General features: G+C 36.5%; 2 protein-coding genes across 24 annotated transcripts; one reads left to right on the top strand and one right to left on the bottom strand.

The window, feature by feature from the left end:
- Positions 1-29,993: 29,993 nt before the first annotated feature.
- SPATA18 (spermatogenesis associated 18) lies at positions 29,994-109,743 on the bottom strand. Of its 19 annotated transcripts, none has more exons than XR_004230401.1 (16): positions 109,350-109,743; positions 96,105-96,210; positions 95,849-95,967; positions 94,511-94,629; positions 89,916-90,050; positions 87,290-87,557; positions 85,567-85,725; positions 84,783-84,958; positions 82,989-83,243; positions 81,402-81,485; positions 79,103-79,148; positions 64,694-64,825; positions 61,798-61,837; positions 60,315-60,536; positions 58,552-58,669; positions 46,329-46,454 (listed from the first exon to the last, which is right to left on the bottom strand). XR_004230401.1 is itself a non-coding variant. In XM_031943827.1 (13 exons), the coding sequence occupies exons 1-12, from the start codon at positions 109,434-109,436 to the stop codon at positions 32,431-32,433; spliced, it is 1,434 nt and encodes a 477-aa protein (XP_031799687.1). In that variant the 5' UTR covers positions 109,437-109,743; the 3' UTR covers positions 29,994-30,170; positions 32,396-32,430. The 19 variants fall into 19 exon arrangements, 4 of the variants coding, with proteins under 4 accessions (XP_031799687.1, XP_031799685.1, XP_031799686.1 ...); XR_004230396.1 differs by having other exon boundaries at positions 83,120-83,243; XR_004230390.1 differs by having other exon boundaries at positions 64,694-64,812; positions 83,120-83,243.
- On the top strand, positions 108,725-136,138 carry SGCB (sarcoglycan beta). Of its 5 annotated transcripts, XM_031943830.1 has the most exons (9): positions 108,725-109,016; positions 110,256-110,428; positions 110,894-110,945; positions 114,609-114,669; positions 122,316-122,525; positions 123,833-124,018; positions 124,729-124,920; positions 125,296-125,427; positions 133,134-136,138. In XM_031943830.1, exons 5-9 carry the CDS (start codon positions 122,346-122,348, stop codon positions 133,335-133,337), a joined length of 894 nt encoding a protein of 297 aa, XP_031799690.1. In that variant the 5' UTR covers positions 108,725-109,016; positions 110,256-110,428; positions 110,894-110,945; positions 114,609-114,669; positions 122,316-122,345; the 3' UTR covers positions 133,338-136,138. The 5 variants fall into 5 exon arrangements, with proteins under 5 accessions (XP_031799690.1, XP_031799691.1, XP_012407710.1 ...); XM_031943831.1 differs by lacking the exons at positions 108,725-109,016; positions 114,609-114,669 and adding an exon at positions 114,862-114,932 and having other exon boundaries at positions 109,848-110,428; XM_012552256.2 differs by lacking the exon at positions 108,725-109,016 and having other exon boundaries at positions 109,848-110,428.
- The last annotated feature ends 8,041 nt before the right edge of the window (positions 136,139-144,179 follow it).

Here is a 144,179-nt window from a genome sequence, read left to right as displayed (position 1 = left end):
GGAAAGTGATACCATTTTAAAGATAATTAGGGTCTGATTTTCAAGACATCTGAGCTTAAGAGAATATACAATTAGTTTACTATTACGATTTTTAAAAGAAAAGTATGAAGAATAAATAGCAAAGCATATGTGTACTTTCTCATCTCTACGAAATCTTCATGAGAAAAATGTATATACATGGGATGTCCATAATAAAAACATGAGATAAGAAAAAGGTAGGTTTTCCTAAATGACATTCTTTGCAGTTACACAATTAACCCAAAGATGCATATGGCACAGTAATAATAGCTGATATTTATGTAGTGCTTAAAAATTGCATTTTATATCGATTATCTCATTTGAGCCTCATGATAACCAAGGGAAGCATTTCTTTAAAGGATTATTATTATCCCCATCTTATAGATGAGGAAATTGAAGTTGATAGGTTAGGCACCTTGTTTATGTTCATAAAGTATAACAGATCAAACCTAAATAAAGTAGTTCAGACTTGAGATAGGAAGGAAGTGAGATATTTATAGGACATTCTTAAATTAACAAAAGAAGTGTGGGAAAATAATATCCAATAAGGATACATAACTTGGCTGAAGATAAATATTGATCCCACCTTATCTCCATATAAAAACTTGTCTGGTCAGCAAGGTGAAATGTGGTAACTTGTAAGGCCAGTGACCATCTCCCATGTCCAAAGCACAGACTCCTTTTGGATGGTATGTCATCAGGTAATCAGAAAGTTCCTTCCAGACTGGAGTCTTTGGTCTTGGACCAATTAAGTCTTAAGTATAGTTTCTTTTCTTTTATGGGAGGAGGGGAAAAAATAGTCTGGTCTCATGATAGTGATCCAGGTTCCTACTATATCCTGTTCCCGTTCCTACTATATCATGCAAATGTCATTGACAAACTCAAGTATTCCTGACTTCAATTCCAACACGCCAATCACTATGCCATATTATCCTAAGAAGGCACTTTTTAACAAAATATTTCCCATGCATAGACAAAACAAGTGTAATAAGTTTGTTGATACTCTGTTTATTAACATCAAAGAGGACATAAAAGAGAGGAGGCCTATTTGTCAAAGATGACTTCTATAGACATGGAGAATATCCAAAACAAAGTTTAACGCTTGGTGAGATCTAAATATCTATTTGCAGAGGACACGATGTTGACTGTATCATGTCCTGAAACATTTCAAAGCCTCCTAAATAAGCTACATAATTGCTGAAGAGTTCAGCCTAATTATCCACTCTGGAAAAAAACCAGATCAGTGAATAAAATAAAAATTATCTCTTTAGCACCACTATTTTCTTAATGATGAATCTTTTATCACCAATATTTTTTCACCAATAAATCATGAAATTCCACAATCTCCATAGAATTAAAATTTCAGGTCACCCAAAGGTAATAACAATACCAATTAAAAATGAAATCGTGTACTATGACAGATTGTTCAGCAGTACTCACAAATGTGTAAAGATCTAGAGGAAGGCTCCCAATACATTAAATAAACCCTGCAAAGGACTTATAGGAAGGTGGGAATCACACAAGATGACAAGGCATAGATAATGTTGATACCTGCACCACAGAATGGAGTAGTCACTTAAAGGAAATCATAAGTTAATTTTGACATATTAAATGGACATATTCACAACAGCACAGCATAAAATATAATATTGACAATTTGCTCTCTTGAAATTCAACTAAGGAGATTTAGATGCCAGAAGTAGATGTGACATAGGATCGTGAAATACGATGGATGATATGTTAAAGACCCCAGAATCTTAGATAAAAAGCTGGGAAGGAGGGACTTCAAAGGGCATCAGGTCCAATCCCTTTATTTTATAGCTGAAAAAAATAAGGCCCAGGGACAATGAATAGCTGATCCAAAGTTTCACAGGTGATGGACAACCTCATCCATTTCACTGACTCTTTGCATAATCCTTTAGACTAAAATTAAAGGGAGGGTCTGGTGTTTCTGTCTAAATAACATTTCAAATGGATGAAAATAATTTTTGCAAAAAGTATTTATAAAAATTTTAACTTAATATATTTTTGTTCATTTTGTATGCAAAGAAAATTTCTCCCAAAAAATGCCCTCATAAGCACATTCCACCCCACCCTCCCAACAAACATTTTTGGCAAACAGGATTGCATCGCAAGCACGAAATTGGAAACAAAAACACAAGATGAAGAGAAGGAAAGGGAGAACTTGGTTCTCATGTGGATCTGTAGGCAAATATGATGCCTTTGCTTAGGCAGCAAAGGTAGTAAGATTCTAAGCTACATGTAAAGCTATGAATGAAAACATCATTTGTTTTCCTAATTATAATAATCCAGAGTAATTTGACAGTCATATTTTAAGAGTAAGAAAATCTCTCTCATTAGGCATGAAATGTCTCTTAAAGGGAAATTCAAGCACTTATTCCAAGGTTAGATTCTTTTTTCAAGAGATGAACTTGGTACCCTCTCAAGAGCTACTATGGACATCAGCCTTCATTTTTGTTAAGGAGCTCAGAGCCAATCTAATGGTGCTCCTTACAGTGATTGTTTTTATTTGTATATGGATTTCTCAGAACAGAATTTCATGATCACAAAATAGAAACACATAGAGACTTGTAATTGGAAAAGAAGAAAAAAACAGGATGGGAAAAAATTCTCAAAGATGACTCATCATTATGAGTTCAAATCCAGCTTCAGACCCTTACTCCCTGTGTGACCCTAAGCAAGCCACTTAACCCTATTTGCCTCAGTTCCTTATCTGTAAAATAAACTGGAGAAGGAAATAGAGAATCACTCCATTGTCTCTGCCAAGAAAATCCCAAATGAAGCAACAAGAGTCCATAAGGAAAAAAGCATATGCTTGGATCATCCAAAAATAATTTACACTTACATATCACTTGACAGTTTGAAAAGAATTAACTTTAAGAGATAGCACAGTGCCATGGTTATAGAGCAAGATCCTAAAGTAAGAGAGATCTGAGTTCAAGTTTTTCCTTGAAATACTGGTTGTGAGCCAATGGGCAAATCATTTAACCTCAAGAAGATAACTATATCAGTACATCAAGTAAATTTCTATTATAAATGATAGATTAGCTTTGGTAATAAAAAGGGGTTCCTTAAACTGAAGAAATCATCGATCAACACCACCACAAATAATCCCCCCCAAAAAGATACACATGCGGGATGATCTTCAGGCTAATCAAAAGTGACAGTCATATATCCATGTTAAAGTCTTTAGTTAATAATAAAGCTATGTAACACAATACCATTTGTGCCAGATAGATGAAGCAGGTGGCAAATTATAAAGTTCTTGCAGAGGTTTTTAAGGCTTCTGAATTCTATGTATCTATGTATATCTGGTATTAATAGTATTATATTTCAACATGACCTTTCAACTTGGAATCATAGCTCTTGAGCTAGAAATCATTTAATTTAACCTTCTCGTTGAGTATGTGGCTAGTGACAATGTGTGCAGCATCTAAGAATCAGGTTAAATGCAGTCAAAAGATCAGCCTCTAGGTGATACATTTTTCAGCCACTGCAAGAAAAACGTTGCAATCAGATTACATGAAAGGTGTGCTCTCGCTGTTAGAAACATGGATCTTTCAAAATTTTGGGTGGTTTTAATATTTTATTGCAGGGAGATAAGAGGACACAAGTTAAAAATAAAAAAAAATATTTCCGTTTAATTCAATTTTTAAATACATGTTTTGATAAGTTCTAAGCTTATTAATAAGAATAATATTGTTTGATATCAATAAGAAGTTGGTGACATAATTAGCAGAGGCTCAGAACACATATTATAAAAGAATAAAGATTTGGTATGCTCTAGAAGGTACTCTTTATTTTTACATTTATTTATTTTATGTATATTTATATATTATATATATACATTTATTTTTATTTACATTTATTTATTTTACATTGTGTTTAACATTGTCAATTCCATTCCTGAAAAATTGTTTGGCTGATTTGTACTTGAGTTGTAGATATTGGGGGGTATATGAGGGCAGGGAATGGGTCTGTCTTTCTGAGTCACATTTCTAAAATGTCTGGGAAAATCTGCTCCTAAGGTTTAAGTCTTTCTTTAGTTACACCTTGAAAAGGTAAAGGCATTTTCCCATCAAAGTAAACGATACATTCTATATCCAATTACAAGATTGACAGAAACATAGAACAAGAGAAGTCTTTTCAGTCAGAACACCATATAGGTGACAAAAAACAACAAGCAAAATGGAAATCAGTATTATCACAACTCTATTTCAAGTGATGTAATGTGAGAAGTTATTAGTGTGTTTTAAAGGATATAGGTTCTCTTCTTGGCTGTGAAGCAAGCTCTAAACCTATTATAGATCCTTTCTTTCTGGCAGACTATGAATCCCAAAGTCATTATCTGAATAATTTGCTTTATCATTTATAATCTTATTTCCCTTTATTCCCAAAAATAATTAATATTTTTCCCTTAATAGTAATGATTGTTTCTTTTTTCATTCATTCATTTATCTTTTGTACTTCCTACCATACTTTGTTTTCATTCATTCTTTCTTTCTGTTTTTCTTTCTTTTTGTCTTTCTCTTTCACTTTTTTTCTTTATAGTTTTCTTTAGGTCTTTCTTCCTTTCTTTTCTTCCTCTTCTTTTTCTTTTTCTTCTTTTCTCTCTCTCTCTCTTTCTCTCTCTCTCTCTCTCTCTCTCTCTCTCTCTCTCTCTCTCTCTCTCTTCTCCTTCATTCCTTCCTTTCTTTTTTGGTGATAGTAGAGGAAACTATCCAAGTCTGAAATTTCATGAGTATTAGGGCATTCCCAGTGCAGAAATTCCCTCCACTGATGCTGATTGGCTGCCTGTAACCTAGAGTACCAGGGAGTTATCTGAGTCATTGAGAGATTGGATAATTTTCCTATAGTGATATACCTATATGTCAGAGGCAGGACCTAGATCCATAATTTCCCGAGTCCAAACCAGGCCTCTATTCTCAAGTTTGCTGCATCTTAATCACAATAAGAATATGTATCTCTTTCCTTTTTGTGTCTTTCAATTTTTAAAATACTTTATTCAAGGAGTTCTAAGATCTCACCTTCCATGCTCTTTGTTGCTTCTATTTAATTAACCACAAAGGAAAATGTTCACTTTTCCTTATGGTCCACTGTGGCATCCCATAGTGGATTCTAGTATAAGATTAGCATTCACAGTGAAATCCAATTCCATTTCTTGAGTACCAACCAATAAACATTTATTAAGCAACTATTTGTGCAGGTAACGTGTTAAGTGTTAGGAATACAAACAGGCAAAATTCAATCCCTGCATTCAATCTAATGGGGGAGAAAAAATATCTTGAGGTTTCATTGCTAAATTTCTTTCTTAAGGACCATGCCTTAAAATAAAATCAATCCAATTCTCACTGGTCACCAGTAGGTCCTAGGTCAAGCCCCATTTGTCATTCGGTCCTGATTGACTCAGATTAAATAGCAGTCATTTCTACTTTGGCCAGAAATAACTCAGAGTCTTCTCCTCCCAGATTTATTTATTTGCTTATTTAGATTTTTGAGTGGTGACAAGGTGAAAGAGGCGATTCTTTGCTTCAATTGCTACCTAGCCTTAATCACTGAATGGGTGCAGTCTCAGTCAAACTGAGACCTGTTGAAGACTTTAGCTTAAAAAGGCCAAGATCTCCCATTGCATCCAAGGCCATCTCCAGGAATCTTCATCTTCCTTTGGCTACTGGACCCAGACGGCTGTAGAAGGGAAAGTGGAGCAAGTAACCTTACATCCGCCTCCCTCACTTAAATCCAATTCACTTGCACATCATGACATCACTTCCCTGATGTCATGTTCCTCTTTGAGAACAAAGGACAAACAACAATCCATTTCTCTAATTTCACAGGTACACAATGAGACCTAAAATTTAAGTAATATGCTTAATTTCACACCAGATTGTTAATTACCTTAATGGAACCACAACATTGATCTGCTTTCTCCAAATCTAGCATCTCTGCCATTGAAAATATACTATTTAATTTCTTTTTTAAAAACTGTACTTATTTTATTTTAACTTATGGACCAAAACAAGTATAATAAAAAGATATTCCACAAGAAATTGTAAATCTAATATGAACAACTTGATATTCCTTTTAAATATATAATAAAGTTATCATGTAATTTTTTTCCCCTTAGAGAAGACTATTACATGCAAATATGTATATATGTAAAAGCATTCTATATATACTTCTATTATTCAGTCCTTTCTTTGGATGCAGATATGGTCTTCCTTCTTGTCTTTTGTAGTTAATTTGGGTATTTATAATAGTCAAAATGACTTGTTTTCTCAAAGTTTTGTTAAAAAAAATATTGCTTTTACTGTAGACATTGTTCTCTTGGTACTGCTCATTTTGTTCTTTATTTCACCCAAGTCTATCTATACTATCCTAAAATCATCAAGCTCTGCATTTTGTTTTCTTTCTCAGGTTTTTTCCTTCTTGATCTGATTTTTCTTGTGCAGCAAGATAATTAGGAACACAAAACAAGCTTAATTACTCTTCAACATGGCAGCCCTTTAAAAACTTGAAGATGGTTATTACGTACTGCTTGAATCTTCTCTTCTGCAAGCTAAAGATTGCTCCTTCTTCCAAATGGTCTAACTAAATTTGGGTTCAATGCTTTTCATTTCTAAAATGTTTACTCTCAGGTTTCTCAATGTTCTTTCTATGATGTACAGAACTGAATACAATACTCCAGATATAAGACGTAGTGATAACCTTCTTACTCCTGGAATATCTCCCTCTCAGAATTACCCCAAATGATATTTGCCCTTTTGTTTGGCACGTTACAAATTTGTTTAACCATTTGTCATCTGGAATTATGCCTAAAGAATTATAAATCTTCTTATATCCTTTGACCCAGCAATATTAGTACTAGTTTTTGTGTTCCTAGAAAGCAAAACCAGGAGTCATGGGTAGGAGCTGAAAAGGGACAAATGAGTTGAGCCTAGGATTCACCAGGAGGAAGTCAGACTGGATTACTTTTAGGAAATTACAAAGTTCATTTAATAACATATGAATACTCCCTGAAGGAAAAGGCAATCTTCTGCTGCTATTATACAACTATAATTTATGAAACATTATAGTCCCTTAAGAATTGAAAATGAATATCCCCCAAAGCCTAATGAAGAGACCCATGGTAGGTGTGAGTGGACTGTACAATACATTATGAGAAATAAATTACAAAAGAGAAGAGGGATAGAGACTCTACTAATTTGGAATTGTTGATATTATTCTTGAATTGAAGTAAAAAAGACTCCAGACCAAACCTTGGGAGGCCTGAGCCTATTTTGTCTTTATTGTTAAAAATTTTTTGTGACATTAATCAAATCATTTAACTTCTCTATACTTAGTTGATGAAAATGAGGAAATTGATGTAGATGAGATGAATTCTGAAGTCCCTAGTCATAAGGGAACTTGAGAAAAGGTAGAAAAGAAATAGAATTTGAATAAGCATTACGGACTTCTGAACTTTTTACTTCTATGAGTCTATGAGTACATTATCTACAAAAAACATAAATTTGCTACTCAAGATTTAAGCAAAATTATGCAAAATCTACTTGCCTACTTAATTGAATGAACTGTTTTTATGCATTATTAAAGCAAATTAAACAGGACCTACCCATCCACATGGTAACAAAGTGTCAGTTACAAATGTACAGATGATTCCACTGGTTGCTTTATTAGCTTTGACATTACTGTATTCAGATACCAATTTTTCAAAAATTCAGATTTTTACCACTTTAAAATGGTTTTCCACAATTGTTCTAAACTGATGATTTGCACTATAAGGTCATGCTCAACAAAAGCAAGGAAAAAAAGGCAGTTTTAGAATTGTGACAGAATAAGCTTGGGGACAGATAGACAACTCAAAGCAGGAAAAAATATTTTCCATTTGAACAGTTTGAAATATGCGTAGAATAATTCAAGGATGAGGGAAAAGATGTGTTTTCAGTTCTCCTTTAAATGACAATCTTTTGAGCAGAATTGTTTTAATAATTACTTTACATTCCAAAGACGAGGCTATTTCTGATTTATTAATAGCAAATACTCCAATGCATGCAACTACAATATGTCTCCTTTCACTTTGGAATGCACACTCAGAAAAACAGGACGAGGTCAGCCTGGAGCTCTGTCTTCTGGCCTTGTTCTGGATTTAACAAGCATTCATTCTACTTGGAAGGCTCACTGTTCCTGTGGAAGAATGCCCACTTCCCAGAAGTGGTTGTGAATTTTGAGCTTTCTCTAGACAAGAGGAAGGAGAGGCCAAAGTTTCTGGATTAAGGTGAAATATTACTACTTATGAATTTAAAATTCCTAAGAATTGTAAAATATTATAAATGGAAGTCCACAAAAAGTTGACTCAGTAATATGAAGATTGCTTTTAATAAATAATTGACTCTTTTAGTGTGTATCTTTCCAAAGGGTTGAAGTAAACTAATCCAGATGAAGGGAAACTAGGAAGTGGTTTTTTTTAAAGATTCAAACCAGAAGAAACCAGAAAAAAAGAAAAGAGAGATACAGACAGACAGAGACAGAGAGAGGCAGAGAAAACAAGACAGACAGACAGAGGCTGAGAAAAAGAGAAACAGAGAAAGGGGGGAAGAAACAGAGAGACAGAAAGAGAGAAAGCAAAAGCGAGAGAAACTAAGAGAAAGAAACAGAAAGAGGCTGAGAGAAAGAAAAACACAGAGAGAAACAGAGACAGAGACAAAGACAGACAAAGAGAGGCAGAGAGAGACAGAGAGAGGAGACAGAGGAGAGAGAGAGAGAGAGAGAGAGAGAGAGAGAGAGAGAGAGAGAGAGAGAGAGAGAATCTCTCAAGAGAGAAATTGAGAGGCTGAGAGAGAAAGAGAAACAGAAACAGAGAGAGACAGAGAAGAGAGGGGAGACAATGAGACTTTTTAATAAAGTGTCAGAGTCATGAGAGTCTTCAGATCATCTAGTCTATTTGTAATGGACTTAACAAAAATCTCCATTTATAATGTCCCCAACAAATATTCATTCAGCTATCTCTGAATATCTCAGGGGGTGGGGAACTTATTAACTCCCAAGATAGGTCATTCCATTTGGAGAAGGCTCTAATTGTTAGGAAAATTTTCCTTAAATTAAGCCGAAATCTTCTTCTCTGTAACTTACATTCATTTCTCCTAGATTTGTTCTTTTAGAACAAGCAAAAAAATGAATTTCTGCCATCATCTTTCAAGATCCAATCAGCCTTGTATGCATCTGAAATACATTCTGCCCTCTGCCTCTGTGATTAGAAGGTAAAGTCATGAACTCATCCTCCACTTAGGGAAGGCAAACAAGAGAACTCTCTCCTCCTTATTTCCCACTTGGCTGCACTCATTTGAATTTCTTTAGCTTCTCCACATTATTACCTCTCCCCCTTTTAAGTTTTCTTCTGTATATGTTGTCTTTCCTTATAAGACTGTAAGCTCCTTGAGGGCAACAATTGTCTTTCTTTTTCATATTTGTATCCCTAGCACAGTGCCTGGCACATAGGAGGTGCTTACAAAGTATTTATTGATTATTATTTACAACCTTTCCTATATAAGACAGCTATCATGTTTACCATAAGTTTACATTAGCTACAGGTCCCTGATCTCTTCCACTATTACTCATGGCTGTTCCTCTTACACGACATCCCATGCTTCATGCCTTCATGCCATACTGGTGACTCCTGATGCCCTTAGTTCCCACCCTCACTACCCCTACCTCACTAAATCCCTCATTTCCTTCAAAGCACAGCTTAAATGCCACATCTCAATGATGCCTTTTCTGATTTTCCTAGTTGTGAATGTGCTCTCCTTTCTGAAATTATTTTTTTTTAATTAAAGCCTTTTATTTTCAAAATATGTACATGGATAATTTTCAACATTCACTTCTCTAAAACCCTGTGTTCTAATTTTTCCTCTCCTTTACCTCCATCTCTGCCCCCAGTTAGCAAGTGATCCAATCTATGTTAAACATGTGCAATTCCTTTATACATATTTCAGCAATTATCATGCTGCACAAGAAAAATCAGATCAAAAAGGAAAAAAATGAAAAAAAGACAAAATGCAAGCAAACCACAGCAAAAAAGTGAAAATACTATGATGTGGTCCATATTCAGTCCCCATCATCCTCTCTCTGGGTGCGATGGCTCTCTTCATCACAGACCATTAGAACTGGTCTGAATCACCCCACTGATGACAAGAACCACGTCCATCAGAATTGATCATCATATAATTTTACTGTTGCCGAATATAATGATCTCCTGGTTCTGCTCATTTCACTCACCATCAGTTCATGTGAGTCTCTCCAGGCCTCTCTGAAATCGTCCTGCTGGTTGTTTCTTATAGAAGAATATTCCTTGATATTCATATTCCATAATTTATTCAGCCATTCCCCAATTGATGGACATCTAATTAGTTTCCAGTTTCTTGCCAGTACAAAAAAGGATTGCTACCAACATTTTTGCACATGTGGGTTCTTTTTCCTCTTTTATGATCTCTTTGGGATTCAGACCCAGTAGAGACAATGTAGATAAAGGGTATGCATAGTTTGATAGAACTTTGGGTATAGTTTCAAATTGCTCTCCAGAATAGTTGGAGCAGTTCATAACTCCCCAACAACATATCAGTGCCCCAGTTTTCCTACATCCCCTCCAACATTCTTCATTATCTTTTCCTGTCATTTAGTCAATCTAGGAAGTGTGTAATGCTATCTCAGAGTTGTCTTAATTTGCATTTCACTCATCGATAATGATTTAGAGCACCTTTTCATATGACTAGAAATGGTTTTAATTTCTCCATCTGAAAATTGCCTGTTCATATCCTTTGACCATTTATCAATTGGAGAATGGCTTAAACTGAAATTGTTTTGCATTACATTTGAATATATTTTCTATTTACGTGCCTGTCTATATGCTATATTCTGTTTCTCACCCATCCCCAATAGAAGGTAAGCTCCCCAAAAAAAGGAAATGTTGCATTTTTGTCTCTGTATCTCTTATATACCTTTGCATGGTGCCTTGGTTGATCAATATAAGTCTGGCAGGAATTTGTGCCTCTTCGTTCTCCTCTAGCTGGCCTCCAAACCTGTTGATGTCTTTCCTAAAATAGGATGACCAGAACTGAACACAATAATTCAAAAGTAGTCTGCCCATGAGACTATACAGCAGGATTTAAGTTTTTCCTTCACATTAGACACTTTGCATGTATTCATGTAGCTGAAGATTGTGTTGCTCTTTTTTTGATTGCCATGTCATATCAATGTCTTGTTTGCAATACATTAAAACTCTCAGATAGTTTTCATCAGAACTATTCTTAGGCCAGAGTTCATAAAAGGGACTTCAAAGGCCACTTGGTCCAGTTCCTTCATTTTACAGGTAAAGAAACCTGAGACTAGAGGTTGTGACTTGTCCAATGGTGACCATAACTCGAGACTAACTCGTCCAAAGGTCAAGCGTAGTAGTGTAGTGTAAATACAAGTGGTGGGTATTAAAACCAGGTCCTTTGACTCCAAAGTCACAATGCCTTTGCCTTTGTCTAATCTTCCTGAGCCTTTAAAGGTAAATCTTTATATTTATCCATATATATGATCTGATCTTATTAACTTAAATCTGGCCATTTTCTAACTATCAGAAACTTTTTGGATCCTGACGTTGTTATCTGCCATGGTAGTTAATCCTCCCAGCTTCGTATCGTCTGGATGTTTAACATCTATGCCTTCATCCAAGCCATTGCAAAAAATATTAAAGAAATCAAGACAAAGGATAAAACCCTACTTGACACTTCAGTGCATCATTTTCTTTTTAAGTTCACATTAATCTGTTAAGCACTTCTTTTTGCATCTCATCATTCAAACATTTCCCAAATCCATTCTATTATTATTCTTTCTTCATCTCTCAATCTTCTTCAGAGGGATATTGTGAAAAATGTTTAAAATACCTCAGGTACCCCCTAGCTACAATATTCTTCTCATCTAGTAACCTAATAAAAAGAATATGATTTTATTCTGGCATGAATCCATTTTATCTTCTATTGTTCTCTGATTTGGAGATCACCCCTCCCTTTCACTATCATTTTTCAAGGATCACTGAGAGGTTTTTGGCAATCACATTTGCTGGGATATAGTTTCACATGGGCATGAGGATGAGAACTTGGGTTCATTGATGATCCTTTAGAGTTTTCTTTTCTTAGCTCATTTCTTAGTGATTCTCAGCCACAACAGAGTCTTTAGATATAGCCCCTACTTATGCATCAGAAAAATGGGTGTTCTCTTAATTGGAATTTTAAGAATATCCCACCACCCTTCTTGAGCCAATTTCCCCTTTTCTCTGAACTCTCTGAAATATATTTTCCCCAAACCAATGTGTGTATCAGAACATGTCCAGATTTCCCTTCCTTATCCATCATGAACTCTGGGATAGTTAGGTCATTTCTTCCCAAGGTTCCTATCATTTCTGCCTTGGCAAACACTTCCTGCTTGTTAATTAGAATCCAGTCCAGAGTGCCAGCTTCTCTCATCACTTCTGCCTTCGGCAAAAATGAAATTATCAACAAGATATGTCCCAAAAAATGTGTCTGCTGCTCTGCTCTTAGCAGACAGACATCCAGACAATGTCCTTCATTACCCTTCTGCCCTTTCTAAGTGCCACCTTTGTGTTTTCCACCAAGAACTCATCAATCCATTTCCTCCTTCTAGTGAAGTATTATGTAATGCACTCCCACCATACTATCTCTATTTCTCCCTCCTTTGAATTTTGTCCAAATACTTTGATGATTCCTTCATTTGTTTGGCTTTGTTCTTGAACTGACTCTGTAATGGCTTATAGGGTAGGAGAAAGGAGGTGCTTATAGAAGAAAAGGTAGATCCGGGGCTCAAAAAGAACTGGAGTTTAAGAATGAGCTAGACCTGATAATATCTGGGCAAATAGCCAGCTGATAATCAATGGAAAATGAGAGAAGTGAGCATAGAGGTAAGCTCTTAGAGGAAACAGGAGGGTGTAAAAGCAAAAAATCTTGAAAGGGAGGACTGACTCTTCCTCTGAAACAGGAGTGAGTGAAAAACAATATAAAGAGAGTTTGATGTGGAAAAGTCAAGATAAGAGTTCTGAATTAATGATCTCTTTTTTCTGTTAAGGAGAAGATAAAGTTTTCTGCTAAGGGATAGGAGGGGAAAGGTAATAAAAATATATGGCTTAATGAAAGGCAACACAGTTTAAGGAAAAGTTCACTAAATGTGGATCAGATAATTGGGACTCAAATCCTTCATCTCCAAAATAAGGAAATGGGCTAGGTAATCTCCAAGGTCCCTTTCAACTCTTCATTCCATTGTACAGTAGATAAGTCAGGACCCCAGAAATGTCATTTGGGTAAATCATAGAAAAGACTGAACTTGAAATCTACCAATCAGACATAGAACCCTTTTGGAATGTGCTGTTGTGCCACTAATTTCATCACATTTGTATCATCTGGGAATCTCCATGGAGATCATTAAAGTACCATCACCAAGTTTTATTTTGCTTATCCTTCATCTATCAACTTTATTCCTCGTTCAGAGCTGTCTCGTAAATAGATTCAGAGGTCTGCCCTAAGCACTATGCAATCGAATTCAACTCAACATTCATTCAGCACTTACTATGTACATAGCACTACATTTTGCAAAGAGTTAGAAAGTTTAGGTCAAAGTAATCTGTCTCAGATTTTGTAGAATCTAGAACTAGAAAGATCCTTGGAGATCATCTCTTCCAATATCCTCATTTTCTAGATGAAGAAACTGAGACCCACAGAGGTTAAATGGCTTTTTCCTGAGATGGTAGAGCTGAAACTCAAACCCAGATCTTCATTTTCCAAGTTCTTTTCATAGCTCCAAGTCAGAGCTTCCATTTAAATTATTTTTTTCTTATGTACTCTATATTAAAAAAACAAAAGTACATTTGTCTTTCAGCCAGCCTCCATCCCAATTATTGGTTTCAAAGGAAACATTCATCTGCCACCCTCAGACAACTTTAGATTATGACGGGTAATCATTGTGCTGAAAGCAAATTGACTTGTCAGAAGAGATTAGCCAAACAACAATCTTAAATTTACCCTTACAAAATCCTCTGGAAAATCTTAGAATAACTAAAGTTAGATTTATTCCTTTAAGCAAGATTTAAATTGTCAGCTTCCTAGCAGCATTTGTTGTTGACATTGTAGTGTTTTCCTCACAGCCTGATTTGACTTCAATGTTGTCAAGAAGTAACAAGAGCTCAAAGGTTTCCTCATTTGTGCTAATGATAGTCTGGGAGTCAGAAGGCCTGAGTTTTGTTGATAGTTAGATGGATGGATGGAAGATGAGAGATACAGACAGATAGATAGACAGACAGACAGATGGACACAGAGGCAGAGAGAGACAGAGAGACTTAGAAGGAATGAGGGAAAGGGAGAGAAACAAAGAGAGAGAGACAGGAAGAGAGGGGGAGGAAAAGAGGGAGGGAGAGACAGAGAAAAAAAGAGAAAGAACATAGATCTCTCTATAAATAGATAGACAGACAGACAGATGGCCAGAAAGGATAGATAGATAGATAGATAGATAGAAGAGAGAGATGGATGGATGGATGGATGGATAGAGAGATACGAAGGTAGATGGACAGATGGACAGATAGATAGACAGACAGATGGGCAGAAACTATAGTTAGGTAAGTAGATAGATAAGATTGATAGATTTATTAAGTGATTATTATATGCAGGCACTGAGTCATCCATCATCTAAGGACAAACTAGTGAGACAGTCCCTGAACTCAAGAAGCCTACATTCTAATGGGAAGGAACAGCATTAATGGGAGAGGAGGGAATAGCAAGGGAGAAGATGAATGTGCATCATTATATAGAGAGTAGAGGTCTGAACTCCTGACCAAAAAAAAAAAAAAGGCAGAAAGCTTAGGGCCAGGGCAGAAGACAAGATTACTCGGGGATGAGATGAGGTGAGATTCAGAAAGCAGGCATGACAAGGACCAGCTTTCTTAGGATTATCACAGCATTTTAGAATGGAAAGCAACCTCAGAGTCCCAGGCTAAAATTAAACAAAAATTCTCTCTAGAACACATTGGAAAGGTCAGGCCATCTTCCTTGAAGACCTCCAGATTTGCCTCTTTGCCAGTTCCACACATTACTCCCCAGGCCAAATCTCTTAGAGCCAAGAAGAATAAATCTACCCACTTTCCCCTCTAATAGCCTTTCAAATACCTCAAGCCATTTATCATATTCTCCTCCTCCCAGTCCCTATGCTACCCATTCCCATTTCCTTCACTTTGTCTTCATGTGGCATAAATTGAAGCTTTTCATCATCCTGGTTGCTCTTCTCCGGAATCTTCAGTTTATTGATATTCTTGCTAAAAAAAGAATCATATCCTTCAGATGTGTGCATTCCAATGAGATGCTCACTCCCTTTTTCCTGGAAACTGTGCCTCTGTTCAGGCAGCCTAACATTGCCCTAGCTGCCAACTGTCACGTGTTTGGCTCGTATCGGCCTTGTAGTTCATTAAAATATTTTTTAGACAAATTGCTCATGACCTTTGACAAATCATTCTACCCCTTTAAACATCAATTTCTTCATCTGTAGAATAGAGACATTAGAATAATTAAGGGGCCTGCAAACTACACCCTGCAGACCCAATCTGGTCCAGTTGTCTATTTCTGTGAGGTCCTGCATCTAAGAATGATTTTTACCCTTTTTATAGGAAAGTCTGAAGACCGTGGGTCAGATTTGTCGGTGGGCTGTAGTTTGCTGATGTCTGGACTAAAGGATCTTTAAGGTCCTTCCCAGTTCTGACATCTTATAATTGTACTTTCCAAAGTTTTGCTGAGAAGTTGTAGTAAAATGATATTTCTCACAATTTCAACAAGAACTCTATGAAAGATTTACATGGACTGATGCTGAGTGAAGTAAACAGAACCAGAAGAACACTGTCCATAGTAACAGCAACACTGAGCAATGATCAACTTTGATAGAGTATTCTCATCAGCAATGCAATGATCTAAGACAATTCCAAAAGATTCATAATAGAAAATGCTACCCACATCCACAGAAAGAGCTATGGAGACTGAACGCTGAGCAAAGCATACTATTTTTACTTTTGGGGTTGTTTTTTCTTCCTCATGGTTTTTCCCATTTGTTCTGATTCTTCTTTCACAATATGATTCATGTGAAAATAGGTTTAATATGATTGTACGCCTATATCAGATTGACTGTCATTTTGGGGAGGGAGAAAAAATGGAAATCAAAATCTTATAAAATTAAATGTCAAAAATTAATAAAAATTATTTTACATTATATATATAATTACATAAATTATAGATATACAATAAAATAATAACATTTCCTAAATGAATTTCTTTTATTAAGCCTAGATCATTCAATTTAATAGAGATAATAGCTGGGACTTGTGATTTAATTGACGCAAGGAATTTCCAGGTTTAAAAAAACTATTTTACCTATATAAACTGACACCCTTTTCTACAACTTATATCTTTAAAAACTGTCCACAGCCCTTGGGGGTTAAGTACATTGGTCATGCACACCATATGTTCCAGAAGTCTAAGATCTCCCACCTTCGAGACTGGCTCCCTACCCACTACACCAATTTTTAAAAAATTTCCTCTTGCCTTTGAGTTTAATATTTCATGCATTCAATGAAGGAGCATTGGCTAGCAGTAAAGAAAACCACACTACCTCCCTTTTGATCTGGACTTGTGTTTTCGTTAGTAGAGAAACTCCTGGGGAAGGGTGAGACAGTCAATATGTGTCGGAGGTCCGTGCTTTATCCACAATCCTATGATGCTTTTCTGTTAGAAAGGAGTTATAGCTTGTCCCATGGCATGAACATACACATAAGCAAAATGAATAGAACCAGTTCATATTAAAGAATTTTCTTTTTCTTTCCCTCTGTTAAAGTCACAAATAGTTTCCTCACAAATTAATCCCAACAAACTTTTATTGCTTCCTGACCCAGTGTACCCAGATGCTAAGAGCATTCTCTAGGAGGAGAGTGATAAGAAAAAAATCCTGTATCGCTCCAAAAGGACCACTGCCAAGAACATTGTATTGTATTTCTGTGTGAAGTAGATGTTCCTTCTAATTTGATAAAAACTTGAATAATAGCGACTTGAAGGACTTGTCTATTCCTGAATATTTAAACACTTAAAATATAAAAATTGGAGCATATCCCAGGACTTTCTTGGCTTTGAAAAGTTTTGAGGTCCTACCCTCTCCCTCCACCCCAGTGCCTGTTAAACCATTTTGCCCCTTCCAATGGTTCAATGCAGTGGAACTTTCATTTTACTTGATGATGAGAAATTGGCACAATTTGAACTTTCAGAATTGACTTAGGATACAAAAACTCCCTAGATTGAAGGACCCTCCATTTTGATTTTTGGCTACAGGTGATAATGCCTTTGAAGGGTTCCTCCCTGAAAAGATATTAGCTTTCTCTGAAACAAGAAGCTAAAAACAAAAACTGGACATCATTGGATATTCCTCTGCAATAAATCCCAAATAAAACTTTAATGCAAATTAAATAATAAATGTCATACATCTTGATTATTCTGTCCTCCAACATTCTCTTATTTCAGTCAGACCATTTTCACTTACAGAAGTCTCTGAAAGAGTTTCAGAGAAGGCTAGCTAGTCTGTTGAAGGAAAGAAAGAATGAAACAAGCATTTATTAAGTATCCACTATGTGCTAGGAACTAGAAACAGTGCTTTACAACTGTACTCTGATCCTCACAATAATCTCCAAAGGTACAGGCTATTAATATTCCCATCCTACAGTTGAGGAAACTGAATCAGACAGAAGTTAAGTGATTTGCCTAGAGTTACTCAGCTGGTAAGAATCCGAGGCCACATTTGAACTCAGGTGTGGATTCCAGATCCTATTCTCCATCCCCTACACAACTTAGCTATCCTATTCTTACTTCAGAAGTATACACTGTGAGGACTCTACTCCTTTATCCAGCCAATGGGACACAGTGGATGGATAGAAAGTCTCAAAATCTTTCTCCAATTAGAAATGTTTTTATTTCATTCCCTGGTCTAATATTTTTATTATAAATTAATTAAAATTAAAATATATAATAAATAAAAAGGAAGTTTTTAAAATATTAGTCAATTAGAAGATAGTATGTTTTTTACTACCCAGTGTTGCAGTTTGTACTCAAATCATAAATACCTGTCACAAAGACATTTATAGGAGCAAGACTCCTTCTTCCCCCTACTCAGTTGCATATTTTTTTTTAATTATAGCTTTTTATTGACAGAACATATGCCAGGGTAATTTTTTACAACATTATCCCTTGCACTTACTTCTGTTCTGACTTTTCCCCTCCCTCCTTCCACTCCCTCCTCTATATGGCAGGCAGTCTCATACATGTTAAATATGTTAAAGTATATCTTAGATACAATATATGTGTGCAAATTATGGATTACAGGCAGACTTATATATGTTAAATATGTCACAGTATATTCTAGGTACAATATATGTGTGCAAAACCGAACAGTTCTCTTGTTGCACAGGGAGAATTGGATTCAGAAGGTAGAAATAACCCGGGAAGAAAAACAAAAATGCAAATAGTTTACACTCATTTCCCAGTGTTCTTTCTTTGGGTGTAGCTGCTTCTGTCCATCATTGATCAAGTGGAATTGAATTACATCTTCTCTTTGTCGGAGAAATCCACTTCCATCAGAATATATCCTCATACAGTATCGTTGTTGAAGTACATACTCTCTTCTAATTGATCAGAACCTTTATCAGTTGCATATTTAACTTGACATGCCTCAGCTCCTAAGTTCATTTGCTTTTTAGACACTTCTCCTAAAAGTCCTGATTTGATTTACATTGGCAATGAATAAATATGGAAACGTGAAAAACAGTGAGGAATCCCATCTCCCCTACTTCATCAGATAAATTCATTTATCCATTCAGCATAGTGCATATACAAGAACGAGGTATGAGTTGATTAATAAAAAGGGTGAAATGTTATTTTTTAAATTAAAAAAAAAGAGCTGTTTCATATCCCATCCGAACAAATGTCAGCTGATAACATGAGAACGGGGCTTTTATGGGAATACAAAGAACATTCTGTATCTGTCTTTTCCCACCCACATGAAGAAATTATCAGGTCAAAAAGCTGATGACATCAGAGTTGAGGAGCATTTTAATCCCAGCTGGAGGCAGTCTTCCTATCTGGTCTCAAACCCTTTGCCTTTGGGGTCTTCCTGTGACAAATTATGGAAAGGGTCACCTCTGTATGTGGCCAAAATAATATTTCTAATGTTAATGTTTTTATATGCTTCTTATCTTTGTATTTGAGATAGAAACAGTTCTAGGATGCAGTTATTGTTCATTTATGTTTAATGTTGGGCAAACTTTTGAGCAGATAGGCAAAGTAACTTTTAAAAATGGGAATGACAGTGTTAGAATGCAAGTATATCTTCTGTAGTCTTCTTGAAAGCATCTTTGGGATGACTCCAATAGGCGATAGGACAAGGGGATCAGCACTTCTTCCTGTTCCCATACGATTTGATTTTTTCCCATTAGGTCTCTTTATTTGGAAAACTTCATCCCAGAGAGCCTGGATATTATAAGTATTTTATATAGCAATATCTATTTAAAGTTCTGTTCAATCTTGGTGGCTCAATGTTACATCTAAATAATCAGGGGGTGATTGTTATGTCTATAATTATGCTCCAGTTCTACTATCATTTATTTCCAAAGATATTGGGGGAGATTCTATCTGTAATATGGGAATTTTCTGCCTGTTAATTTATGAAGAAGAATGATTTGGGGTACATAATTCTGCATGATTTTTGTCTTTCTAGGTATTCAGCAAATGCTAATTGTTGAGCTTCGAAGTGATGTTTTAGTTTATACCATTTATTTTTGTTGATCTATAAATGCAGAGATAGTTAAGTGGAATAGTGGATAGAATCAGGACTTGAATTCAAATTCAGCTTCAGACTCTTACTAGTTGTGTGACATAGGGAAAATCACTTAAAATTAGCTGTAAATTGGAAATAACTCAGCACCTATCTTCTAGAGTTGTTGTGAGGAGCCAATGAAATGATATTTCTAAAATGCTAAGCATAATCCCTGGCACATATTCAGAATAATATAGAGGCAGCTAGTTGGCACAGCAGGTAGAGCACCAGCCTTGAAATCAGGAAGACCTGTGTTCAAATCCAGCCACAGACACCTAAAAGTTCCTAGCTATGTGATTTTGGGCAAGTCACTTAACCCCAATTGCCTCAGAAAAAAATAACATAAATGCTAGCTATTATTAAATCAGGGACATTTGAGGATGAATTTCCTGCAGTTTCTGATTAGCAATGAATGTTTGTGTGTTGTTATTATGAATCTATCTGTGTCTATAAACAAATCTGTTTGATTCGGCTACTTTTTTGACACATCTTTCCTGACATATTGTTGGATGAGTTCCTGTGAATGTCCCAGAAGACACTTTGGTTTCCATTTCTAAAACTTAATTGTTTCATAGGCTCCATCTGGTGGTAAATCAATATGACTTACATTGTATAAGTAGACAGCTATTATCAGCCCTTATCATTGCTCTGTAAAGTGATACCTATCTGTTTGGAAAGCATTTCTATAAAATTTTAACCTGACATATAACCTGAGGATATCTCTCAATGTGCTTCCTCATTTTTGATAAACAAATGTTTGTATTTCTATAGCCGTCTTAGGTACTTAGGAGTTCTCTATTTTTACCTAAACTTTTGTTTGAATACTTTCAGATTTTTCTTTTTTTTTCTCTCCCTCCACTCTTGGGGGTGAAGGGGAAAATTTGTAACAATTATGTATCATCAAGAAAAACAAATTTTCACATTGAGCAACTTATTGAATGTTCTCTAAAATCTGCTATTATTAATGTTATTATTCCAGTGGACATTAAGACTCATGTTAAGAACATGTTCTACCCATTGAGTTTTGGCTTCGAGATGCTAATGAGTCTCTTGATATAAACAGCCATAATTGTGTCCTTAATAACTTTGTGATCAGTATGATAACATCTGGAGAAGATCAAGATATTTATAAACATCACTTTCATCCATTGATTTTATTTGACTTCATGATTCAAGTTCAGTATCTTGGATTTCTATTCTTCCATGACAGACTAACATAGGCTGAGTGTTTTACACTCATTTATTAAAATTATTATCTTGGTCTCATCTTTTTGTTATTGTTGTTGGGGTTCACATAGAATGGACCTGGAACAAGTTGCCATTTTGCTCTTTTTCTTTTGTGTTTAATATTTTACATACTGTTGCACAATAGATTAAATTTAGTTGAATAAAATTATCAGAAAAAGTATCACCGTTGGCTTATGATATTTTCTGAAATTAGCATAACAACAAATATATCTTAGCCTGTTCTCCCATGATTTTGCTCTTCCCTGATGGGTCTCTATATTTTGAAAGCTACTTGTTCCATATAGTTGGAAACTGTGAATATTTGACTCTATGACATCCATCATCATTGTCATCATCTTCATCATCCTCATCAGCTTTCTCTAGTGCTCTATTCTTGCCATATTGACCCCTCTACCAATACAGATCATCAAATGCTCTACAACTTAAAGTCTTAGAAAGTTATTTCAATAACAATTATTATTATAACTATAAATTTATATGATTTTCTACTATCCAGTGACTCTGATCTCCTTACTGTTCCTTGCATAAGACACATCATTTCCACACTATGGGCATTTTCACTAACTGTTCTCCCATGCTTAGAACACTCTGCCTCCTGGCTTCCCTGATTTCTTCAAGTCCCAGCTAACATCTGACCCTGTATAGAAACCTTTTCAAATCCCCCATAATTCTAGTGCTTTCCCTCTGTTGATTATTTCCAATTTATCTTGATATCATTGGTTGTCATAGTTCTTTTCATGGTATTCCCCCCCCCTTAAACTGTGAGATCCTTAAAGTCAGAAAGTATCTTTTGCCTTTTTTTAGCATTGTGTGTATGATCTTGGAAAAGTTACTTAACAATTCTTAATATTTTCTCCTGTAAAATGAGGGGATTAATTAGCTGATATTTGAGGTCTCTTCTATGATATTATCCTCATTTTTTTTTAAACTGCCACTTGGGGATACGAGTGGAAAAAGATTCAAAATAAAAAGAGGAACAAAAGCAAAAAGACTCTACAAAAGTAATGTCACTTTAAGTTCTGGGACCCCAAAGAAATTTTGACAAAAGCCTTCTTTTCTGAAAGAACATATCCCAGAGAAGGAAATTAAGTTATTTATAACAGTATCTTTTTCATTCTGGCCTCTAAAAAGTTCCCATTTTAATAAGCCAGTTATTCCCTTTTTCAACCTTATATAAATTAAGGGTTACAAAATCATAAATTTGAAATTTGAAAGAGATAATAGATGATCTAGACCAACCCCCTCATTTTAAAAATAAGATAACTGAAGCTTGGAAATTAAATTATTTCTTCATGGTCACATACATAGTATGTAGAAAAGTCTAGACCTAAACTTTTATCCTTTATCTTCAGACTCAAAAAAAAGGAAAAGGAAGGAGGAGACATTACTAAAAACCCTCTCCAGACTTCGTTTCGTCTTCTCTGTCCCAAGAAGTGGAAATAAGGGTAAGGAAGGGAATGAAGGGATAAACTAAGGCAATATCAGAATTCAGTCTGGGAGAAGGTGCTTTGTCAGAAGAAATAACCCAACTAAACTTTATGCAAGGATTTGTTGTCCCTGATTTCTCACAGCAAAGTAGGACTTTTCACTAAATCAGATTTTGAAAGTACTTTTGAAGATCATCAAAAAACATTTTTCTTCTTTTGGGTCAACCTGTTTTTATGTAGAGATGTCTGATTCTTTTTTCTACAATAAAAATCTATTTGTTTATTTTTAATGTACAAATTATGTTTTTCCTCAATTACATGTAAAAACAATGTTTAAGATTTCTTTAAAAAAAAAAAGCTTAGAGTTCCTTTATGTCCAAAGGGCATTCAACCTGCACTTACCTTTTGACCCAACAAAACCATTACTAGGTCTATATCCCAGAGATCATAAAAAAGGGAAAAGACCTGAACATGCAAAAATATTTTTAGCAATCCTTTTCATGGTAGCAAAATATTAGGAAAATGGCTAAACAAGCAGGTATATGAATATAATGGAATACTATTCTGCAATAAGAAATGACATACCAGCAGATTTTAAAAACTGAAAAGACTTGCACAAATTGATGAAAGTGAAATAAATGAGCAGAACCGGAAAACACTGTACTATCAGCAATGTTGTGTAATTATCAGCTATGACTGACTCAGCTCTTCTCAGAGGACAAAGGACTCACTAAAAAAAAAAAAATTCTAGCCACAACCAAAGAACTGATGGACTCTAAATACAAATTAAAGCATATTTTTCCACTTTATTCTTTCTTGTTTTTAATCTGTATCTTCTTTCACAACTCTGATTAATATGGAAATGTTTTACCTGAGAGCAAATGTATAAACTATATTAAAATGTCTACCATCTGCTGAAAAGAAGAGGGAAGAAGGGGATGAGTAGGAGGAATTTTGAAACTATGTTACTGGGAGAAAAAAATGCTAATAATAACTTACCTAGAAAAAAAAAGTTTAATCCTATGAGAGGTGGGAGTGAGGTGGGGAGGAAGAATGAACTTTTAATGAAGTAGAGGACTTCCAGGCAATCCTGATGAAAAGATCAGAATTGCAGACACCTTGAAGTGCAAATACAATAGTCACAAGAAGCGCAAAAAGGTAAAACATAGCAAACAATTATAAGGGACTAAATAAGGATAAACTGGTTACATTCTAATATAGAGAGATGATATATGTGTTCCCTCAGAATCATAGGGTCACCAGGGATCATAGAGGGAATCTAATCAAAGAACTAACCAAACTAAATTGTTCAGTTGTGTTTTGATGATCAAAAAAAAAAAATAGAATGGGAGAGAGAAAAAGAGGGAAAGAAGGAAAAGGAAGGATAAAGAAAATTATCTTACATAATAGGGGTAAAAAAGTAGGAATTTAATCAACAAGGAGGGTTGGAAAAGTGGGTAACACTTGAATCTCTGAACTAAAGAAAGAATGCATACATACATACATATATAAACACATATACACAAAATTACATAAAAAGATAGATTTCACTCAGCAGGGAAATGAAAGGAAGAGGATAAAGTAGGGAGGTAAGGGATTCAATAAGGGATTCAGTCCTAAGCCAAAATAAATTCAAAATAAAATGTACAAACATATTTTCAGCAGCTGTTTTTGGGGTAGCAAAGAACTAGAAACTGAGAGGATGTCTATCATTTGGGGAATGGCTGAACAAATGGTATATAAATTTGATGGAGTATTACTGTGGTATAAGAAATTACTACGGGGACAGTTTCAGAATAATCTGGAAAGACTTTTATGATCTGATAAAGTGAGCAGAATTAAGAAAATAATTCACCCAATACCAACAATCTTGTAAAGACAAGCAACTTTAAAAAATTTAGGAATAACCAGTCATAATTTTGAAGACCTTTGATGAAGCCCATCTCCTGAGAGAGAAATGATGTACTCAGTGCAGATTGAGACAATTTTTGAAGATGATCAGTGTGGGGATTTGTTTGGTTTGACATGTGTACATAGTGCACATGTTTGTAACAGGGGTTTTGTTTTTCTTTCTTTTTCAATTGTGGGGCATGTAAAATGGAAGGAAGATGAATTATTTTGTTGATTGAAAAAATAATATTCAATTTTAAAAAATATTCTAGTGAAGGAGATTTTACAGCCAACCCAGATGCTACTTTGAGCACTGAAGACAGATATGAGGGTGATGAATGGAATCCAAAGAGGAAGTAAGTTTAGGGAACTGTGTTTCCTTAAGGGATCTCTCCCTAGTTCTTTGTTGTAAATTTCCAAGTGGATTCTGGATATCTTAATGGAAAGGTTGTGGAAGGAATTCAGCTGTGGGTTGAACTCTCTGAGGTCTTTTTTAATGATAATATTCCACTCTAAATATTTGCCTCCTTGTGTTCAAAGTATCATCAAGTAAGGGGGAGGTTGATTTTTGATGACAGTTAGCTTAATTTTTTTCTCTTTATAGAACGGAAAGATAACCTAACAGAAAATTCATAATTCTGAACTCTTCTCCGAATAGAAAGTAACTTCTCTCATTTCCCACTCTGCTTCATTTTTCTTTTTTTAAACTTCTCTATCACACCCCCAAAAACCTTATTATTGGGAAACCCCATCATCCTGAAAGATCCAATCAGTGTTAATACTCAAGTCTTCAGCAGTACCCTCTACTCATCAAATTGGACATAAGAGATGTGAACTCCTCAGTCTTCATTAAGCAAGAAAGCCCAGGAGAGACATCTCATTTCTCACCCAGATGCACTCATTTTGGATTTCTTTAATTTCTCCACCATGACCCTATGCTGGGTATTTTCCCCACTTGTTTTTCAGCTTTTTTTTTTGTATGTTGCTTTCTCCCATAAAATCATAAGCATCTTGAGGGTTCAAACTGTCTTTTTCATACTTTTTTCCCCTCATCATTATGCTAAAACAACAAAGCACTTAATAAATTTTTATTGACTAAAATTAACCTGAGAAAGGAAGCCTAGCATTGAAGATTAGAAGTAGAAGATCAAGAAAGATCCAGATTGTTCCTCCAGAATCATTTTGATCCCTCACCATGAGTATTTACATTTTCAAGTGACTTATTTTTTAGGTGAAAAGGAAGAATAACAGTGATTTATAAAGTTGCCAAAGTTCTTCAGTTTTCTGAATGAACTTCTCTGTTGCAGAAATTTTGACTGTTTGACAAATATTCTGCAGGAAGCTGCATGAAAATTCATGGCAGGAAAAAAAGTGTTTCTTGATATCCACTCAGGTCCTGAAAAGTGTGGAGCTGGCAAGCTTCCCCAGAACACAAAAGGTTATTAGTACAAACCTACACTAAGTCAATCTTTTGCTTCCAAATATTATAAACCTACATTTTTTCACTTGAGCTTGAACTAAATCTGGAGACTCAGATCACAGAAATTCAAAAGAAGGCTCATATAGGAAACAAAAGACCAACTAAGGATATTTTATAAATAAATATTGGGAAATGCCCAAGGAAACGATTAGTTTAGGATCAAAAAAAGATTATATTAAGCATTTATCTCATTTTATTACATCTGAAATTTCATTATGTCTTAAATTCTAATATTTACAAAGTATCTGTGCATTGAATTATAGAAAGGGGATATTTTGAGGAATATAAACACTTCTTGAGGGAAGGAAAGATTTCATTATTTTTTTTTTATATCTTCAGTACTTAGTCCAGTGCCTTGCACATAGGTGACAAATAAAGCTTGATGACTGCTTATTAAAATGTATAGTAAAATTTTAAAGCTTCCCAGTCATAAATCTTTCACTGATATAGTGTGCCATCTCTAGCTGCAGAGCACTTTGCAAGGGACCCTGTGGTATAAAAGAAAAGAACCTAACTAGGGACCCTGTGATGTAAAGGAAAGAACCTAACTGAATGGATGTCCATTCCTAGAGGGGGCTGGGATGCAATAGCCAAAGCATCCTGGTTGCATCCGGAGGTTACTCCCTGAGCTGCCAAGCCAAAAAATCTTGAGGCACTATTTAATTCAACCTGCCATAGCATATTTTTTTGCTACCACAAAGGAGTTCAGTGTGCTCATTCCCCCAAGATTGGATGTTAGAGTCACTGTACTACTTCCCCTGTCTTTCTCCTTCCCCTCAGTTCTGAAGGTCAAGTGCTATATTTATGTCAAAAATCCAGGGGGGAAGCAAGAGGACACAGGAAACAGATATTGGTGATCCAGAGGCAAAAACAGGAAGAGTAAGAGGAGCCTCCAGGACTGAATGTGCAATAGACAAACTCAGCAGGTAAGGAAAAGAAAGAAGGAAAGAAAACATACATCTAGCCCCTCTGACAGAGCCACATTGTAATCCCTGGGAAGCAGCAATTGCTCAGTAATACTTCTGTCACTATTCTCTTTCCAAAAAAAGAGCCAGCCATTTCACTAGGAGCTCCAGGTCGGGAACCCCTGAGCCATCAAATTATTTTTCTACACAGGTGTCACTGCATTTTTGCTTGCCTGGTGTGCTCCCAGATGTTCCCTTTTGGCTCGGGAACCAATTCCTTTCCCTCCACAGAGATTTCCATTTTGATTCAGGCTTTCATGTTGTGCCTCCTATCTATCTCCCCCGGTGTAGCCTCCTTGTTTGTTGTCTTCCATTTCAGTAGCAACATCCTTGGCCAAGAGAAGCACCCAAGAGGTGCCAATGAAAACAGTATGGTTTGAGTGACCCACTTCTCTGCATCTCTCCCTCAGCTTGCAGCCAGCAAAAAAAGGATTGGCTAATTTCCACGGCTCCGCCCTTGACAATGGTATCTGATATGTGGATCCTGATAGGGATGCTATGTCATGGATCCTGTCCTAAGGCAGAGGAAGACTTTTAAACTACATGTGCTTGTTGCTTCATCTTGCTTTCCTTTCCATTGCTTTTTCCAGCTTTTACCCCACTCAGTTCATCCATTCTAGAAAGTGTTTCTGATTTGGGGGGGGTGGGATTTACAGGAGGAAAAGCATTGGGTTTAGAAAGTGAGGGGGAAATGGGTTTGAATCTCAACTGTGATTGTTAACACTTGTGTGACTTTGGGCAAGTCAACACATGTCTCTAAGTTTCAGTTTCCTCATCTGTGCAATTAAGATCATTGGACCAAATGGCCTCTGAGGTCGCTTCTCTGGCTCTAAATCTGTGATATTATGATGCTGTGATTTTATAGGATCCTCAAGTTCTGTGAAATAAATGTGATGTGGTTCAGAGGACTTGAGGTCAAATCCAAGCCCTCATACTTACAGAAGAATAACATTGAGTGAATCCCTTTGGTCTTCAGTTTTTTTCTCTGAGGTCCCTTCCAGCTCTAAATCTTATGATCTGTAATTGTAACTTTGGGGAAAAGTGAATCTTTCAATGACCTCAATAAACTGAGTCTCTAAAACTCATTTTCCTGATTTCAAACCCAATTTCAGACATTTCCTAGCTGTGTGACTCTGGGTAAGTCACTTCACCCTATTTACCGCAGCTTCCTCATATCTGTAAAATGAGTGGGAGAAAGAAATGGCAAACAGCTCCAGTATAACTGCCAAAAACAAAAATAATCTACATGGGATCACGAGGAGTTGGACATAACTGAAATGAATGAACAACAAGAAGAAACTGCTGATGGATTCAATAAAACCTCAAATAAATTAAATAAACACTAATCAGTATATAAACACAATGGCCTAAACTAATAGGCCTTTACATGCATGGAATATAAGAAGGGCCATGGACATTACTCTGTAACACTCACCCCCCTTAGATAAACCCATGGTAACAAAGTCACCTGCAGAGCCAAAGGCTCCACAGCAGTAACTAAATCCACAACTGGGATCAGAAAAAGAACCCTTGTATCTGATGATTCATGGCAGGCCCTGCCAGTAGAACAGAGAAGAACAGCCTTGCGAATATTGTCTAAAGTGTCAAGACATGTTCTATTGCCCTGGTCCAGGGTAGCCTGGGTTTGAAGTGAATCCAGAAAATTTTTCCTTGGCTCCTCCACTTCACTGTAATTACACTGGTGGCATTTTTAGTATTTTGAATTACAGATGGCTTAAGAAAAAGTTCTTGCTATTTGTCCTTCAGTTACAGTGAATTCCAGATGTGCCTTGTCAAAAGAAAGATTTAGGGAAGGGGAAATCATAGACTTGGACTCAAGGGCAGGATCTAAAAGCTTTATTTGGACTAATTTAAGGGTCACATATTACATGGCCTTGGAAAGAGTCTTTCTTTAATCCTGTGACCAAGAATTGACAGTCACACCATCTTGATAAATGCCAGGATACAGGTACTTTCTTCTAAGTGGTACCCATGTGACAAATGTCTAAGGGTAAGTAATGGGACCAACTGGGAGAGGCCCTAACAGAGAGAAATCCCTATTACAGATTCTATTAATATCAGCCCTTACCTTTCCTAAGGCTCTCCTTCACAAAAGGAGAAATAAGCTAGATTTGTGGCATCCCCTTTATAATATATTCTAGTCTAAATAACAAGATGGAATCATTCCACTTTGTTGTGATTTCCCCTCCTTGGGAAAGGGAAAGAAGCAAACATTTCTGTAGTGCCTACTTCTTGCCAGACATTTGTGCTACGTGCTTTATAAACATGATCTGGATTCGATTTTCCCAACCACCCTGGGAGGTAGGTGCTCTTATTATCCCCATTTTATCATTGAGGAAACGGAAGCAGAGATTAAATGACTTGGGTAGGGTCAAAGCATTTGAAGTCAGATTTTCTAGACCCTGGGCCCAGTGCTCTATTTATTTCCTACTGGTTTTACACCTTTATACCTATTGGCTTCTTTGTGAGGTTAAGGTCTATAAACTATATAGAAAGGGTGATCGTCATCTCTCCACTACTAATTAAGCAGCAAAGAAAAACATTATCACCTGCTGCTCCAGATCATCATGTTTTCCCTTGCAATAAAAGCAAATGTCTCTAGTGTCATCATTGAGCATCTATTCCATACCAAGCGCTCTGTTAAGGACTAGAGATGCAAAGAAAGGTAAAAAATAGCCCCTATTCTCAAAGAATTTACAATCTAATGGAGAAGACAATAGCCAAACAGCTTTGAACAAACAAGATAAGAGATATGCAAGATAAAATGGGAATTATCTCAGAGAGAGGACTGGGAAAGTTTTCTTATGTAAAGAAGCTGGGTGCTGGGGCCTCTGTTCTGCATCTGTCTTTGAAGGTCTGTGGCAGCCTGTGCTGCCCTAATTTCCTTGATGGCTGTATCTGACCTCCAGCGGAATCTTCCATCTTTATATAACTTGCCCTTGAATCACAGCTGTACCAAACAGGAGCTTCGAGGGCTTCAACCAAGTGGAGTCATTGACCTTGTCTCTTTATTCTTTTTACCTCATTATATTGATTCGCCCAACTGAGCTTATCTGCTTTCTTTCATCCAGCTCTTGGCAAAACCATTATTGTTCACTTTCTCTATTTTTCTACTCTTCAGACTGCTTTTAGAGGGAAACTCTACCTAGGTCTGTTTCTCACTGGTTCCTGGGGGACAGAAAAGAATGTTAGTCCTGATGCTGGATATCTCTTAACTTTACCATTCGCTAGCTATGTAACTTTGGATAATTCATTTAATTTCTCGAGTGTAGATTTCTTTGCATAGAACATTGAAATATTACCAGCCCTGCCTCTCCCCCCCCCCCTCCCATGGGATTGTTGAAAGGAAGGAAGGAAAAGAAGAAAGAAGAAGAAGAAGGAAGGAAGGAAAAGAAGAACAAAAAGAAGAAAAGAAGAAGAAGAAGTAGAAGGAAGAGGAGGAGGAGGAGGAGAACAAGAAGAAAGAAGAAAGAAGAGGAAGAAGAAAGAAGAAAAAGAAAAAGAAGAGGAAGAGGAGGAAAAGAGAAGGAGGAGGAAGAGGAGAGATTGATATCTATAGATATCTGTACAACAATTATAAAAATCAAAAAAGTTTAGATATCACTATCTTTAGATATCTACATTAATGATATATAATATAGATATATCTACCTCATAATATATTATATAACAGTGTCTATAGATTTCATTATACAGATATAGTACATGTATATATCATAATACATATATTATATCTATATAACGAGATCTAGGGATAGTATTATCAATCTATATCTACATGGAAGTGCTTTGAAAGATATAAAGTTGTATATAAATGTAAGAGATTTTAATTTCTGCCAATAATATTATCCCAAGTTTCTTTTTCTTCCCCCAAACACCACTTTTCTTTCTATCACATGGCAGAATGTCTCCCTTTCCTCAGTGACATGATGAATGATGTGAGGACATCTATTGTTCTTCCCTCCGTTCTCATTCCATTCCTGTCTCCTCATGTCCCTAGCCTCTGTCTCAAAGATGCTTTTAGAAGCCAGATTTTTTTGGGTATTTGGGACACTGTTATGGTTCAATACTAGATGGTTCAATATAAGATGGTAAGACTGTCTAATGCTGATTTGGAATTAGAGGAGCAAGGTTCAGGTACAAGCCCAGATACTTTCTAGCTGTATATTCTTGAGCAAGTTGCTACTGTTTCCTAACTGTAAAACGAAATTGGATTATAAAAGGGCTTCTTAACTCAAGGTTTACTGACCTTCAAGGAGTCGGGGGTTAAGTTTCAGAAAGTCTATGGACTTGAATGACGGCCTTATTTTCATTCAAATTTAACTAAAATTTGGTATTTCTGTCAGTTATATGTTCTCAGTATAATTAACATACAACTGTGCATAAAAACACATCCCAGAAATTTAAGTGTTGTTCCTCAATCATCTTCATCAGTATTTTCTGTGATTTCTTTTTTGACCCATCATCATCTAGGATTTCATTTTTAAGTATTTGAGTCTGGTTCTTTTCTTTGTGATCTCTGAAATCATTATTTCTATTGCTTTTATATATAAAGTATGTGTTTACTATTTCTGACTCCTTTTTTTTCAATATCTCAATGTCTTATTGAAATAGTCATTTTTTGTAAAAAGTTCCATATGGTGCTGAGAATTCTTCGATTATAAATGTAAGTAACAAGATACCATAGTATTAGCAATTTCTGTGACTTTCTGAGCAATAAAAATTACAGATGCTTTCACAGCTCAGTACAAATGTGTCAAAAAAAAATCTCAAAGGAATCATTTACAGATATCACTACTTCAAAATTACCGTGTCTACTAGAGCTCTACCTCCAGAATACAATCTGTCTACAGACTATATTTCGCTTTCACTGGTTTCCTTTGTAACCATATATATTATATTTTATATACTTAAAAACAGTATTCCGAGTAAAGGTCCATAAGGCCTTTTCAGAAAGGCCTTTGAAACAAAAAGTCTAGGAATCTCTGAGCTAGATATCAAAGTCCCTTCCAATTCTAAATTTATAAAGCAGCTGCCACTCTCAGGAAAATAAATGCAACTGAAATGCAGATATTCATTCAGAACCAAATATATCATACCCTGCCCAGAAATCTGACTATAAAGTCCAATGTTCCAACTGAGCCTTATCTCATAGTCTGGAGAACATGCCTCCAGGCAGCAAGAGCTCATTCTTCCAAAGCATAGATACAGTTTTGTCTGTATTGTGTATTTTAGCTGCAATGCCTGCTCTATAATTTGTATCTGAGGATGAAACTAATTCTAAGACTTCTGATTGGGAAGCACCTAGATGAGTGTCTGAGAGAAAGAATTCCCAAAGGAACAATTCCACTTAAGATGGAAGAATCTCTTTTCCTTATCAATGAAAGGCTTACATAAAACAGATCCAGCCTCTGGAGTCAACTGCTATTCATGGTAAGCCTAGAAAAGAAGGGATATGAAGTTAATGAAAAACAAATGTCAGCTTTGGCCATAGATAAGGTTGACGTAACCCGTTTTTTGCCCCCTCTTCACTGTTAATAAAAAAAATAGTTGTTAGAGCAAGATAGAGCCTAAAGAATATGAAATGTTTCTTAACCATTTGAGTTCCCTAGCTGAGCTTTTCATTGGGCATATGTAGCATATGGCATTGACATTAACACAGTATTTAATATGTCACTTTCAAATTAATGGATATAGTTCATAAAAAAACTATTGGCTCGAGAAGAAAACCCTTAGATTTTTTGAACAGTTAGACTTTTTCCTAATTGCTTACACACAATAAATGTTCTTTTTTTCCTTTTGTCTAGAGCCGTGAATTTATGGATCATATAAGATAATTTATATAAAGACTGTTGCAAAATTAAATATACTATATAGATGCAAATTATTACTATAATCCACTACAACACAGGGAACTCCTAACCTGAAAACTCTCTTCACCCATGCAGAACTGCAGCTTGCCTCCTGAGGGCCCTAAATTGTTAAATGACTTTACCTTGGGGAAAATTGCTAATAGCATCTATATCCAAGGTAATCCTTGAACCCAAGTATTCCTGACTTAAAAGCAGACCTTCTGTTGACTATACTATTCTCTCTTTTTGTAAAAATGTTAGAAATCACCTCATCTAATTTCCTCACTTGAAAGATGAAATTGAGATGCAGAATAATTTCAGAAAGCTAATTAGGGTATTATAATGGGTGGTTCCCCCAAAAAGCAAGAAAGAGAAATTGAGTCTTACATGTTTGTGAGGAGAAAGTTATATTGAACCATTAACATGAAATGATGATAATCTGTGCACTAAAAGATGCAAATAGGCATGGCCGAGGAAGAAAGGAAAGAGATAGTTGATAGTTTTAAATTTTGAAACCCATATTGAAATGTCACAAAGTTTAAAGTATCTCAGCAACAACAACAATAACAAATTGCTTCCCAAAAATAGTCTAGCTAGTGTCTGGCCATCTTTTTTTTTTTTTTTTTTTTTTAAAGAAACTCTTCTTTACTCCCTAACCGAGTCTCTTGAAGTAAGCCAAATGTAACTTGAAGTTGAAGGGAAATTTCACTGCTTTTGTGAAATAGAGATAAAGAGAAGCTTCCAATCAAGAGCTTGTGCAAAGATATGGAAACAGGAGATGGAAAATCATACAGGGGAAAAACAAATAGTTCACATCAGATAATTAATAATTTGCCTCTTTGAGACTTAGAAAAACTGAAGGTCAGAAAAGAGCAAAAATGGAAATATAAACATTGAGACCAGATGCAAAGGAAACATTCCATACCTTAGACAGTATTGGGGCTTAAATAGCTCAATTGCATGTAAAAAGGACAGAGAAGCAACGGATAAAGACTGCATTAATAACATTTATCCCTAGCTTCCCATCTGCATAAAAGCCCAGTAGGATTCTTAGAAGTATAACCACGTATTGGTGGGAATATACTTTGGTTTTTTTTTTTTTTTTTGTTATGCCTTTGCTAAAGAACAGCCTGTTAGCTGGTTGTTAAGAAAAAATACATCGGTGGGGGCTTGAATGTTAGAATTAAAAGGATAACTATTCAAGGATTTACTCTAGAAACATAGATTTAATGACGCAAAACATTTGGATTCTTAATGTGCTACTATTCCTCCATGTAAACTTCAACAAAGCACTCTCTCCAGGGACATCAGATTCCTCCTTTGTGAAATGAGGTTGAGTTAGAAGATAATAACAGTAGCTGACATTTACATAACACTTTAATATTTGCAAAGCACTGTTTGAGATCACAGAAGCCCCACATAAAGGTAGATACTTATATCCTTATTTTAAGTGAAACTCGAAAGAGATGGGACTTGAATCTAAGGCTCATTTGATTCCAATTTCCTCTTACCCCTATACTACACTGCGCCTCTCAGTCCAGTCTGACCATTTGCTTATTCAGTTGATTACCTCATATTCTAGTCTATGTTATTTCAGATAACTCTCAACACGGCACAAAATGTGGCCAGATGAATGTTACTCTGAAAATATCAGTTCTGACATCTTCTGACTTATACATCTTCCCTCAAAAAATACTTTTCCAACAGGCGCAGCCAGAGTAACCCATTGAGAAAAGGTATAGCACGACCTTGGTGGATGCATTGCACAGCTTGTGTTTCATTTCAACTATCTCTCTGTTTCCTGTGAACATCATTTGATGGATTGCTGCTGTCAGAAGACCCCCTTGGTTTCCAGTAAAAAGTGGAGATTGCACGGCCGACATCCCAGATGTCCAGTGGCTTGGCCTATGTGGCATCTGTGAAAACATTAGTGGTGTGTTTCTGTTTTCCAACTTTATGTGAGAAAAATCTAGACTGGAAGTTTTCCTTTCCAGCATGAGGTTTGGTCTCTGTCGACTTTCAAATATCTAGGTTAAAAAATAAAAAAACCTTAGAAGATTTGGAGCAAATATTGTCAAGTGTTACAATTATTATTTGAGTTACAGAAGCTTTGTCAGATAGGACTAATTATCTGAAGATCTTAAAATAGTTTTAAAATGTTACCTTGTCCATAAAGGGAGTCTTCCATGGGGGGAACAACTGCTGGGCTTGGAATCAGCAAGACCTGGATTCACAAACTGCCTCTGACGTTACTAACAGCGTGATCCTGGGCAAGTCAACCATCTGAATGCCCTTGCAAAGGTCTTGCTCTTGGTAGGTTTTCTTAAGTTGGAGTTTGCAAACTTATTTGTATTTCTATAATGATATCCCAGTATAATCGCTTTTCTCTGTTAATCCCAAGTATTTTATTTTGTGCACTTAAAAAAAACACTATTCTGAGAAGGTTCACCCAAGTGTCCATTATATTATAGTTTCTTAAACTGTGGATTGTAACCCCATATGGCTGTCACAAAATGATGATTTATTAGCAGTAAATGTTTTATTTGTATACTATTTTCTATACCTGTATTCTAGGGTAGCATACAAATTTCTCTGCAAAAAAAGGGGGTCATGAGTGAGAAAAAGTTTTAAAAACTCTGCATTACAAAAATAAGGTTCAGAACCTCTGCTTGTTTACTAAGTAAGAGCTAAGTTACTATGGACATATTGAAAAGTATTCCTATCATGTGATTCCCCAATATTCGTGAGAATTTGATCCAGTAAAATTCACTGAAAGTCACCAAAACTTGCGTATAATAGGCTTTTTTAAAAATAGAAACCTAAAGTCTACAGAACAGGTAAAGATCTGACGTTTTGTATTCAAAAATTACCTACTTGGAGAAAAGAAAAAAGTACAGAAAATTTTAAATATTGAATAATGTTAATAAGAGTCTTTGAGTAGCCTTAAACTGAATAGTTCAGTAGCCATATAGTAGAATATTTTAAAAATATAGTAGGCACTCAGACATTTGCTTGAATGAGTGAATGAATACAATCTCATATTGTGTCAAAGACCTGTTAGGTACAGAACATTTAGGGTTTAATTTCTACCCTTTGGAGTGAGTTTCTAGCTGTGTTTTGATGATTATTTCCCATTAATTTGTTCTTCAATTCCACTTGATGCTATTTCTCCATTCCAAGATTTCTTCTTACAGCTAAAATAGACTGAGTGTCCAATTCAGCCTCACGTGGGCCTGGGTTGACACTGGGAACTCCTACTAGCTCAGTGTGTATCTCCCCAGGATTTGTCGCCTGGAAGGACATCCAGCTTCTGCGTGTTAGACAGTTAACTTGATGACTGGTTGACCTGATCTAGGGGCTGGCTGACTGGTGCTCTCAGAGCAGCGCTGGAACTAGATGGGCCCAATGAGTATGAAGAGACCAGATGTGCTGGGGCTATCCCAGCTAAAATACAAGCTCTATTCACAGGAGAAAAACCATTAGTTCCTGAGGTTCTAACACTTGGGTTCAAATTCTGCCTTTTAACTTTATTAACCGTGTGACTTTGAGCAAATTGCTGGGTCTCAGTTTTCTCATCTCTAACAAGAAAAGTGGACAAGTCATTTAAGATTACTTCCAGTGAGTAGAACCAAGAGATTGTTGTACCCAGCAACAAGAAGATGGATGATCAGTTCTGAAGGACGTGGCTCTTTCCAACATCGAGGTAATTCAGGCCAATTCCAATAGACTTGTGATGGAGAGAGCCATCTGCATCCAGAGAGAGGACTATGGGGACCGAATGTGGATCACAACATAGTATTTTCATCTTTTTGATGTTGTTTGCTTGCATTTTGTTTTCTTCCTTGTTTTTTTCCTATTTGAATTAATTTTTCTTGTTCAGCATGGTAATTGTGGAAATATGTATTGAAGATTTGTGCATGCTTAATATATATGAAATTACTAAGGGAGGAGGTGGGGAGAAGAGAGGGAGAAAAATTTAGAACACAAGGATTTTATAAGGGTAAATGTTGAAAACTATCTTTACATATATTTTCAAAATAAAAAGCTAAAAAAAATTTAAAATAAAACCAGAATAAAAAAAAAGATTCCTTTCAGTCCCTGCTCTATGATGCTAAAATCTCCCCAAAATGCCTTTAAAAGAGTCATATTCACTGACTGAGAGGAAAGAGCAGAGAAGACTACAGGATTTCCCAAGTCAGAGATGAATCTGTTCTGAGTATAGAGTCCTGTGCTACTACAAAGTTTTTGCCTATTCTCTAATTTACAAATTAGTGTAATAAAAATGCGAATGGAAAAGAGCCATGGGTTTGTAGTTGGATAACATGGATTTAAATCCTTTTTCTTCTCCTCATTCCCTATGTGGTTTTGGGCAAATAATTTTCCCTTCCTCCACCTTGCTTTCCTCATCTGTGAAGTTAATAAGAATAGATGATCTGTTCCCTTCCTATTCTCAATACTCTGTGACCTCTTAGTAGAATGCTCATCCACTATGACCCAATCATACTCCTCAGGGAAGGCAGTGCTGGAATAGTAGAAATCAAGGACCAATGATTTCCATTCCATCAGAAAAGTGAGAAACAGGGAACTATCCCCTCTTTTATCTTCTATTACCAAGTTAGCCCAGAAAATCATGCAAACAAAGCAACTCAATTCAAATGGAATCATAGGATAAGGAAAAATACAACTCTTTTGATTTCTTATAAATTATTTGCTAAATTGGGTTTTTCCCTTCATTGACAAAGTGCTAAAAGTGATCTTAGCATCATGCTCCATATTCAAAGTCCTGGGTCAAAAACCAGTCATCCAATCCTAGTTATAATTCAGCAGCTATTTTGTATGGTGGTGGCTCCAGTCCTAGCCAATTCTTTGTGACTTAATTTTGGGTTAACTTGGCAAGGATGCTAGAGTGGTTGGCCATTTCTTTCTCCAGCTCATTTTACAGATGAGGAAACTGAGGTAACCAGAGGTGAGTGATTTGCCCAGCATCACACAGCTAGTAAGTGTCTGAGGGCAGATTTGAACTTAGGAAGATGAGACTTCCTGACTTCAGGATGGATCCTAACCACTGTACTACCAAGCTGTCCCTCAGCAGCTGTATCTAGCTATTCTGACTGATTACTCTTGGTATAACTAGGTGCTAAGCTCAGCTGTCCAAGCTAGCATGAGAATGCTATCAGCACCCTCTAAATTTCAGAATCCTGAAAGAGAGACCTGGTCTTCTCTCTCTAGTTAAAAGTCTGACTGTGAAGTCAGTGGAAGAGGGCCACCCAGGTATTGCAAACAGTCTTCAATTTATGTGTACACCAAGTTTTGCCATTTGATCTTAAAATTTGATCTTAGTTCCAAAAAAGCAGAATGTCTGATTTAGAAAAATGAATAAACAAACATGTCTTCTGTAGACTAAATAATGTCTCTCATTTATGGAAATTAAGTTACTCAAATATATGTAGTGCTAGGATTAGTAAAATATGAATTCATTCTAAAATGCCTATGATTTCAAAATAGCATTCACCATCACATATTTATCATTCAGCCCTAATAATATATGTATGAGTCTGAAACTTTATTTTACTTTAAAAAAGGTATCCTCATATTTGAAAAGGTTGGAGGGTAGATGCAGGTGTTTCTGGGAAATAACAGAGGTGTTTTTAAAAGAGTTCATTAAGGGAACATTTTAAAAGAGAAAAAAAGGAGTGAGAAGGAGGAAGGGAGAATAGGAGAAAGGAAGGGAGAGAGGGAGGGAGGAAGGAAGAAACAGTGAGAGGGAGAGAGGGAGGGAGGAAGGAAGAAACAGTGAGAGGAAGAGAGGGATGGAGGAAGGAAGAAACAGTGAGAGGGAGAGAGGGAGGGAGGAAGGAAGAAACAGTGAGAGGAAGAGAGGGATGGAGGAAGGAAGAAACAATGAGAGGGAGGGAGGAAGAGAAGAGGAGATGGAAGGAGGGAGGGAGGGAAGAAGAGAGAGAAGGAGGGAAGGAGAGAGAGGGAAGGAAGAAAGAAAAGAGGATGAGGAAGGGAAAGGTAAGAGAGGAAGGTAAGAGAGGAAGGGAGGGAGGGAGGGAAGAAGGGAGGGGATAAAGAAGGGAGGAAGGAAAGAAGGGAGGAAGGAAAGGAGGGACTATTACTCCCAGGATCTCTTGCTGTCACACTCTCTGCATGGATGGCTTCCTTCCCCTAACACCAGACTAATACAACAGCGAACCCAGATTGATAAAGTGTTAGCTGACGCCACACTTAACAACTAAATGCCCAGTGTTCTAGGGACCATTCAGTCACACATAATTCAAGCAGCAAGCATAAGGTGGAGGGAAGTCCTCACTAGCAGACATGGTGCTCTGTTCCCCTGATAGAACATTCTACCTCGTGTCCAAGGGCTTTCCTGAGGTGGCCCCTGGTGCCTTGGATGCCCCCTTCCACCTCCCATCTCTTAGAATCTCTGGCTTCCTGCAAGGTTCAAGCTCAGCACCATCTCATATTGGAGGTTTTCCCAAGGACTGAGTAATTCTTCTCTCCCTTTTACTGCATAGCTGTTTATCAGTGCACATGCTATATCCCCTCCCACCCACCCACTACCTTCTTAAGGGAAGTAACTTTTTTTTCTGCATCCCTAGTAAAGTGTAACAGGGAAGTAACACAATGGATAGAGCGCTGGACCTGTGAGACAGGAAAACCAGAGTTCAAATGTAGCCTCAGACACTTACTGGCTGGGTATTTAATACTGCTTGCCTCTGTTTCCCTATCTGTAAAATGAGAAAGAAATAACAACTCCAGTATCTTTGCCAAGAAAACCCTGAGTGGAAAAGTGACTGGACAACAATAAACAAAGTATCTTGCACATAGAAAATGCTTAATACATGTCTATTGAATTAAATTGAATTAGTGCAGATACTGCATGATTTTGCAGCATGCAATTATTTCATGACTAATTATTGCATGATCATTATTTTAGGATATGATCTAACCTATTCCTGGCATTTCTAACCTGTGCAACACTGAATCCCATTATATTTATAGAATAAATAAATTATTATTACTATATTAATACATTGGGTAGTTACATATTAATTATTAATAGATTCTATTTATTATATTTAGTATTTCTTGGCAGTTCTCAAGAAAGAACCTCAGTGTCCTACGTACCTTGAGAATAAATAACAACTAATCAATCATATTTGGTATTTCTGATATTTTAAAGAACTTATGTTTCCTGGCACTGAGTTATACTGTTTGAGCATATAAAAGCCTTTCCAAATTCGAGGAAGACCCCAGTATCAGTTTGGCACTCGACCCACAGCTACTCACAGGTATTTTTCTTATGGATCCATTTAATTTGAATGCTTGGGAAGGACTTGACTTGCTAACTGGAAAGAGATCCTGCTTAGAACAACTGAAGTAAATCCAACCCCAGGGACCATTGTGACTTAGAGGCCCAGTGCAGCCAAGCTGTCTGCCAGTCTTGGCCAGTGCAGGTGTAGCTCAGCCCCGCAGGAGCATCCGGAGACTCCTAACAAGAAGGTGGGGGAAGGCCAAAACATTAAACCATGAGCTCCCAGATGGGAAATTAAATGGGTCAAAGTAAGCAAAGCAGACCTCCCCATTCCCAATCAAAGGAAAACCATTTCTGGAAAGTCATCTGGATATCCTTAAACATTGACCCAGAGAAAAATAGCAGCACTCTTGGATCTTATCCCCCCAAATCCATCGAGATTGGAGGATCATTACTGAGAAGATAGAGCAGAGAGAATTGAAGCACCATGCTATAATGGGAAGGGTTTGAGATCTGACTTCTTCATTTACTTGTCTCTTGTATAACCTTATGCAAATAAATAATTTATTGCAACAAATATGCATTAAGTACCTACTCTGTACAAAATACTGCACCGGACACTTTGGAAAATTAAAAAAAAATTAGCTAAGAAATGACTCTCACAGTCTGATCACAAAGAAGTTCCTTGACCTTTTTGTGTTGTTTGTGTCACAGGTTTTTTGAGTAAACTAGTGAAATCTATGAGTCCCTTCTTGAAACAATGTTTTAAATTCATAAAATAAAATACATAGGGAATCTTAAAGGGAGTGAGTTATGCTGATGTACATTTATCAAAATGTTATTTTTTAAAGATCTATCTAATGAATAGATACGTTTTCCAGAAGCTTACGTACAAATGGGGACAACAAATACAAGATCCTCTTACTCCTATTCCAGAGTATGTTCCCTATGTCAGACTATCTACAAAATATCAAAAATATGAAAAAAAAACTGAAAGTAGCTTACCTGAATTATTCACTTTCTAGTTGGTCACATTAGGATCATATAAAGAGTCATGTGTTTTATATAGTGTTAGATTGCCATTTGAAGTTAAATTATCACTTATTTTTTTAATAAAATAATTGAACTTTGCTCATTTGAGCATCTTGAAAGCTTTCAACTTCAATATTTCAACACTCCAAAAGATGTTAATTCAGACATTTCTTCTATTGACAGAGATCCTGATCTTGCCCATTGGCCAAATTTTTTTATTGTTGTCACCAGATAATTGTGGTAAAATGATTTTCCCGGGATTAAAGCAGCTCTAGTAAGTATCAAATGTCTGAGGCTGGATTTGATCTCAAGTACTCCTGACTCCAGAGCAGTGCTGTATCCACATAGCACCACCTAGCTGCTTTTCAAACTTTTGGTCTGATAATAAGTCTCTTCACACTTAACTAGTACATCAGCAGGAGGTATAGAGGCCATTACCAAGCCCATATTGGAAGCCATCCCAGCTTGTTAGAACCTGAAAGGATCGAGATTTTGTTAGCCTTTGCCAGGAACCAAAATGTACGTTCTTTAGAATGTTAAGTTGGAAAAGGTCAGAAACATTCTCAGTGCCAACATCCTAATTTTGTAGGTGAGGAAACTAAGGTTCCTTATCCTCTATGCTCCTTGTCCTGAGCCCAAGTTGTGGGGCTTGCCCCAGAAGTATAAATGTTTCTAGTTATGGCTTTATCCTGGCATAATGGATATTGTCTGTCCAACCATATTTTTAAGCAGGTGGTTTTTTTGTAAATAATATAGTGATATATTTCACCTTGCCTCTCCAGTAGTAATTACTATAAAATGATCCTATCCCCTTTTTCCCAATTCCCTGGCCTTTCTTTCTTGATTTCTTTCATTTAAAGTTCTAGATCAATACTATTTCATAAAATAAATGTGTTTTCTAAGAAGAGAAACTTGAAAACAAATTTCTGCATGTAGAATTCTATTCTTCAGAGGAATTCAGTACAAAAATAACAACGGGTTCCTCTGCCCAAGGTTCTGTCACATAACAGAATACAATCGTCCTGAAGCATGTTTTCATGCCTTTTAAATCATACCTTTAAAGAACTAATATTTACCCTAATAAAAGTCCCAAATTTTGACAATTTGTTATAATACACAACTGCTTTTTCGTCAAGTTTCAAAGGAAAAACAAGGATGGTTTGACTACAAGAAACAATGGAATGAAAATCATCTATTCTGACTGCCTTCCAGCCCCCCAAATCAAGTATTCTTCAGAAGGGTAACATCCTAAACTGGAGCTAGTTTGTACCCAATTGTTAAACTTTGACATCTAGGAAAAGGGCAAATGCTACAAATTTGATTTAGTTTTATTTTCAAATGTCTTGACTCAAAAAAAGTGATGGAAAAAATTTATCTAGATTAAACAGGCTTACAAGAATATTATTGTATATATTTTATTTTAATTACATTGATCATGTTTTCCAGTTCTTTGTTAAGATTCCTGACTGTTAAAGGTTCTGGGCCAAAAAAAATGAGATGTAGAATTATAGCCAAGCCAATGACTCAAAATACTACAAAAATCATACAAAATACAAAAGGGAGGGTTCATGTACTGAAAGACCTACAGCTAGCTGCAAGTAAATAATGAGCAGACTCACTTGCTGAAATCCAAGGCCAATGGAGCCAGAAACAGACTTAAAGTAACTTGAATCCATTCCATGGTTTACAAAATCTGTGCACTTATTTTCAGTGTAACAACTACATACCAATTTGCAGGCTCTTCAGAAATGTAGTCAGAGCTGGAAGGGACCATGCAAGTTGTTGACACACATTGGTTCAGTTGATCCTCCCAGAAACCCTATGAGGTAGGCAGGGACCCAGACACAGTGAAATCAAAAGATTAAATAATGGAACCTGGACTGTCCTTTCCATTATACAACACTGTCTCCTCCCTAGCATATGATGACCTTGGATACCCTGAAAGTTTGTATACAGTTAGGTCCTGCAGGGCATCCCTAGCTGAATGAAAGATCCCAGTGTAATGGATCCTCAATCAATAATTATTAACTGATTAACCAAAGTATACTGACTATTACGACTATTACCTTGGTCTAGGGCAGGATGGCCTACTAATTTAAAAATTAATAATAAACAAAATAAAAACTAAAGCCAAAAACTTTCTAATGTCAGAGAATCACATGAATCCATCTTTAACATTTTCATAGAATCACAAAACATTTAGAGAGAAAGGAACTCAGTGGCCATATAGTACAACTCATACTGATAAGCAGTCAGTCAATCTCTGCTCCAAGACCTCCACTGAAGGACAATCCACCACTGTCATGAGTGGCTGCCCCTCCTATGAACCTATTGATCATCACCACCAATAGCTACCCTGTTGTTTCAGACAACATTGGAATGATATACTAACTTTGCTCTTTTTGGCATCAAATGAATCTTCCACCATCTGGCTTCAACCTAACTCTCTAGTTTCATTTCCCATTTTCTCCCTGATCATACTAGAGATGGCACAATGGATAGAATCCTGAGCCTGGAAACAGGAACACCTAAGTTTGAATCCATCCTAAGATGCTTACTACTTGTATAAAATGGGTATAATAATAGTGCTTATATCTCCTAGGGTTATAAAATGAGTAATATTCACAAATATTACAAATGTAGCATTTGTAAAATGTTTTGCAAACTTTCTATAAAACTTTACACAAATTTATTTAAGATTTATATAAATGCTAGCAGTCAAATTGAAGCCCTCTCAGTTCTTTATGCTATATTATCAAGGAATGACATGGACAAGTCATATCATACAACTGTAACATCAACCTTTATGAATTTGCAAAATAGTCTTCCATTTTTAGGGTTCACTCATTTTTTTTATTTCTTCTAGGCTTCTGCCTTCAAATTCAACGTAGATGGCACTTTTCCTGGGAATCTTTACCTAATCCAACCAGCTGAAAGTTTTTTCTCTCTGTAAAAGTATTCCAGAGAACTTTGGTACTCTAGCTTGCTCCCACGCATGACTTACCTTATCTGAGTATATGTTGCTTTCCCAGGGGAAATACAAGATCCTTGAGAGCTGAGAGTGCCGCATTCTTTTCTCTGGATCCTCAGTGCCCAGGGCAAGGGCTTGCCCATCTGTCAATGGCTCTGTGATGTCAATAATTTGAGGGTTGTAGCTTCCCATCCAGCCATGTCTGCCCATCTCACAGGACTCTTACCCATGTCCTTTTATGAATTCATCATAAGGGGTGCACCCAACTTCTTACATGACCTTCTTTGTGTTTTTTTACATCATAATGATATCAATGGATAATTGTCTACCATTATCCTTCCCTTTGTTCATGTGACCAGATCATTTGTCTTCTTTTATAGTAAAAATATAAATACCAATACAATTCCCTTCTTGCCGCTGCATAGTGTAATAAATAGAGGACTGGAGTCATTGATTCAGGAACTTTAGAGCTTATCTGGTCCAGCCTCCTCACCAAGCAATTGGAGAGAAGGATCTAAGAAAGTAAGATCAAGATCTTATTATTGGTTGTCTTGGGGAGCGGAGAAGTAAGGGATGGAGGGAGAAAAATTTGGAACACAAAATCATACAAAAATGAATGTAAAACTATCTTTACATATATTTGGGAAAATATAATGCTGGTGAGAAAAAATAAATCTGAAAAAAGTAAGATCTAAGTTGGAGTCCTGCCTCAGAAACTTACTAATAGTATAATTCTGGGCTTCTCTTACCCTCAATTGCTTCTCTGTACAATGGGGATAATAATAGTACCTTCATCACAGAGTTTTTCGTGAGCATTAAATGTTATGATATATGTAAAGTTTTTGAAGTGCTATAGAAATTACTATTATACATACATATGCATGTATATATATTTTGCATACATATGTATATTGCATATGTGTATATACACACATATTTATATATACACAGTATTTTTGTTGCTCAGTTGTGTCTGACTCTTTGTGACCCTCATTTAGGGTTTTCTTAGCAGAGATACTGAATGATTTGCTATCTCCTTCTTCAGTTCATTTTACAGATAAGGAAACTGAAGCAAACAGAATAAAGTGACTTGTCCAGAGTCACATAGCTAATAAGTGTCTGAGGTTGGATTTGAATTCAAGATAAGTCTTTCTGACTCCAATTCAGGTATTCTATCCAATATGGCACCACCTACCTGTATATACCAAAAACTATTAATTATTATGTACTTGTGGTCATTGGATGAGGCTCTCATATTAATAATACAAGTTATTACAGTACAAAGTTGATATTTATAGTCACTTTATATATAAAAATATATGACATGTATAAATATTTTATATAATATATAAAAATATATAATATTTTACACTTTAAATCCAGGATTCTTAATACCCTCTTTACCCTTTTCTACCCTCATCCATACTCATTGCAGAAGCAGGAGGTCACATGGGACTGAGAAAATTCTTGTATTTATTACCCCTGCTTCATGAATTTGTTGTTCAGTCATCGCCAACTCTTTGTGATCCCTTTGGGGGCTAATTGTGATGCTCTTTGCAGGTTTCTTGGCAAAGATATTAGACTGATTTGCTATTTCCTTCTCCATCTCATTTTACATATGAGGAAACTGAGGCAAATAGGCTTAAGGAACTTGCCCAGACTCAGACAGCTGGGAAGTATCAGAGACCAGATGTGAACTCATGAAGATGAGCGCTCCTGATTCCAGGCCTGGTGTTCTATCCACATAGCTGCCTTGTTTCATGGATTGCCACAGTCAGATGATTCATCATTAAACAATCAATAAATCACCACTGGTGATGAGCTTCTCTGTGCTTCGCTAGACTGGTCCACAGAAAACAGACTCATTCTATTCCTGACACCATATTTGGTGCCCTTCTCAAATCATAGGACCTCCACGTTTATCCTTCACTGACCTAGTCTTTAAGAACTATGTGGCAGAAGCTTTACATATGTTTGCCAAATTGAATTTATTTTCCCCAAAGTACATGGGAAGATTTGGTGAATGGAGACTGAAGTGGTATGAGTGGAATCCATTCTGAAAAAGTCCCTTCAACCATGATCAAACAACACATCTTCAGCTGACTGTTTTTATAGACTGGATGTCACTAGGCCATCAGAACAAGACTTGTCTTTCGCTACCTGCCTATGTCCAAGATCTCTTGGGAGGTTATTCTTCATTCACGAAAGAGATGTTTTGGCGAAGAGGTAAAAGCACTTGTCGGTGGGGGTTCAAGAACATGATTTGCCACTCACTAGAACCATCGACTGTTTCACAAAAATCAGTTTGTCCTTCCGAGCCTTAGTTTCTTCACCTGCAAAATATGAATAATAATAATATATGCACTATTGACCTCACAGTCTAGAAATATGAGGAAAGTGTTTTAAGTGCTATATAATGTTGTTATTATTATTTCAAATAATAATAACCATTCTTCTGCATGCTTCTACAGGGCATAAGCTACTCTGCTAATTAGCAACTGCTTCATTGATTTCTGGAAGCCAGAATCCACATAGATATAGGATCCCAGCATTGGCCTTGAGCTTGGGTCCTCTATGTGACTTTTATTCAGAGGCCTCACTCTAAAAATCTTAGAAGAATGACTGGAGAATAAAAGGAAATCCAAAACCGAATCCTCTATATCTTGGCAAATACTTCGCCAATCAAACCTAAAATTAAGGCTAAATTTTTAAAAAAGCAAAGATTTAAGGCTAAATATTAAAAAAAAAAAAGTAAATCCTCTAGCTTTCCCAATTATGAGTCAAGTGCTCAAATTATGGACTCCTTGTCCCATGGTACTTTGCACATGAGCCTAAAAATTATACATGGAATCAAGACAACTCTGAGATACTACTACGTACTTGTCAGATTGGCTAAAATAACAAGGAAAAATGATACGGAATGTTGGAGGGGATGTGGGAAGGCTGAGACGGACACTAATACATTGTTGGTGGAATTGTGAATACATCCAGCCATTATGGAGAGCAATTTGGAACTATGCCCAAAAAGTTATCAAACTATGCATACCCTTTGATCCAGCAGTGTTTCTACTGGGCTTATATCCCAAAGAGATCTTACAGGAGGGAAAGGGACCTGTATGTGCGAGAATGTTTGTGGCAGCCCTCTTTGTAGTGGCTAAAAACTGGAAACTGAGTGGATGCCCATAAGTTGGAGAATGGTTGAGTAAATTGTGGTATATGAATGTTATAGAATATTATTGTTCGGTAAGAAATGACCAGCAGGATGATTTCAGAAAAGCCTGGAGAAACTTACACGAACTGATGCTGAGTGAAACGAGCAGGGCCAGGAAATCATTATATACTTCAACAACAATACTATATGATGATCAGTTCTAATGGACATGGCCATCCTCAGCAATGAGATGAACCAAATCAGTTCCAATTGTTCAGTAATGAATAGAACCAGCTGCACCCAGTGAAAGAACTCTGGAAAATGAGTGTGAACCACTACATAGCATTCCTATTCCCTCTATTTTTGTCCACCTGCATTTTTGATTTCCTTCTCAGGTTAATTGTACATTATTTCAAAGTCCGATTCTTCTTGTACAGCAAAATAACTATATGGCCATGTATACATATATTGTATTTAGCATATACTTTAACATATTTAACATGTATTGGTCAACCTGCCATCTGGGGGAGGGGGTGGGGGGAAGGAGGGGAAAAATTGGAACAAAAGGTTTTGCAATTGTCAATGCTGAAAAATTATCCATGCATTTAACTTGTAAATAAAAAGCTATAATAAAAAAAGAATCATACACAGAGAGAACAAAATTAAGATCCCTGGGTCTGCGATATAAACATAGCACAGCCAAAACAGTGTTTGTTTAATTTATAGAGAACTTCAGAGTTTTAACAGCCTTAAAGTCACAGTGTAATCACTCTTGCTGTGGATTTAATTATGTGTTAACATTCCCTCCATCCCCTCACCTCTCTCCCCAAAAAGATATTAAATTGGTTTGCCTGCTTTTGAGTTTCAATTACATTAGCTTAAAGAGCTTTCCTTTCTGCTGAGTTTCACAGAAGGGATTTGGAAACACTGTAAAGCAGTCGCCACCAAGTTTTATAATACAGACATGGGCTCGCCAGGTCCCATATTAAATTTTGAAGCCAACTTGAGATTTAGCACTCTGCTCTCCTTTCTACTATACTTCAAGGACAGACACGCCAACATGGACCTGCAAGATGATTATTTTGGCCAAATGCTGTTCACCTCTTTGAAATAGGTAGGAGATAAAACTATCTATGAAGGGCAGAAATCTGTCCCCATATCAATTCAGTGCCAGACTCAAGTTGAGTCTGGAAAGGAAGGATGATATGGTTGGTCTTGGGCACTTTCTTTAAAATGGAGATTATGGGAATAACCAACTAATCCAAGAAAGAGGCCTTGGTGAGAAAGCCAGGGAGAAATTTCAGAGTAAAGAGGTCCCAGGAGCAAAGTGAACTCTGAGGGTGAAAAGGCTACTGGTGGGACAAAATAGAGCAAGTCCAGAGATTTAGGAACAGAGCCTTGAGGAGAGAGTCTCTTTCTGGTTAGAGAACCAGGGAATATTTGGTGTATGTCAGGAAAAGGGTCATGTTCTTCTAAAGCAATGAGAGCTAGGTATGAAAAGAAAGCTAAGAACAGATCAGGTAGAATAGCAACTGAGGGACTGATAAGGAAAATGCTGAAAAATTCTGAGAACAGGAGGCTTCTTACAGCAGGGTGGTAATACTGATAATAATCAAATTATAATCATCAGTATAATGGGAAGTGAATAGATGGAGAGCTGAATCAGGAAGACCTGGATTCAGGGGCATTCAGCTTTAGAGAGTTTTTATTTTTAAATGTTCAGTAGGGGTTGAGAAACCGACAAAACATTATAAATTCAGGACTTGGTTTATGTTTATTAATTGCCTAGACTAAAAAAAGGATGGAGAAAATATTTTTTTAAATATAGAGAGTCCCCTTAGGGAGCCAGTTGTTAAACCCTTTATGAACACATCACTGCCTGGATTCAAGATAAGTCCTAACTCTGATGTATACTTATAGTGTGAACCAAAACAAGAACCTAATTTGTCAGTGTCCCAGGTCATTCTCTAAAATTGTAGGTTGGAAAGAAAATGTATACCTGCATTAGTGAAGGAGTTCCCTACATGATAATGATCATCAGTCTGGTTTAAAAAATAACTGGATTTTATAGAGGGCCTTAAGTTTTTTGAAATACTCCATCAATTAATTAGCAAATATTTATCAAGTACCTACTATGTGCCAGGTACTTTAGTAGGTGTATATATAATACATACATATATATGTATATATCATCAAAATAAAGTGAATAAACACAAATATATACAACATAATTTGGAGAGAGGATACTATTAGCTGGTAAAATCAAGAGATGCTTCATGAAGAAGATGGTATTTGAGCTTCATCTCAATGGAAGAGGACTCCGTGAAGCAGAGGTAATGGAGGCAGGTATGTGGGATGGTCAATACAAAGTCACAGATAGGGAAGATGGATTGTCATGTGAGAGGAACAGAGAGGAGGCTAATTTGGCTGAATCACAAAGTATGGGAAGGAAAGTAATATCCAACAAGGCTAGAAAATTGGGTTGGGAACATTGTGTAGAGATTTAAAAGCTAATCAGATACATTGTTGGTGGAACTGTGAATGGATCCAACAATTCTGGAGAGCAGTTTGGAACTATGCTCAAAAATTTATCAAACTGTGCATACCCTTTGATCCAGCAGTGCTACTACTGGCTTATATCCCAAAGAGATCATAAAGAAGGGAAAAGGACCCGTATGTGCAAGAATGTTTGTGGCAGCCCTTTTTGCAGCGGCCAGAAACTAGAAACTGAGTGAATGCCCATCAATTGGAGAATGGCTGAATAAGTTACAGTATATGGATGTTATGGAATATTATTACTCTGTAAGAAATGATCAACAGGATGAGTTCAGAGAGGCCCAGAGAGACTTACATGAACTGATGCTGAGTGAAATAAGCAGAACCAGAAGATCATTATATACAGCAACAGCAAGATTATATAACGATCAACTCTGATGGGCGTGGCTCTCTTCAACAATGAGATGATTCAAAGCAGTTCTAATTGTTCAATAATGAAGAGAATCATCTATTCCCAGAGAGAGGACTATGGGAACTGAGTGTGGACCACAACATAGCATTTTCACTCTTTCTGTTGCTGTTTATTTGCATTTTTTGTTTTCCTTCTCAGGTTTTTTTTTCTTTCTTTCTATATCTGATTTTTCTTGTGCAGCAAGATAACTGTATAACTATGTATACATATATTGGATTTAACATCTATTTTAACATATTTAACATGTATTGGACTACTTGCTATCTAGGGGAAGGAGTGAGAGGAAGGAGGAGAAAATTTGGAACAGAAAGTTTTGCAAGGGTCAATGTTGAAAAATTACCCATTCATATGTTTTGTAAATAAAAACTATAATAAAAAAGCTAATCAGACAACTTTGTAGTTTATCCTAAATGATTAAAAAAAGGCTCTAGAGTTAATGAAGGAGAGGAAACCCTCTCCTTTGTGTTTATTTGTGTTTAAGGAAAATTCTTTGGCAGTGATCTGGAGGATAGACTGGCACAGGGAGAAATTTGAAGCAGAAATTCTACTTAAAAATTCTTGCAGTGGTCCAAACCAGAGGTGATGGGGGACCAAGCTAAAGTAACAACTATCGGAATAGAGAAAAGGAAGCAGGTTTGAGAAATGTTGTAGAGGGAGAAACAGCAACATTTGGCAACTTGTGAGGCATGAGGGAAAATGAAAAGAAAGAAGACATAATGAACCTAGGAGAGTAGAAGGATGGTGATTCTTCAAATAGAAAAATTTAAAAGGCAGGAAAGTTTAAAGAGAAAGACAAATTCAGTTTTGAGTAAATTGAATTTAAGATATATTGTTTTAATATCTTTAATATCTCATCGTTTTAAATATCTAATAGACAACTGATGATACGGATCTTTTTGTTTTGTTTTGTTTTAATGTACACTTTTTTTTATTATAATAACTTTTATTGACAGATGATGATATGGATCTGAAAGCTTAGGGAAAAGACTGGGAACTAGATATATAGATCTGGGAATCAACTGCCTTGAAATGGAAGTGGAAATTACAAGAACTGATAAGGTTACAAGGAAGAATAGAAGAGAGCCCAGGACAGACCTATGGGGGAAGCTGCACTAGTGATGATGAAGAGGCTGAGGAGGAGGAGTCACATAGATAGATGGAAGGAAAACCAGAAATGAGTAAAGTCAAGAAAACCCAAAAAAGAGAGTATCCAAGAGGAGAGGATCTTTACCAGTGCCACATGAAGCAGACACATTGAGAAAGATACAAAGTGAAGGGGAAAGCCTCCTAATTTGTCAACTGAGAGAGCAACAGTATCTTTTGTAATCTGGAAGCCAGATTACAAAGAGAAAAGATAAAATGTTGTCTATGTTGCAGGAGGAGGATTTAGGAGGAAAGAGGACACATGCTTGTCTTTAAGGTTGAAAGACTGTCACATGTGGAATTAATCAATCAATCATCCAGGAAAGAGCAGTACCCTGAAAACTCAGAGAATCCAGAGAATTTAAGAAAGGGTGTTCAGCAGTTTCTAACGTGACAGAAAGGTTGACCAGAATTAGGCTGCCCTCAGAACAACGCTGTAAGGTAAGTACTATTATTATCCCCATTTTACAGATAAGGAAACTCAAATTCAGGAGGTTAAGTAACCCAACTACTAAGTATTTAAGGGTACATCCCTTCCTGGGTTCCCAGTAATACTTCTGGGCAAGGAGATGAGGAACAAAAAGAAAAAAAAATAGGCATACAAGACAAAGTTCGAGGCTTAAATATTAATTCCTCGACTTTATTTTTTTCTAAGTTTTTCCAGCACCAGGCTTTGTCATTCACCCTGCAACTGCATCAACTTATATGGGTTGAGCCCTGCTTTTATAATGTAAGTTCCTTGAGGGGCTCAGTAGCTTTTGCATTTGTATCTATAGTTCTTAATTTTGCATTTGTGTCTATAGCTCTTAGTACAATGCTTCGTATATAATAAGCTCGTAATAAATGTTTTTTTAAATTATTCATCTTCAGAAAATTTACTTAAGTAGAAAGACTTCAGATGTTTACTGCTAGAAGCAAAGCAATATGTGATCCCCAAGTAACGTCATACTCAGGATTAAGACACTTAGTGGGAATTATTTCCCAACAGATAATGATAAGCAATCAATCAAAGCATTTGTAATATTATAAAAATGATCTGCCTGCAGTCCTTTTCTCTTTTTCCCACTCAGACCTCAGACAATCTATTTCCAAAAAAAGTTGGTTACAAAAACAAGGGAAGAAACCAAGTAAGAATAACTTTGAAAAGATAATTTGTGTAGCACCCAAAGCCATATAAAAATGTGTGGTTAGTGGTGTTTGATCTTCCTAAATGAAAAAAATAAGGTGTTTTCAAAGTGTCACATAAAAAAAATGAAGAAATTATCACATCCCGTTTACAGCATAGTGACATCTGTAGATCCAGCTGAACAACATTAGCTTGTGGACTGCCACATCATTACGAGCAGATGTTGCCTTCAAAGAAGTGAGACAAAAAGGAGGGTTTAGGGGATGGGGAGAAAATTTCTAAATATAATTTAAATATCTATCTCATTGCCCAGCTCTGAGATCTAAATCGTTATCTCAACTGTAGTTCTTCTTGACTGCCCTGACAATCCTAGTAAGTTTCAAACAACCATGACCTTCACCACCACCCCCTCCTCAAACCCGATGGCCTTTGGCAAGAAATCAGTGGAAAGGCAAAAAACTCTGAATTTCCTCTTTCTCCACTCTTTGAATATTGTTTGCTGTTTGTTTATATTATTTTTTGGCACAATGGCCTGCTTTCCCAGAAAAGCTTTCATGGTGAAGCCTTCAGTTGGGTTATCTCTGGGAAATCAACCAGAGAAAGTCAAAAGCAACGTGGGTAATTATTTCTTGAAGACATGCTAGAAAAGGCTTCAATTCTTTTTTCTTTGTTCTGCTTTAGAATGGGAAAGGAAGGTTAGGGTTAGAGATTTCTGTCTCTCTCTGGGTGTGTGTTTCTGTGTCTGTATTTGTCTCTGTCTCTCTGTGTCTCTGTCTTACTCTCACTGTCTCTCTTCCTCTCTTTCTTTGCTTCACTCCCTCTCTCTTTCTTTCTTTGCTTCACTCCCTCTCTCTTTCTTCCCCTTCCTCTTCTGCCTCTCCCAATCCCTAACCTCATTTGTATTTTCATTTTGTCTGTGATTAAAACAGAGAACAGTAGTTCAAGTAACTTCTCTGATGGATTGAATTTTGCCAGATCCACTTGATAGGATGGAAAATAGGGGCAGAGAATGTTTTTCTCTTTGCAAGGCAAGTAGTTGGAACTTAATAAATCATGGTTGGATTGTATTGAATTGAAGTGACCTGAAGTGAATAGCATCACAAAAGGCAAGTCTCTAGGCTTATTCCCCCAAGTGTTTTCAAATGATGTATCTTTTTTTTTTAAATTAAAAGGCTTTGTTGGTTTCCCCAGATGCTATGAAAAATTCCCTGCTTTTATTTTGGAAATCAATACCTTCCAAACTTCTCTAGTTTATATAATACAGTCATTTTAATTGGTCACAAGATCTCAAGTGAGAGATACACAAGTTAAAATATATTTACGCCACTGCAAATAAATGGTAAGAAATTAACTGCAACTTCAAGGATACCCATCCATGTCTTGGAAAAACAACCAGCAGAACCAGGGCAAACAGGAAGCCAAGAACAGCTCCTTCTCTGCAAGACACTTCAACCTTCATCTGCCTGACTAATGCACGAAGTCTGTTTTACTTAGCAGTGTTGATGCCCCCATTGCTTTCATCTGTGGAGTGCCCCATCTGTATCATATGCATGAACTAAAATATAAAATTAAAATTCTGCTGGGGGAACCCAAGTCAATTTTTTTCAAAACATTGCTGGGGGGGGATTTTTGTTTAATTCAATGTGAAGACTCTTTTATTTTGGTCCTATTTATGGTGAATTCAGTTCCTTGGCTGAACTGGAAAACATTTCACTCTATAAAAACGTGCTGTGGTCAACTTCTAATTATTCCACCTTCTGTCAGCAATGAGGAAAACAGCTTCTAGACACTGCTGTTTTTCAGTTAAAGAAAATAATAAAATGGAGCACTCAGCAGAAAGGACTCCTATTTCAGAAGACAGTGATAACTGAAGTGAAATGTCTACAGGTTGAGTTAGGATTTTTCTTCCATACCTGTGATTTCAATGGCATGGAAAATTCTTCCCTCTACCAGAGCAGATCAGCAGATCCTGCAACACATGGGCCTAGAACATAGCTGAGAGGCTAAGTCACTCTTCCAAGGTCACTTAAACTGACTCTAGAGTCTATTTACAATATCACATTGCCTCTCACAAGCCCAAGATAGTTACCAAAAATGCTTTTTAAAAGACAAAGAAAGATGGTATAAAGCAAACATTCTGTTAAAAAAAAAAAGAAGAAGAAGAAGATGGTAGAAGACCCTGGAAGCCCAGTAAAAGGCAAGGAATTGCTTCAACATGATTTGATTTCTCTCTGTAGATCAATCAGAGGACAGCATTTATCTGTGAAATGAGAAAAGAGTTTTGGTTCTCTTCTACATGTTCCCAATTGACTAATTCCCATCAGCTTTTAAGAAGTTTTATTATTGTTATTATGATGAATCACAATAGCTAGCATTTATATAACATTTTAAATCTTGTAAAATGCTTTTGTGTTGTTGTTCAGTAATGTCCAATTCTTCATGACCCCATTTGGAGTTTTCTTGGCAGAGATATCAGAGGGGGGTTCGCCATTTCCTTCTGCTTCCCATTTTACAGATGAGGAAATTGAACCAAACAAGGTTAAGTGACTTGCCCAGGATCACATAGCTAGTAAGTATATGAAGCTGGATTTGAACTCAGGAAGATGAGTCTTCTTGACTTCAGCCCCAATTCTCTGCGTACTATGGCACCACCTAGCTTGACATTTGCTGCATAAAGCTGCAAAGTGCTTTCCATATTATATGTGAAGTAAATGATGTTATTATGCCCATTTTACATATGGGGAAATTGAGGGTGACATCTAGGATCATATCCCTAATAAATATCTGAGGCAAGAGCTAAACTCAGGCGTCTTGATTCCAAGTCTAACCATCTTTCCACTGCATCTCCCAGTTGGAACTGTAAGGATGTCCCTTTGACTGACTCCATGGACCATGCTTTCCACCTACTATCACAATGCAAATTTTAGATAAAAATCTCTGCTTTGCTAAAACTTACAGTTTAATTCAGAGATATGTCGTGAATCCATTTAATGAGGGAATTGAAGAAGTTTAAAACAAGATCATTATTGAGATCCCAAATGTAATTATAGATGGGAAAGCAGACAGTAACATCTTGAATCTGTGTCAGGTTTTGTTGGTTAGTTGGTTGTTGTTTTTTGTCCATAGAGTTACAAATGCTTCCACAATGGACATCTTACTCATTCTCACATAGTAAGAATGGGCTAATGTTAACATTAGACTCAAAGACTACAATTTATTGGCAGCCATAGATATGTAATAAATGCATAAATATGAGAGGAAGAATTGATATAACTGATGTTCTGATAGAATTCCACCTGGGAGACTTTGTTTCTTGCCTTTCCAAATCCCTTCTTTTTCATTTGTTTGGGAACCTGAAATTATCTGATCATGAGAGAAACCAAACAACTGAAGTCTTTGAAATTCTTAGGTTTGTTGTTTTGTTTTATAGAATCCTCTAAAATTAGTCATCAGGATCCCACCATCCCTATCAGGACTTAGAAGGGCTTTTAACCCTTGGTCAAGAAGGTAGGTGGTGCAGTAGATGGGGCACTGGGTCTGGGGTCAAGAATATCTGAGTTTAAATTTGACCTCAGACATTTACTAGCTTTGTGATCCTGGGCAAATCACTTAACCCCTATTTGCCTCAGTTCCTTATCTGTAAAACAGGGGGAAACTGGAGAAGGAAATTATAAACCACTCCAATATCTTTGCTAAGATAACTCCCAAACAACATCCATGAGGTCATGAAGAGATGGAAACAACTGAAGAACGTGACAAAAACAACAAGTGTAAAGGACCTGACTTTCTGAAACAAATGAAGCTTAAGTTTCCGAGTCATAGGTTAAAAGAAATACAGTAAATATATATATATATATATATACACACACACATACAAACTTTCTCTTATGGGGAAGAATAGCACTTCAGCTGAGGTTCTCAGATGAATTAGAAGTCATTAATTGATCAATCAATCAAACCTTTATTGCATCCCCTTCCATGAGGTATGCACTGTGATAAGTACTGGGAATAAAAATACAGAGAATAAAGCAATCCCTATTCCTGAGGAGCTTACATTCTAATGGGAAAGACAGACAAATACATATATGTATATCTATAGATAGATGGATAGATAGATACAGATATATCTCAGCATATGCAGGATAAATAGGAAGAGAAAAAAATACAAGGTAGTTTTCTATAGAGGAGTAAAGGAGCACACCAGCACATGGGATCAGGGAAGACTTCATGCAGGAGTTGATACTTGAATTTAAAACCTAAAGGAAATGGGGTTCTGAGAGGAAGAAGTGAGGAGAGAACATTTCAGACATGGGGGAAGCCAATGCAAGAGCATGGGGACCAGAAATGAAATGTTGAGTATGAGGAACGGCAACGGGGATAGTCTGCTGGGACCACAAGTGTGGGAAGGAAAGTAATTTCTAATAAGTTGGGAAACAGAATATGAGAAGTCATGGCCTAGACCTCCCTAGAGAGGATAAGGACTCTGCCTTCACCAGACTGGTCTCCTCAAGTCAGGGGTGATGTGGGACTGGCCAGCACTCAGCCTTTTGGTGCACATACAGCCTTGTCTTTGGGTTTCCAGGACTTCTAGTATTTGGGATCTTTGCCCTGGAAGGATGCAAAGTTGTTGTGTGTGTTTTTTTTTAATATTCCAAGGAACTCATAAGGAGACAAGGAAGGGTTGAGCCAATAAAGTTAATCCTGAGTATTTTCTTAGAACTGGGGGGAAAATAACTGATGCAAACCTAAAAAGTTTCTAGCTAATTTTCCCAGATTGTGGGTATTAGGGTGTATTTTCTTTAAAGATTTCCAGTAAGATTACACAAGGCTTGTCCAAAGAAGAAAACAGAAGCTCAGCCATGTGGTATAAGCTACTTTGAGGGGAGGGATGGTATGAATATTTTCCCTCCCAATGTCCCTGAGTTTTCTGGAACAGGATCAAGTACGGTATATAGTTCATGTTTTTCCCCATTAAAGCTCCTATTATTTTTTATTTCCCATTAGCTACATATATGAGTAATATTTGGATGAACCAGAGCCTTGGAAATTGTGGTAAATGGAGTCATAGTTTCTCTAGAGTTACTGAGCAACAAAAATACTGCTCTTGGTAACCTAAAGCTAAAGTTGTTGACATCTGCATTTGGAGCATTGGATGGGCTTAATGTTTCCTTAATATGTTTACCACAAAGTAATTGTGGACTATCTTAGTGTCACCACTAAACACCACCTTTCACACTTCCCTGTGATACAGAAAGTGACCCCTGAATTCTCAGAGGCCGTGTCAATGGACCACAATTTCTGTCAGGTCCTGCCATGATAGAAAAGTTTTGATAAGCAAAACCAGAAGAATAAATAATCCATATGTTAACATTATTTTTTAAATGAGTCATTCTGAGCACCTTAGAGATTTTGATTAATTAAATGTTTAATCATGATTCTACAGTACTTATAAGGAAGAATGTTACCCACTGATGCCAGAGAGATGATAGACCAATAAGAAAGGCATTTTTGGATGCAACTAATGTGAGAATTTGTTGTGCTTGACTGAGCTTATGGGATATGGAGAGTTTTTTTCTTTTTCTTTATTTCTACCTTTTTTTAAGTGGATAGGAGAAGTAGGTAAGGGAAAACTAAACTCTTGATAATTGAAAACATATAATAATAAAAAAAATAAAAAGTCTTTGAGTATAAGCCTGCCAAAAGATTTTATATGTCATATAAGGACAAGACTACCTAAATTTGGAAGGGGTTATCATAGGGCTGACCACAGAAAAATAAAATTTTCAACCACAGCAATTCCTGCAGACCATCTAATAGGTTATGGAGGGGATTTGGTAGAGATAGTACCCACCAACTAAATTACATGTTCTTGTGTTTTCTTGTGCATATATTGAAAAAGTATTGGCTTGAGTGGCTTGAGTTTATTTTTCCCCTTAACTTGGTTCAGATAAAATTCTACACGTATTCAGTTAATAAAGGCAATTCCCTCATTTCTTCAATGAGCCATGATCAATAAGGCTTTTTTGGGGATTTTGATTATACCTTTCTGTGGAGGGTGTAGGTACAATCCTTGGGGCCTAGGGGAAGATGAGTTTCACTGATGGCAGCCGAATTTGTTGGCTTCATCCCTTGTGGCTCAAATACTTGTGGGAGGAACCACCTATAAAAGGGATATACAATGAGTTACTCCTCCCACAAAAAATCAATTAAGCAATCAACAAATATTTATTAAGTGTATTAAAATTAAAAACTGATAAAGACAAAAATTAAATTTTCTTTGCCTTCAAGGAGCTTCCAGTCTAATGGAAGAGACAAGAGTCAAAGTTTGTGGCATCAATGAAATCCATTCTATAAGAGGTACCATTCATAGGAAGGTACAAGCAAAATCCCAAACAAGTCTCATCTCCCTGAAGTTTCTCGAGTTGGTCACAAAACTCCCTTTATCGGTTCATCCATATAATCTAGATCCAGACTGTTCAAGATTAAGTCTGTTATTCTCTTTCAGTTCAATGCAGTAAAAAATAGAAAGGTCAAAGTACCTATCCAGAATTAATTCTAAAGATCAGAAAATTCCGTATTGTGTTTAACCTTGATCTCTAGCACCGCAGTTTGGAAGCATTTCCTTTAAGAGGGGGCAACTCTCTGGAAATAGATTTAGCATTTGGGGCTAGTAGGACATGTGGGTAATAAAAGAAGCCTTGCAGCTTTTCTGTCTTGGTTGCGGGGCTAGAGAAATCTTGAGAATTTCTATTCAAGCACCTCTCCCCAAAATATAAAGCACTTTGCTGGGTCATTCTGCACCCTCACTGGAGGGTACAGAGTACTATACAGTTGAGTAATAATACAGAGTATCTGGAGAGTACAAAGTACTATACATGTGAGTAATAATACAAATTATCTGGAGGGTATAGATTACTAATACATGTGAATAAAAATACAAATTATCTGGAGGGTACAGGTTACTATACTCGTGAGTAATAATACAAATTATCTGGAGGGTACAGATTACTAATACATGTGAATAATAATACAAATTATCTGGAAGGTAGAGTACTATACATATGAATAATAATACAAATTATTTGGAAGGTACAGGTTACTATATGCTCATGAGTAATAATACAGATTATCACAGGGAAAAAACATGTAAGCTAGAAATCAAATGAAAATAGAATGAAATTTTAAAAGTATAAACACAGCTAGGTGGCACAGTGTATAGAGCAGTGGGCCTGGAGTCAGGAAAATTCATCTTCCTGATTTCAAATCCGGCCTCAGATGCTTCTTAGCTGTGCGATCCTGAACAAATCACTTAAATCTGTTTGCCTCAGTTTCCTCATCTGTAAAATGAGTTGGAGAAGGAAAAGGCAAACTCAACATCAGTATTTCTGCCAAGAAAATCCCAAAGGGGTCAACAAAGATTTGGGACAAGCCCCAACAACAGCAAAAGGTGAAGGTAGCCCTGTTACTTCCATAAAAAGATAGAGGTTCTGTCTGTCTGACTCCATGATGAGACTACAGGGATCGTACCACCCAAGTCTTATGTTTGGGGATATATCGGTGCCAAATGACTCATACAATGCCATTTGATGACCCAACTATGTCCTCCTAAGTTCTTCTGCATAGATGAGAATCTGTCTGGCCTAAAGACCACCAGAGAAGAGGATTCTATAACTTTGTTCCAGAATTATTTCTAATGATCAGAAAATTCTTTATTATCTCTAGCCTTGGCCTCTGAACTACAGTTTGAAGGCATTCCCTTCACGTGTGTAATCAGTGAGAATGAAAGGCAGCTAGCCAACTCTTACCCTGTGGTCTTCACAAGCTTTAAACTCATTTACTTCCAATCACTGTGGATGTTGATCCAAAAAGCACTAATCAGCTTTGGCCCTGGTTACCATGGAGATGATTTTTCTCCCAGTGAACTTTCACAGCAGTTGAGATCAACCAAGGCCCTCCTGCTAGAACATCCTAAGTGAATATCAGGGGACCGGACCTGGCTACCCATCTGCTCATACTTGTACTTCTCTCTGCAAAGAAGAAATATGTAAGCAGGTGTTTGCTTGGCCCATAGGAGTGCCATTGGGGATATACCAAGATGACATAAATTTGCCTTTTTCCAGCAGCCTCTGTATTGGGAGTAATTAATAAATCAAAGAATTCATGAGGTGATTCTATGAACTGAGCTGAGAAAAAATGGAGCCGAGGCAAAGAAATGGGGAGAGATTCCATGTGGGGGACACCTAATGCTAGCAATTCCTTGCCCTTGGAAAAGAGCTTTCATCTACGGATGAACCAAAAGTCTTAATGTAGCCTTAATAGTCTAAATTATGCTATATATTTTTTTCTATAGTGTATCTTTTCATTTGAGCCTCATAACAATGGCTGGTTCCTGTATAGACAAGATGCTCAATAAATACTTGTTGATTGAATAAAAATGGATGATAAGTTGGGTACTTCATATTATTGTCACTTTACAGAAGAAGAATGAGGGTCAGGGCAATTAAACAGCTCTTGCCCAAGGTCACACAGCTAGTTAGCAGAAGAATCCAGGACTTTAAACTCCCAGCCCAGTGCTGTTTCAACCATCCCAGTCGGTGAAATTAGGAGACAATCATTCCATGTCAGAGAGAAACCTAACCCTCCCCTACCTCACCCAGGTAGCATTACATTGCAGACTGAAATCTACCATGGCCTCCAAATCCCAGGTGAGGCTTCTTACTCCAACCCCCTCGGTTCCTGGGGGACAAAGGTCCTGGGAACACAAGCACTAAGGAGGTTACACAATCCAGGCACCTTGCCATCAAGTGTTCTTTCCATGCTTACAAATGTCAGCTGTTCCTTACTGGTGTCCACAAACCAACACCATTTCTCTTTATTTTTGTCAAGGTCACTTTCCCAATGTTTTACCTCCCAAGAGGAGCTTCAAGTGTAGTGATTTGGAACTGATTTACAAGTCAAGTCAAATCTTGAAAAATCACATAACTGAGACCTAACTCATTATATACTCACTTTTTCCCCCCTACCAACTTTTCTGGCAACTCAAGGAAGCCACAAATATAGATGTAAAATCAAAATCCCAAAATGTTAGCTCTGGAGGGGAAATCGGGGATCAAATAATAAATGTATGGCAGGCACTGAATTCTGCTTCCGAGTCAGATACTCTTTTCCCGCCACCATGCTTGCTTCCCCACTGGATATGTTTTCTTACCAATCTAACCTTCAAGAATGTGCTTATCAAACGTCTAAGCAACTGCCAGGGACTAAAAAGAACCACGAGACTCAATGTACCTTTCCTGAGGTCCAAAGGCCTGAGCTGGGCTCCCATCACCTGGAAATGGAGAAACAGAGCTGAAATTACATTTCAGAACTGGGCTCTCCCAAAGCCTCCAGCTGCTCAGCTCCAAGTTTCTTACATTCCATTGCCTGCTTAGTAGCCTGTCAACTCTAGTTTCATGTCAGGCTAAATCTGGTCTTGATTAGTGCCGTGGGCTCAGGAAGGCCAGCTTGGAGTCAGTGATGCTTTCCCTGGTTAATGAGCCTCTCTGGCTCCTCCCAGAAAACCCTATAAACTTGTCTTGCCCCTCACTCTAGTCAGGCTCCAAATGAAACAAAAGCCATACACTGCCTGTGTTTATAGATTTCACTTAATTGAGTTTTTAATTATTAAAAGTGAGACCAGTCAGGAAGGGATTTAGCAAATCAAGAATTAGAATAACACATCATTGAAAGGGGAAATTTCTCCAAAGACTCCCAAAGCCAATTAGTGTGTTTTGGAGGTGAGGGTGGGTGGGGGTCAAATCAAGCCTGAAGGAAGCTTCTTTGCTCTTGGTCTAGATTTTAATAAGGGAGTGACGGGGTTGGGGCTCCATAAGTTTTCCCAGAAGTTAAAGGGAAAGGTTAAGGAACACTGGTCTATAGCAAAGAATTCCATTAGGACTAGAGAGAACCCATGAGCTGCCCTTTGCAGCCAAAGTAAGGACCACAAACATGGAAGTCCAAACCACAGCCTTTCTCTCCGCCAAATTCCAGATTGGATCAGAGATGACATCAACTGCTTCTAGAGATCCATGGTAAGGGATCTTTTCGAGGACAATCCTGTTAAAGTGGGTATCTGACTTAATTAATTGCAGCCCCCCACCCCCCAAAGTTTCTCCTATCTTGTAAATCATGGCTATTTGGTTGGACCATGACAATGTTTCTTATTGACTGTTGAAGCAATTACTGCCCAACACTCCTCATTTTAAAAATGGCTGCCACCTTTCTCTCTCCAGGGGTACCCTTTGCCCAGATGTCATGTTTGGAACTAGACTTCTACCACTATTTTGTGGGTATTCCCTCCAGAAAAAAAGAACCACCCATGGGTTTTAACTTACAAGGTAGTACATGAGAGATATAATGTTACTATCTATCTATCTATCTATCTATCTAACTATATATATATATATATAATCTTACAGGCAACTAGTGACCTTTCTATTGTGTGGTCCTACATTGACCAATGGTGTTGCCCATGATGGTGAAGTTTCTCAATATGGCCCTAGGCTCAAATCCACAGCTCAAGCAAGAGTTAGTTTACAAGTCAGAAATCACTACAGAAGAAAATAGCATTGAAAGTGAGATTTATAATTAGTAGTCATAACAAAGAGAGAAAAAGAGAACTGGAGAAGCTTTCTGATTGGGGGGAGCAAAATAGGGGTCCCAGTCACACACAGGGTATAGAGGTCTGGCTTCAGAATCAGCAGGAACTCGATGCTATGTTCAAAACTCACCCCTGGCATATTCTAGCTGTGGGAACCTTGGCAAATTATTGAGTCCCTTGGTGCCCCCAGGCAAGCCCTTAAATCTATAAGTGGAGGTAGTTGCTGATCTCTGTTGTAGAGGAAGTTTCCTCACTGGGAGTTCCCTAAAAACAAAGACACCACAAGTCTAAAACATTTTTAAATGTGAAGTCCCACACTTGAGTTCAAGGAATTAATCACAAAAGTGTAGGACGGAGGAGACACGGCTGCACCAGTTTGTATGAATAAGAGCTGAAGATTTTAATGAACTGTGAACTCGATATGAGTCAACAGTATGGCAGAGTAGTCACAAAAATAAGTTCGTATTAGGCTTTCTTAATGGGAAAATAATATTCAAAATGAGAGAGGCATCCTAGTCAGAGCACAGCTAGAATATGTAGTTAGAGGAACATCATCTTAAGAAGGCTATTGGCAAAATAAATCATGTCCAGAGGGATGTGACCAGGTCACAAGAAGCCTGGCTACCTTACAACACAAGAATCAGTTAAAGGAACTAACTAGTAATGCAAAAGAAAGAAAAGGAAGGAAGGAAGAAAGGAAAGAAAGAAGAAGAAAGGGAAGGCAGGAAGAAGGAAGGGAAGGTGGGAGGGAAGGGAGAGAAGAAGGAAGAAAGGGAATGGAGGAAGGAAGGGGAGAGAGGGAGGGAGGGAGGGATGGGAGGGAAGAAGAAAGGGATGGGAGGGAAGGGAGGGAAGAAAGGGAAGAAAGGGAAGGGAGGGAAGGGAATGGAGGGAAGAGAAGGGAAGGGAAGGGAAGGGAAGGAAGGGAAGAAGAAGGGAAGGGAAGAAAAAGGGAAGGGAAGGGAGGGAAGGGAAGGGAAGGAAGGGAAGAAGAAGGGAAGGGAAGAAAAAGGGAAGGGAAGAAAAAGGGAAGGGAAGGGAGGGAGGAGGGGAGGGAGGAGGGAAGGGAAGGGAGGGAAGAAGGAAGGAAGGGAGGAAGGAAAGAAGGAAGGAAGGGAGGAAGGGAAAAAAAGGGAGGGAGGGAGGGAAGGAAAAAATGAAGGAAGGGAGGGAAGGAAAAAAAGAAGGGAGGGAGGGAAGGAAAAAAGGAAGGGAGGGAGGGAAGAAAGGGAGGAGGAAAAGGAGAGAGGAAAGGGAGAAGGGAAGGGAGAAAGAGAGGGAAGGGAAGAAGGAAGGATGAAAGGATAAAAGGAAAGAGGAAGGAAGGAAGGAGCATTAATTGTTTATTATATGCTAGTCATTTTTCTAAGTCCTAGGGAAATACATGTAAGCAAGCAAGACAGCTGGATGAAGCTTAAATTATAATGGGGAAAGACACCAAGAGGACCTGGAAACAGGAGAGCAGAAAAGGGAAGGAGGGGATCCCAAGTGAGCTGATAAGAAAATGTGGAGACCTGGGCCCTACAAGATAAGTCTAAAGCTCACCTATCAGAGCCAGCGACCCAGGGGTGGATTTCAAGTTTCCAATGAGGTGGAGATGGTCAAAAAAGGTCTTTAAGTATTTGAATGGTTGTCATGTTGAAAAAGCATTAGGCTTGTTCGGTCTGCAAGAGAAAACTAAAAGCAATATAACAATTACAGAGGGGTGAATTTCAGCTTAAAATGTAAAGAAAAATTTCCTAACAATTAAAGCTGTCTCTTGGGGTAGAATGAACTCCCTAGGTCTATAATGAGTTATCCCTAATTGAAGAGGAGGCCATCTGAGATTTTATGGAAGGGATTTAGGATTTCCCTAAAAAGAAAATCCTGAGACCTTTCACTGAGGCAGGAAACCAGCCACCCTGTGATTTGGTGACCATTTTTTGTCTTCTACCTCCTTGAGTTTGGGACATGAAAGAACAGTGTGACTTTTGAAACTAAAGGGCCTAGGTTCCAGTCCCATCTCCTCCACTTAACAGCTGTATAACTAGGAATATTAGTCAACATCTCTGCTTGTTCATATTGAACATGGGGGTCATAATATCTACTCGGCCTGCCTCATAGTCCAGTTATAATGTATGAAAAGTATTTTATAAACTTTAAAGCACTATATAAATGTTATCTGTTATAATTATTAAAAACCTCTGGGGGCCTAAATTTTCTCATGCCTAAAATGGAAATTATAATCTGTTCCAATGACTTCATGTGTGTTTATACTTTGTAACATAGAAAGCATTAAGGGCAGGGCCAAGGGTCCCCCAGAGTGGAGAAACCTGACTTTCAGAGGTGAAGAAGACATCGTCATCGATTTCCAATACTTTGTCCAGTGTGTCCCAAGTACAAAATGGCTCTAAAACTTTTGTACACGGGCAGAAAAATTCCTGATCAGGTACATGAGTCTCGCAATCTCTGTATTTCTCTCCCTCTAGGAAGGACGTCCACCTCACACACAATACCCACACTCAGTGCTCAGTTTGTACCTGACCAGTACATGATACAGTACTAGATTCTGCAATTTTAAATTTGATATATTTATGACCTAATGTTGACAATGAGGTCACTCATGTCCTGGTGCTACTGTAAGAAGAGAGAGCATCCTTTTTCCTACATGGGGCATCAGTTATTTCCCCCAAAGCTCTGGAAGCTCAAGGAACTAGCCACAGACCAGACAACCCACCACGCACAAGAGTCTGGGTGCTTTCTCATTTCTTTCTCTCAGGATTTTGGGCAAACACATTCATTTGAAAGAGAGTTGCCCCCAGCCTAGTGTGGTACATCGCTGCCATGTCAGCACCGTTGGGCAGAGCAAATGAGTAGTTTTGTACATCTGCAGGAGGCAGCACCTGTGATTTAACAGGCTTCTTCTGGAGGTCAACTGGGCAATAAGAGGGAGGCAAATTTCCTCTCTGCAAACGCCCTGTCTTGTCCTGAGCAGCATTCTCCAAAACAGCTTCATTAACTCTCGCCCTGTGCTTTGCAGATAGACACGTGTGGACTGCCTTAAAGTCTTAGGGAGAAGCAAAGACTGCCAGTTTCATTATGTACAGCCCACTCCTGAAGAAAAACTTGGGAAAGCATTTTATTTATAGAGAACTGCTGATTTTTTTTCTCTCTTTCATCCCTTCTCTATCTCCTTCCCCATCTCTGAGATGGAAAGAACAAGGCTGCCACTTTGATTCCAACCATCCTCCCAACAAATGAAGTTTGAAGTTAAATCTGGCATTGAAGTCAAAATCATTTGGCCATGACATTGCTTGGGCTTGCCGAGGAGAAGGTTCTGATGTCAGGTGGGATTATGACTTGAAATGAGGAATAGACAGCATGAGCAGGGAGAATTCTCCTAAGACCAAGGGCCTTCCCCTCCTCCCCATTAGGGTTTCTAATAATAGAAAGCAGGGGAAGAATAATACTAGAAACTCAAATCATAGGCAAGAATGACATCCAGAGGCAAGGAGAATAACGATGGTGACAATATAAAGATTCTGGAGGCAGACTGACTGTTATGTAGCCTAAATACATCATTTTGCCTAATTTGCCTACTTTTCAGAATGCACCCATAAGCCCAGACGTTGGTTCACAACTTAATTCCTTTTCTTCCTGTCAAAAATAATAATGATGATTTTAGGCCGGAGACGAGGAGAAGAACCCTTTATGTTCATTTCAAGAATTTTAGGACCCTAATCTTTAGGAGAAACTAGCTAATTTCCTTTTCTTCCATGTCAAAAAATAATAATGATGATGATTTTTAGGTGAGGAACAAGGAGAAGAAGAATCCTTTTTGTTCATTTCAAGAATTTTAGGACCACAATCTTTAGGAGAAACTAGCTAATCGCTTGATTATAGTTTATTTACAGTCCTTGGAGAGAGGTTTGTTCCTGGAGAGAAAACTGGAGCATAAGAGAGTGGGATAGGCAGGCAGGATTGTTTCCAAATGTAATATTTTTGCATGATTTCTATAAAGGATTCATTGTTCCTTGGGCCCAGAAAATACTCATTTGTCACTGTATATTTAGCCGACTTTTGCATCATGAGCAGGTTAACTCTTCACAAGGTACAGACTCATTTCCATACAAGAATTCATAAAAAAGTACCACCAGGGAGGAGAGAATCAAGCCAGATGCGATGCGACCTTAAGAAAGCACTGGCTGGAGGAGAGTGAGGGCAGCTGGGAACTGGATGCTTTGTAGCCACCAGGGGTGGGTTCCAGACCAGTACACTTTGATAGGAAAGAAAACAGCTTAATTGTTGCAAGGTCCTAAGAGCAAAGCTTCAGAGAGGGAAGGGACCTTAATGGTTATCTAGACAGGATTCAAATGCATTTGATATTTTCCTTTGAAAAATAAATAAGAGGGGCCAGCTAGATGGTAGAGAGCTCTGGGTCTGGAGTCAGGAGTACCTAAGTTCAAATCCAGCCTCAGACACTTAGCAGCTGTGTGTTGCTGGGCAAAGCATTTCACCCTGCTTGCCTCAGTCTCCTCATCTGTAAAATGAGCCAGAGACGGGAACGGTAAACGGCTCCAGTATTTCTGCCAGAAAAACCCTAAACAGGCTCACAAAAAGTCGGACATGACTGAAATGATTGAACAACAACAAGATAACATAAAAATGAATGGTGGTCCTGACAATAATAGCTAGCATTTATTTAATAGTACAGTGAAGAGCACTGGACCTTAACCTGAAATCTAATTTGGCCTTGGAGAATAAGCCACTTAACCTCAGTATGCCTTAGTTTCTTCATCTATAAAATGGGAATAATAATAGCACCTAAGCTCATAAGGATTTTGTGATGATAAAATGAGGTAGTATTTGTAAAGCACTTAGCAAACTAAAGGATAAATTTAATTAAATATTGATAGTATAACATATGCTATTATTATTGTCACCAGTAGAGAGTAGCTAGATGGCACAATAGATAAGAGTGTCAGCCCTGGAGGCAGCAGGAATCCAAATCCAGGTTCCAATTTTTACTGTGTGACTTTGGGCAAGTGATTCCTTTCCCAGAAGATGAAGAAAACCTTCAAGAAATTTTTCTTGAGGAGCTTGTATTCAGATTTATACTTGGGGCCATCAGCTGAATATTTATTTCGATTGATTGACCAATTCTAATCCAATGTTGCCCTTTATTTCTATTCATAAGTATACACTAAAGCATAAAAATAAGAACATAAGGCAAGACAAGAAGTCTGCTATAAATGATCTTTCAAGAAATAATTTACTATAAATTTTCATGAAGGAAGATGACCAGCTTTTAAAAGATAAGTCTGGCAACCTATTATAAATTCCCTGATTTGTAATAAGATACAAAAAATATCAAAAAGCAGACTCAGAGAGATCAAAAAGAATTTGTATATTTGTTAGGATAAGTGTCCTGGATAAAAATGACAATGAATAAGAGATAGTGAAAACATAAGCACATTAATACATTGCTGGTGGAATTAATCTAACCATTCTGGAAAGCCATTTGAAATTTTACCCAAAAAGTGATTAAAATATCCATATTCTTTGAGAGATCACACTACTTGAAATGCACATCAAAGGATATCAAAGCCAGAAAGGTCCATTATTAAATTATTGAATATAGAGAATCTTGGAAAGACTTTTATGACTTAATGTAAAGTAAAATAAACAGAACTAGGAAAATAATATTCAGAATGAATGAAAAGAAAAAAAAATGCATGATACTTTACAAACTTTTAAGTGCTCACTATTATAAGTAAACTTAGCCCCAAAGAGGAGAGAGCACCTCCTGCTCTTTTTTGTAGAGGTGGAAAACTATGGACGTGGAACATTGCAGATACTACAGGTACTATCAATGTGCCTATTGATACACAGCCAGCTTAGTTTTGCTGAATTGCTTCCTCCCCTTTTTTATTCTTTGTTATCAATGATGGCTCACTAACTAGGAAATGGAGGTCAGCATATATTGGAAAGTGAAAATGATGCAAAAACAGAAGGCATCAGTAAAAACTAAAAATGATTTAACTGATGATGAGCAGTTGTTAATGTCAGTTCCCTAACTGCTACCTCCTCTTTGAATCAGTTCTGTACCTGTTTGGTTAGTCAATGAAGTAACTCTTGAGAGATATTCATTCTGTTAGAATCCTGGGATATCAGAAATGGAAACTGCTATTTTTGTATTATTTCATTTTCCAGGCAAGAAATTATAATTCCTCAACTTTCTTTGGCATTGCATCTCATGGTCAATCCCAGTGCTTTAAGGATAAAGTTCTCTCTTACTTTCAATACAAATTTATAGAGCACCAAAGGTATTTACTAAAAAAAAAAAAAGTTTTAATAACAATTGTGGGCTCTCGTGATGGGTTTAAGGCACATTGTTCAGTCGTTTTCAGTCATGTTTGACTCTTCATGACCACATTCAGGTTTTTATTAGTAGAGATACTAGAGATTTTTGCCATTTCCTTCTCCTGCTTATTTTACAGATAAGGAAACTGAAGCAAACAGAGTTAACGGACCCAATAATTATCTGAGGCTAAATTTTATTCAGGAAAATGAGTCTTCCTGACTCCAGTCCCAGCACTCTAACTTGTGTGTCACCAGCTGCATATTAAAGGTAAATAATACATCCTTGGCTTAGAATTAACTCCTAACTTCCCTAATGTGGACTAAGTACATAAATTCATTAGTAATAATAAAAGGCAGTTAAACACTTCCGGTTTACATCTGTACCCTTCACATTTCATTCCTGAGTCATCTTTTAAGAAATGAAATTATCCTCTCATTTTATATGGGACCATCAAACTCACAATTAAGCTAATACTCCAGGAATTTATTTTCTGTTTTGAATTTTAATTTTTTTTCTTTTTATTTCTTAAGCAGCAGTGCCATCTTCTGGAAAAATATAAACATGACATTTGGTGACTAGACAATCTTGCACACCAAAGTTAATGAGTTTTGTTATTGCCTCTAAAACTAGACACAGGTGGACACTACATAATATACATTATTTTTTTGTATTTTCCTTTTTCTTCGTCACAATCTCCCAAGTCTAAAGTATCCAGCCCCCATTGACAAGCTAAGAAAAGTCATAGGGACTCTATAGTTTTGTTTGATATGAAACAACATTGTAAATCATTTAGCAAAATGCCTGGCATGTAGTATATTTTATAAATGCCTTCTCCTTTCCCCATAGTATAAAAAAATTGCTAGTAATTTTTTGGGGGGAGACATAAGACTTAAAATTTACTGGCTATTTACTATTCATGTAATCAGTAATTCAACTATATGATTAAAAGAGTTGCCAAGGATACTAAGTTAATGGACTCCCCTAATCATATGGCCAGAATACACTAAAAGTAAAACTTAAATCCAGATCTTTCTAATTTCAAGGTCAACCCTTTCTCCATTGGACTCAAACATAATATCCAAACAAAAGAAAACTCTTGTTAAAAAAAAAAAACAGCTACTCTGTAACTTTTCTTCTTCTGTTCTGTTCTATTTCTCTTGATTTTCAGTGATAGGCTTAATCATATAGCCTATTACATATTTGCTGTACTTATATGTATGTGATTCTCTCATTCTATTATATTCTTATATTATATATTATATAATATTATTATTATATAATATTATATATTATATACTTATCAGAGCTGTAAAAATCTTCATATTTCAAATTTTTATGGCAAATTATCAAATGTCCCCAAAGCTCAGATTAAATTAACATTCCAAAATTTTCCATTATGGATATGATTGATGGCAGAACAAGTCTTATGGATGATTTCTCTGCAATGAAGTATAACCATTTGGACCAAAATGATTGTTTGTGGAGTATATATAGATATAGATATAAAATATCTAGATTTTATACATATGATAAATAAATTCATAAGGACAATTTATACTGTAGATTTAGTATGCAGTAATAATCATGCCACAACTATATATCTATTCAGAGATACTGAATCAAAGAATGAATTTTGTCTTATCAAAACTTTTGTACTTCTCCTAGAAGCTAGCTTCATATTCTTTTGGGGGAGGTGAGTGAAAAATGTTTTTGATACTTTCATAATTATTTAGCTAAATTGGGGTTGAGTAACTTGCCCAGAGTCACACAGCTAGGAAGTATTAAGTGTCTGAGGTCAGATTTGAACTCAGGTCCTCCCCATTGCACCAACTAGCTGCCCCTTCGATATTTTCATTTATATCTCTACTTCCAGAGCCTTCCAAACTAGTCATCCTTTGTAATGAAGGAGAGAGAGAGACAGACAGACAGATAAATAGAGGGACAGAGAGATAAAGAGAGACAGATAGAGAGATATAGAGACAAAGACAGATAGACACAGAAACAGAGACAGAGACACAGAAAGACAGAGAGAGAAGAGAAAATACTTCTGCAGTTAACATCTCTATGTAGTCTGAATAGAATATGTATGGTTCCACACTCAATCTTACACCTCTGAATATAAGGGAAGAAGATGAAGTCTCCGAGTTCTTTTTTCAGAGTCAGAGTTGGTCCTTATAACTATAAAGCTTTGAAGTAAAAAAATGTGTTTTTTCCATTTACACCATTGTAATCATTATATATATAATTTTCTTGGTTCTGTTCTTCACTCTGTATTAGTTCACATCAATCTTCCTATATTTCTTTGTATTTTATATTCATTAATTTATTCAGTTCAATAATAATCTAATTATATTATGTACCACAATTTGTGCAGTCATTACACAATACACAATTATACAATAGTTAGGTATCTACTTTGTTTCCAAATCTTTGCTACTAAAAAAAAAGCCATAGTAAATAATTCACTGTATCTAGGAATTTTTTTTAACCTTCTAGGAGTATATGCCTAGCCATGGGATCTCTGGGTGAAAGGTTTGGGGCATTTTAATCACTTCTTAATAGAATTCCAAGAATCTCCAGAATTTGCTCAATTCATAGCTTCAAAAACAGCATATTAACATGCCTTTTCATATCCACCTCCAATATTATTTCCACCTTTTGTCATCTTTCCTAAGCATGAGGTGAAACAAAAAAGTTGTCTTGATTTGCATTTCTCTGATTTGAAAGAAACTTGCATTTGGTTAATTGTTTGCAATTTTTGACAGATTTTTTAAAAATCCCCTTGCCAAGAAATAGTTTTCAAAGAATAGCTCTTGGTCTTTTATATTTGTATTATGTCTTGAATTTTACTGCTGGAGATAATGGAAGATGCAATGAATCGAGTTAAGTTTTTGCTAGACTATCATAGTGATAACGATCATATAATAATCTTTCATAGTAATCCTGCTTGTTGTAAGCTGTAGTTATAGATTCCTTTCTTCAAACTTAAGAGTAAAGGTCCTCACAATTCAGGACCCTCATGAAACTCAGTTTCCAGTGAAATAAGCAGTAACTTCAGATCTACTTCTGAAAAATGGAATAAGATGGTGCAGCATAGAGAGGGGAGGGAAGGAAAGACTTTCTTATCTCATTGTGAAATTGCTCTATGGTCATCTTCAAAGCTGTCCACAAACCTCAGATTCTTGTGTACCACTTCTCTTACAGAACTCAGAAGAAATATATAATTCCAAACAAACAAACAAAAAACAGATGCATTGTTTGCTCTATAGTTTTAATATGCAAAGTCAAGGATTTAAAAGCAAACTAAAAACATCTACAGACATAAAATTTCTTTTAAAGCCCATAATTTGTAATCAAAAGCAGTTGGTTTAGGCAATCCAATATGTTTATAGATGCAAAGCTGGGCCCTGGGCCTTAGAAATACCAATCTCTAAGAACGAAGCTGCCTAATAAATATGCAGAGAAAGGACAAGACTTTTATACCAACTGACTGGTAAATGTGTGTGTGTGGCAGACAAAACTGGGACTTAAGTGTCTTTGGCCTCCCTGCTCCCCTTTATCCACTCTACCCCCAACCCTCACCCCTTTGGGGGCCTCTTTTCAAATCCAGTTGTCAAAATTCACTCTAAGTAAATTGTCTGAAACTCATTCACACAAAAGTATGAGTGATAACTTAAAAGTCAATATTGCTGAAAAGCAATAAAATTCTAAAAAGATCAAATCTTACCCTAAAAGAATATAGCTTTGAGGACTGAGGAAGATTCCAGGAATTAGCTCAAAGCTCTTCTTGGAGACCCCCCCCCTCTTCCCACTCTCCAGTTTATCATCTACTATGTCAAGATGACCACTTGTTGGTCCTTAAAGAAAGACTGGATTGAACTTCTGAGGCACTTGTTGATTCAATTCAGTATAAATATAAAGGAATTTATTGAGTGCCTACCATGTGCAAGGTACTATTGTATGTTCTAGGGATAATTTTTGTTTGTATTTATATCTTTAATGTATTTATATATATAATATGTATATATTTATATGTTTGTATTTCTTTAATACTTGCCCCTCAAGGAACTTATATTCTATAGGCAAAAACTACATGCAAGCAGACTGAGTAAATGCAAGATAATTTGAGGAAGGAGAGAATAATAAAAATTAAGGGATCAGAAAATTTTCCCATAGGAAGTAGCATATGAGTTAAGTATTCTAAAAGTCATCAGGGAAGAGGGAGTGCAATCAGGTATGAGAAACAGCCTAGGTGGACGTGGAAGGTCAAATCTGAGGAATATCAAGTATGCTTTGGCTCTAAGGCAGGCTATGTTGTAAGAGAGCATTCTAAAAAAGCCTTTGTCCTCCCTTGTTCTAATTATGTTTCATTCTACAAAGTGAATGCAAATTCTCTTTCAGTGATGTTACAGTATATGGTCTTCTATTCTGAGAGCATCATTTCATATATATCCACATTTTCTTAAATATTTTCTTCCATATTGAAGGCTGAATACTAGTAGTTTGAGATGGTTTTAAAAAAAAACAAAAAACCTGGATCTGGAATCAGAAAATCCTATTTCATTTTTGCCACTTTAAACAAGTGTCTCACTCTTTCCAGATCTGTTTCCTGGTCTATGAAATAAGAACAATATTAACTGTAATAGTAACATCACAAGTAACATTGGGTTATTGTGCCGATAAGATGTGATAATGAATGTAAAGCACTATGTAAATATTGGCTGCTGTTGTTATAGAAGTACTTCCTTAATGGCTATTTTCTGATATGTGACATTTGTTTGCTAAATTTAGGAAATCCTCTTCCAGATGGTTCAAAGTGAATGCTGTGATATCAAATCTGGATCCACTGACCATATCAAACTCTGGCTAAATCCATTGTTCATTTAATGGGTTTAAATCTTAAACTGTGAAAGCATAATATGCCATCTTTCAAAGGTACCTTGAGCCCATCCTATAAATACAATGATGGAAGAGTACTAAAGAGTTGAAAATGTGTCCTCCATATTCCCCTCATTTTCCATTCCTCTTTCAATGTGTAAAATGCATTGTAGGTGAATCACAAAATAATAGTCTAGTCTCAGATACCCATTCTTCATATGCCTGGTATCCTCCACCACAAATTGATCCCCAAGTACCAGAATTCAGAGATGAGAGTCATAATTGCTACTAGTTACGATCAGATTATAAGGCACACTCAACCAATAAACGGTATTTCTCAAATTTACTTCATGTCACACTTCATTGTTCCAGAATTATTGACTAATCACAACTAATAATGTATTGGAACAGCAGAAACCCCAACGATCATATTCACTGGCTGCTCACAATATAGAAAAGCATAGGTACAGTGCTTTGTCACACAGTTTTATGACAAAGATGGTATTTGTATTAACATTCAGTGGGCAACTCAGAGCCAATTTGTTTTATAATTTTTCTTAAGTGTTAAATAAACCCTTATGAGATAAACAGTTATTCTGTTTCATTTTCAAGGTCCACTCACAGGAGGATAATTTAGTCCTTTGATATTTGAAGAACAAACACCAACATCAATCTAGAAACCTTGTAATGCAGCACCACTGAAGATAAGGAATACCCAATTTGTTATGGATAAACTCATAAACATTTGCTCCTTATTAGTATTTATGAATCAAAATGATAGCCGCTAACAAATGCTCTCTCCTCTCTGCCACACAGTTGGCAAAAAGCCATTCCTAAAGTAGATATGATGGTCAGAGGATTTTCCTGTTACTTGGGGAAATAGAAGGTAGAATGTACATTTGGAAGAAATAAACCATATCACTGATTTTCTGTGGAATTCAGGTTGTCTCTTATCTTTAATGCTTATGAATCTTATTTCAACCCTTTTTTACACTAAAGAATAGAGATTCTCATTCAAGAGTAGATGAGGTAATAAACAACAAAATTTGGGGAGAGGCAGAGACTTTTTATAAATTTCTAATAATTTGAGGGTTGTCTTTGGCCCTTGAATGTAATATACATCTGTCTTTTGATTAACGTCTTTATTCTTTCAAAAGACTGATAAAAATAACCTCTTATGTAGTTATATTGCTCTGATTTCATCTTTCACAAAATCTGTTCCCCTTATTATTAAAAAAAAATCCTAAAAAATGGAACTGATATTTACAACATAAATAAGACTATAGACGCAAATTTCAAAAAAGAATACTTTAAAATGTCAGGATTGAGAACTCTTATCTAATGATGGATAAACTAAATACAATTTTGCAAGCGATCAAGGAATTATGAAAATCTCTAGCCTATGTATGATGGATGACACATTGAGTTGTGTGAAACCAGGTTCAACGGACCTTCACAGCAAAGCAATCATTCTCAGATAGCAAAAGCAATGATTTCTATCTGTTCCAATAAAATCAACAATCCCATGTGTTAAGTTTCTTTAACACTGAGTCTGACATAGATAGATTACCAGAAAAAAAGAATCCCAGGAAAGGTCTTTCAAATTCTGGAAAAGTAGATCTTTAAATGTATAAAGAATTCCTATTTGGCTTGTTTCTTAGATGGATCTATGACTCATGTAGATTTTCTATTAATCTCTTAATCATATTTCTCAAAAGAGAAAGGAGTGCTTTTTCTTCACTCTATAACCCTGACACTTCTCAGGATTTCCAAAGTTGTAACTTCAACTTGAGAACTGATTAATATTCATTTGGCCCTCTGTCCATGACTTTTCCCCCTACATCAGGGAAGATAGCATGCCATTAGGTATAGTTTTGTTTTGCTTTTTTTTTATCTTAATGAACTGAGTAATAGTTTAAAATTCTTAATATGCTGAACATATAAAGTGGGTTCAATACCAACCACATTTTTATGGGATCCCAGGCACACATTGCAAAATTTGACTGTTAAAAATACATAATATTTAGTGTTCTCATTGAACACTAATTTGGTTTATTATATAAACTCAACATTTAGGTGAAACCTCCAGATGATTCCTATAACAATACTCAGGGGGGCTCATTAACGTTTAAAATCAAACTAGATATGCCAGAGCCTAATATGTAGAAATAGGAAAAGATTTAGGGAAAGAACTTCACAAGAAAGCACCTATTTTAACAGAAGCACAATTTGTTTGAATTGACTATCCTAGGATAGCCAATGATGCAGAAACAATAAGAAAAGAGCCTTTCTTTTTCAGTGTTCCTAAGACCAAGACCAATCTAGCTGAGGATATCTGCCTGTTTTAGTTATGTGGAATCTCTCAGATTTCTTTTGGAAAACTGTGATCTGCCAATTCAAATATAATACAGTTCAACAGGACAGAAGACCTATGGAAGCACTAAACTATCAAGGTGGAGTGAAGTGCATATAAACTGGAATGGGCATAGCTCTTCCCTAACCAGGTTAATAAAAAAAGTTCTTGTCTTTTTCATGCAATGAGATTTCAGATAAATGATTAGAATCAGAATTATAGAATGTGAGAACTAGAAGTGACCAGTCTAGCTTTTTCATTTTTATAGATGGGTAAAGTGAGGCCCCAAAGGGTGTTCTAGGGGACTTTGCTCCATGAGGTTAGAGCCTGGAACAAGTCGGGTCTCTCTTAACAGTAATAGTCCTTGATGATTTGCCAAAAGTTATAAAAGTCAGAAGCTGAGCAGAACCCAATCCTCCTGACTCCGAACTCAAATCTTCTTTCCCCTATAGCATCCTGTTTCACAGCTATGGTAACACACAAACACTAAGAAGAAGAACAAAATCAACTTGGCACTTGAAGGAACTCGCAAATAAGTAGAACTGGAGCAGAGAAGAATCTTTCTCTCCTGTCCACTACCATTTGCTCAGCAGGCTAGAGCTGATAAGATTTCTCAAAAGGAATTGTCTTCATCATTTAAAGTACCAGATATATTTTTAAAAAGGCTTAATAAATCCATTTCTTGAGCTTTTGCAACAAGTCCATGTTCTTCTGTAAAAGCCCATTTGCCCAAATAGTCAAATACTGCTTATGCTCAAGGCTGATTCTAGAGGTGAAGAAGGTAAAAAATAAAATCAATTCCCAAGAAAGCAACTGTCTATTAACCTGAATTTTTTAAAAATTATTTTATTTATTCAGCAAATAAAGAAAAAGCTGGCCAGGAAAGAAGAAAACAATCACACCAGATTTTAGGAGCTGGGGTGATTTCATTAAAATAAAATTGGGTTTTATGTGCCTTAAATGTTAATGAATACACTTCAAGTATGTCAAACTTCAGGTATGCATGTATTGTCAAAATAATACAAAAAGCAAAGTAATACAAAAAGATAAAGTACTAATGAGAACTAATTAACAGATTTCCCCCTCAGTAATAGTTTTAATAAGCAAAGTAATTCTTCACATGAACCTAATAGTTAGTTATATTTTGGAGTAGAAGACACAGAGGAGCAAGTAATGGTGTTCCCTTAGTTAAAACCTTTTTATATTTTAAAACAAAATAATTAACTTTAGGCATAGAATGGAAGTTTTCATAGCCTATGGTAATGCTATCTCCCCAAAAGTAAAACAAAACCAAAAAAAGCACCATATGACAATATTGTTTTAAAATTTAAATTAGTCTGATCACATGTGATGTTTATGACTGGACTATAAAATCAATGTCCTTTGTCGTGGTGTTTGGCATTGACTGAACATTGGTTGATTAAGATGTTTTTACCTTTGTTTCTAGAGTTTGCTAAAATTACAATATGGCACATTTGAGGAGAGTCCCTGAAACTGTGGAATAAGCCTTGCATGAATGAATATGATCACAAACACCTATGAATTTTTGAATTAATTTCTAAAAAAAATTTTGATTTTCTAAAAAAAATATATAAAAAGCAAATATCTAAAGTTATCAAAACACACTAAACCAAAAAAATATTTAACTCTCCCTTCCATTGATACAGAATTGTCATTCACATTATCTTAAATGAGGTTTGAAGAACTCTTAGAGTAGATGGAAGCACCACTGAAGTTGATTTGTCCAGATGTGCAGGAGCAAAGAAATACTTCCAGTCAACTTAAAACCCTAGTGGAGAAAAACGCATATGGTCAGAGTTGTCTCTTCCTTCTCCTTTCTTTTAGCAAGGCTTGAAAGGAAAGAAGGGAAGGCTAGCTTTGTAGCAATACAACTTTTCATCTTCTCCCAGAGTAGTGGCCAGATTATCTTTGCTGAAGACTCTTCATTTCTTAGAGAACCTTATGCAGCTCTAAGGGATGAGCAGGATCGTCTGCTTCTGTGTCAATAGCAAATGGTCAAGAGCAGAAGATGTGGGAATAATAATGTTATTAATATAACTAGAAAGTTATATTATGATATACAAAAGTCTACAGTGTTTTCACCTACATATCTCAGGTGACCCCCAATATTGAGCTCCAAGAGCTTACTTGACATGCCCTAAGTTCCACAGCTAATAAGGAAGTCAGTGGTGGAGCAAGGACTGGAATCCAAGTTTCCTGAGTTCTGCCTCTTAAGAGACTGCCTATGTCAACCAGGAACATTAGTGTCACTGAGAAATACAACTGGGCTGTGCCGTCCACCAAAGAAGACACATTTTGAGGCTGACAAAACTATGAAGAGTTTGAAGAACTTATCTGATCTAAACTAATCTCCACTTACTTGTATTTATATTTCTTGGTGGAGAAGGGCTCCGACTTCTTGATACCTACAAAACAAAAAAGCACAAAAGATCAGATAAATGGGACTTAAACTTATATAACACAGTTGTTATTTTACCTGAAAGCAAATAATGGTTCCAAAATACTCTGGAATTATTATGAATTAATATTCTGTTTTATTATTTATTTTGTTGTTATATCTTATTATATATAAAGTAGTATTCCGAATCATTTTTTATTCTAAAGTTTTTTACTAGTTGTAGCTCTGTTAGATTCTATGGGATATAATAATAATAATAATTTTTTTAACTAGAGAGTTAATGTTACTTTGTCTTAATCTGAGGTAGCTTAGGGGGCCCACAGGATAGAGCAATGGAGAGAGAGACAGATCAAAGCCTACTTCAGATACTTACTAGGTTTTATGACCCTGACCTAAGTCCTTTTTTCTGTGCCTCACTTTCCTCATCTGTAAAATGAGGTAATAATAGCACTTACTCTCCTCATGGGGTTGTTAAGAAGATCATTACAAGAAGTGCTTTGTAAACCTTATAACACACACTACAAAAATATTAGCTATTATTAAATTGCTTTATTATCTACTAAAAAGATGTGTCATAAAAGTATAGAATTAAGCTATTTAGATAAAATTTTTACAGGTTCAAATGAAGAAGAGCCTAGAATGAGACCCCAAGAAAACCCAAGATTATTTAATATCTATTTTATGTATGATTTTCATTCAAAGATTAGAAGAACAGGCTTTAAAACCGAATGGGGAGAGGGAGTAAATGTGATTCTTTCTAGGCTTATAAACTATTCTCTATAGAACAATAAACAACAGTGGTCTTATTGATGATACCATAATCCCCCAAGATACCTAGGAGTAAAACTCTCAAAGTCTCCTCTAATTTTCCCCTTTTCCTCCCCTCAATCCCCACATATAATCTGATATCTGATATCAGATCTGATATCAAATCTGATAATCTGATATCTCTGATATCTAGCTCCTCTTCTTAGTCACACTACCACGACCCAAATTCACCTTTAAAACTTCCCACTTGGACTATTTCAATAACTTCCTAACTGGTCTCCTTTCCATCTCTCCTCCTTCCAATCTATCCCTAACATAACTACCAAAATAATCTTATTGTGCAGATTGGAGAGGTCATTCTTCTGACCCAAAACTTTCATGTATTGCTCCTCATTGCCTAGTAAATTCAATCCATACTCCTATGGCACCCACTTCAGATTCTGATCTGGACCTCCACACTGTGCTTCTAATCTGCCTTTCCAACCTTCTTTCCTTTTATTGTCCTTAGCACATACTATGTTCCACAAACTCATCTTGCCCTTTCCTATTTCTCATCTGGAACATGTTCCCTCCTCATTTCCACTTGTTGAACTCACTTTCTCCTTGCAAGACCCAGCTCAAATGCAACCTCCTCTCTGAAGCCTTGCTTATTCCTCACAGCTGAAAGTGATCTCTCTCCTATTTATCAAAGCATTTGTGATAGACTTTTCCTTTGCTCTGCTCCTTTTTCTACTTTAAATGATGAATGTCTATGTGTATGTCTTATCCCTCATAGGTGCCTTGTATATATATATTAGGTGCCTAATGTTTGCTGAACTGACTTTATTGAATGCCATTCCCCCATCCAGATAACCTCAAGAGTTATCTAGGGCAACACCTTCATTTTACAGAGGAAGAAAGTAAAGTTTGCTGAACGTAGATGATGCAGATAGTATCAAAAGCAGAACTTGAACTTTGATCCTTGGAATCCAGAGCCAGAATTTCCTGTCTTAACAAATCATCCTTCTGCCCATAAACACCATATTGATCCAGTAGGTTTTTCCCTATAATATATTCTGCAACCCTAACATGAGAATCTTTTGAAAATATAATGTGTGTGTGCAGATATGTAGACGTACAAATACAATAGGCTTAAGACTGAAAACTATACAAAATTATTATGTAAAAGTATATTTCAAGATGAAATGTATTAGTTTTATATTTCTTTCAATTCAAATAAAATGTTTTATTAATTTTTACCATTTTATTTTGGTCTTTGTCATGAAGAGTATAGTAATAATAAAAAAAGGAAGAAAATAAGGAGTGAGATTATAAACACAGATTTTCCACAGACCAGACATGGAGAAAGTTTAGCCTATAGTCAGACAGATATAGCTATTATCCTATAGGATAGCTATTGATTGTCCTATAGGAGATTGTTAAAGAAGTGAAAGCTATTGTTTCTTCAAGATAATTTTTTTTCATAGAACAAGGTAATTAGAGTGATAAATACCCCGCTTTTACCGGAGCAACCATGGTGATGGACAGGGCTTAGACTTCTACTCCGACTTCGGTTGACATTTCTCACAGATGACCACTGCAACAAAGGACAAAAATGGAAAAAGTCACATGGTTGTGAAAAAGTAAGACTATAACTTAATGCTACGGAAGGGAATAGCTTTATTAACTAATTGTTATTGATCTTACTTATGACCCTAGTCTTTTACTTCTGATTATCAGTATAATTTCTACCACTTTTATTTCCTATCCCTAGCAAATACTTTATTTAAATAACAAGTTGTAATATTTCTCTGGTAAAATTCCTGAATTTTTCTGGCAAAATCCTATTACAATGGTCTAAGGGACATTCACTTTTTTGTGCCAGTAGAATTTTGTTAAAATGAATTACTAGAAACTACATTCATATCTATAAAATAATACATGGAAACATGACTAATTAATAAATGAAAAAGAAATACTTTTGAAAATAAAAAGGGAGGTAGTGATATCTTCATCCCATTAACCCCATATTCCTCAAAGTTTCACATCTTTGTCTATATGTCATTTTTTTAGGAATTTAAAGGATAGCAAATTGTAATCCTTGATGTGGAAAAGGTAGATTTTAAAACTTATTGCTACTATTTGAAGATGAGGCCCATCAAATATTTTTCTAATTCCTTCTGTAAACAGATGCTTTCTTACAAGGCAGGAATTGGAAAAAACATTTGTTGTATTGAATCTTCTAGTATATGAAGTTTATCGTAACCAGTTCAACAAACTAGATTTCTATTTCTATTTCACTAAAACATGAAAATGGTTTTGCCATCTAGGTCCCTTTACCATAATAATATCAACATAATGGGATTTTACCCATAATGTGCTTTATAAATCCCCTTTTAATTCATTAATTATGCAATAAACTTGTTGGGTTTAATTATCCGCGTGATATCCAGAAATACTTCTAAGTCATTCCTCTCCCCATTCTCCAGTTCACAGGAAACAGAATCAAAGGCTCTCCTGTTTGCCTCTGTGCTCTTAGGTAGTGACTGGGAGAAGTTACTCTCCACCACAAAACTGACAATGCTTTTCAGGAAACATGGTGATAACAAGCTATCTGATGGATATTATTCACAATCACCAATAAAACCCATCAATATTCTCCCAACAAAACTCCATTTTGGTAAACAAGCATGGAAGTCATGCACAGAATAGAATGTCTGTGCACAGGAGGCAAAAACTGTGAGTTACATTAGCTTCTATCCTCATACCATCACCTTTTCCCTAAAAAGGAGGGAGGGAAAGATGATCAGGTTCATGATTTCTTGGAATTAAGTGATATAAAGATTTGGACAAAATCCTTAAATTAATTGATAATTTAAAAATGAATAGGACTACACAGGGGCTCCATTATGGCAGAGGTCAAATGATTTTGCCTAATATTCCTGAGAAGGTAAAGATAAATAGTACTTCTCCCATTTATGGATGAGGAAGCTTATTGCCCAGGAAAAAAATAGTGAATTGGTGGTAGAGCCAAAGAACAGACTTAGTTGTCTTCTAGCCTATCCCTTGGACTATACACTTCCTCCCCTTTATGTGAAACCTTTTCAAATGATTGTTTTTATGAAATTCTTTGTGGAACCAATGGAACATAATTCCTCTGGATACAAAAAGTGTCAGGAATCTGTGAGGCAAACAGATTTGATGAATTTCGATTCCACAATGACACCGTACAAAAGCCCCTCTCTTGGTGACGGCTTCTCCTTTCATAATGACAATTTCATTCTCCATCAGAGCAGGCCACACATGATAGAAGACCAAGGGAGCTGTGAAATCAGAGTCACAGCTGCGGCGATACCTATTTCAAACACAGATGAGAATTTTGTCATAGTGAAGAAAGATAAGCTGAGAATAACTCGAAACTGGAATGAATCACCTCCAGTTACATCTAATTCTAATTTCACTTACAATATTAGTATATTGATTCTATATTATATAAAACATATTATATTATATTAATTATAGTAATGATCTAGATAAAGAAAATATGAATAAGTCTTTTATTGCCAGGCCTAGATGGGAAATATTATGTACTGTTGGGTATTAACTGGAATGATAGAATGAACAGGATGATAAGCAATCTCTAAAAGTATATCCATTGAGAAATAATTCAAATAAATGGGTATGTTTATCTTGAAGAAGAGAACAAAGCAACAGATATGGACTTATCATACGGAAGAACTTTCTAAGGAACAGATATGTCTAACAGTGATGTAGTCTAAGTGTCAGGGAGCTTTATTTTACTGAGATGTATTTAATCAAAAGCTACTAAGCCTCTGTCAGGAATCCCATCTTGGAAGAAATATTGTATTACATGACCTCTGAGATCGTTTTATAATTTGAATATTCCATAATTTTATGATTCTAGAAAGTTTGTGGATGAGTCTAGATGGTAAATTCCCCTAAGGAGAGATTCATACAAAAGGAATGCAGGAAAATGCATTTTAAGATGAAGAAGATTGCATTGTTTTGCCTTGCAAAACAAATAAAAGAAAAATTATCTGAAACCCAGGTACTGATTGAAGACTAGGAGTAGCAATGGCCACAACTAGAAAAAAGGTATAATAGAATAATGAAATCCATCTTTACTGTAAATTAATATTCACCATAGAAAAGTACTTCTCTCTTTGCATGAGCTTTGATCATATGTGGCTAGAGAAATCATTTGCTAAGGGTTAGCAAAACTCTAAAAACTTAACAAAGATCTAGAACTGCGATTCCCAGTTCTTATTTGATAACAACTTAGAGGAATCACATTTATCTGGAGAGAGACTATTACTTTAAGTGTTTAATTCAGATTTTAAAATATTCAAGACAAAATTATCTTTAACTTGTACTTATTTGAAAGAAAAGTCCTATCACAGGGAACTTTTAGGGAAGGAAATTGGAATATCAAAGTAAAATAGATAATTATAATTTTGGAAAAGTTGAAGATTATTGTTCTAGATGATACAGTAAATATTCAATATATGATTATGCATTTATAAAACATCTTCCAACATACTTCACTCAGGTACCCATTAATCCATACTATCTCCCAATATGTTATAGTTACACCATAACATTTCTATTCCATTTAATAGAGGAGATAACTCTATTTAAAGTAAAATGGCTTATAATAATATTATAGTATTTATTGCTGTAATAATAGTAAGGAGACAGATCAAGTCTAGGAATCAAAGGTATGTCTTTGGACTCCCTTTATCAGGGGTCCTTATCCAAAACATTTTCCCAAAGTTGCAAGAGCACCATATTGGCTCAAAAGCTATGCTCTAATTGATTAATGAGTTATTTTTTAGATTTCTTAGTTTCTATTTCTGCACTCAAGTTTTCTTACTTGCAATCATTAAAAATCTCTCCATCAGCACCAAATGCAATATCTAGAGGAGGATCCAGAGTCTGCATTGCAAATGCAATACAGCATATCTCCTTGATGAAGCTGTTGATAACGATAAAGTCAACTTCAGGTGGAAAAGAAATCTTGGGGTTCACGTTCATGGCACGAATCACATCCTGAAAATAAAAAGACCTTATTCTCATTATTCACTTGTGAGAAGAAATTATGAGCTCTTAAGGCTTTTACATATGTGAACCATAATGAAGAGAAAGAGAAAATGAATTTAGAAAAAGAATGGAAATTGTACCTTAACCACAACCTACTCATATAGCAAGGAACAAAGAAGGAAGGACAATGATAGGTCCAGATCATGCAATATTAAATAAAGAATACAGATGAGAGGCTTTTTTTTTCTCACCATTATGTATATTTTGCCATCCCAAACAAGGGCTAGATTTGCAGATACTGGAAGTCTTGTTCATAACTTATCTTAAGAATATGAACTATGGTCAATTTAGCCCTCTAAAAGTTCTAAAGGAAACAGAAGTCAACAAATGCCCAGCAAACCTATAATTATACATATATGTGTATGTATATATTATGCATTATATATAATACATGCTATAAGTATAGCAACAAATAAACACAATAAAAATATTTACTTCTTTTCTTTCCTAAAACAGGGGGTTTTAAAAATAAGATAAAATTGAGATTATATAGATTATATTCTAGCCAATAACATAATTAATAGTAAATTCATCATGTTAAAAATTCCAGCACTTACGTTAACACTGCATTGAACATCATATAAATCAAGATGGCAAATTACATAATCCATGACAGCATCCTCAAGCTCTTCTGACCCAATATGAGTTGGCGATAAAGTCTTCCTCACACGTATTTTGAAGTGTCTGAATGCCATTTTAGCTACATGGAAAGATTCCTACATATTAAAAAAAAGCCATATATTTCTTTTAATGAAGGGAATGGCAAAGCAGGGGCTACAAAACAACCTTAATTAAAACAAAATACTTTTTTTTAACTTCTTGTTGACCTAAACCAAGTTGTTAAAAAAAGTTTTGGGATGGGAAGAAATTTCAGGGATTTCAACAAAGCCTCTATCTCTGAATCAAAAAGTACACAGTAAGAGACTATATATTCAGTGGATTTCAAAGCAGTTGACAGTAATTTAAAGCTATATTGTAATATGGTACATAGTAAGAGAAAAATAAATTATCTCAGTGGTAGCTAATATTATGAACCCAAAAAAGTATCATACTATTAATAAAGATTAGGAAATAATATCATTCTACTATTAATTGGGTGTCTTTGGTCAAAAACATTTTTCCTCATTTACATAATGGATGGATTGATTGGAATAGATAATGTCAGGTTACTTAAAGAATGAAAATTCTATAGAATTATACATGTAAAAACATAAAGAAGGGAGAGAAGAAGGAGGAAAGAAGGGGGAAAGGAGGAAAGGAGGGAGGGAGGGAAAGAGGGACAGAAGGAAGAAAGGAGAGAGAGGGAAAAGGGAAGGAGGGAGGGAACGAAGAAAGGAGGCAAAGAGGAAAGGGAAAGAGAGAGAGAAGGAGGGAGGGAAGGAATGAATGAAAGAAGGAACAAAAGAATGAAGGAAAAAATTGCTGCTTATACATACCCATCATAATTCTTCATTGCTCTTTGTTTCACCTAAAGAGGGAAAGAGGGAGGGGGAGGGAAAGAAAAAGCAAAGGAAAGGAAAGGAAAGGAAAGCAAAGGAAAGCAAAGGAAAGCAAAGGAAAGCAAAGGAAAAGGAAAGGAAAGGAAAGGAAAGGAAAGGAAAGGAAAGGAAAGGAAAGGAAAGGAAAGGAAAGGAAAGCAAAGGAAAGGAAAGGAAAGGAAAGGAAAGGAAAGGAAAGGGAAAGGAAAGGAAAGGAAAAGGAAAAGGAAAAAGAAAAGGGAAAGGAAAGGAAAGGAAAAGGGAAAGGAAAGGAAAGGAAAAGGAAAGGAAAAGGAAAAGGAAAAGGAAAGGAAAGGAAAGGAAAGGAAAGGAAAGGAAAAGGAAAAGAAAAGGAAGGGAAAGGAAAGGAAAGGAAAGGAAAGGAAAGGAAAGGAAAGGAAAAGGAAAAGGAAAGGAAAGGAAAAAGGAAAGGAAAAGGAAAAAAAGGAAAAGGAAAAGAAAAGGGAAAGGAAAGGAAAGCAAAGGAAAGGAAAGCAAAGGAAAGCAAAGGAAAAGGAAAGGAAAGGAAAGGAAAGGAAAGGAAAGGAAAGGGAGCGAAGGAGGAAGGGACAAAGAGAGGGAGGGGAAAAAAGAAGGGAGGGAGGAAGAAAGAAGGGAGGGAGGAAGAAGGAAGGAAGGAAGGAAAGAGAGGAAGAAAATGAAGGAGGGGGTGGGGAAGAGAGAAGGGATTTCTTTGATAATTTAATGATCTATTACTATCCTTTCCAAATACTGTTAGTTAATACCAAACTATATACAACTGTCAGCAAAGCTTATGTATCCCAGTAATTTCATGCCCTACCACTGTAGCAATATAGATGATCCTCTGCACTGTCTCCATCTTGTCAATGAACCTCTTGAGCAAGGTCTGGGCCTCCAGGCGGCCTTGAGCATAAGCATCGCTGAACCGGGCTAAGAGATTAGCTTTTCGAGAGACAGAGCTCAGCCTGCTGACCAGAGGTGAAGAGGGCACCAGCTCTTTATGCAGCTCTTTCTGCAGCTCTTTCTGCATGGGACTGCAAGATCTACTGTGCTGGGACACAGGGCTAGGAGACCGGCTCCTGGAAAGTCTGTCAGAGAAGAAATGTTAAAAGCTTGGAGAGCTCGAGGTTCAGCACCCTGTGTCTGCACCCCGCTCCCTCCCCTGCCTCACAGACTCGTAGCTTCAGTCCATCTCATCCAGAATCCTTGTTCTGGTCTTTCCCAGACAGGGTGGGCTCAGTGTCTTTGACTCTAAGTCTCTGCTCTCTACACTGTACCCCACCACCCTCTAGACTTTAAATTGTGAATAAGGTTATAGGTCCCAGTGCAATCAGAATCTGCTTTATGTGGCCACATGCAATTTAATAAGGACCTATCATCTGAAAAAAAAACGTTTGAGCCAAAAGAGTAATTTTACTTGTTTACAACTCCCAGCATTAGAACTTCTGTAGGTCAAAAGTATGTTTCCACACTGCCCCTATTAAAATATTCTGGAATGGCTCTGAAAATGCCATTTCACTATCAGCATCATATCCTGCCATAATGAAGTCTATCAGTCTGGCTGGCTTGGAAGAAGTAGAACCAGAAACAGGAGCATGAGGAAGAAATGGTATGGAAAATCTAATAACAGGGGACAAAGAAGTCAAAGAGGCACCAGAGTAGGGATGAGAGTGAGGCTCAATAAGCCAGGAAAAAGGATAAAGGCCCTAGGTACCTGGGGTCAGGAGAAGAATGGAGCTTGTCAAAAAATATAGTCCAGAGACAAATCTATCTTGCTTGGACCTCAAAATGTTCTATTCATTTGACTGTACCTGAATTCAATACAACAAACATTTCTTAGATGCTTATTTAATGATACAAAGCACTGAAGAAATGAGAAGATAAAATAGAATAGGTCCTTGCCCTTAGCAAGGGAATGTGGTGGTAGAAGGAACACTAGACTCACAGTTAGAAGATCTGGTTTCAGTCCCAATGGCTGTAAGAAAGTCATTTACCTTCTGAACCCACTTTCCTTATATGTAAACTGGGGATAATAATATCTGCATTCTGTATCTTCACAGGGTTGTTGTAGGGGGAAAGAGTTTTGTGAACCTTAAAGCACTATGTAAATGAGAATTCTTGTTTGGGAGAGATTGGGGCAGCCTTTGTGCATAGGTGCAGTATCTAAGCTACATCTTGAAGAATAAGAAAAATTTCAACAGGAGAAGATGTAATAGAAGAAATGGAGAGGGAAAGGAAGAGATTTCAAGGCAGGGAAAAGGTATCAAACAAAGACAGGAAGTATAGGAAAACCTGAGATAATGCTCATGGTTCAGTAAGTACTATGCTTGTCTGGATGTTGTCTGGAGTATGGAGATATGAATTGAAATTCTATTTGATTCAGCTACTAAGACTGGTTGGTGACAAATAATCAAGGGCTTTGAATGCTAGGCCAAAGAGTTAATAATTTTGCTTAAGTCTTTAACACAAAGACAGAATCAGAAATTGTTCAGATCTAGAAGGGATAGGGTCTTATTAGAAGTATGGCCAAAGGGTCATCCCTGCTATAGAGTGGGATCTTAAGCCCACACAAAGTCTCCCTGTATTGTCCAAAAGCCCTTGGAAATGGGAACCACTACACAAAGATCTTCTGGCACTGGCAGTATGAGTTCAAGTTGTCTGACTTCAAATCACAAGTTTTCCCAAAGTAGCTTCAATGTCAGCATAAAATTCCCATGGCAGTTCTTGTCTTCTTCACTCATGCCTTTGTGAATAACTTCCTAGGCTTCCTAAACATATCAAATCTATTTGCCCAAGTAGAAAGAAACTCCTCTGCACAATTTCTATCTTTACATTCTTCCCACTGTGCTGCCATGAGCCTCCCTAGCATCTTTTGCCTTGTGGTTCCAGCAACATCTAGGACTTAGGCAAGCTACTGTAAGAATATCACACTGATCTTGGTGCTCCTCTATCTTTTAGGTAGGATAGGATATAGGTAGTAGGCTATAAACAAAGACAGCCTATTATTAGTAATTGTTTGGCTTGCATAATAATATAATATTATAAAGACATAATTTTGTTTATGCTTTTACCCAAAAGCCATGGAAGTCACCATTTTTTTTCCTTTAGCATCAATTCAAATAAAATATGATAACATAAAGATTTTCCCTGATATCATGATAATTACATAGTGCTTTAATTTATAAAGTATTTTCCTTCCAACAATCCTGTGAGGTAGACACTATTATTATCCCCATTTAATATAGCCTAAGGCTCAGAGAGATTGTGACTTGTATAAGGCCATATTGCAAATAAGTGGAAGAACAAGAAACCATACCTAAGTCTCAAATTCAGTACCTACCATATTTCCATGTTGTCTCTCCAACATTAAAATCTCATTTCAAATCTCATTTCAAAATATTTTCTACAATAGAATTTAGAAGCATATGTCAGCCTAGATCACAGACCTGCTCTGGAGAACAGATTTTTCTGCAGACAGGACAGCGATCTCGTCCTTCAGAGTCCGAAGTTGTCGTTCATAGTCAGTTAACATATCCAAGCTGCGTTGGCGAGACTCCTCCTGGGCTTGAAGAGACTTGAGTCTTAACCACAAAGAAAAGAAAATCAGTGAGCAATAAGCAATAGCACACATGCTTAAACAGCAGCAGCAGCAGCAGCTCCTCTTAACAGACTTCTATTGAATAATAATATGTCTATGAAGATATAGATGAGCTTTCCAAACTTAAGAAGTATAAAGAAACCCAAGAGTCAGAATACTATTCCATCTCTATAATTAAGGATGAATAGATTTTTTTTCTACAGAGGATACCCACCTATGGGGTTAGTGTTATATCAGAATGGGATGAATCCTTATAGAAGTCCTTATAGAATAAAGAACATTATGTTGTTTTGCTATTTGGCTATAGTTTATACCAGCCTTCGCTGAACAACCACTATGAAAGAGTTTGGCCTCCAAAAAATTATTATAAATATTTATCAAAATCAGTGAAAGGGAAGTTGAGGAAAAGAAGTGCATGGTTTTACCCCGGAATGAATTTTAATCTTATATCTGTTAGCCATGAAGTAACAATTATTGAAAATTTTATAATTTTTCAACTGCATTCTTCTATGTATCTAGAATACATACCTTGAACCTTCAAAAGAACCCATTTTAAAACAATAACTGCCACAATTCAAGAATAGCAATACAAAAAAAAAAACACATAAAGAGGTGGGAATTACCAAGACTTCATTGCATAGGCATTACAATCAGAAAAGTCGAATTAGATAATGTATGAGACAACAATTAAAGAAGCTTCCCTGTGGTGGAGAAGAAGATCAAAATTGTCTAAGGTGAAAGATGAAAAAGAGTTTCAAATTTGTACCACTGGAGGGAATTTCCATATCATCATTCTCTACACCAGTGAAATAATTTATTTAAATTTTTTTAAAAAATTTAATTACTTATTGATGGCTAATGTAATGCCCTCAAGCTAAGGAACAGGAGAAATGTTGCTTGATACATAAGCCTCCTAAACTATGGCTTTGATTAAATAATTATCACTTCTTAAAGGTTACTACTCATCTTTCATTTGCTTACTAAGACTGACCATTATGCCACATGATGAGAGAATAATGAAAAACAGGAATAGATACTACAAGAATTGCCAAGTCAAAGATTAAGGAATAGGGAACCACCAAATACAACTGAGGCAGATTTTCTTACTGCTTCCTTAAATGAATTATTTCATCCTCTGCAGCCAAAAGGGCTGTAGCTGATCTGGTCTTGGTGTCTTCAAGATCCATCTCTGTTTCTGTCAGACTGTAAGAGAAATCAGTAACTAAGGACAGATTTTCAAAATTAATAGACCTTCCAAATTAAGCACAAGTTCTTCCAGAAAATTCACTGAATTAGGAAACAAAAAGACCCAGATGTGAATAGATATCCACATTCATATGAAAAATATCCGAGTAAGTTTCTATGCAAAACACATACTAACATTCTTTGTGAACAAACGTACACTAGAAACACCTGAGTTTCCACTTCCCCAAAAAATACTGATAGCGAGAAGCCTTTAAGAAGGATAACCCTAAGAACAACTGGCCTTGGGAGGAATTTAGTTAGAAATGATATATTTCTTTCTCTTGCCTATCCGGCGCCCCAGCTTACTCTATATAAACAGGATGCTAAGGCCACAAATATTGTCAGCTGTCTGAAAACAGCCTCTTGGGTCAGTGATAATAAAGTTTCTGAAATTAATGAGCAACAGTAACGAGGTGCTTAAAGTTAATGCAGACACAGAACACTTAACCTAATGATATTTCAGGCCTAAAAACCCATCTCCAAAAGGTCTTTCCAAAGAATTATGGGTATCTGTTCACAAAGTCAGAATCAGACCACTCCTCACCTCCACCTCTAAATCATAAAATTAGTACATTAGTAACATGAAGCATCTAGCTTCTCTAACTTTTCTCTATAACTTTATCTTTCTGCTGCTGGTTCTTTACTTACTTCTTTTGGAATTTATCACTCTAACTGGCATTACAATTATTATAAACTTTATCCCTTGACCTAAAGATAGGTCCGAGTCTACAAATTCTTTTGAAATAATACCTCACAACACCACTCAGGAACCCCAACATTTTGGGGTCTCCCTTGAGCCCCAACATTACTGTATAATAATTAGTACTAAGGAAAGAATATGACACACACACAGTAAAGATTATATGTGGCCAATTCTTCTACTCTGTTCATTTTCTGGCCAACAGCTTTATTTCTAACTTTAAAATATCCATCATATGGCGATTTATTAATGCCTAGGACTTTTCTAGTATGGCATTCCTGCTCTGCTTCCTTCATGTCTGCTATAACTTCCCAGTCTGCCTAAACATTCAAACTCCATATTTATTGTTGGTCTCCAATAATGGCCTCTGTCTTATGGTAGATGTTGCTTCTCTTTTAGTGTTCAGGCAAACTTCTCCCACTGACATTATCTCCAGTTCCCTTTCCATTCTGTTATGTATCTAGTCCACTATGTTTTGTGAGAAAACTTTATTCAGTTGTGAGAATTGTGAGAGGACTTTGTTGTGTTGTTTGAACCTAGCCCTGTGTGACTGGAAAGCTGGACTGCCTCTTATGTATTGCTTAGAATTAAGCAGTTCTTAATAAAGTTCCTAGGTTATGCTGATCAGAAATCCCGTCAGATCTGAAGACTGATGCAAAGAGTTTTCTCACAATTGTACATTTAAGTACGCCATATGTTTTATCTGAAAAGTGACTCCATTCTAGTCAATCAGTTATTGTTTTATGTTAAATTAATTAAATTACAGACACTTTGGAGGAATGGGACACCTTCTTTTCTGATTCCATGGAATTTTATCTGTTCACTCTCCCCCTACCAACTTGGAAAGACCCTCCTCTTTCTTCCAATTAGAAATCAAATTACCTAATTTTGTATCCTGATTTGTTTTTTCTTCTAATTGGTTAGTCTTATTCAATTGTTTTTAATGTATAAAAATCTGTATCTCTCTGCTTAAGTGTCCAGTGCCAAAGCTGAGAAGACGACTGGTCCCAATTTGTTATGTAATTGGCATGCATTGCTTAATGCTCAGAACTTTTGATTCCTCAGTCATTTTATCTTTTATCTGGCACAGTGATAGATATCAAAGGGTTTTGAGAATTTTTAGAGTCAGGTGGCATAAGAAAAATGACCAGCATTGGCCATGGTAGCAAAGATGGCATACTTAGATTCTTAGATTCTTGGTCTCTCTTGCTTCAACCCGTTTCTCTACTCTCTACTTTGGAATATCTGAAGTAAATTCTCCTTGAAAAATTATTTCAGTTGATTCAGCCCTTGAGGATGAGAGACTGTCTCCTCTTCATAAACACCTCATGCTGATATCAGATCTAGTAACCCCAGGATCCTAAAATTAGGTCCTGTGCTCCATTCTTCCTCTCCCTTCCACATTGCTCCAAAGATGGTTTGTACTTTCTGATCTTCCTTCTAATTTAAATCTTCATGGTATGTACTACAATACCTAGTACATAATAGGCCTTTAATAAGTATTTGCTGGCCTGCTTAATTAATTGGTTAATTCCCTGTGGACCTATCACTCACTGACAGAGTCAAGCTTGCAGAAATACTTTGCAACACAGGTGAACCAATCTTTTAAGGGAGAAGTTATTTTTTGTAAAATTCTTCTAAAATTTGGTTTTTCAAATAATATTCTAATATATGTTTTTAAAACCTTTATCAGAGTACCATGTCCTCTTTTATCACAAATTATAACTGGTTTAAAAGTATTCCATGTTCTTATCATTATAAATAAGAGATTTTATAGTAGAAAGGAAGGCTTATACATATTTTATTATAATTTTTATATATTTCATATATATGTCTCCTCATTCCCATTAAATTATAAACTCTTTAAGGCTAAGATCTAGCTGTTATTTCCTTTTCATCTTTCTATAGTACTTTACAAGTATTTAATAAATTTTGGTTGATGCTATCTAGTAATTTTTCTTATATGATTTTTAAAAAAAAAACTATACGCTTTTTTAAATTTTTACTTTTTTCAGGGACTTGACATCATTGTTCTCAAATTGGCCAAAGCGGCTAGAAAAATACATCATGATGCCTTACCTTTCTGTCCTCTTTTCAATTCCTTCCTGCTCTCTCATCCCTACCCTTCAGTTATGTTTGTAATTTTTCAATCCTAACTGCTTTTGAATCTCAAAAGATAGTCTTTATCCCACCCCATTTTAACCAGAGATGGCTAAAAATCCTGTGGAAAATAGTATTCCAGATAGAGAATAAATACTCCTTATAGGTATCCTATATAGTGTTTGGGATCATCACATTTTAAGAAATATTGGGTAAGTCTAAACCTCAAAGTCATTATCTCTCAAACACCTTAATCTTCTTATTTATCTACAGAGGTTCCAGGACACATATAATTATGGATCAAAATGTCCATTTTAAGGTTAAAAGCAAAATTTTTAATGTAATTGAATGAAAAAAATTATTTTCTCTTAGAAAAAGACAATGCATTTTCCTCTTACTCTTGTTGAACCATGCTGAGTTGAACACGAGTTGAATTCAATTCCGAATCTAACTGTTGTATCTCCCGTTCCCGAGAAGCAGAAAGTTCTCGCAGCTGTCTGTCCTTTTCAAGTGACTCCTTCAATGAAAAATAAATCCAAAAACTGTTGGAAACTCTATAAATATCTTCAGAAAATAATACATAAAGCAATATTTTTATAAGTCTATACCATTTAGAAAAATAAAAAGTACCAAAGTTTTACTTTCCAAAACTCAAAAACATAGCTAAAATCTCATCATAATCATTACCATTATCACAGCTCCCTTTTATAATATGCTTTGAGAAGTTTACAAATACCTTCTTCATTCAATCCTATAAAGTAGGTAAGGAAATAGAATCAGAGAAATTAAGAGGTTTGCCCATTGTTAAATAATAGGTGGTCAGAGTCAGGATTCAAAACCAGATTTCCAAACACTAATTACAGTCCTCTTGTCCACAGTACAACCACACTGCCTCTCTCTTGTCAGCCTGTTCTATAACTGTGCAAAAACTTGAATTATCTCACTATTATATTAACAGTAAGGTATTAAATACAATGGAACTGCTTTCCTGAGTCACTGAAAGGAAAATGCCTTTATATACTGGGGGATCTTCAATAAATTTTCTTTTTCTTTCTCAAAAGTGCAAAGCATTGGACTTGGCTCTTTTCAACAATGAGGTGATTTTCAAGGCAATTCCAATAGACTTATAAAGGAAAGTGCCATGAAAGAGAACTATGGAAATCGAATGTGGATTCAAAGCATAATATTTTCACCTTTTTATTGTTGTTGCCATTGTTTATTTGCTTTGCTTTTCTCCCTTTTCTCATGCTTTCTCTTCCCCTTTTGATTTTTCTTGTGCAGCATGATGAGAATGGGAATATGTTTAGAAGAAATGGACATGTTTAACCTATATCAGATTACTTGCAATTTTGCAAAAGTGAATGTTGAAAACTTTATCTTTGCAAGTATTTGGAAAAATAAAATACTATTTTAAAAAAGAATAAATGTACAAAGTCTTCTTCATTCACCCTACTGTTAGCCTCTGAAATTCTATAACACATTTGGTACTTCGTGTATAAGACTTTGTAGAAATATTTGTATATATCTTGTTGGTCAAATAGATTATAACTCACCTGAGAATGAAAACTATATATTACAATCAATTCAATAAATATTTACTAAGTACTTACTACGCATGATGGCAAGCATTATTGCTAACCTTTGACAGAACCTATTAGAACATTTCACTAAAAATAAGTACTCAATAAATTTCTGAAAACGGCAAAAAAATTGGGAGTCATCTAAAATTTTACTACTACCTGCAAAAGGTTTATATTGTTTTCGATGGGTTTTGCTATAGAAGAATTGGAGAAACAAGTCCCTAGCCAGGGCAGAAGTCGAGATTTGATTGTTTCCACACCAGCATAATGTCCACCTGGAAGAATAAACAAGTCAAGACATAAGAGACAACAGCCATGGACATGCATTTTCATCTAATATTTGGAAATTATGGAAGAGAAGAAAAGAGAGTAGATGTATGCTGTATATGTACAAGATAGAACTTTTGCTCACCTTCTTGTGCTGTTAGACTGAGGATTGTGAAGAGCTGCCCCTGTATTCTGGAATTCATTTCAATTATTTCACAGCAACAATTCAAGTTCTGATCACATGAATTCATCTGCAAAGCCAAGCATCAACGATAAGTATAGTTCTCCACTTTGAAAATCATTCCAGGTCAGATAAAAATCTCATTTTACACAACAGATGTGTTTCTGAAAAAGTTGTACACCAAATAAATGTATATAAATGGAATCCTATTTAAGTGCTTTCAAGGGTAGCTTCTTAGCTACTGGAACCTTGCAGAAAATCCATTTTTTTTTTTAATTTATTTAATAGCCTTTTATTTACAGGATATATACATGGGTAACTTTACAGCATTAACAATTGCCAAACCTCTTGTTCCAATTTTTCACCTCTTACCCCCCCCCACCCCCTCCCCTAAATGGCAGGATGACCAGTAGATGTTAAATATATTAAAATATAACTTAGATACACAATAAGTATACATGATCAAAACATTATTTTGCCTTGCAGAAAATCCTTTTGCAAAGTGGAGTATTCTTTCACAAATACAATCAAATCAATCTTCAAATTATGTTTTGCTAGTTCACATTTTTTCATATGCTGCCAGTATAAACTTGGACACACTTTTACCTTCACCAATAACAGCAATAGATTGCTATTCTTTGAGAGATTTGTGAAATTAGTAAAACAATGACCAACTATGATTTCAGAGGACCAATTATAAAGCATATTATTTCTCTCCTAACAGAGACATGATGGACAGAGAAAATTGAGATATATTTCTGGACATAGATCACAAGCAAATTTGTCTTATGACATCCTTAGATCAGGAGTTTCATCCATGGACACAGATCCTTTGTGCATTCTTGCACACTCAAAATGGAAAAGAGTAAAAAATTGGAAAAAGAGGGTTGATCAGAAATGATAGTGATAAGAAGTAAGAAGAAGAAAGAAGTAGATTAGAGAAACAGCAAGGAGAAAGCAATAAGGAAAGATATAGGTTTGTATTTTATTTTAAGATCACACTAAAACCTAAAAATCACTGGAAAAGGAAAAGAAAAAGAATTAAAATCACAGAAATCACTAGGAACTCTGGGGAAAAGCTATAAGCAAAAATGATGGTATTATACACAGAGTATGGATAATACAATAGTATTCCATCTTCAGAAAAATAAAGGTAATCCAAGGGACAATGGAGAAGTACATGACAAGTATGAGCAGGTAGCAACACTTTACAACAAGTTATATAGAAGTCATATGTCTTATCAGACATAGGAATAAAGGAGAAAAAAAAAAGCCATTCACATAGCAAAGCACAACCAGTGGATAGCCTAGCACGTCGACTGTCATCCACAAATGTGAAGAGAAGAGTGATGAGGGAAGCCAGAAGCATGTGCCTGGTTTAGGGGAGAACTTGAATCAAGTTGTACTGTGTAGACAGGCAAGGGTAGACTACAATTTACATTTGGAGGGAGGACCCTATTTCACTGAACTTATATAGGTCTATTAGCATATGGAAGCTTGGAGCCTGCAAAGGTTATATCAGCATCTCTTAGCAATTAGCTAATTAGCAAATGCCAACCTTATGTTAGCATGTCATAGATTTGTGAAGAAGATAAAACAAAGAAATTCCTTGATCAACTTAAGGAAATTACAAGGATTGTTTGCTTAGGACTCTGAGAATATATCCCTGTAGAAAAAGTCAGGATTCCTATTAACAACCTCATTGAGTGAATGGAAGGGATATCTACTTGAAATACCCATTAATATCTAATAGAGGATGAATGATTACGTCTTACTTTCTGGAATAATGTCTCCTCCATGGGCCCAAGTTCTCCAGGAAGTCAAACTTATTCAGAAAATCATTCCTGATTTATCCAGGAAGCCGGGTTTAAGGGACACCCACTACTTAGCTATATACTATCAATTTCCTAAGACATCATATGTTTGAAAGCACATACAGCTACAAGGCTTCACTGTTACTGCAATTCCCATTGCCTCTCCATGTCTGGCACTTGGGCCTCAGAAACTTGTGATATAGAAGCTCATACTGCTCTACAACTGGCCTAGCTCTTCCTAGCTGTAGTCCACAGGACTAAGATGGGAAATGGTCAGTCAACCTTGGCATAGGGAGGGACTTGCCAATGCCCAAAATGCGCCTATTTCCCAAGTCTATTCTTAGGTCTCAAGTCTCTGTGGATTGTACAGTAGCAGTGGGGCAGGGGGAAAGTAAAAAGTTTGACAATGCAATGAAACTTCTTTTTAAGGTGCAGCACAAAGAAAGTGGTACAACCCACAACAACCTGAGCGAATCAAACAATTCCCAGAGACTGTGACTCATATAGAGAAATACAATCAAAAATCCCCCCCAAAAAAATAACTCTGATGTTCTATGATGCTGTAATTCTAAAATTAATTAGCCTAACAGCCACCAGAAATTGATGAAAATGAAAATTAAAAAATAAGAGAGCAATACAGATATCAGTTGAAATTCATTTCCCCCCTCAGAAGGACAGATTTCAAAGGATTTAGAGAAAGAATAGGTAGGATATCAAAGAATACAATTCTACAGGTAAGGCTAGCCTAAGAGCACATAACTTTCTCAGGAACTAAATCCTGAAAATATAGAGACAATTGTGAGGAAGAAAAAAGAGAATCTTCCTCAAGAGTCTTGTGTAGATCTTAGATTCCAAAAATACTTAAGATGTAAGTAAGGGGGGAGGAGGGGATGGAGTAAAGAAAATGGAAGCAAATAGAGGATGAAAATAAAAACAAGTAAGAAAAAAGAATGAACCCAGAGGAAAAAAAATTACCAGTTTGACAAAATGAAAGGCATTGTGGTACAGTGGGAAGATAACTGTCCTCAAGCCAAAAAGAGATGTATTCAAGTACTTCTGACACATATTGGCTGTGTGACTGGACAAGTCATTTAACTCCTAAGTGCTATAGACAATTTCCCAAGACTATAATTTCCAGAGATTATACCAACATATATTGGTAAAGGAAGTTTTCTTGTTTTTTTTCCTGTTATCAATGAAATTCACAGGTTTAGGTCACTAAATCTATTCTTGGAGAAATAGGAGAATCAGAGAAAAGGATTCCTTCATTTGAAGACCTTTCTAGTAAAGAGGTAAAGACAGACATACTAGCATCCCCTGATCCTGAAGCACTATATGTCTATCCCACCTACTCCCAAACCCCCACCCAAGCCCAATCTTCTAGACCTCATCACATTGAAATAGTTCCTGAAATCAGATATTCTTCATAATCTCTTCCCAGATCAGTTCTGAGTACAGGTTGGTATAACCACTGAGATCAAGCCTCTCCTGATTGTAGTTATTGTATTATATTTTTCATTTATTGAAAATTTTAAGATGAATAAATATACAAGACACAAAAGAAGTACAAGGACATAAAATAAGTGGGAGGAAATATTGAGAACATATAGCTCTTCAAAGCATTATGGAATCTCAGCTCATCTGTAATCTTACAATTATATAATACATTATATTTAGTCTTATGACTATAAAGATTTCTCATTAAGATGAGAAATCTTATAAATATTTGAAGACTAAGATAATTTTCAGGTAGCTTGGATTTCATGTAGTACAAAAATGGTCCAGCATGAGCTGATGATATCAAAGCCCACAATGAAGAATTGTGAGATAACTGAACTCACAGGTTTTTCTCCCTCATATGCTTCCTTGTCAGGTTCTTTCAATTGTACTATTCTTCAAAAAATCATTTTATTTCCTTTATCTCTCAAGTGAGATTTCTTCTATGTAGTAGCTTGTAATCACCTCCTCTGTTTTCTTAAATTCACTCTCTCCTTAACCCTTTGCAGTATTAATTGTTACTCATACCAATCTAACTAAATTGCTCTTCAATGAAAGTCATCAATGTCCTCTTAATTATCAAATATAAAAGTCTTTTCTGGATTACCTTTTGCCCTGGCCATGCTGTAATAATTAATATTTAATTATACTGATCCTTCTCCTCTTCCTTATTATAGATCAAGACACTATGTTATCCCAATTTTCCTACTTATTTCTGTTTCCTTGACTGATCTCGCCTTCTTATCATTGTTCAAAATCAATCAAAGAACATTTATTGATATTTATTTATATTCCAAGCACTGTGCTAAGCACTGGAGATACAAAGAGAATCAAAATCCCTGCCATCAAGGAGTTTACAATCCAATGGGGGAAACAGTACATAAATAAATATATAGAAAGCAAACCATATATAGGACAAATAATATATTATTAACTTAGGGGAGTCACTAAAATTAAAGAGGTTTGCAAAAAATTGGATTTTAGTTGAGATTTAAAGAAAGCCAAATTAAGAAATAACTACTATATTGCAAAGGCCCTATGGGCACTTGGCAGACAAAGATTTTTAAATGGTACCATTACCTTCTCCTAAGATGGGTAGCAAAGATGTTCAGTCTGAAGAGAGAGAAGATTTCAAATGGCAGAAATAAGGAGAGAATGTTTTCCCACTAATCAGAAATAACTTTCAAAAAGTGCATGTAAATATGGCAGATGCTGGTTAAGAGTTCAAAGAAAACTGGCACATAGTCTAGTTTGGCAGAATAGGTTAAGTGAAATTAAAACTAGAAAGGTAGGCTACAGATGGATTGTAAATAACCTTATAAGTTAAGCTAAGGAATTTATCATTTATCCTAAAGATAGGTAATAGGGAACTTCTGACAGTTTTGAGCAGGGAAATGACATGATTATTTGTGCTTTAGGAAGATTATTTTGGCAAGTGCATTAATGATGTAGATATGAATAGAGATAATATGAACAAATAGTTCTCAAAAGAAGCATTACAAATGCAAAGCATTTATAATCATATGAACAAATGTTCCACATCATTATTAATACAAACCAAATAATGCAAATCAAAACAACCTTCAAGTTCCACCTTGCAAACTGGCAACAATGACCAAAACATGGCAAGTCAATTTTGAAGTTGTAAAATTATAAGCATACTAATATATTGTTGTTAGAGCTGTGAAATGGTTACAATCATTTTAGAAAGCAATTTGGAATTATTCAATTAAAGAGACTACAATGTCCAAACTCTTGTTTTTCCCCTGAATCTAATTTTATTTTTCTATCTTTAAAAATCATTTTTATTTTTATTTTCAGTTTCAAATTCTCTACTTCCAAGCCCTCTCTCACCCACTGAAAAGGCAAGAATTACAATGTCCTACAAAGTCATCCAAAACACATTTTCACATTAATTATGTTCCCAAAAGAGAGAGAAGAAAAAGAAAGTGGTAAAATCTGCATTCTGAGTCCATCAGTTCCTTATGTGGATAAGACTAACTTTTCAATGAGTATAGTATTCCTTCAGTTTCTGGTGAAGAGCTGCTGTAAATATTCTTGCATATGTGGGTCTTTTTTAGTTTTCTTTTATCTCTTTGGTGCACAGATTTAGTCATGGTATTGCTGGGTCAAAGGATATGCATATCTCCCCCAATATGTGTCACTTTCTTTTTCTTGCATCTTGGCCAATCTAATTTGAGTATTAAGTGGTACCTCAGAGATGACTTAATTTTTATTTCTCTAATTATTAATGATTTAGAGCATTTTTTCATACAAGTATTCACAGCTTTGATTTCTTCCTCTGAAAACTGCCTATTCATACTATTTATCAATTGGGAAATTGTTCTTATTCTTGTAAATCTGACTCAATTTCCTATAAACTTGAGAAGTAAGACTTTTATCAGAAAAAACTTGCTGTAAAAAAAATTCCTCAGTTTCTTACTTTTCTTCTAATTTTAGCTGCATTGGTTTTGTTTGTATATTTATGCCCTCTGAACCAAAAACTCTATACTGAGCTTTTATGCCAAAGAAGCCATTGATGAGAAGAAATAACCATTACACACCAAAATTTTTGTGATAGCAAAGAACTGAAAACAAAATTGGTGCTCATTGATTGGGGAATGGCTAAATGAATTGTAATACATGAATGTAATGTAATATTACCTGTGCTATAAAAAAAATAAGTGTAATGAATACACAGAAGCATGAAAAGGTCCACATAAATTGATACAAGTAAGTAAGCTGGGCCAAGAAAACAATATACATAGTAACTATAACAACATAAATAGAAAGAAAAGAAACACATAAAAGTCAAAAGTGAATGTAGCAAAATTCTAAAGATCAAACATGACTCAAATCAAGACATATGGGGATATCCTCAACTTACCCCTTCATGGAGGTGGAAAGTGATGCACATTGTACATGTTTTCAGAATCTTTTCAATGCATTTGTTTAGTTGTGATTTTTTTTTCTTTTTGTCTTTAAAAAATATTATTTGTTATGTGGGTTAGTTGTGTTGGAGGGATATTTTGTATACCCCTTGGGGAGGGGTATTGTAATGTTTGGGCTAGTTTTCTGGAGGACCTCGGGATCAGCCCAAGTCCTTGGTATACTTACAGTATAAACCAGTAAATGATGGAGATTAGCTAGAAAGGGGAAAGTATATTCTAATCATATTCTGACTGGGGAGGTAAATAGGTAAATAACTAGGTACATATGGATGATACAATGTAGTTGGTCAAAAAACATTTGCTTACTTTGTGTCAGTAAGTGTTGGAGATTAGAAAGAAAGAGGAAAGTAGTCCTTCCTCCACCAGGGTTTTCTTAGCAGAGATACTGGAGCCACCTTTTGCCAGAACTCCCCACTATGACCTATCCATCTTGGGTAAATCTGCATGGCACAGTTCATAGTGTTTTGAGCTACACAAGCCCCTCCTCCATGATGAGAAGTGATTCTGTCATACAGTAAGTGCTTAATAAATATGGGTCGATTGATTGAAGATAATCTCAGAAGAGAAGGCAACTAGCAGCTTGGGGACCAGGAAAAGACATGTAAAGAAAGTGGAGTTTGAGTTATTTCTTGAAGGAAGCCAGGTGGTGAGAGTGAGGAACTAGAGCAGTACAGATAGGGAGGGAACAAGAGCTAGAGATTGAATATCTTATTACAGAGGCAATGAAATTGGATCAGAATTCATAAAGAGTGGTGAAATGAAAAGAAGGAAGTAGCCCAGTGACGAAGAGCTTTAAATACCAAAAGGAAAGTTTTATATTTGATGAAGGTAGTAGTTCTACCTGAGTTTATCTTCCTCTACAAGATCCTTCACTCTAGTCTTAGATGGAGTAGTGGCCCTTCTCTTTGCCAGAACTAACTTCTCAAAATGTATGCTTGTTCCCATCCCATTGGTCTTCACCAACAGATCCTTATCTTTCTCTAATAGATCCTTCCTTGTTGCCTAGAATCTGTGTTTTCCATTCTTAAAAAAAAATCTCCTTTCCTTCTTAAAGTCCTTGAGAAAGTGTAGATATTTCATCCACTTCTTTTTTTTCCCACTCTCTAAATTCTCTGCAATATGACTTCTGTCCTAATTATTCTATCCTAATTATTTTCTCTCCAAAATTACCAGTGATCTCTTAATTGCACCATCCAGTAGCCTTTACTCAATCCTCATCATTTTTGACCTGTCTAAAGCATTTTATGCTTAGTTGTTTTTTCCTTCCTAGAGTTCTCTTTCCTCCCTAGGTTTTGGAGATTGATCTCTCCTAGTTCTCCTCTTGTCTGACTACCCCTCCTCCAATCACTTTTATTTGTTCTTCATTCATGTCCAGTAATGGAAGGTAAATAAGCATTTATTACTTTATGCCAAGCACTGTACTAAGTTTTACAAATATTACCTAATATTTCATAACAAAAATCAACCTTGGAGAAGGGGGCTATTGATATTCCCATTTTATAGTTGAGAAAAGTAAGGCAGAAAGAAGTTGTGACTTGACCAGAACTGCACAGTTAGTATCTGAGATCCAGGATTTTATACACTTGTACCACTAAGTGAATTGTCAAGGTTCTGCCCTGTTCCCTTTTCTACAGGCCCTTTATATTATCTTGGTGATATCATTAATCAATATTTAGTAAGCACCTATTATATTCCACACACACTAGGGATACAAAAAAGGGTCCTTCTCTTCCCCCCCCCCCCAACCCGCAGGAGCTCAGCAGGATTAAGTTTTCATTTCTATGCTAATGATTTCTAGATAGATAGATAGATAGATAAAAATATATAGATGTGGAGCTATGGAAATATCTATAGTCTGTTCTCTTCAGTTCACTTTACCAGTTGCCTTGAAAATCTTATCCTGGATGTCTCTCATAAACATCTCAAAACTATGTTCAAAACAGAAATAATTACCCAACCCCTGCAAGTTTTTCTCTTTTTCAAACATCCCTATTCCTGCCAATGGTGCCACCATCTTCCCCCTCAGTCAGGCTTTCAATGTTCGTATTCTTACCCTAGCAGCCACCTCACTGGTTTCAGTTATTCCTAAAGGATCTCTCCATTCCAAACTCAGCTGTTCTTAAGGTATCTTTCCCCTCATTCTCATTAAACTCATATATCCATGCTAAATTCATGCTAAATCTGGTCATTTCTACTTTTCTAGCATCTTCCTTCTATGTCTCTTCTGTTTATTCACTTATGGCCTATATTATTGAAAAATAGCTTTCCAATTGATTTCCCTGGCTCAAATCTTTCTACTGCAGTGTATCCTCATTCAGCTGTCAAAGTGTTGTTTTACCAAATCATAGGTCTACTCTTGTCACATCTTTATTTAATATATCCCATTTCAACCTTCTCAAATCACAGGCCTCAGAAACTGAAATCTAGACAGATAAAATGACTTGCCCAACTTCCTATGTGTAATTAAATAGTAGAGATGGAATTTGAGTAAACTCCTTAGACTCCCAAACTCCATCATTATTTCCACTTTTCCCAAATAAATCTAATTTTCTTCCACTTTCTCTTTAATTATACTACAATTCTGGTCTCCCAGAATGGATTCCTGTCCTATAACATAGTGACTTTACTACCAATACCACATTTTCACCAAACAACAAATCTTTAAAAGAAAAAAAATAATAAAAAAGTACTGATATTTCAGGCATAGGGAAATGACCTTCTTAAACCTTAAGGAATGTTGGCAACTAAGTAAAAGTCACTATTTAGTCTTCACCATTGTCATCATGATCTTTAATTAATTTAATTGGCTGTTTGTAAATTTGTTAGTATATTGTTTACCTACACAATAATAAAATTTACATGAACAAATTTTGCTCGTGATAAAAATTAGAGAAATCATATTTTTGAAAAAACAGTATCATGTAAGGAAAATAAACCAACACTTTTATTTTGAAACTATGACTTTATTAGTCATGATAAAGTTGCTGAAGTATATATACATATATATATATATATATCAATGCACTAACTAGATATCAAGAACAGATTAACTAAAAAAAGCAGTGTGTTTGGACATAACTATAGCAACCATTGTGTCCTTCTGTACTTTAAGAATCTGGCACCTTGTAGTGTTTAGTCCATAACTAATCAACAAAAATATAAAACAAACATAGATTATATCTCTGTAAGAAGATCTCTTCATTTCTTTTGAATTGACAAACATTGAATGCACAACTTTAAATCATTACAGTAAAAGTGTATTACAAAATAGAAAACTGCCCCATAAAATAACCAAGAGTCTCAGTTCTTAATCTGTTATTTTACTTTAAAGAAAATAACTAGGAACTGAATAAAAAGTTAATTTTGTGACTCTTAGCCTACCATAGAAAAGTATCTTAGAAACTCCCTTCCCAAATCTGGTCCTCAGTGGGATAATAAAGTTTCAAGAAATACTCAAATTTGAACTTTCTAGAGGGCAAATGCTGAATAATCCCAGCCCTGTGACTAAAATCCATTCATCTGTGTACTTTATCTTTCTTAGGTCCTCTTCAAACAGCAGCATTAATTTGTGAATTATCTTATAGACATAAGAGATAACTAAATATTCAGAATTAATTGCTTACAATAAGTAAAGCCTAGGTGGATTTGCCTAGCTTGTAGTGTGAATAAAAAGAAAACTCTAAATCATATGGTTCCTCAATCATTAAATCAGATTTGAAAGATGAAATCTTTGCAGCCTACAAAGAAGACAGCTGGTCTTCAAACTTGATGTAAATAAATCCACAATAATTAGCACTGTGACTTGCATATAAGAAGTGGTCAAATAAAATTGGAACAAATGAAACTTTTGATGTGTATGAAATATTAAGACTCAGTAATAGAAGACAAATCTCCTCAAGTGCTGATTGAAATAGAAAGGAAACCATTTCATCTTAATTGAAAGGTCCAAGATATAAAAGTCTCTAAATTTCAAATGAAATAAGAAATTTAAAATCATAAGAAATAATTCAACCATATCCTGAGTCAGATAGGCTATTTAAAGGATCCCATTAAGTTTTCAGTGCTTAAAAAAAATGTCCCTCTAACATTTAAATTTATTTTATAATTTATTTGAATATCTTTTATCAACTTTTATGTAAATGGATCAAAACATTATAGTCTTCTTATGAACCAATTGACAAATGAATATATTGTCAAATAACAGAATATGGAAAGTATAAACAAAGCAATTTCAAATATAAATTATGGGCAAAAGGAAGTTGGAAATAGGCCACAAAATATAGGTTGATGTTATGGTGGGCTTTGAATACCAAACTAAGGAGTAAACTTTTTTCAGAAAGAATTAGCTCACAACATTCCTTATCCCAGAATGCTCCCTTGACCTTCATCTCTATTGAAATCCTATCTACCTCCTGATTCTTTTCATTATCTTTTTCTGATTCCCCAGATTTAAGGTTTTCCTTCCATGGAATTATCATCACATGTATAGTAAAGAAGAAAAGACTTTTATTCAGTGCCTACTATATTCTAGGCATTGTGCTGAATGCTTTCACAAATATTATCTCATTTAATCCTCACAACAATACTGGGATGTGTTATCCCCATCTGATATAGTTGAGGAAACTGAGGCAGACAGTTTGACTTGCCTAAAGTCATACAGCTAGAAAATGTCCAAAACTAGATTTGAACTTACCTCTTTCTTACTCCAAATGTCTCATCTGTCCACTGTGCCACTAGTATCTCTTTTTACAACTACCATGTCCTATTGCATAATATGGAAATATGTATATATTTTATTTTTCCCATATTAGATTTTTTAACTCCCTCAAGAACAGGGACTGTCTTTTTGATGCCGTATTCATTGAATAATGGCTACTTTCCAATGTTATCAAGGACTTTGGGGAAGAATGGCTGACAAAAGGAACTATAGAGAAGGAAGGGATGTGAGGATAAGGAGGAAAAAAGAGAGAGGGAGGTGTGAAGGACAGAGCGCCCCCTAAATAGATTAGGGGCGGCTCCGAATGAAGACATTTTTCAGGCAGAGATATTTTTCCTGCAGAGAATCTCAGCAGACAACAGAGACTGGGGAAAGAGAATAGGAAAAAAGAAGCTACATAGCAATATTTTGTAGATCTTCAGACTTCAGAATTTACACTTGATTGGGTAAGCCTGCTTTTAAAAAGGGTGCATAATAATGTTCACGTAAATGCATAAGGCACAGGACTTCTAGGGGGTGCCAACAGTGCCCAGAGTGGGGCATCTTCCCAAGTTCGAGTCTGGCCTCAAATACTTATTGGCTGGGTGACCCTGGACAAGTCATTTTACCCTGCTTGCCTCAGTTTCTGCATCTGTAAATAATCTGAAGAAGGAAATAGCCAACTGTTCCAGTGCCTTTGTGAAAAAAGGAGAGTAGGACACAACTGAACATCATAAGGTACACTTTCATTCCATTGTGGGAATGAGCTGGGTAATGAATTAAGGTTTTGTTTTTGTGGGGTTTTTTTTTTTTTTTTACTACAAATTACATATAAACAGTCCTCGATTCATTACTGGGTTTTCCTTGTGAACAGTGTCAGCTAGCCCGCACAGTGAATAGAGAGACCTGTAGTCGGGAAGACCTGACCTGTGCAAGACATTTAAACTTTTTGCCTCAGTTTCCTCCCTTGGAAAATAGGAATAAGAATAGCACTTACTTGGCAGAGTTGTGATAAGGATATCAAATGAGATGTTTATAAAGTACTCGGAACATAATAGGCCATATTTAAATTTATTTCATTTTTTTATAGACTGATGTGGAAATGAAAACTACAGGAACTTCATTAGGTAGTTCCTTACTGGTTCTGGGGTGGGGAAGAAAAATTGGCAATCAGATGAGTTTTAAAATAATAATTGGGGGCAGCCAACTGGTGTAGTGGATAAAGCACCAGCCCTGAAGTCAGGAGGACCTGAGTTCAGTTCTGATCTCAGACACTTAACACTTCCTAGCTCTGTGACCCTGGGCAAGCCAAGTGCCTTAGGAAAATAATAATAATAATAGGGTCTTGAGGCTACCCACAGCCTCTGGGAGATTGGGTGGAAAATGAGAGGTAAAAAAATCCTGCTGTGTGATTATAGAAAAAGGCTGCGTTTGAGTAATATTTAACTTTTAGATTTGATTGTGACTGATGAACTGCAAGGAAGGCTTCGGTCACAGCCTACTATAGGCCAGATGGGACGAGTCAATCGCCTTCCATTCCGGTCGTTATGGCAACCAGCGTCCTTGGTTACCGATTTCCCGGGAAATCCCACGGTTTCCTCAGTTATTTACACTGAAAGAACCCTCTGATTCTGGGCTCCGCTGGGACTCGAGCACCCCGCACTGCCCCAAGGCTGGAAAAGGAGGACTAGAAGTAGGGAGAGGCTACGTGTCTGCCGCGAGGTGGACGCGTCCTGACCTAGTTACAGACTCTCAGAACCGCACGCGATCCTCTGGAGGCTACTGAGCGCCCTGAGATAACGGCAGCTCAAGGAATGGAAAAGACAGTGGAGACGAAGTCAGAAGACCGGCCTGGGTTTGAGTCCTAACGGAGCACATTTTAGCGACGAGGAAACAGGCCCAAAAGACGAATCATACAGTAGGTGCCCAAAGGCATACAAGGGAGCCAGCCTCGCAGGCGGAATTTGAACTCAAGCCCTCTGACCCCAAGCCTCCAGCACCCTCTTTTCCGTAGGACCTCGGGCCGTGCCCCCCGCGCTCTTTTCCCCGTCCGTAAGACAGAGGGAGGGGCCGGAGGGTACGGTCCCCGGAGAAGGTCCCCGGAGGAGAAGGTCCCCGGCAGTCCCGAAACGCACGTTCGTAGCCCTTCAAGGAGGGCAGGCAGAGTGGATTTCCTCCAAGCCTGGGAAAGTCTGTGCGCGCACGGCTGAACCCTGCGGCTCCGGACGCGGCTCGGACCCTAGCCACTCACATAGTAATCCTTGTACCAGTTCTCCAATTTGTCCTGCAAGGTCCGACAGCTTTCGTTGTTAACTAATCTTCTCAGGCTGTCCGCCATGGCTGTTCCCCGGGTTTTACAGGGATGTGGTGAGGTCACTTCGGGGAAGGCGGAGGGCAGGAAGGATGTTTTCTCCTTAAATGGGGGAGGAGGACCCTTAGAAGTCAAAAGGCGCCTCCATTCTGTGCGCCGGGGTCCTCAGCACCTGCAAGAGCCCGACGCCAAGGGGTAGGGAAAGGGTAGAGGGGAGGGGAGGGGAGATGTTCCGCGGCCCTCCGGAGCCTGCATCCGCAGCCCCTTAGGGTGCCCCTCCTGCCGCTGCCCGGACCACTGGTGCATATTTATACCCGGGCGATTATTAAACAAACTTTGACGTTTGCTTTGCTCGGCTGTCAAGGACGCCGGCGCGAAAGGGAGGGCAGCTCTCAGTTGTAGCAACGCTTGCTCCGCCTTCCCTCCCTTCCCCTCTCCCCCGGCCCCTCCCCTCCCCCTTCCCCTCGGCGCCTCGGCCACTTTTGGATTCCTAGTGTAGAAGCCAGGAGGGGAAACTGTTCTGAAGGCTCCTATGATGCCGCTGCTGTCATGGCTGCTGTTAATGCTGTTGGTGCTGCTCCTGGTGCTGCTGCTTTCCGAAGGGGAAAGGGCGGAGCCGCGAGGACAAGAATACTGATACTGGTTCCGAATGTCCTTGGCAACTCAAGCCCGGATCCGGGAGAACCTGGTGCCGAAGGGCACGACTTGAGTCTTGCTGCAAAGGAGGGTCGCCTATACTTTACTAGAGCCACTAAAAGCTGAAGCACTGGAACAGAAGCCCAAGTCAGAAACTTTCAAGCCCAACTTTCCTCCATCCTAAATCCAGACTCTCCTCCCCTATTTCAGGTCCTGGGTATTGGAAGAATACACCATGGCCTTTACTAAGCACCAGAGATGCAAGTTGTATTTTGCAGCCTAGTCATTGGTTCAGCTCTTAAGAAGCATCTGAAAGCCACCATGTTAGGACCCCTTCTTCATCCCCTCCCACCTCTGCTTTAGGAGGAACACTTCTTTGAAGGGTAAGGGGGATGTGGAGAACCACAGAGACAGGGCTTTAAGGAGGAAAGAAAACGTTTTAAGTTGCCGGCTCAATACTAAAAATGCTACCCTAGGACATCCTGGGAGATACTTCTCCCAGAAGGTACTTCTCTCCCCCCCCCCCCCCCCCAGAAGGTACTTCTTAACAGAAAAAGTTTTCAAATCTGAAAAATCCTAACATGAAAACTTTGGCATGAAATTAAAGGAGAAAGCAGATGTTACTTCAAAATTTAATTCAAATCCCTGTTGAGGTGTCCCTCTCTGTCAGCAAATCTCTCTCCAACTACTTTAAACCAATGGAATGAGCAAGACTGTCAGTATTAACGTCCCAAGAATAACCTCCCTGACTGATTTAGGCAAAGTTGTCAGTGACACAGGAAACCATCATTGACCAAAAAGCTATAGCCTTACTTAAGTTTAATCTTGCCTTGTTTTTTTGGGTGCAGATGGATGGCTTTGGGGTTTCAAGATAAGCCCACGTGAAGAATAACTTCTCAGGTTTGGACAAGATTTTAATAGTATCAAAATTATCAAATAATACCTCATTAATTCAGAATTTACTTAATTCAAAAGCTGTAATTTAAGACAGGACTTTGGCATCATTTGTTTAAAAAGAATTTCCAAACAATAATGCAGACAATTGTTTTAAGATAAAACCCTCAGCTCTTTAGATGGCATAACATTCTTATCTGATTGTTAAGCCTGTTCCCCTGCTGTGTTAGTTAGTCTATTAATTTTGTTACTTTATGTACTTGAAAGTATTAAAAATCATTTATTGTCAAATATTTTATAATTCTGAATCTTCACTACTTTAGGCCCCTGCAAAGTTTGTTTGAACTGGTGAGGTTCTACTGTAATCAAACCCAAAATAAATTTCTAAGTTCCTCTCCCTGATCTTTTTTGGTACAACACAAAGAACAGAATTATGTCCATGTAAAATATATATATATATATATGTGTGTGTGTGTGTGTGTGTGTGTGTGTGTGTGTGCTGGGTTTCATACTACTTACTAGTTTTAATACAAATACACTTTTTGTAGAAGTAGAATGAAAGAAATTAAAATTAGAAAGGACCATAGAACTTTTTTTAAAAAGGAGAGCAAATAAGAATGTAAATTTGGTTAAAAAAAAGTTTTATTTCCCATGCAACCAAAATTGACTTATTCACAGAAAAAATTGAATATTTGTAAATGTACAAGTAGCACTTCAACAAAAAAATTGTTTGAATTTTTTAAAAATATGCTTTCCTCCATTCCATTGTTTCACAATCTTGAAATCCTCATAAAAATCAAAGTGAAATGTTTAATGCTATGATAAAGCTGAATATCCTCTTTATTAAACTATTTCTCAGTCAAAATCTTAACATCCTCGAGAAAGTCAACTAAATTTCACTGCATTTGCTTCATGATAAAAATTCAAAGATATGCTTTTTCTAATAGTAATGTCTGAGCATTTATTACCTGTAGTCCTCAGCATATCCTTGTCAAAACAATTCAAGGGCATTCTGAAGAACTCTGGGATCTACTGCATGACACAGGAGACACTGGCAAAAAATAGAATGACATGCTCACATCAAAGAAGGCACTACACTCTATGAGAGAATTAGATTTGCAGTAACTCAAAAGAAATGGGAGATGCACAAAGTAAGAGACACCTCCACTCTAAATTTTCGTGCGGACTATTTGTGCCCAATTTGAGGTAGAGCCTTTCGAGCTCATATTGGCCTAATCAGCCACAGTAAGCCACACTATACCTTGATTCCAACATAAAAATAACCATTTTGAGTGATCTTTGAGAAAAACTCAGTATATGCTATCTTTGTTTTTTTATTTCTATTTTCTTCTCAATAAGAGAACTTCAGGGCAGGGTTCATCTATATCTAAATCATTTGGAATAGAGGATAAATGCTTTCTCAACACAGATGAAATATTCAGTATAAATTCTGTTTAGATAATTTTGCTCCAATTCAATAGTTTAAAAAAAAACAGATATTTGTGTCTGGGTGGGGAGGAAGGTTCAATTCCATTTTGAAATACATTGTGATTATTTGGGTGGAGAAAGAAGAGACTTTGCAGTTCAATAAATTATTACTCATCTTAGGTTCTGGATTCAGTAAATAAATATAATATCTATTCCAATTTAAGATTGACAATTCAGTTACTGTGAAATCCTAGTTATGCTATCAGCCAGTTGTATTTTCTAATTAAAAATAACATAGAAGAAGAGTACATATTCTGAACACCAATTATTCTATGTTCTTTAATGGGAAATTAATATTCCAAACTTTGTATAAACAAGAAGATACTTCCCATACTATTGTAATCCACCCTATAACAAAACTCAAGATCCAGAAATACCTAAATACTTAAAACATGTAAAATCCAAACATATCCTTACACTTCTTGCTGAATCAGGATGAACAATATTTTGAGAATATGAGATAAATATAAAATCCAGTACAGTTCCACATATCTAAAGATAGCTTGTATGCCAATACTGATGAATCCAAGCAAAGTTTAAACTTGAGTATGAATATAACCAAGACTTTTGGAATCCACATTTTTTTTTAGCTATCTTAAAGCTTTTTTAACTGAAGGTAATTTGACCAGTTTTTCATGGCCTGCTTTAGAAGTGAGATTAGTCAAACCACATTTCTTACTGCTCTCAGAAAATGTATTTATTTAGACATACACACATATGTGTGTGACTCACAAGTCACATATAAAGTTGAACGTTAAAATTAAGAAATCATTTCAAATAAAGAAAATATAGTATACACCAGAGGTGTCAAATACATTATCAAGAACCAGTTTAAAATGTAATTGGGAACTAATTAACAAAATAAAATACAATAAAACATAATGTCAATATGAGGTTTCTAAATCAGTATGCTGCACCCGGGGATTTTTATGTATAATTTGGTTGCCCCATTTCTACTTGACACCACTGGTCTACACAACTAACAAGAGAAAAAAAGATGATTGACAGATCTCATTTCTATTTGACACCAATGGTATACATGACCAACGAGAATGAAAAGAATATGATTGGCTATCTTACCTCTGATGTCATAATCATGGTAGAAAAGAAGTCAGAAAAGATGGCATTCAGATTTTTTTGATTTTTCCAATGTCATAATCCCAACATCTAGCAGGGAACCTTTTTTTCCCCCTATAGAACAATTTAGCAGCATTAGTGTACCACTTCAGCACATATAAAGATGGTATAATTACAGTGGCTCATGTTACTTAAAAAAAAAAGATCCAGTCTATAATCTTTAAGGTCCAAAATTGCAAAGTACACTGGACAGGGTACTGACTGACCTCTAGGACTCAAGAGATCTGGGTTCCAGTCTTGGCACTACTATGTTATTCTGTGATTTGGAGTAAGTCATCATCTCTGTAGACCTTAATTTCCTTATCTGTAAAATGAAGGAGTTAGTTTAAATGGTAAAGTCCCTTCTAGTTCTAATATTTTACAATTTTGTAATAAGACCCCTGCTGCCCAAGAGTATTTTCACCATCTCATCTGAAAATCTCACCTTAAAGTGAAAGTTAACAAGCAAAGAGGTCTGGAATTGAGAGGTCAAGGAAGCAGGAATGGAGATCAGGATAACATTGTCAGAAGCAAGTGAATTCCTGAGAACCCAGCATGTCAAAACTGAGACTGAGTCTGGTATCTGGAGGATTAAGGACAAGACAAAGATCTGAAAACTCTGAAATCAAAATAGAAATGGAAAGAGGCAAACTGGCCTCAAAGTAGTCAAAGAAAATGAAATCAGAAATCAAGAATAACCCTCATCTTAGGGGAAAAGACACACCTAACTGTCCTCATGGCTAGTGCAAAGATCTAGAATAAGAGTCTACCTAGACTTTTGCACCATATTTGTTACTTATTGCCCATCTCACTTTTTAAAAGAGGGCCGTTGGATGATAATAGTGTAGCTGCAAGAGGTTTGGTTTGGTTTTTTTTCCCCTCAAAATTTAGTCAAACTCCCTCCTCTCCCATGAGAAAATTGAGATATCAAAGATGTTAGGTAACTTCATCAGACACCTAGGTATCAGCAGATCCAGAATTCAAACTTCAACTTCAAAGTACTAACTAGACCTTGAAATAGGTTACTTTTTCAAGCTTATGTTTCTTTCTAAATCTGCCTCACAGGATGGATCTCTGGGGGAGAGAGGGAGGATATATTCAAATGGAAGCAAAGGAGATATAAAAGGTATCAATATTTTAGGAGCCATTTGGGAGACGGATAATGGGATAGGAGAATGAATATATTCAGAAGCAAAGGGGATATAAAATCAGAAGGTATCAATGTTTTAAGAACCATGGGGGACTGATAAGGGTAGGAGGAGGAATATATTTGGAAACAAAGGGTAAGATATAAAAGCAAAAGGTATTTTTTTTTAAGGAGCCACGGGGCTGATATGGAATAGGGAGAGAGGTTTATATTCGGAAGCAAAGAAGATAAAAGAGCAAAAGGTATCTTTTAGGAGCCATAGGGGAATGATAGGGATGAATGTTCGTGTATGATCCACATCGAGTCTGGAAGGAGGGAAGGGAGGGAAAGAGAAAAATTTTGAATTCAAAATCTAACAAAATGAATGCTAGAAACTATCTTTACTCGTTAATTGAGGAGGGAGGGGGAGGAAATTGGCCCGGGTTCTTATTCTCTAGTCAGATCTTCCCCGGGTTCAGCATCCTCAATCAGGGGTCCTCAAACTACGGCCGCGGGCCAGATGCGGCAGCTGAGGACGATTATTCCCCTCAACCAGGGCTATGAAGTTTATTTAAAGGCCCACAAAACAAAGTTTTTGTTTTCACTATAGTCCGGCCCTCCAACAGTCTGAGGGACAGGGAACTGGCCCCCTATTTTAAAAGTTTGAAGACCCCTGCAAGGTCAGCAGTGGGGACGGGGAGGCTGAGTTAGGAAAGGTCTAGCTCACCCACCACCCCGCCTTGAGGGTGGTCCTCACTGACTGGCTCGGTGTGAAGGCTTCCTCCTTATAATCCCCCCCCTCCCTTCCCCTAGCCCACAGGAGCCCGTCTTCACGGCGTCTGCCCCGAAGGCTTCGGGCCGGTCCCACCACCCAGGCCACCCGGGATGTGGAGGGCAACGGGGACGGCCGAGGTTGCTTCCCCACTAACTGGGGGCCGTGGTGGGACGGGTTTCTCCACACACTGTGGGTCCAACCCGCCACAATCCAGGCCCAGCAAAGGGGGAGTTGGGGGGGGGGGGGTCTTCACGCACGCGCAGCTCGCGTTCTCGCGGCCAGAGCGCAGGCGCGGGCACGGGGACACGGGCGCAGGCGCTGGGGCGTGAGGCGGGGGGCGGCTGGGGCTGTGGGCGCTGCCTCGGGCGGCCTGGGGAGCAGGAGCGGGAACATGGCTGCGACGGCGACAGCTGCCGCGGTAACCGAGCAGGTCAGTCCTGTGAACTAGGGGTGTGTGGAGGCGGCCTTCCCCGGAGCCGTCACCCAGATCGGGAAGGGGGCCGGGGGCGCGATTTCATTTTCCCAGAAGTAAAGGGGTCGGGAAGCCACTCGTTCCCCTCCCCTTCGGGGGCCGGGGCAAAAGCTGCCTTGAACCCTCAGGGGGACCGCTGTCACCCCGCAGGGCCCGGGGCTTCCCGAAGAGAGGAGGGGGCGAGCAGGCCCCGGGGTCTTGGCTGCGGCTGGGAGGAGAGAGGAGCTTGCTGGCGAGAAGCTTGTAAATAGTACTCGCACCCTGGAGGCGCCTTCGGGAGACCCAACCCGTGCTTGTCCTCCTCGGGGAGCCAGCAGCTGTTCCTGAGCCATCCCTGGCTGCGCATCCCGGTCTCCACCCTTTCTTCAGGCCCCTGACGCTTAATCCCGGGCCGTAACGGGATCCTCCTGGGCCAGAAATAGCGGTATCCCGGAGTTCCCAATGTGTGGCTTAAAGCCTTTAAATTCTCTCGAGAAGATGGTTGACTATATTGGTACATGTATTATTAACCTATACCTTCCTGCGTGGGCCTGCAAAAATCTGCAAAGGGACTTAACAGACTCCCCACTCTTCTTTTTTTTAACCCTCTCCCCTTTTTTCCTTTTTTCAAAAAAGTCTCCCGCCCTTTTTTCTTTAAAAAAAGAAAGAAAAGAAAACATGAAATGTGATTAGTTCAGAAAAATGTAATTTTTGTATTGTTGAAAAATGCAGAAATTCTGTTTTATCCCACCCAGTTCATATAAAAGTCACACTAATTTTTCCTACTTCTACACTATTTCACTTGATCTCAGGAGCTCCCATGGATTCAATTATCTCTAAGCAGATGTTTCTTAAGCTTGTTTGGCAAGCCCCAACTTCTATGCTAACCTGCAGTTTCATATCTTTTTCAGCTGCCTTTTGTACATCCCATAGTGGATGGCTCATAGACATCTTTTTGTTTTCTGGTAAATTTATTTTTAATACACAATACTTTGTGAATCGTGTTGGAGAGAAAAATCAGAGCTAAAGGGGAAAACCATGGGAGAGATTAAAAAGTGAACATAGCATGTGTTGATTTACATTCAATCTCCTTAGTTCTTTTTCTGGGTGCATTTGGCATTTTCTCTCCAAAGTCTATTGGGATTGTTTTGGATCTCTGAACCACTGAGAAGAACCAAGTCTTTCATAGTTATCTTCTTAAAGTTATATTAAACTCAAGTCCATACTTGAAACTGTTATATTTTCCTTCAAATCTTCCTCTCTTCCTAACTTCCCTATTACTGTTGATACCATTGTCTTCCTAGGCACTCAAACTAAACCAAGTGGTCATCTTTAATTCCTCATTCTCCTCAACTCCCCTTACCCAATTTTTTGATGAATTCTGTTTATTCTATTTAAAGAGTATCTCTTATATATGCCACCTTCTCTCTAACACTACCAACATTCTGGTGCAAGCGAGAGCTTGCTTGCTTGGAACACTTACTGGGGTCTCCCTGCCTCACGTTTCCTCACTAGGACTCATTCTTCTCTTGGTTCTCACCCGCTTAATCAGTAAACTCTAGTGGTTCCCTATTATTTCTTCCAGGCTCAAATGTAAAATCTTTGTGTTCAAAGTCTTTCATATCCTTATTGCTTCCTGTCTTTCCCCGCTTCTTGTACCTTACTCTCCTTCACGTATTCTGTGATCCAATGATAATTAGCTTCCTTAATCTTCCTTAAATATGCTTCTTCAGCCTTGGACACCAAGCTTTTTGTATGTTTGTTTAACATATCTAGAACTCTTCTTTCTCATCTCCATCCCATGGCTTTCTTCAAGTCTCATCTTGAAGGCTTTTGTTTTTACTTTAGTTTTTCCTAGCTATCCTTCCCTACCACAGTCAGTCCAGAAACTTTTAAGCCTCTGATTTATGAAGGACACTGTGCTAAGTACTGGGGATACCAAAAAAAAAAATGGAAAGAAAAAATAGCCTGTGCCCTCAAGGTACAGTCTAGTGAAGATGATCTAAACTATTTGCAGACATGATAAGGGATAAATTATAGAGATTATTACCTCAAAGGGAGGTTAATAAGATTAAGGAGGACTGGGAAAGGTTTTGTGCAAAATTAAGAGTTTAGGTGAAATTTGAAGGAAGCCAAGAGGTTAAGCTGAGAAGGGACAAAATCCCAGGCATGGGAAATGACCTCAGAATCTAGGGGTGAAATATTATATTCTTGTAAGAGCAAGAATAGCATATAAAGAAGTCTGAAAATAAAGGAAGAGTTCAGGTTATGAAGGATTTTAAAGACAAAGGATTATACATTTGATCCTAGAAATAGTAGGGAGCCAGAGTTTGTGGATGGGAAGGTGACTGCTGAGTGGAGAAAGTACTTAGGAGAGGAGACCAACCAGCAGGCTGTTGCAGGAGTTCAAGTTTGAAGTGATGAGGACCTGCCCAGGATAGTGGTTGGGTCCCAGAAAGAAGGAGTATTTACAGAAGATGCTTTGAAGATAGAATGAACAGAGTGCTGGTACTCTCAGTAGGAATAAGTTCAGTTCTGGATTGCACTGAATTTAAGATGCCCATGGGATATCCATTTGAGCTGTCCAAAGGGCAGTTAAGAAATGGGAAACTGGAGGTCAGCAGAGATTAGAATCAGATAAAAAAAATCTGAGAATCATCTGTAGAGAAATGATAATTGAATCCATGGGAATTCATGAGATGAACAAGTAAAATAGTATAGAGAATGGGACTGATTCTTGGGAGAAGCACAGTAAGCTAAATAGATACCCATGAAATGGGAACTATGTAACCAAAAAATAAAAAATAAAAACTTAAAGCTAACTGATGAAATGACAGTATCTGATTACATATAATTGTCTACACTTGGAGTCCCCCTTCCCTAAAAAGAGGGAGATTCATTCTGTCATCTATTCTCTGGGGCCAAGATGATGTTACAGTTGCTCAGTATTTGACTTTGTTTTAGTGTTCTTTAGTTCTTTAAATAGGTGTTTTTAATTTATTTAATTTAGTTGTTTTATATGCGGTATTCCAATTCTGTCTTTTACAATTTACGACAATTCATAGAAATCTTTTTATATATTCCTGAATTCCTCATATTTGCTATTTCTTTTATTCACATACCATAATTTATTTAATCTTTATCTAATCAAAGAGCACCCACTTTTTTGCTACCTCAAAAAACATTCTGAGACATATTTTTGCCTGTTTTCCTGTTTGATTTTTTTTCCCCCTGAGGCAATTGGGGGTAAGTGACTTGTCCAGGGTCACACAGCTAGGAAGTGTTAAGTGTCTGAGGTCAAATTTGAACTCAGGTCCTCCTGACTTCAGAGCTGGTGCTCTACCCACTGCACCATCTAGCTGCCCCTTCCTGTTTGATCATAAATCTTTATGCCGATTTTCTCTCTGACATGAAAGAGTGTGTTATAAAACATCAGGTCCCCTTTGAGTATCCCTCAGTCTTTTGGTTTTGGCTGGAGCCCACTTCTTGCTCCACTCTGCTTCTTTCTCAACATAAGCTGACCTTTTCCTGAGCTGCCCCAATCTCTTGAGTCCTAAAGAACTTCAAGTCTGACTTGGCTCCCTCAGTTTGCTCCCTGGTTTCTTTATTACTCTTTCCCCTCATACTGGGAAGCCTGGATTTCATTTGAACATTCAGCTTCTCTTGTTGTTGGTTCTGTCACCAACTCAAAATCACTGTCAGTCATTTAACATCAGTACCCACGTGAGCGGCACTGTGAGAGTGGGCTCCTTAGCAGGGCTTCTCTAGTGATCTTGGGGCCCTGAATTCTCAGAGAAAAGGCAGTAAGCTTAAAGAGCCCTGGGAAAGGGCTTGCAAAGCCATCGCTTTAACTTGAACTTGAAGGGCCAGGAAGTGGAAATGACAAAAGTGAAGTGTCATGTTCAAGATAAAACAAGGATCCAGAGCACATAGAGGAGAGTAGTGTGTGAAAAGCCTAGAAAGGAAGAGGCCTCGGTTCAAAGAACTTTAAAAGGGAGAATTTTGTGTTTCAATTCAGCAAGTGTCCATACTTACCTACAGTATGCCAGGTACTATATGCTGTGTTGGGTATACAAATAGAAAAATGAAAACAGGGTGAGCCCTGGAAGAGGTTATATTCTGCAAGAACCTGATAACACTTGGATACATATTTTGCCTCTGACACTTATTAGTCTTATTACTTTGGACAAGTCTTCACTCCAGATCTTTCAAGTAATTACTTTAGGGTTTAATTATGATAAGTTTTTCTCACATTGATCTTTTTTATTTATAAAAGGTGAATGTATCATATGGGCATATAAATACAAAGCCTTTTAATGAGAGTGAGGGAAAGAAGAATGAACTTTAAAAAAAAAAAACTAAGAGAAACACTAAAATTTGGTCAGTGAGCTTTTAAAATTGCCATTAGCTTTTTTTTTTTTCTCTTCCAGAATTCATTTGTTTTGGGCTTTAGCTTTTTGGACATTATTTTCAGACTACTTTTATTCATCCTTGGTTATATGTTTCTATTTTCATTGTTTTTATATGTCTTTTAAAAACCTGAGCTTCCTAGAGAGCTTCTTGTGTGGCTACACTGGAATACTTCCTCTTCATCATTCAGTTAATTTTAACTTCATCATTGAGTTAATTTGTAACTCTGATATTAGAGGCTCCCTCAACAAATCTACTTCAAATCTACCATAGGTGATTTGTAGTTAATTCTTCCCAATCAAAAGATCTGGTAACTTTAGTATCACACCTTCAGATAGTCACTGCTTCCTCTTATTCAAGATCTCAAGGCCCAAATTCAATTGTAATTTAAAAGAAATAGAATGAACTTGGACCAGAACCAGTAACAATAATAAAATAATAATACCCATCAGTGAACAACCCTCCGTACAGCCACACACATAGAGTACAGTCTCAGTCACATTTAGCGTTACCCTTAGTAGGGCTCCAGCTGGAAATACCTTATCAGCCCCCTTTATCTGTTTCCATACCATGCTATCTGTCCAGCAGATCCTAGTAGATATCACTGATTGCAGTTTCATTTTGCTGTGCTTTCCCATTTTCCTCAGCTCTCTGTTCACTTTCTATGATTTTCACCATCAGGTAAAGTACTCATTTATTTTTCTAGTAGACCAGATTTATAATGCAATTCATAGGCTAGAACACTCCTGAGTTTCTGTCTTCCCCAAATGTTTTTATAGTCCAACGGTGCCTTCAAACCAGATTGCCTGCTTTCTTGCACCTTATTTTTTACATTGCTTCCACAGCCTCAGACTTTGTTCTTTACAGGTAAAACTTTTTCCAGCTCCAGCTTGATCATCTTATTGTCACATCTTTTCTGGTGCTAAAAGAAAATGCCTCCTATTTGTATACTTCTTGGGCTGAGTTTAGAAGTTCAGGGAGTACCCCCACTCACTTTTTCAACCCTTTTTCCCCTTCTAGGACAATTATTCCAGTTACCTAGGGCTGTTTCCCAAAACATCTTAGAAGAATAAGAGAGAAGAGCTGTAATTTCATCCCAGATTTGCCTATTCACATGCTAGGAAGAGGAATATTTGTAGTTCCTATAGGAATTTTCCTGTTATTGTCCAAGATACCACCCTCCTTCCAGTCATTTAGGTTCACAACCTGTGTCATCCTCAACTCCTCACTCCCATCCCATGCATCCAATCATTTGCCAAATTTTCTACCTTAATATTTCTATGTTCACAACATCCCTCTAGTAAGTCCCCTTCTACTCATACAAAACCACCACTCTGCTTAGGCTCTTAGCACTTGTCCCCGAACTCCCTAGGTCAGATCTCTTCCCCATCTGAGTTCATCCCTCATACAAATATCAAAAAAAGTTGATCTAAAACACAGGTGTGACCATATAACCCTTCTCTCCCCACACTCAGTGTAAACTCTTACAATTGGGATCAATTGTTGCCTTAGGATCAATTATAAACTCCAGTGTTTGGTATTTAATTCCTTTACAACCTGGTCCCTTCTACCTCCTGTTTTCTCATACATAATCTGTTCCATGCACTTCCCCCAAATACCACTCATTCTTGGGACTCAGTTCAAATCCCAAAGTGCCCTATGGTCACCTAAAGCTTTTCTATCAGCTCACAGTTCTCTGCAGTTGAATGAGAGAGTAGGTTTTACCTACAATATCGTTTGCCTCCCTGACATTTTAACCTGTCTCCGGTACTAAACTACATAGGCATAGGATAGCCAATAAGAATACGGAGGCAGAATAGAGCAAATTCTAGAGATGAACCTTCTATTCTATATTACTTAATATAATAGAGTGGCTAATTATTATAGATGTAAGCTATGCAAATCTACTTTTTCACTGCTAGTGAAAATTCCAATTAGTAGTTCAACTTTCATTACTTTGAGCACAAATCTGTATGCTTATTTAACTTGGTGGTGTTCTGCATTGCCTAGCAAAGTTCCAATGGTCCTGTAAAGAAGTCTATGCGGGAGAAGGCTGTTGAGAGAAGAAATGTTAATAAAGAGCATAACAGTAACTTTAAAGCTGGATATATTCCAATTGATGAGGATCGACTCCATAAAACTGGCCTGAGGGGAAGAAAAGGCAATTTAGCCATCTGTGTGATCGTTCTCCTTTTTATCTTGGCTGTTATCAATTTAATTGTAAGTAAAACATATAGAATGTTTAATGTTTTCTTTATGTTTTCTATTATCAGCATATAAAGCATTCATTTGTTCATCTGGTTTAGGATGACCTGAGTAGTTTCCTTAGTTTCTCATAAGATAGTTAAGGCTGAGGGAGCTTGGGTGACATGTCACAAGGCTAGTAAGTTGTGTCAGATAAGTGAGATTTGAACTTAGGTCTTAGTATCATAGAGTCAGAAATAGAAGGGAATTCATGAGGTTATTTAGCCCATTTTAAAAATAAGGAAACTAAATTCAAAAGAGGTTGAAAGTCTTTTAGATAGGAAGCAGAGCTGAGTTCTAGGCTGAGGTCCTCTATTTCCAAATTGAGTCCACTTCCTTTTACTCTGGTTTCTGGTACAATATCATCATTGATACCATCTTGTGTCAGTTCTGTAATAAATATTCCTTGGGAAATTATTTAGTAAGAAGAGATTAAATAAAATGAAACATTATTATACCATATGAAACAATGAATATGAACAATTCAAAAAAATTTAGGAATATTTGTAGGAACTTATGGGGAAAGAAGAGAGAACCACCAAGAGCCCAGTATACACATTGATCACAGTAATAAACAATATAAACAAAAACAAATAAATATAAAAAGGCAGCTGAATAACTTTAAAAGCAATGGCCAGTATTGGCTGCAGAAGACAAATAATGAAATCCATCTTCTCTCCAAAGAGAAATGAAAAACTACTGATACAAAATGTTGTATCTATTGTCATATGACAAATAATTCCTCTCCAGAGAGAGATGAAAAACTACTGATACAAAATGTTGTATCTATTGTCGTATGTTATTTTTACATATTATATCCCTTACCTTTTTTTTTTTTAGTATTAATGCATACTTTTTCCTTTCCTAGTTCATTTAATATGTGTACTGATTTCTTTGCTTCCTAATAATACTTCATATTTTTTTCTAAATTTATTTCTATTATTTAAATGACATTTAAAAAAAAGTCTTTTATAAACCATATGCCATTTCTATGATTATAGAATTTGTACCCCATTTCTTTTAGGAAGTACTTTTTGTTGTTGTTGTTGTTGTTGAGGCAATTGGGGTTAAGTGACTTGCCCAGGATCACACAGTTAGGAAGTACTAAGTGTCCGAGGCCAGGTTTGAATTCAGATCCTCTTGACTTCAGGGCTAGTATTCTATCCACTGTACCAACTAGCTACCCCTATTATTTCTTTTTAGGGGAAGATTTTTAGGATTTTTTTCTTAGTTAAGTCTGATGTTATACTAAATGTAATGTTGAGTTTATCTTACTTTTTTAGATAACACTTGTTATCTGGGCTGTGATCCGAATTGGACCCAATGGTTGTGACAGTATGGAATTCCATGAGAGTGGTTTGCTGCGATTTAAACAAGTATCTGATATGGGAGTTATACACCCTCTTTATAAGAGCACAGTAGGAGGCAGACGTAATGAAAATTTGGTTATCACTGGCAATAACCAACCAGTAAGTTATCACATCTATTAAAGCAAAAGTGGGAATGGGATATTAGAGCTAAGTTATTTGTGAAAAAATGCATGCTCATTTTGATTACTAAACAGGGTGTGAGCATTAAGCCATTTCAACTCTTGTGATCTGTGGAGGGGGTTATGAATAGTGTTGGAAGCCAAAAATTTTCTCTATAGGAAAACTATAAATATATTCATTTTTACCAGAAAGACTAATCCTTAATAAAGAAACATGATGTTTTCTTTAAATTCCATAATTTATTCTCTAACATTATTTAATGATTGTTCTTTTATATGGGGAGTTTCACTTTCAAAAATTATTAAGAGTATACATTGTACTCATTCTCTACTTCAGGTAAAAGTGACTTCTTATGTACTTTTCTGGTCCAGAAAACTTCTATTTTGACATAATTTGTTATCTCATGGTTTCCTTTACAAAGCTTACAGGTACTGTTAGGTACCCCTACAAATATCTCTCCCCAATCCTAATGCTGAAGAACTACGTTATGTGTCTCATGTTAAGAGTAGCCAATGCTGCTCCCTTCCTCATAGTGCAAGCATACAAGATATCCCTTAGTAGCATATTGTGCCAAGTGAGAGCTGCAAAGATTCTCTTTAGTCTACTAGGCATGTTTTAAAATATAATTCCGTGGATTTTGTTTATGATATGTGTTGAAATTATATTCACCATAAAGTATGTTTCTAAAGATTGTTTTTCAGCAAGGAACAACGAAACTCAGTGTAGAAAAGAACAAAACTTCTATTACAAGTGACATTGGCATGCAGTTTTTTGACCCAAGGACTCAAAATATTTTATTCAGTACAGACTATGAAACCCACGAATTTCATTTGCCAAGTGGAGTAAAGAGTTTGAATGTACAGAAAGCATCTACTGAAAGGGTACGGATTTTAACTTTCCTTTTTATATGAATAACAGTGGTGAAATTATTATCCAATTCTTTAAATGGAAGTATGGCTTTTATGTAATTTAGCATTGTACAAGGAAACAGTTTAATAGAGAGAGAATACTGGGTTATATTTCCTGTGGTAAATCACTTAATCTCTTTGTCTCTCAGTTTCCTCATTTTCAAAATAGACAATTCATGATATATCTATCTTACAAAATGCCCAGGGATATTTTTCCTCTTGAAATAATTTATATGTCACAAACAGTGTGACTCTTGTTAGTAATAATTCTTATACAGATTATAAACTATATTTTAATACATTTTGGGGGGGAGGTGTTTTTGTTTTATTTTGTTTTGTTTTTTCCAGATTACCAGTAATGCTACAAGTGATTTAAATATAAAGGTTGATGGGCGTGCCATTGTCCGTGGGAATGAAGGTGTATTCATTATGGGCAAAACCATTGAATTTCATGTGGGTGGCAATGTGGAATTAAAAGCTGTAAGTATATACTAAAAGAATTTAAAATTATTTCAGCTTGAGAATTAAAAATAGAAAACTTCATTTCTTTTTTGCTATTATTAAATTTCCAACTTTTAAGAAATCAAAAATAATTTGAAATTACTTATTCACATATACAGTCACAAATTCCACAGCATAAGAAAACAAATAACAGATTCATAAAATATGTTTCTAGTTACACTTCCATTATCAAGATGAATGGTTTCGTAAAAGGTACCTACCTTGATCAAATACAACTACAGGAAATTAGAAATAGATTTCAAAACTTACTTGAATTTCATAACTTGTATTTCACACATTGTTTACCAAACACTTTCACATGCTCACATTTCTCACCAGAACATATTTATTCACTGGTTCATTCAACTCTTAAGATTCCTAGTTTCCTTGCACACGTGCCACTTTGTACCTGAGTCTTTTGGTGGTTTCCTCCATTACTGGTGCTTTTCTCCCACCCCCACATTGTTTTGTATAGACTTAGACCTGCACAGGTTGTTTTCCCCCAGTAGAATACAAGAAGTGTTTCATCTTTGTCTTTGTATCTTCAGTATTTTGCACAGGATCTCATAGAGAGTAAACAATAAATGTTTGCTCAATTCTTGATTGAGCCAGCCATCATTAAGCTTGTCTAGGGGTTGTGCTGGGAGGACAAGTGAAAGTCGAGACTCGTTCTACTGATATGGGGGAAAGCCGCATTAATAACTGGCACAAAGTAAAAAGGAAGCAATTTCATGGGGGAAGAATACCAAGAATCAGGGAGATCAGGAAAGACCTTATATAGGAAGTAGACTTGAGCTAAGTAAGCCTTGTGGGAGACTCAAGTGGAGGTGAGGAGACCTTGTATTCTAGGATAGAGAGAAAACTGGTACAAAGATTTGGAGATACGAAATAAGGGTATCTTATATTATAAATAGCAAGTAGGTGGGTTTGGCTGAAACATAAAATGTGTAAAAGGAATATCAATTCATTTTCCTTAAACATCTACTTCTATGCTAGATACTGAGGATGCAAATGCAATGAATGAAACAATCCCTTTTTACCAAGGGGCTTAAATTTCAGAAGCACAAAGGAACAGACATAAAGAGAATCAATATAAGGTGTCCCAGAAGTTTTGGTTTTTATAAGTTTTAAGAACTTGTTCTGTAAAATGGGAGTAGTTTTATCTAGTTTAGAATTGTATAAAGATGAGATGTATTAAGAAAAGTACTAGGTTATATATTCTTTGGCAAGGACTGAATCTTTTTTCAGTTCTGTTTCTTCATCTACAAAATAGACATCATGATACTTAGGTTATAAAATTTCCTGTAAGTTTTAAGAACTTAAAACTGTATTAAGAATTTTGTGACACCCTGGACAAAATAGTTCAAAACAAGTTATTTGAGAGAGGGAAAGGGCACTGGCAGTTGTAGGAATTAGAAAAGACCTCAGTAGAAAGCAAGGTATAATGTTATCATATAAATTGATCTCCTAGTTCTTCTTATTTCATTGTTCATCAGTTTGTGGAAGTCCTCAAACTTGTTAGTTTTTATAATATTGATGTTATAATATAAATTGTTCTGATTCTGCAACTTTTACTATACATCAGTTTATTTGAGTCTTTCCATGTCTCTGAAATCATCTTATTTTTTCATTTCTTATTACAGTATGTCATTACATTCATATACAACCACTTATTGAGCCATTCCTCAATTGTTGGGCATCTTTTTAGTTTTCTTTTTTTTTTTTGACACCACTAAAAGAGCTACTATAAATACTTTTGTACATATAGGACTCTCCCCCTGTTCTTTAAAATCACTTTTGGATGATAGACCTTACAGAAGTATAGAGTGTGCACTGATTAGTAAAATTTTTTTGTTTATAATTCTGAATTGATTTCTAGAATGATTGTGCCCATTCACAGTTCCTCTAATAGTACATCATTGTGTCTATTTTCCTACATCTCTCAACACTTATATTTTTTCCTTTTTTGTTATTTTTGCCAATTTGATTATTATGAAGTGGAATTTCATAATTATTTTAATTTGCATTTTGTAATTAGTTATGATATCTAGCATTCAGTAATAAACTGGAATGTAATAATAATAATAATAATAAATGAAAATGAAATGAGCAGAACCAAGAGAACAATTTATTCATCTATTCTGTAATTGCAAAAAAATGCTCTCAAAACTAAGTTCAGAGATCCAACCATGATTCTAAAGGATCATAATGATCCTTTAGATGATGAAACGTACTAACTGATGGAGGTGACATTTAAGGGGCACAAAGGGACCTGTTTTTGTATTAATCAGTGAGGAGATTTGCCTGACTATGCACATTTGTTGCAGGAATTTGTTTTTCTTTTTTTCAGTAGAGGGGAAGACTAGTAGTTTGGTTAATTGGTTAATTATTTAAAAAAAAAATTTAAATCCAGATGAGGTCACTTTGTAGATTGACAAGAGGTTTTTCATGGAGTGGCAGCAATCTACAAGTGTTTGTAATGTAAAAATAAAAGACCAAGTGATGCTGGGGCTATGTCTTAGAAGGAAGAAAGCAGGAATTCTGTGAGATGGAGAAGGAACTCAGCCCAGCAGGGGGACCGCCAGGTCAGTGAAGATAGGAGAGATGGAAGGTTGTGTGTGAGTGAGTAGGAGAGGAGGGCAAGAGGGGCACATGCCCATAAGGACAGGGCCAATCATGCAAGGGTCTGCAAGCTAATTGGAGAGTGCTTGTAGGAAGATCCTCTGGAGCCTTCTGTGCCTGAGGAAGGTCAACACAAGGGAGGATGTGCTGAGAGTTGGAACAAGGAGGCCGCTTGGAGGGTGTTGTAACAGCCAGGAAGAGCTTCTGGGGTTGTGTAAGAATGGAGCAGGCCAGGAATTCCTTCTCCACAGTGTGTCTTTAAATACATAGAATTACCATGGAAACTAATTCTACTGAAACTGTTATCAAACAATTAAAAAGAAAACCCAAAACATTAAAAATAAACAAATTCTTGGACCTCAGATCAAAGCTCCTGATTTAGGTAGAAACGAATAAGAATCGAAACTTCAGGTCTGGGTAGAGAGAGAGAGGATTAGAGCCAAGGGAAGGAGTGGAAAGCTTTGGCAGCTAATTGGGGATAAATAAAGGAGAGTGAGAAGTTAAGGACAAGACCAAGGTTCATACCTGTAAGACTTGATCACAGTATTTACCTTTAACAGAAAGCAGAAAATTTGTAAAAGGAGAATTTTGGAGGAAAGAGTTCTGTTTTGGACTGTTGTCTTTAAGGTGCCATAAACCTGGAAAGGTGAGCTAAAGCCAAATTGTGAAAGGTTTTGGATGTAAAGAGTGGCGTTTGTATAAGGTATCAGGGAAACACCACAGAGGAGAATCATGACCACCAGGTATGGTTGGCAGCTAAATTGATATGGGAAGGTGGGGGGGAGGGGTGAGTAATGAATCGAGGGTGACTTTTTGAACTTAGCTAGAAGGGTTTTGGATCCCTTAGCAAAACTAGCCACTTTGTGGAAAGAGGTACATTCTAAGAGAAGGATGATGAGTTTTATTTTGGATATGCAGCATTTGAAATGCCTACTGAACTTGAATTGAAATGTCCAATAGGCAAGTGGTTAGTCATCTACATAGAGACAGTAGTGGAACTCATGGCTTCTGACTAGATCATCAAGAGAAAGGATTTAGAGAGGAAAGGAGAGGACCCAGGATGGAACTGGGAACAACCACAGATAGGAGCCAGATATACAGACTGCTGAGGAATGGCCAGAGACATAGACAGAAAATCAAGAGATCGGTGCCACAAAAACCCAGGGAAGAGAGGTCTCCAGGTGAAGCTTGTGGTCCAGAGGGTCAAGTGATAGAAGTCAAGAGAGGGATGAAGACTAAGGGAAAAACCTTTGGATTTAACAGTTGAGAGAGAGTAGTTGTTTAAATTCTGACAAATAAATTTGGTTTTGGAAATATAATCAATCTGACAGTTAAATGCATTTGCTAATTATTCTTGCCTGGGGTACATTTTAGCCACCTTCAATAATCATTCATTGTCATCATTCACATACTTATTGAGAACCTTCTTTGTCTTGGTTCATTAAAATTATTTTTCAAAAAAAATAATCAAGCAACAAATTCTACATCAAAAGGCAAGAAACTACAAATAACTCTTAATGGTCTATATAATTAGATTATCTATTTTTTAAAGGACTGTTTAAAGAATTGTTTGAATGAGATGTTATTTTTCCGAAGTAATTTTTAAAGTATGCATGGTATATGGCTCATGTTATAAGTCATCTTGGTGTATTAGAGGAATGACTGAAAACATGAATCTGCTGAGGAGTTAAGTAGCAGTAGTTACTTCATTGAGAAGCCATTGCATTAATTACATTATTGATGATTATGTGCAGTAATTTTTTGAATATATGTATTACATGTATTGTGCATGTATAGTGTTACAAAAGAAGCGGTAAGGTCATATCAGTCTTAAAATGAAAAAAAGAACAATATTGTAGCTAAAGGAAAGAATGGCAGGTTCTTCTTTGGGCAAAAAAGGATCAGCTCATGATGACATAGAGCTGGAAGGTAATCCAGATATCATTTATTCTAATCCTTTCATTTGGCAGATGGAAAAACTCAGTCTCGGGAAAGTTAAGTAACTTGTCCACAATGATCCATGAAGGATCTGGGGCAGAATTTGAGTTCTGAGCTTTGACTGCTGATCCAGTACCTTTTCTATCATACCATATTGATGGCTGAAGTTTTTCCATTGTCCACAAAAGAAAATAAAGAAGGATAATTTTATGAGACATTTGGTCACATTGTAATATTCATACATTTGCAAAAAAAGCACTGTGGAAAATAATTGCAGAATGTATGCCAGCATCTGCTGTAGAGGATGAAGAGGTAGATTAATCTCTGCAAAGAACTCTATAGGGTTCCTTTGGATCTTTCCAGTTAAGTTGACATCTACTCTGATACTTGATGAGAGAAATAATGGTTTCTTTTTTATATTAATAATTATTAAATTAGGACCAGGATTTTTTCAGAAACCTGTAGGTCCTTCAATGTCTGAAGGACAATGTAATGAAAAGATTATCCAGATCCCTGGGATACATGCCAGTAATTTCATTTGGAAGTTTAACCAATGTAAAATAGTCATCATAACAAGGAAGCAAAAAGGTCATCTTACAATATTGCTGTTACTGTGGGCAGTAACAGCCCTGGTTTGCTCACTTCACGGGTTTTTCTGAAATTAATCTCCTTGTCATTTCTTATAGCACAATAGTATTCCATTACATTCAGATACCACAACTTGTTCAGTCAGAGCACCTTGGCAAATACTTGTCTTAAACCTGTCAAGAAAATAAGGCATCCAAGAGCAATGCTAATTTAGAATGTGAACACATTTGTAAAATCTTTTAGAAGACAATGGTTGAAATCATAAGTAGTATTGACTCGTAGCCTGTTTCTGGCATATAGTAAGTGCTTAATAAATAGCTTTATAGCAAAGATAAGTAGCGGAGGGTAAGACAGGTTTAAAGAAATCTTGGTAAGATAAGGGGAAAACAAAGACATGATTTAGACCTAAGCTTAAGCAAATTAGAAAAATAAGGAATCACTATTCCAGATTTACGGAGAAGGGAAAAATATATGACCAAATGAGATAGGAAGCATTTATTATGTTAAATTTAAAAGGTTTTGCACAAACAAAACCGGTGCAACCAAAATTAGAAGAAAAGCAGAAAGCTGTGGGGGAGTTTTTATAGCAAGTATATCTGATAAAGGCCTCATTTCTCAAGTATAGAGAGAACTGAGGCACATTTGTAAGACTATAAGTCATCCAGATCGCAGATGCTGTCTCCTGGAAAGATTAGTTGTCCAGTGTTCCATTCTGTTCCTGACTCCTTAAACAACTCTGAGCCCCGACCTGTCCATTTTTGAAAATGGAAATAACAACTTTGATAATTTTAGCTTTGACATATATTGGCCCTTTAAAGGAACAGGTGATAACCATAGATGTGAAAGCACATGTTTTAATTTATGGGAATAACACTGAATAACTTGAAATTCATAAGATACTGGTTAGAGGGAGAACATAAAAGTTTTAAGAGATTGAACTGACCACTAGGTGGCAGAATCAGTATAGAGTTTGAAAGTCACTGTTGCCTCGCTTGTTCTAAGATCAAACTAAAGAAATCTGATTGTGAAGCTGCAATAACATACATTTAAAAAACCACTATTCAGTGGCTTCCCATTGGAGAGCCAGCCCCAGAATGAGGATGCTATTCTAAGAATGGCTACTTCAGCCTGAAAGACAGAATTTCCCAATGTAACTCTGGAGGCCAGAAATGGGAGAACAGTTACCAGTCTGCTTTTAGTAAAGGGAGTTTCATAACTGAGAGTTTTCTAAATCAATAAAATCACATTTGGGCCAACATGTGTATGCATCTAATTGCCAAGAGCAGAAAGAAATGCATGACTTCTATGTTTCTTAAATGTGTTTTCTTGCTAATATTTTGAAGCATGCATATTTCTTTTTTTGTTTAAATATAAGAAGGAATTTATCAAATATTTATCTTAGACTTATGTTACAAGATTTATCTTATTGCCACAAAAGAAAATTCTCTCTTTTCTGATGAAAATTCTCCAATCACAAGAATGGTACTAAGAAAGGGTCAAAAGCTCAAATAAGTACCAGGTCCAAATATTAATTGTGGCCAAAATTACATATATGATAAAACAGAATGAATGAGACATAGGACTATGATACATTTTTAAAAGAGTGTAACAGAATCTTTCTGAAACCCTGTTGTAAAAAATTAACATTATGCTTAGTTTTTATAACAGGTTATATCCAAAATAATTTTGTTTAACATATGTTACATCATGTTCACATCATAATGTAATACTCCAATGTGGTCCCACAAAAAAAACATCTTAAAATACATGCATCAGAAGGTTTGGGAAGCAATGAGTTAGGAAAAGATTTGGTCTGTACCAAAATTTGTTTGGAATGTTGATATTTAAATATAAAACTGATGTGAATCCTATATGTAATGATGACAAAAATATAGAAATTAAGTCATTCTTTTGACTGAGAAGAAAAACCTGTTTCCTCATGTTATTAATCAAAATCAGTGCACTAGTTTGTAGTCTGTAGCATTTTTAGTAGTATGTAGTAATGGTAGTATGGCCGAGAGGCAGCATTATGTTCTTTACTCAGAACCACAAAGACCAGAGTTCCAATGTGGCCTCTACACATGCTGGTCTTGTGACTCTGGAAGTCATTTATACCCTCTTGGAGTTCTAGGTGCTGAGCTGCATTGTAGAAAAGATTTTCCTCAAGCAGGGAGTTCCCTGTACCGGTGAAGTCACAGGTCCATTCCTTTCTTGTATGGTGACTTGGTATGCATGAGATCTTAGAAATGACAATGAACTGCATTTCATCTTTTAATACTCAGTAGATGTTTGCCTGCTTTATAAGTCAATCACGGTCAGGAGAATTCCAGGGCAGCACTAATTTAGTGGTTGAAAAACAAAACGTATGGCAGGTTAACTATTGCATATCAAACTTAAAGTTAGGATGGAGACTTCTAATTGAATTTGAACTCATTTGTCTGTCCCCTTTTTTGTTATTGTTGTAGTAAACTGCATTTTTAACTATTGTTCTCACTACTGCTGTTGGTAATAAATGAACCATATTCTTATTCTCCTAGGAACACAGCATCATCCTAAATGGATCTGTGATGGTCAGCACTTCTCGCCTACCAAGTTCTTCTTTTGGAGATCAGTTAAATAATGGTGACTGGGTGCGCTACAAGCTCTGCATGTGTGCAGATGGAACTCTGTTCAAAGTACAAGTGACAGGCCAAAATATGGGCTGCCAGATCTCTGACAACCCTTGTGGAAACACACATTAGATGAGCTGGAGAGAGAGAGAGAGAGAGAGAAAGTCATCAGTGTGTTTATACTTGTCTTTACTTTTTTTTTTTTAAAGTGCATGCATGCAAGCCATTGTTTTTACAGAGTTTATGATAATGCATTTTAGTTATCTTAACGGCCTAGCATTAATAGATCTGTTAAATAATCTCTAAATTTAAAATATTCTGAATGAAAATAGCCAGAACCTTAAAATTTTCCATTCAATTACACCATGCTGAGTATCAGACAAATCTATTTTTAAAATATTATGAGAAATGAATAAAATCAAAATGAAACATTTCAAGAAATGTTTTTTAAACATCATTTCTTGTCCACAGAACAAAGGGCTGGTTTAGCTGTTAGACTCAATATAAGTAAGTTTTTGATAATTATGAGGAATGACCACTCATTAAATTATTAAAAAGTTATGTAATCTGTATATAAATATATTTTTAAATCTGGAAAAATTAAAATTTTACTAATAGACTATATGTGATTTGGGCTTCTAAGAATAATGACTTTGAAATTTCATACTGAATTAGTCATGGGCCAGATTCTCTCTCGACATGCCAGTGAGATCAAAGGAATTTTAAATACATGTGATAAAGTAATAAGAAAACAAAAACCTAGGTAGGAGTCCTGAAGAAAATATTTTGTGATGCCATATTTTTACTTAAAGTACTGTTGAGTATAACTATACTATGACATAATACTAATAAGCATTCAGTGTTTGGTTCTGGTAGTACTGCATGAGTAATATAAGCAACATTTTGATATCTAATCTGAAGCTCTAAGAAGATGAAAAAGATGGTATTTGGTCTTCAAAAGACCAATTCAAACTAACCTTTAAGATTTTGTGTGTGTGGTTTCTAAAAAAACAAGTTATTTGCCTAAATAGAACAGAAGAGATAGTAAATAAATTTCAAGTCAGTCAAGAAAACTTGACTTTTCATCACCAGATTTAAAAATCAGAATAAAAAAAAAAGCTGGTTCCAAAGCATTGCACTAAAATAAGCCCTATACAGTTGTTTTCCATAGGAGAGAATAACACAAATAATTTCAGATTAGCAAAATAGGATTACAGTCCCCATTCTTAACATCCTCTTCTACTCCCCCTTCTACCAACAATTTCTTATTTGTACTATTATTATTTTATTTATATATCTAGGCCAAACAAGCCCCTTTAAGGGGCCTTTAAAGGGAATTATTGGCCTGTTAAACAGTGGTCAGTAATGAACCACAGGCTCCACCTGTTTCTTCTTTATCCAGGAAGCTTAAGTAAATTTAAGCTTACATTTACATAATGTTTTAATCTAGCAAGTATTTTTTTTTATGATTTCTAATGCTGTGTAGACAAGGAAGTCTAAAAACTCCAATATTTGATAGTGTTACTATTGTCAGTGTAAATAACTTTAAAACAAAGTACATAGCAAAACCTAAACATTAGCTTGGGTTCATTAAATGTAATTGAAGTCACCATTGTTTCCTTTCCCAATCCTGAAATTTTGCACTTTAAATATGTAAAACTGAATTGTGGCCTCTGTTTATTAATGCAGCTATTTTGCTGGGACTTTGACCTTCCATATATATTCTACTTGGAAATCTCATTAAATTCAAATTCCCCCAACTATTCTTTTTAGTTAGTTATATGCTTTATTTAGATTGATTTAAATAAGTATCTTATCTAAACTGTATAAGTTTATTGCACTATAGTGTTATTAAGTAATCACATGACCTGTTGTAATTCTTTTTGAAATTGTGTCATTTGTTCTTTGGTTTATATACACATGGGTATCTGTACATGTAGGTGTGTATACCTGCTCACCCCCGTCCCAAGTGCTTTGATTAGATAGCATTCTTTGGGGCGGTTTGTGCATCAAAGGGGAGAGCATTCTAAAGTGGCGGTCCCTACTTTTTGCTGCAGTGCATTTGTGTAAACCACAAAAAAAAAGCAAAAGGGGATCAGGGCACATGCATAGAGATGTGATTACATAGAAGTTGGGCGTTACTCTCTCTTACCACCAGATGGTGCTTGACTGTGTTCCTGAAACCAGGTTCATGCCATCATAGAGTTAGGGGTGGAAGGGACGCCCAGAAAGGAATCCCCTCGAAGGCCCTTGCTCAGCTTGAAGAGCTCCAGAGAAGGGGAAGCACCTACCTCCAGAGGCAGCCCATTTTACTTTGAGGACGGCTTTCCTCACTAGGACATTTCCCTTAGAGTTAGTCTAGACTTCTCTTCCAGGACGAGTAAAGTTCTGAAACCCAGGACTGGCTCCAGCACTTTTTAGAAAAAGCAGTCAGGTGTAGAAAGACCACATTGTACTGGAAAGTGCCCTAGTTAGGGAGTCAGAATCCGACTTTAAATCCCAGGTCTCCCCTCGGACGCGCCCCACCTCTGAGCCTCATTATAAAATGAGGGATTTGCTCCAGATAGCAATTAAGAACCTTTCTCTAAATCTGTGGTACTATGGAAAACATGAACTTCCTGTGTATAATTTGCTGGTCTACACATTTTAAAATATGTATTTGTATTATTTAATTACAGTTTGTGTAATGATAGTAATTATTGTTGCCCATTGGTGATTAAATTAATTTTTAGGAGGTGAGAGTTCAGTGGTGCTAAATATGACACTAAAGAGACCATTGTACCTTTGAAATGCTGATAATTTGTAATCTGTTTCAGAGATGTTGGTGTTTACCAATTCTGCCATACAAAAAAAATTAGATAAATCTGTTCCGTATTGCTAACTTTAGTTGATGTACATGTTAATGACCTCTGTTTACAATAAAGATGATATAAATAAATTTCTGCTAATTTGTTAAGGGTTATATGTTTAAATCACATCAAAGTGAATACAGTTGGGACCACTAGGTGGTGCAGTGGACTAAGCACCAACCCTGAAGTCAGAAGGACCCGAGTCCAAATCCAGCCTCAGATACTTAACATTTCCTGGCTGTGTGACCCTGGGCAAGTCACTTAACCCCAATTGCTTCAGAAAAAAAAAACACAATTAAATACATTTGATAATGTAACATCATTACTGCTGCTGCATTTGCCTTTAAGCTTATTATTAATAATTTGGTATCTCCTGCGTCCTCGGGCCTTGGTAAGCATGGGTTGGCAGGTTAGTTTGTTCTCCTAGAACCCAGAGGAAAGGCAACTGGTTATCAAGTCTGAGGCAGATGTGGTAGGACCTGGCCCCTGATGTTCCAGACTGCTACAGAAGGACCAAGGAGACTCCTGGAAGGCTTCAGGGGTCAACTGAAGACCTGTCTCCCAGGCCCTTTTCATTCCTTGGAAATTTATGTTGTCTTGGAAGCAATACTATCTCCTAAATTATGTTAAAAGAACATTCCTATTATTAACAAAACCCTTCCTCCTACAGGGCTGGGGTTCCATGACTACCACCCGCTTTTTCCTTCTAACTTTTCTATTTCTCCTTTGCTGGCATGAATCCTTTTTTTCTTTGCCCAGAGTGATTTTTTTTTTTTTTTTGCTTTTCCTCTTACCTCTCACTTTAAGACTTCATAAGGTAACTTTGTGTTTTCTCAGAACATCAGATCTCTGGCAGTAATATAGCTGTCATAGGGCTGCTAAGTCAGCTCCAGCATCAGGTTCAATGTTGATTGGAATAAGGAACATTTTACAAAGGAAGAAGACTAATTTTGTCCTCGGAGAAGAATAAGCAGAAAGGACACCGAGCACTTTGAACGTGATTAGTCATATGTCATGGAGGCTAGCAGCTGGCCACTCCTCGGGCACCCTCTGAAAGGCCCAGGGACCGGCTGCCAGGAACTGGGGCCACAGTCAGGAAAACCAAAGCTGAAGGCAGTCGCATGAGGAGAGTACTGTTCTATCACAGTAATGCATGTCTATTGACCTAGCAATATTATTTTCAAAGGGTACCTAATAAGGGCAAAAAAAAAGGTAAAAAAGATTTTTCCCATGTTAGCAGGAAATTTTAAAATCTCTCTTCAAAATATCATTTTTAACCATATATTTCTCTTCAAAAAATTGCAGTCTGTCTTTTCCCAAGTTCTTCCCTACCCTCACTGCATTACTTGGGTGTCCTGTCTGTGCTCTATCCCATCCCATCCCATCCCCCCAACACAAAGATCTCTCCCTCTCAAATTACTCCTAGTGCTTTACTTGGATCTTTCCTTTACACTTATCTCACTAGCCCTTGTATCATATTTATTTCTATGCTTGTCTTTCTCCACTTTAGATTCTCCTGAGAGCAGAATATATTTTCCTTCTATTCTTGTGTTCCTCTTAGCTACTAAAGTACCTTGCACATAGTAGTCATTTAATGTTAAATAAGTAAAAGATGCCTTTTATTGGTCTAACAGCAAATAACATTCATATTATTCTTTGTCATGACCAATTAGCTTGATAAACATTTATATATTTAGTTATTATAATTCTAAATAAGATCAATATTTTACAAACTTGAAATTGTATAAAACAAAAATGTTTTTTCCATTTCTTCCAGTATATTTGTAACAAAACTTTCTAACCCATCCAATAAATGCTCCAGATTTTAATAGCAGAAGTAAACTTTGATGAGGTATTTTTATTTATTCAAATATGGGGATTTTTTTTTGAGGATGGAGGGTATTTTGAAGTTTTGTAGGAAGAGTTCTTAACCTGCAATTAAACCTCAAAGGGTTCTGTGAACAGATTTGTGGGAACCCACAAATTTCAATGGGGGAAAATCTTTTAACTGAAATTCAGCATTTCTTCCAATTATTTAAAAACATTTCTAAGAAGACAGTTGTATATGAATAAAAACTGATGGTTGGGGAGTGAATCCAGTACAATAAACTATTACTCTTGGTTCAAATTCTTTGAGGCATTTCTCATAACCCTTCTGGATCTTCTATCTAGAGTCAATCTCCTCAGTTCATTTTATTTTGCTTTGCACAATGTAGTTTCGAGTCTTTGGCTCCTATCACCCTTCTCTGGACCCACTTGTCAGTTTTCTTCTATAAAGGGGATACCCAAAGCCAAAGCAATATTACTTCAATTATAAGGAGGTAGCAGCAGTATTAGTGCCTTTGAGGGCTCAACCCAAAGTTGGGTTCAAATTCTGCTGCAGACAAAAGTAGCTGTGGGACCCTTTTGGAATCTTAACCTCCTCGTTTGTAAAATCAAATCAGTCAATAAACATAATTAATCACCTATTATGTGCTAAGCATGGCCTTACTAGAAATACCGTGTCTCAGAGAATTATTGTAAAGCCCAAAAGAGGTAATGGATCATCAACTTTGCTAGCCATAAAGTGCTACTTGCAAGTATTACTAATAGTATGGTATGAGTGCAGCCTAATGGAGTTACTTCTAGGCTTTAGTTTGTCCCATTGTTGACTCCTAAGCATTTCAGCTAAAATGCCTTTTTTTTCACATGCTATATCACATCCCCAGTACAATAATTGTGCCATTTTTGTCCCCTATATTAACATTCAGCCTTCTTAAATTTCACTTTCTTAGATTCAGCAACTCATTCCGGCCTGACAGGACCTTTCCATGTCTTGATTCTTTCTGTCTAGGTTAGCCATCTTTTCCTCACAGAGAGCTTCATATTGTCTGCCAGTTTCACAAACATGTTTTCATCCAAGACATTGATGACTCTGTAGAATGACATATCCACAAAGGGATTTGTATTATGACATTCCACAAATAAGGAGGTGGGAGTCACTAATGATCTTCTGAAGCTTCTCATCCTCCCTTGGATAGTTGTACTTGTTTCCCGATATCAAACCTAAATTTGTCTTTGTGTGATTCCTACCTGTTATTCCTGGTTCTTGCTTATAGAACCAAACAGGACAAATCTTATCTTTCTTCCATATCACGATTCTTCAAAAACTTGAACCCACTTAGCACACATACTCCCTGAAGCTTTTCTTCTCCACGTTAAATTCTTGCAATCCATCCTCATTGGTAATTGACTCAAGACTTTTCGCCATCTTGTTTGAATTCTTCGAGACATTCTCCAGTTTATCAATGTTCTTCCTATAATGTGTCAGCCAGAACTGAACACAGAGAAAACAGATACAAAAGTGAAGTAGTCTCTACTCTTAGAGAGTTTTCAATCTACCAGAATACAATAAGTCCATAGATAATTTAACACAATACAAGATATGTGCAAAATAAATAATGCAAATTGATTGTGGGCACTAGCAACTTGGGGTGGTGGAAAAGATCTCCTGAAGATGGTGGCACTGAAGCTGATCTTTGAAGGAAGATAAGAGCTTCCAGGGTTGCAGAGAAGGAAGGAGAACATTTTAGACTCAGGCAAAGCAAACAGGAAATATCATTTATGAGGAATAGGAAAAGGACCAATTTGGCCACAATTTAGAATGTGCAAAGGGGATATAGACTGGAATGGTAGACTAGAGCCAGATTATGAAGGGCTTTAAATGTCAAACACAGGAATTTAGATTTGATCCTCTAGGCAATGAGGCATCTCTATAGCTTCTTGAGTGAGATCCTTGGGTATTTGTATTAAGAAATCAATTTTAGGGGCAGTTAGGTGGTGCAGTGGTAGAGCACTAGCCCTGAAGTCAGAAGGACCTGAGTTCAAATCTGGTCTCACACTTAACACTTATAGGATTGCAGGATTATGTTTTCTAATCCTCTCTGTGAATCACTTCTGTTTTATGGGAGAGTTCATTCCATTTACATTCACAGTTATGATTACTAGTTCTGTATTTCCCTCCATCTTATTTTTCTCCCTTGGATATGCTTTTTTCCTCTTTTTCCATCCTGTCCCTTCTTAGTAATATTTTGTTTCTAACCCACCTGGCCCTCAACCTGTCCTCCCTTCTATCAACCCCTCCCTCTTTCTCTTACCCCTTTCTCCTATGTGTTTTTGCCTTCCCTTCTATCCAGCTCTTCCTTTTTCTTTCCTCTGTCTCCTCCTACTTCTTTATAAGGTAATTTAAATTTCTATATTCATTTGAGTGAATATGTTATTCCCTCTTTGAGCCAAAACTGATGAAATTAAACTCAAAGCTCATCATCCTCTTTCCTTCTTTCCCTCTTTTGTAATAGATCTTTTGTGCCTTTTCATGTGATCTGATTTGTCTCATTATATCTCCCCTTTCCTCCTCTTCCAGTACATACCTTTTTCCACCCCTTAATGTCCTCTTTTTATATCATCACATCACAGTCAATTCATAACCACCTCTTCTGTCCATGTATACCCTCTCTAGCTGTCCTAATAATAGATATAGTTCTCTAAAGTTAGATATCATTTCCCCTCCAAGGAAACCTTTAAATAATATATATATATATATATATATATTTTTTTTCCTGTTTACCTTTCTGTGCTTCTTTTGAGCATTATTTGTAGACTAAATTTTCTGTTTAGTTTTGGTTTTTTTCAATAAAAATGATTGAAAGTCTCTTACTTCATTGAAGATCCATCTCCCCCCTGCAAGACAATGGTCTCTCTGGGTAATTAATTCTTGGCTGTAATCCCAGATCCTTTGCCTTCCAGAATATTATATTCCAGACCCTCCAATCCTTTATTGTAGAAGCTGCCGGATCCTGGATAATCCTGAATGTTGCTCCTTGATACTTGAATTGTTCTATCTGGCAGTTTATGGTATTTTCTCCTTAAGATTATAGTTCTGAAGTTTTATAACAATGTTTCTTGGATTTTCTTTGTGGGATCTCTTTCTCTCTGGTTCTAGAATATCAGGGCAGTTTTCCTTGATGATCTCTTGAAGAATGATAAGCAGGCTTTTTTTTGGTCATGGTCTTCAAGTAAATCAATAATTTTTAAATTGTCTCTCCTGGATCTATTTTCCAGGTTGGCTGTTTTTCCAGTGGTGTGTATGTTACATTTTCTTCTTTTTTTTTTTTTTTTTCATTCTTTTTAGTTTGACTGACTCTTGATGTTTCATAGGGTCATTAGCTCCCATTTGCCCCATTCTAGTTTTTAATGTGAGATTTCCTTCAGTTATCTTTTGAATCTCTTTTTCCAATTGATTAATTCTATTTTAAAGTGTTTTTTAAAGAATTTTAAAATTCTATTTCTAAAATTTTAAGGAATTTTTAAACATTTTTTTATTTTCTTTAGTGGATTTTTTTGTTTGCATTTAGGCTGTTGTGTTTTTTAAGGAAATTATTTCAGTGAATTTTTTTGCATTTGGCCAATTATATTTTTTAAGGAATTGTTTTCTTCATTTTTTGTCCTTTCTTTTCCAAGCTGAAATATTTATGAAAAATTTATGCTCTTGCATACTTTTTATTTATCTCATTTTCATTTTTTCTTCTATCTATCTTATTTGCCTTTTTAAAATTTTTATAAGTACTTCCAAGAAGCCTCTTTGGCATTGAGATTAATTTATATCACTCTTTGAGATTTCCTGTGTGGGCATTTTGTCCTCATCTGAGTATGGTGTTTTGGTCTTCCCCTTCACGATCATAGTAGCTTTCTAGGATTAAGGTTTTTTTCTGTTTCTTGATCATTTTCCTTCCTTTTTTTTCTATTTTGTTACTTTTATGGTCAAACTTTGCTCCTGGGGTAAAAGAGGTGCTGTTTCAATTTTCTTGTGCTGTTCTGAGCCTTGGCTTTGAGAACAGGGGCCCCTCGTGTTTGGTGTTCACAGCAGGGGGTAGTCCCACCTGCCCTTTCTAGAAAACAGCCTGGTTTTCCAGAATTTGCTTTCTGACCTGGAACTAGATGCTGCTCCCTGGTTTGCTCTGCTAGTGAGCCAGGACTAAGAGTCCCAGTTGCTGATCACTGTGATTAAGATTTCTCCATGATTTTCCTGGACACTGACTGAACTGGGCTGAACCCCCCTTGTAAGACTGACCTTTCTTGAAGTTCTTTCAATCTATCTTGAGGAGGAGAGTGATTTCATTCCATCATTCTCTGTTCAGAAGTTTGGTATGTAATTGAAAAATGCTATTAAATGGGGAGGTTAGGAAGGGTGAGGAAGGCTAGTAATAGAAAGGGGAAAAAAAGAAAAAAGAAAACTTCCTAATTCTGCAGGAGGGATTAAAATGGAAAAAATCAAAAGGCAAAGAATTAGAATATAAGGGGATATCATCAAATGGGGAATGACTAAATAAACTGTAACACATGAAAGAATGGAAAATTATTGTAAGAAAATACAAAAGAGATGATTCCTGAAAACCCTGGGTAGCATAAATTGAAGTAGCATGAAGAGGGCCAAATCAAGAGAATGATGTATATACAAGGACAATAACAGTATGAAGAAAAATGAGTTTCAAAGATTTAAGAATTCTGATCAATGCAATGACCCATCATGTCTCCAAAGGATCTGGGATCAAGTAGGTTACCTATTCTTGACAGAGAGATCATAAATACAAAGTACAGAAAAAGACATAAATTTTTGGATGTTATAATTGTTTAAATTCATTTTTCTTGAATATGTTCATTTGTTACAAAGGGATTTCATTTGTTTGGATTTTTGGAAGGTTAGCCAGAAAAGAAAGTCACTGAAACATTTATAAAATGCACAGAATGCAAACAGAAGGAAACACACAAGTAATATGTAGAATTCATTAGAGACTTTTTCTTTACAGCAAGTGATATAAAAAGAAGATTCAGTTTCCATATAGAGTCTTCTTTTTTGTGTTTTGTGTCTATGGAATTATTCTGGTTTTTAATGTTTAGATTAAAAAAAAAAACCTTTTTCTTTTAAAGAGAAGAAACAGGTAAGAAAGAGAACAGCAACAAAGCAGATTCGTGAAAACCCAATGAACGGAGAATATCCAGAAGACACATGTGGATACCATGACAAATACTACAGGGAGGTCAAAAAAAAAAAAATGAAAGAGAATTCCAAGCCCAGTGCTCTATCCACTGCACCACTCAGTTGTCCTGGGAAGCTTCACAACAACCTGCTGTTGTTCTCTCCTGTCTTCTGCCAGTTTTTAGCTGTAACATAGCTTCTTTGTTCAGCTATAGCTCAATTTCTGAAAAACTCATGACCTCTGGATATTTTTTTCTTTTGGTAAACCAGGAAACTAGCCTTTAGGGATTTAAAATCTGGATTTTTTAACTGCTTCACTTGAGATATATACCCAAGTGTGGATTAGGGGAATGTTTTTATCAGTTATCCAATTCTTATCAGTTGAAACTCACATAACTTTCAATGGGAAAAAAAATCATTTAGATTCCTTTTAACTCTCTTGATGTAGTTGTTGTTTATGGACTGGATTAAAGAACTGGATGAAAAAGATTGACATACATTAAAAGACTGGATTTGTTTCCTGATGTAATTTCTTTCTATTTGTGTGATTTCTTGAGGTTTTCATTTGTTTACCTCTAGATGAAGGGATTGGACAAGATTTTAAAGATTCTTAAAATTCATCCAAGTTCCAGAATTCTGATTTTATGAATCAATGTAATTCCTGTATCAAGATCATAGAATTTAGAACTAGAGGGAATCTTAGCTATCACCAGCTCTAACTGCTTCATTTTATAAGATAAGGAACTTCCTATGTTCATTTGCTAATTCATATCATCTCACTTTACTTGGTTCCTTTTTAACTTTCTATGATACTTTACACATTTGTGTGACTTAAATTATTTGCCTTTGGGGGTGTGGTGCTTCAATGTAAAAAACATAAAAATAAAGTGAATATTGTATAATTATAATGACTAAGTTTGTCCCTGAAAAAGAAATGAGAAAATGCTTCCCTTCTCCCCCTTAACTAGAGAAACTGGGGATTGTGGATGAGGAATCTTGCATATACTATCAGACTCAATTGCTCTATTGCTTGGTTTTGTGGAACTTTCTTTTTTATCTTTTCTTTTTCATTTTTTGTTGCATAAAGCTAAATTCTTTTATTATATGGAA

The sequence above is a fragment of the Sarcophilus harrisii genome, chromosome 6 (genome assembly GCF_902635505.1).
Source record: "Sarcophilus harrisii chromosome 6, mSarHar1.11, whole genome shotgun sequence".
In the NCBI taxonomy this organism is placed as follows: domain Eukaryota; kingdom Metazoa; phylum Chordata; class Mammalia; order Dasyuromorphia; family Dasyuridae; genus Sarcophilus; species Sarcophilus harrisii.
Note: the sequence above shows the minus strand (reverse complement) of the source record. Positions and strands in the feature narration are given on the sequence as shown.

Bases quoted from the DNA above. Each gene is read 5' to 3' on its own strand.
- SGCB (XM_003773254.3), top strand. From the start codon at position 115,836: ATGGCTGCGACGGCGACAGCTGCCGCGGTAACCGAGCAG. The intron at 115,875-122,315 runs GTCAGTCCTGTG...TGCATTGCCTAG, and splicing joins CTGCCGCGGTAACCGAGCAG to CAAAGTTCCAATGGTCCTGT. The intron at 125,428-133,133 runs GTAAGTATATAC...TTATTCTCCTAG, and splicing joins GCAATGTGGAATTAAAAGCT to GAACACAGCATCATCCTAAA.
- SPATA18 (XM_031943825.1), bottom strand. From the start codon at position 109,436: ATGGCGGACAGCCTGAGAAGATTAGTTAACAACGAAAGCTGTCGGACC. The intron at 94,630-95,848 runs GTAGTAAAATTT...TTTTCATTGAAG, and splicing joins ATATAAACCTTTTGCAGGTA to GAGTCACTTGAAAAGGACAG. The intron at 84,959-85,566 runs GTAAGTGCTGGA...TTTTATTTTCAG, and splicing joins ATGTTCAATGCAGTGTTAAC to GATGTGATTCGTGCCATGAA.